The sequence below is a fragment of the Onychomys torridus genome, chromosome 6 (assembly GCF_903995425.1).
Source record: "Onychomys torridus chromosome 6, mOncTor1.1, whole genome shotgun sequence".
Classification (NCBI taxonomy): domain Eukaryota; kingdom Metazoa; phylum Chordata; class Mammalia; order Rodentia; family Cricetidae; genus Onychomys; species Onychomys torridus.
In genome coordinates, this window is record NC_050448.1 from 96127127 (window position 1) to 96271305 (window position 144179).

Genomic DNA, 144179 nt, shown 5'->3' on the forward strand with positions numbered 1-144179 from the left:
TGACAGGTTTCAGACAGTATCCAGGTTGTCACCTGATAAAACTCTATGTAGTTTAAAAATCATCCAGAATTTTCCTATAAAATATTACCACCTTGACTATGAGTCTAATGAAAACAGAAATGAGAATTTAAGTATGTAAATTTGAATAAACTGGGCCTGATGGACTGATTGGCTAGACTAATGGTTTGAATCTGAACTGTTCCTTGTAGGCACATGTGGTGAATCACTGACCCTTGGCTGGTGTAGCTATTTGAGAACTGGAAGGAAGCTTTGGAAACTGGAGCCTAGCAGCAGAAGAGTCACTAGGGGTAAACCTTTGAGGATTATACCTGGTCCCTGGTGCCTTTTGTTCTTTCTGCTTCTGTCAGCCATGACAATGAGTAGCTTTTGTGTATGGTGTTCCATGTCATCATGGGCTGAGAATCAGTGAACCTAAGGCTATGAAATGAGACCTCCCAAACTGTGAGCCAAAATGTAAAACCACCCCTCTCAATTGTCTTTGTTAGGTATTTTATCACACCTACAAAAAAAAAAAAAAAAAAAAAAAAAAACTAACATGGCCAACTAAAGTTGGTTCCAGGGATCCTTAAGTGGGCAGCTAGGAGCTCTCAGTGCTGGCAGAAGAGGAAATGAAGTTGGCTGTGGGAATCAACGTCTATGGGATGCCAAAATCAGAATGGAGAGACTGTGCATTCCTGGATCACATCTATTACTCCTTTAAAGGTAGAGATACTGTTTTATTAACAGAATTTACTTCAATGAATTAAACAATAAATAGAAAAAATAGTAAGGAGTTCAATCAGTAATTAAGAAATACTAGTAGATAATAGATAATTCCAACAATTAATTCCTAGAAGACAGGACCAAGTGAACAGAGGAGAGAAACACTAGAAATAAACCCCTGTGGGAAGACCATGGATACATTCTGAGACCAATTTCCATACAGATGGTTTTCCCAAAGGGAGAATGCAGTGATCCAACAACTGAGTGAAGACAGAGGAAAGTTTATGGTGGACAGTAGAGGAATCTGTCCCAGAACTGCTTGTCTTTGTTCATGTATGAATGGTAGGAACCAAGAAATCAAATCTGTGCTTTTATTCATTGAAATTCACAGAAGGAACTGCATATAGCAAAGGGCTCATAATATTCATTCATCTGGACTCTGTGTGAGTGTGTGTGTGTGTGTGTGTGTGTGTGTGTGTGTGTGTGTGTGTGTGTGAGAGAGAGAGAGAGAGAGAGAGAGAGAGAGAGAGAGAGAGAGAGAGAGAGAGATGGCTATCTCTATTACTCTCTACCTTAGTCCCTTGAGATAAGGTGTCTCACTGAACCTGAAGATCATAGTATTTCTGGTAATCAGCCAAATATTCAAGCCTCAATAGTCCTGCGTCCACCTCATTGCACAAGGACTGGCCTTACAAGGATGCACAGCCATGCTTGGCTTTTACATGGTTACTGGTATCCAAAATCAGTTCTGTTACTTCCAATCCCCAAGAACAGGGTATTTGATTCCCAGTAGTGGCAAACTCTAACTTGATCAAGCCTTGGTACAAACATACCCTCCCTTTTCCAGGATACTATCTATCACAAAAGCCATTGCTGACACATTGTGAGGGGGACATCAACACCAGAATATGAAAATCAATGGCATGTGTCTTAGAGGGTGGCTAACAAAAGCGGTATATAAACTAATAAATCAAGTTTTGATTTTTCAGAAATATTGCATAAACATGATGCCAATTATACCCTTGAATAATCAATACAGAATCATTGTTTGTAAAGTTTTAAGACTCATTGATTTATAACAAATAGTTTTTTTTTTATTTTTTTAATTCATTTTACATACCAACCACAGATCCCCCTCTCATCCCTTCTCTTGCTCCCCTACTCCAATCTTCCCCCCCATCCCCTCCTCCCATGAAGTGAGCAGTGAATTCTCCCATGGGGGAAGAGCTAAGCCTAGTACATTCAGTTGAAGCAAGACTAACCCCCACCCCCTGCATCAAGGGTGAGCAAGGTGTCCAACCATAGGTATTTGGCTCCAAAAAGCCAGCTCATAATCACACTGCTAGGGGCCCCTCAAACACACCAAGCCACACAACTGTCTTGCTTATGCAGAGGGCCTAGTCCAGTCCCATGCAGGCTCCACAGCTGTTGGTCTAAAGTTTATGAGTTCTTATATGTTTGTTTAGTTGTCTCTGTAGATTTCCCTTCATGATCTTGACAACTGCCCCCACTTTGCTCATATACTCCCTCTTCCTTCTCTTCTACTGGACTCCCAGAGCTTGGCCTATACTTGGCTGTGGATCTCTGTATCTGCTTCCATCAGTTACTGGATGAAGGCTCTATGGTGACAGGGTATTCACCAATATGGTTACCAGGGTAGGTCAGTTCAGGTACCCTCTCCACTATTGCTAATAGTCTAATCTAGGGTTGTCTTTGGAGATTCCTGGGAATTTCTCTAGCTTTCTCCCTTAGCCTGTAATGTCTCTCTTTATCAAGATATCTCTTTCATTGTTCTCCCACTTTGTCTCTGCCCCAACTCAACCATCCTGTTCCTTTATGTTCTCATCTCCCATTCCCTTCCCTCTACTGCCCCCCCATCCTCAGTTTACTTGTGGAGATCTCCTCTGTAAAACAAGTAGTTTTAAATCATATATTTTAGGTATGTAAATGTGTGTGTAGTATCTACATGTGTGTATATACATGTTCACATATATGTGGATGCTCCTTGTAAGGGCGCTTATACACACTTATCAGTATGTATATGAGACCTCTTACTCTATTTGAGGCAGAGTCTCTCACTTGAACCCAGAGCTTGCTGAATCAGCCAGTCTCTCAGGACAGCTTGACCTGACAGTCTCCTCTCTCTATCACTTGAGCTCTGGGATGCTGGGACCTCCTCACTTGCCCAGCTGTTATACAGGTGTTAAGGGTCCTTACCCTTGCACAGAAAGTTCCTTACCCACTGAGACATCTGACCAGCCCCTGAGTCATGATTATTTTTAAATGTATTTAGGAAGAAATCTAAATCTATTCTTACCTTAAAATGTGATGGGAAGTTGCCAGCCTTTTCATGCCAGCATAAATGATTAGGAATCACCAACTCATTACAAGTAAACTCCCCAAATCAGAACAATACAACTTTCTACAACTTATGTGTCCATATTGGCATTCAAAAGCAAATTTCCATATCCCATACTCATTGAAGATAAAATATAATTGACCCAACTACATTGAAATTTAAGCAAAATATTCCATTGACAACTCATATAGCTGAGATGGGTTGGAAAATGCAGTCTTTAGTGAGCCCAAAGCAAACCAGAATCTCAAAGGTTAAAAATATTTTGCACTCAATTGCTAGTTCACTTCTTGCCCTCTGATAACCAGGAACAAAATTGCTTTTCTGTTGCATAAAGTATCTTTCAAATTCAATTGCTTATCTCCTCATTCATTCAAGAAAGAGAGACCTCAGATTTACAGGAACCAGCGCCCATAATACAAATATAGTATATTAACCATACAGCAGACATCTTCTGAAAAATAACCAAAACACAGTCTATTGATTTTAACCTTCTGTATCAAGGTATTCTCCAGTGGTCTCAACTGGATGCTAGCTATGAGAAATTCCAATTATTTGAATTTCTATATATAGGATAAGCATTTAGTTATCAACACACACCATAAAACATATTTTCATCTGTTATTAAAGCACTATTACTATGTGGAATTGAATGCATTTCTACTGTGAACTCAACTGCCAGAAGAGCTAGCGAGGCAGCATTTTCTGTAGGAGATTCCCTTCACAGCCCTGTTTTATGTGCACTGTCCTGTAGCAACCTTTGGATTTGCCTTTGGGTAAATAAAATAAAACTCGCTAGAAATAGTTTTGACATCTCTTCGTTCACTCTCCAGCAACTCTTTCTATATGTAATTATTCATTGCTCTGGTTCTCATTAACTGATCAGATGCTATGGGTCGTTTCTCTAGAGTAACCCCTGAGCCCTGTCCCTGCCTGTGAGCACACACAAACACTCCAGTCCGGGGTGATCGCTTATGGGATCCTGAGCTCACTTAATTTTAGTAAAATATCAAACAGTGAGACTGAGATGTACCTGACTTCTTATCGCACTGATTCCAATTTTGATTAAAGCAAGTTTACAGACTAGGAAATGGAGCCAAATGAAATGTATTGCCATGATGGCCTGGCTGTTAGTGATACCAGCGTTTGCCACCATCTCCTAAAGAATGCCACTGCTTTTCATGCTTCACAGATTAGCAGAATTGGAGCAGGATAGAGAAGAGAGATGGCCAAGAAAGCCAGAAGGAGAAAGAGGGACTGGTTTTTATCAAGAATAAAAAAATAATCTAATTCAATATCCACTTCCTTCGACAACTGAGCAGCTGATTTCCAAGAGTCAGTGGGTTTCTCTTGTACCTTCTGAACAACTTGAGAGTTGGGGGAGATGGGAGTGTGGAGGAAGTTTGGGAGCAAAGAAAGAGAAAGAGGAAGTGCTGTGATTATATTTTAATTTCAAAAATATAAACATTAAAAAATAAAAGAGCAAAGCAAATTTAGATATATACCATGTGACTTTCCATTTAATATAAAATTTTATAATGCTCTCCTAATTTATTTCTGTTGATAACAATAGAAGCATGAAAAAATGAAAAAGTAAGAACATCAGGAAGTCATGCACAATCCCAGAAACTACCATAATAAACAATATGTGCATATTTATGCAAAGTTTTCCATTCTTATATTATTTGCATGGCTGAAATAAAGCTACTCATGTCATTCTATAGTTACATTATTAAATAGTGTTGACTATTAGAATTACCTCATGATCTATCTAATTTTTACCAGTGATATAATTCATACATAAATGCATTGTAAATTTTTCTGAGCATTTTGGTTTATTTTAGTGTAAGTATAAATGTGATGAACGACTTTGCAAACATTTTGGGGTTGTACTTGTAATTGTTATCTCTAAAGGAATTTCTGTATTCATAATTTTAAGATTTATTTTTAATTATGTGTATGTCTGTCTGGGTCTATGTGTAGGTTCATATACTTGTGAGTACAGTGCTGAGGGAATCAGAAGAAATAACCAGTTCCCTGGAGCTGGATTTACAGGTAGTTGGTTGTGAGCCACCCAACTCTGAGTGGTAGGAACTGAAATGAGGTCCTACGCAAGGGCAGAGCATATTCTTAACTGCTGGGCTACCTTTCCAACCCCTGGACTAAGAATTTTTAACATTAATTTATTCATATGACTGTACTCTTTGATTCAATTAGTTCCCGAGGAAGTAATAGAAATAAAAAAATATGTGGAAGTTAATGAAGACTGTATTCCCCTTTTTGCTAAAGTCCTTGATATTCTTACTTTATGTGATAATCCTTTTTTTTTTTTTTTGAGCTGACATAAACACATAGACATTGAAATGGTCAAGTTTTTGCAGTCACAGCTTGATGAGTTGACAAACGTATGAAGCCACATAGACAGACCCACACCAACTCATAGAAATTCCACTCCAGGAAGATGCTCCTGCTGCTGTGACCACTGCATCTCCTCAGGTTCTTCTAGATTGCTCTGCACAGTGGAGTTTGTCTGCCTGCTTTATCTCACCACCATGGTTGTGGGAGTCAGTCATGTCTCAGCATGTAGAACAACACTAAATTCACTTTTATTATTGAGTGGTTCTATACAAAAACTAAAATAGGTCTATCCTTTCTCCTGCTGATGAAAATGTGGCTTGTTTTCAGCATTTGGCTATTGTGAATGAAGCTGCTAGGAAGCTGCTGTCAAGTTATTTGAGATTTGCCCATTCATTTCCCTTGGGCAGATTTGAACTCTATAATTTCTGAGTCATAGAAATCACATTTCTCTGTGTAAGAAACCAACAAGCCAAATTCTGAGTGGTCTGTGCTGTTCTCCCCTCTCTCTGATAACAAGTGAGTTTTAACAGCTCTATGTGCTCTCCAGCCTTGAGGACTTACATTCCTCTTTGCTTTAGCTTAGCTATAGATGTGAGTGGGCGTCTAACTACAGCTTAGTGAACCCTGACCGTAAATGTGTCAAAGAAGTTTGTTTTATGTTTATTAAAATGTCTTAAATATCTAAATCTTTGATTAAGAACTTTTTTATTATTGAGCCAAAGTTATTTTATATAGATTCAGACCTATGTTTAATGTAAACTTATATTTTATCATAGTCCATTATTTTCATGCTCTCATTACTCCCTCCTTTTTGTTGTTGTTGTTGTTGTTGTTGTTGTTGTTTTGGTTTGGTTTTAGTTCACTTTTTGTTCTTGTTGTTGTTTTGTTGTTGTTGGTTTTTCCCTTACATTTTCCACCATGTGAGAAGGTGACCAAAAGCCTCACCAAACTCCAACTGCAAGTGACATAATCTTGGGCAGAATTTTGAGAAACAACTCTCTGTTCTTGATAAGTTCTCCAGGCCTGAGCATCCTGCTATTGAAGTGTGAAATGGCTAAAACACCCACCCATTACTGTACTCTAGAAGTTGTGTAAGGTTAGAGTTCCTACTATTAAAGTCTGAGATTCATCCAGAGTTCATTGTTGAGTCCAGCACGAGAGACACAGACACCTGGCTCATCAGGAGTTCCTGAGCTGGAAGTATCTTTTCCCCATGGAATTGTTTTAACACCTGCCCTGAAAAATCAATTGTGTATTAGTGTAAGTCTATTTTGGATGTCTCTATACTGTTGCATTGATTAACCAGGAGGAGTGTAAGGCAGCAGTTCCCCAATTCCAGAGTCAATAACTGTTTCTCTTCTGCCTCCTGAATCTCTGCACCAACACTGACATTCCCATGCCCTGATCTCACACAGCTCTCTTGGAGTCTAACAATCCATTACTGTAAAAAGCCAGAAGCAAACTATTCACTGAAGTTATTACTGTAATGGCATGCCTGGGCTAGATGCACTATTCAGCTCCAAAATTCTTTGTTAGAGTTTCCCTCTTGGGACACTTCTGCCAGTACCTGGACACTATGAAACACAGATTTATCTGCCAGGGGTCTGTTGAAAAATGGTGGCTCTGGGGAAGGAAGACATGAAGGAATGAAGAAAAGTCTCTGGTCCAGTTTTAAGAGAAGTCTCAGCCTATCCCACTCTGTGGGTGAATCTTGTAAACAGAGGCAGAGTTTTTCTGTCCCAATCACCCAGTTCCAAATAAAAACACAAAAGCTCATATTAATTACAAAATTCTTGGGCAATAGCTCAGACTTGCTATTCGATAACTCTTACATTTAAACTAACCCATATTTCTATTTATTCTTTGCCACATGGCAGTACTTTATTAGCATGGTACATTCATCTCCTGCTTCTTCCATGTCTGGCTGGTAAAGCCTCACTCTGTTCTTCTTGCCATCATCCTTAGTTTTACTGCCCCACCTATACTTCCTGACTGGCTACTGGACAATCAGTGTTTTGTTAAACCAATTCCAGTGAAAAATCTTTACAGTACACAAGAGGATTATTCCACAGCATTTCCCCCTTTTTGTCTAATTAAAAAGGAAGGTTTTAACATTAACATAGTAAAATTATATACAACAAAAACAGTTATTAATTAAGAACTACAGTAACACTATCTAATCCATTTGCATTTGGCAAAATTAGAGAAAATAATTATCTATCTTATCTTGGTGAGTCTAAAGTTTTATATCTAATTTTCTTTTAATTATAACTAAGGAAAACTATAATTATAGCTATTTAGTCTCCAACTCCATCAAAGACCCCAGAAGGATATAAAATTACGTGGTAAACAGGAAGTGCAGAGCAAACAACTTCCAAAATTAAAAAATAACAGAAAGCACTGGCTGCCTGGGCAGTCACCCAAGGTTCCTCTGAAATGATGATGCATCCATCTTTGGCATACAGGCCTAGAAGATCTGACAGATTTTTCTGTCAAGCAGGATTTTTGAAGAACTGTCCTACCTTGTCTTGGTAAAGTTTGGCAGTCACTTTCTTCAATGTCCTGCTTGTCCAATTTGGACAGCATACTGTCAGCAGTCAAGGCAAGGGCAGTTTCTTGCCCACTGGATGATTTTTGCCACAAAGAAAGTAAACTCCGTATGGAGTTTATTCAATGTCCATCATCTTCTCTGAAGTAGACTGGTGCTGCCAGGAGCAGGCATGTCTCCCTGTCATTAAAAGCCTTAGGTTATTAAACATATTAAATGCCATATGCTGTAGGTCATTGACATGTTTGAAGATTATCTATCTATCTGAAATACATCTTTGTATACCTAGAAAACCTGACTAGCATGACTATGAATTTGACTATTATAGATGACTATTAATTTGGATTGCATAATTAGACATTACATTTTTAATTGAGCTATATAAACACAATACCTTAAACAAGAGTAGAAATATACATACAGTATAACAAAATTAACTTTAAATTTGTATAAACAAACTAAAATCCATAACAATGTAAAATATTTTGAGATTAACTGTTGCTTTTTGGATTAAAGCAGATTCAATAATCTACCCATTTCACCCATCATATCTATATCAGACTCTGAAGCAAGGAATTCCCTTGAGGGTTTTATGGTATTGGAGCAAGGACAGTGGAGCACTGAAGCTTGACATCAGCAGTTATTAGATGATTATGGCACTGGGGAGGGACAGAGGCCTAAGGTGAAGTAGCTCACATCTGCTAACACAGTAACTCTCCCCAGTAAAAACACTGACTTCCATTTCTACAGAACGGAAGAAAATATATGTAAAACTTACTATCAACTTTTTGGATATATGTCGGTATGCCATGGCACCTTGCCAATCAAAAGAGATGGGAAAATGACTCTACATAATCATCAAAGGAAAAATCCACCAAGATGACATTTCAGTTCTTAACTTTTATGTTTGCAAAAGGAACACTACTACAGCTCAAATCACATATTGACCCTCACTCACTGACAGTTGAGAGACTTCAATACCCCACTCTCACCAATGGACAGGACATCAGACAAAACTAAACAGAGAAACACTAGAGCTAACAGGCATTATAAAATAAATGGACCTAACAGACATTTAAAAACATTCCACTTGAACACAAAGAACACACATTCTTCTCAACATATCATGGAACTTTCTCCAAAATAAACCACATACTCAGTCACAAAGTAAGTCTTCCCAGATATATATATATATAAAAAATTGAGCTGGGCAGTGGTAGCGCACACCTTTAATCCTAGCTCAGGAGGCAGAGTCAGGTGGATCTCTATGAGTTCGAGGCCAGCCTGGTCTACAGAACGAGATCCAGGACAGGCACCAAAAACTACAAAGAGAAACCCTAACTCGAAAAAAAAAAAAAAAAAGAAAGAAAGAAAGAAAAGAGAAAAACTGAGATAACTTCTTGTATCCATTCTGACCACTATGGATTAAAGCTGGATACCAACAACAACAGAAAGCATACAAACTCATGGAAACTGAATAGCTCTCTACTGAATAAAAAATGTATCAAAACAGAAATAAATTAAAGACTTTCTAGATTTCGATGAAAATTAATATACAACATACTCAAACTTACAAGACACAAAGAAAGTGGTGCAAAGAAAAAAGTTCATGGCTTAAGTGTTCACATAAAAAAAAATAGAGAGATCTCATACTAGCAACTTAACAACATACCTGAAAGCTCTAGGGAAAACATGGAGTAACCTCCTCAAAAGGAGAAGACAGGAAATAATCAAACTGAGGGATGAAATCAATAAAATAGATGCAATGTGAATACAAAGAATCACTGAAACAAAGAGTTCTTTGAAAAAAATCAACAAGATAAACAAACTTTTATGCAAAACTAACTAAAAGATGGAAAAAATATCCAAATTAACAAAATCAGAAACAAAAAGGGAGACAAAACAATACACAAAGGAAATCAAGAGACACATAGAACATACCTGTAAAACTTGAATTCTACCAAACCAGAAAATCTAAAAGATTTTCTCAAAAGGTACCACTTACCAAAGTTAAATCAATATCAGATAAACTATTTAAATATACCTATAACACCTAGTAAAATAGAAGCAGTCATTAAACATCTCCAAAATAAAAAATTTTTTAAAAAAAGCTCAGGGCCAAACAGTTTTAGCACAGAATTCTACCAGACTGTCAAGTAACAGTTAATGCCAATGCTCCTCAAATTATCCACAAAATAGAAATAGAAGGAACATTGCCAAATTTATTTTATGAGACCACAGTTACCTTGATACCTTAACCACATAACGAATCAACAAAGAGAAAGAAATACAGACGAATGTCACTTACAAATGTAAATGTAAAAATATTCAATAAAATACTTACAACCTGAATCCAAGAACACATCAAAAAGATTCACCATGATAAAGTAGGTTTCAATCCAGAGATGCAGGGATGGTTCAACATATGCAAGTCTGTCAATATAATCCACCATAAACAAAATGAAAGAAAAATAAACACATGATTATCTCATTAGATGCAGAAAAGGCCTTTGACAAAATTTAACACCCCTTCCCAATAAAAGTCCTGGAGAGTAGGGATACAAGGAACATACCTAAACATAATAAAGGCAGTTTACAGCAAACCTATAGCCAACATCAAATTAAATGGAGAGAAATTCGAAGCAACTCCACTACAATCAGAAATAAGACAAGGTTGTCCACTCTCTCCATAACTGTTCAATATAGTACATGAAGTTTTAGCTAAATCAATGAGAAAATTGATGGAGATTAAGAAGACACATATTGAAAAGGAAAAAGTCAAAGTATCCTTATTTGCAAATGATATGATAATATACGTAAGTTACCATATAAATTCCACCAGATAACTCCTACAGCTGATAAACACTTTCAGAGAAGTGGCTGGATAATAGATTAACTCAAAAAATTCACAGCCTTTCTATATACAAATGGCAAATGGATTGAAAAAGGAACAGGGAAATAATAGCCTCAAACAATATAAAATATCTTGAGGGTAACTCTAACCAAGCAAGTTAAAGACTTGTAATGCATAAACCAAGACATTGAAGAATGTATCAGAAGATGGAAAGACCTTCCATGTTCATCAATCAGTAGAATTAACATAGAAAAATGGCCATCCTACCAAAAAGAAATCTACAGTTTCAGTGCAATCTGCATTAATATTCCAATACAATTCTTTTTTTCTCCTTTTTTTATTTATTATATTTGTGTTTCAATTCTACACATCAGCCATGGGTTCCCCTGTCCTCCCCCTTCCCGCTCCCACCCTCACCTTCCCCCCCAGCCCCTCCCCTCCATTCCCATGTCCTCCAGGATCAAGGCACCCCTGGGGATTCATTTAAACCTGGTGGATTCAGTACAGGCAGGTCCAGTCCCCTCCTTCCAGGCTGAGCAGCGTCCCCGTGTAAGCCCAAGTTTCCAAACAGCCAGCTCATGCACTAAGGACAGGTCCAGGGCCCACTGCCTGGCCAAACAGTTCAAGCCATTCAATTGTCTCACTTATCCTGAGGGCCTGATCCAGCTGGGGGCTCCACAGCCCTTGTTTCACAATTCATGTGCTTCCATTCATTTGGCTATTTGTCCCTGTGCTCTTCCAGTCTTGGTCTCAACAATTCACACTCTCACAGTCCCTCCTCTTTCTCGACAAGTGGACTCTTGGAGCTCCACCTGGGGACTCCTCTACATCCACTTCCATCAGTGTAATTCCAATACAATTCTTTATAGACCTTAAAAGGACAATACTAAATTTCACATGGAAAAACAAAACAAAACAGGATAGCCAAAACAATCCTGAACAATAAAATAACTGCTGGAGTTATTACTATCCTTCATTTCAACTTGTACTACAGAACTATAACAATAAAAACCATGGTGTTGGCATAAAAACAGACATGTTGATGGATAGAATCTAAATTAAGACCCAGACATAAATCCACACATCTATGGACACCTGATTTTTGACAAAGAAGCCAGAAATACACAATGAAAAAAAAAAACAGCATTTTTATCAAATAGTGCTGGTCAAACAGGATGGCAAAATGTAGAAGAATACAAACAGATCTGTATTTATCACACTTCTCACCCTGCAGAAAACTCAACTCCAAATGCATCAAAGATTTCAATATAAACCAGATACATAGAACCTGATAGAAGAGAAAGTGAGGAATAGCCTTGAACTCATTGGCACAGGATAAGACTTTCTGAACAGGACACTGATAGCACAGGCACTCAGATCAACAATTAATAAATGAGACCTCATGAAACTGAAAATCTTCTGTAAAGAAAGGACACTATCAATCAAAGTGGCAGCCTACAGAAAGGGAATAGATTTTTACTGGCTCTACATCCAATAGTGGACTAATATCCAAAATACATAAAGAACTCAAGTAATTGGATGTCAAAAACCCAAATAATCAATTAAATATGGAGCACAGATATAAACTGAGAATTATCAATAGAGTAATTTTAAATGGCTGAAAAACACTAATAAATGTTCAACATCCCTAGACATCAGGGAAACACAAATCAAAAGTGCTTTTGAGATTCCAGCTTACATCTATCAAAATGGATAACATAGCTAACACAAGTTACAGTTCATGGTGTGGATGTGGAGCAAAGGGAACTCTCCTCCATTGCTGGTGGAAGTAAAAACTTGTATAGCGACTCTGGAAATCAATATTGTAGTTCCTCAGAAAGGTGGGAATCAACCTACTGCAAGACCCAGGTACACCACTGTTGGGCATATACCTCAAAAATGTCCCATCTTACTACAAGGACACTTGCTCAGCAATGTTCATTGTGGCTTTTTTCATGATAGCCAGAAACTGGAAACAACCTAGATGTCCCTCAACTGAAGAGTGGATAAAGAAAATGTGGTACATTTACACAATAGAGTATATACTCCATTACTAAAAAAAAATGGCATCATGAAATTTATAGTCAAATGGATGGGACTAGGAAAAAAAAATCATCTTGAGTTAAGTAACCCAGATCTAGAAAGACAAATACTGTATGTATTCATTTATAAGTGGATACTAGCTGTTAAGTAAATGATAACCAACTATTTTCCTTAGACTCAGTGAGGTTAGGTAAAGAGGAGGGGTCTAGGGTGAGTGCATGGACCTCCCTGGGAAAGGGAAATAAAATAGATTTTACTAGTGGACTGGGGACAGATGGGGATGGAAACAGGAGGGAGCTGGTGGGGGGTTATGAGATGGAGTGAGAGAGTATGGTGAGAACTTGTGAAAGTAGCCAAACAATATCTGATTTGACTTAAGGCCTACTCCATGAGAAGGAACCCATACCCAACACTGCTTGGGTAACCAAAAATCAGAGACTAGATAGCCTAGAGACCTAGGGTAAATCCAAACAGGACTGATCCAAAAAAAAATCAATAAAATGATTCCTAATTATACTCTTCTATACTCATAGATAGGTACTGTATCCAATCATCTTCAAAGAGCCTTCCTCTAGTAGCAGATGCAAACAGATGCAGAGACCCACAGTCAGACATTATGCAGAGAGAGTCTGAATTGGAGATCTCCATCAAATCCCTCCTTTCAGAGCTCAAGGAATCCCACAGAAGTGGAGGTACAAAGACTATAAAACTCAGAGAAGATGGAGGACACCAGGAGAAAAAGACCCTCTAAATCAACTAAGCAAGACATATATGAGTTCATAGAGACTAAAGTAGCAAGACAAGAGCTGCATAGGTCTATACAAGGTCTTCTGTGTACTTATTATAGGTGTTAGCTTAGAGTTTTGTAGTACTCCTGACTACGAGAACAAGTGGGTCTCTAAATCTTTTCCATCTGTTGAGTTGCCACACCCAACTTCAATATGAAAACTTTTGCTTCATCTAATTATATTTTATTTTGTCATATTTGGTTGTTAAATCTAATTGGCCTGTTCTTATCTAATGAGTTACAGAAAAGGAGTGGATCTGGAGGTAAGGGGAGGTAGGAAGAAACTAGGAGGAGTAGAGGGAGGGGAAACTATAATCAGGATATATTGTATGAGAAAATAATCTATTTTCAATAAAAGAAAAAAGTTTAAGATTAAAAAATGGTGTGAGTAGAAAAGATAATAGTTTATTTCCATATCCATATTTGTGTATGTGTGTGTGTGTGTGTGTGTGTGTGTGTGTGTGTGTATGTGTGTGTTACATTTTCCTACAAGTTACCATGGTAGGAAACTGGGTTCCAGTCTTACTGGAACTTAATGGAATACTATTTCATTGATAATATGGATTGTTGGAGTACTAATTCACCAATTTTCTTAACTCAAGACCTTGGCGTATCCACAAAGCAGTTTTTTTACTTGGGTGCTGAATGAACCTCACTGACATCAAAGATCTTGTGCTGAAAGGCAGAGATATTCTAGTGTCTAAGGTCATCTAAGAGAATCAGCTGGGCATCTGCAGCATCTGCTTGGGTCACCAATGCCACATCCTTTATCTACTTTGGAGATAGAATAGGCAGAGAAGTATGTGTCACTTATAGACTGAGACACATACCACCTTGGGGCTTTTCTTCTCCATTACCACTGCAAGGATTTAGGGATCTGGGTTAGAAGTAATTAGTGATAATGAGTTAACCTTTTCCACAGTAATTGCTTCTCTGCTCCATTCTTAGGTAGGTTTTCACCTGGCCTATTGAGGTGATATAAATATGCTAATCTATTTTATTTATGTGGTTCTTTGGGGAGGATATAGTTTGCCATGTAATTAAATAAAATAATGGTTGACACTGTTTTCTGCACTATAATAATGTTCTAAGCATGCTACATGTAGCAATTTAATGATTTTCATAACACCATGAAAATAACTATAGTGCAAATATCACCCCATGCATATATTAGGAATTTGAAACACAGAGAACTTCTAAACAAGTGTTGTGATAATGCTATGTAACAAACAAGCCTACAACAAAAACAAATTATCATAACAAACACCTATTTTTCATTTTTCACACTCACATGTTTGTAGCTTGGTATGGTGGACTGATCTGGAATCATCTACCTGAGCTGTAGACTAAAGATGAGGTTTATTCCACACTGTAGATTGAGTTTGGTTCTGCTCAAATTTCCCACACCAGCAGATATCTGGAGCACACTTTTCTCATGGCTCATGGAAGAAGCACACAAGACCAAACCAAGTCAACTATATTTAACAATAGTGTTTTATTCAGTAACAGTGAACAAGGACAATTACATAGCCAAACTCATACCACTGTGATGGAAAAAACATAGACCACATGGCAGGGTGAAAGAAAGTAAAATTTTATAGAACACAAATGCAGTGTTTGCTCTGGATTGTTACAATATCCCAACTCATCAGGACAGACTAAAAGGAGCTGGTAGGGATTTGGCAGACACTTGAAACTAACCTTTCAGAAATACATCTCTGAGATCAATCTATACTAATGATGACTTGTAGCCAAGGAGGAGAACGGAAAAAATCACATTCTACTTTTAGAATCAGAGGGCACAACTTGAGTCATAAACTACAAATAATCAGGATCTAAAATGGTAGATCAAAAGAGCCAGGAAGTGTGGTTTTACATCAAGACAATACCACTGGGTGGTGGCCTTACTCTGGTCTTTGGTTTTTTTCAAGCCTCAGCTTTTGCCAGTGAAAAATGAGGGACAACTCTTGGTGAGCTTGAACTCTTTTCTTTTAACAAGCTCTTCGCATTGATGCAAGAGAACTTTCAGCTGAGGCCTCATCCCAGTATCTCTGTAACATGTAGGGGCTGGAAGTGCAGAATGCGGAAGAATATTAGCAACTGCAAATGACTGATGAAGAGAACAATCTGGCACCAACAGTTCACAAAATAAAGTGGCCACAATCTTGTTGCCAACAATTAATTTCGTTTAATCTTTCCATGACTTATAAAAACTGCAGCTGAATTTCCTGAAAACTCTCCAATGCCTTCTTAATCCTAAGGATGGCACTTGACAAAAAGTTAGCTGAGTCAAAATTTTCAAACACACCCCTTTAGCAATATCTGTAGTTTGCACAAAGTATTATTGGGCTTTTGTGAGCTAGTCTACAAAGGGCAATGAAATATCATTCCAGGAACAACTCAAATATCAAAGAAGGGAAAGGAAGGCCTCGTTGACTTTTTCTCCTGTCTAGTTGATAAAGAAAAGTGCTATTAGGACTATTCCATGGCAGAGTCCTTTTAAAGGGAGAGATGCTTGCCTAATGGCTATACAAAGTCTACTGTTCCATAGGCAATATATTGAGGTTTCGGGACTATATATTCTTCCCTTATGTCTCTCTTGTAGTACTTGTTGGTACTTTGCATGTAGGAAGCTTCAAATAAATTTTGTTAAGTGAATGAACAGTTCACAAACAAATTTCAGTGAATGTTTTTCTCATACCCATGTGAATCATATTGTTCAAACATATTCTGGGTATAATGTGTGGCCAAAAGATCTCAAGTAAAAGCTCACCTCATCTCAAGTATAATTATCATAGTGCATAGTGCATCAGTGATCAGACATATATGAGATATGAGCAAATGAATGAAAGGATAGGTACCCACTCGTGGAATGCAAATTTCAATGCATAAAGCAATTACCATTTACACTAGCACAGCCAGATGTATTTAGAGATGTAAATAAAATTCAAGATAAACTACTAGGTAGATACTCCCAGGACCAGTTCATCCAACTCTAGGTTCTATGGGTGAAAGATAATTTGCATGGTACTTGTTATATCAAACATTCACTATATAAACATTGGTTAATAAGAAATGATAAAATTAAAAAAAAAAAACTTAACCTAGAGAATCTGATTTATTCCTCTTTGATTCCCCCAAACTTAATCTGAACTTGGGATTTGATTGTCCAATTATCTCATCAAATTGTAACGATTTGGTTAACTATACCAGTGTGGTGTTTTGATCATAAACTACCATTTAGGTAGCATCTGTGTCCTGAACCTGTCCTTATAACTATACATTATTAGTTAGATAAGAAGGGAGGAAGGAAATAAATGATGATGATAGATGATAGATGGATCGATGATAGGTAGATGATAGATGGGTTGATAGACAGATAGGTACTGATAGATATGTACACATATGCATATGTATAAAATCATGCTAAATATTTCCACATTTGCCCTGTAAGTGTGCTTAATTTCATACTTGAGTTTACTCACATTCTGATTAGTACCTTGCCCAGGGTTGCATAACCAGGAAGTGGAATCTCAACTGTCAGCACAGGCTACTATCTCCAGTATCTTGGTTTTCTGTCCTACCTCACATTTCACAAGAGACCAGAATAAATTAGTGCCCATCAGAGTTTTCCTATAACCTTACGTGGAGAAAGACCTGGCTTGCATCCACCTGTATCATATCTTCCCACATTTTGCAATCCCCCACTTAGATTGGTTTGACTTATTATTCCATGTGCTTCCAAGTCCTGATCCCATTCTCCTTCCTTGGCCACTCTTTGAACACAAGTCCCTTGTTCACGATATTAACACCTTGCTGGACACTCAAATTATCTTTCTACAGTGAGTATCCACTTATTTTAGATATGCCTTCTCCCACATCTATGCCCAGTATATGTTGAACCAGTTGTCCAAATATGGCTCTCCCTGCCTCATAGCATAGACCAAGTTGTGCCTGTTCATTTCATCTTTTACATTTGGAGGTGAGTGTAGAGCTACACCCATGGCATTTCTTGGGGCAGTTTCTGGCTGACTTGTACTTATAAACTATCTACTGCCTCTGCTTCAGTCTCAGGCAATGGCATGCTTCATGAAAAAGGCTTGTGGTGCAAATAACTGAGTATCTTAGGATAAGATTTTGTTCTCCAAATACAATTTGGCTTTCACTTACATTACATGTCCTTTATTAACTCTCATAGAAACTCAGGCTGCTAACCTGGAGCATCCCAGACCTTCTCCCCAGATCCGAACTACCACCTCTTTCTTCTGTGTCCCACCCCATTCTCAATTCCCTTCCTACACCACTGCCTGCAAATTCAAGCTGATGAGCCTGTATTTAAATCCCCTAGGAAATACTCACATGTGCTTCTTTTACATTTCAGAGTTTACCTGCTTTAACAACAGCTATTTGATTCAAGTGGAAGAGGCTTTGGAGCAAATGGGCCTGAACATAATTCTTTATGGTTTTATATCTGGGCAGCCTAATCATTCAATAGGTTAATTCCCAAATCTCAAAAACTGACACATTAAAACCTATTCAAGAGAGTTCATTGAATTCCAACAATATCTACTTCACAGTTTTAGGTAGATCTACTATTGAGGTTACTTTGGTTCTTTCTCCATCTTCTGTTGGTAAGATCATATTCTTCTGTCTTGAATGAGGCTAATTGTTTCTATGTTAACCAGCTTTCCATCTTTGTGACAAATACCTGAGAAGAAAATCTACTTTGATGAAGAAAAAAAAAAAGATTCACTTTGGCTTGTAGTTTCAGATGCTTCAATCTGTATTTGCTTGATCCTGTTGTTCTGAGTGCATGGAAGCACAATTCATCATTGATTAGCATATGGCAAAGGAGTTGATCATCAGGAAACAATGAGAGGGGAAGGGAGAGGTAAGCATCCCATCACCCTCTTCAAAGACATGCCTTCCCCCCTATGGCACCTCTTCTTTCCACTAGATCTCAACAGCCACAGCTTCTAGCACACCCAGCAACCACAAGCTGTTTAGCAAGCCTTTAACACACTGTTGCTGTGGAAACAAACTTTGGGGTTAAAATCGCAAGGTCAAGAACACTAAGGATGAAAAATTAAGCCATGCAGCTTGGTGTAAGATAATGAAGTTGACCAGGAAAGAGGGAGGGCAAGGCTCTGGGGGAAAAAATCAAGATACTTGTGGCAGGCTCCAACTGGCATCCACAAAGCAACACTACTCTACCTTCCCCCAGTAATGTACAAAAGCAGGACCATTTTACATATTATAGCTCATGTGTTTAATAACAGCAGACTAAACTGTCAGAACAGCTTCTAAGAAAGCCTCTGCCCACCCAAGAAGGAGACCCCTATAGCCTAGCCCAAAGGCAATGAATCAAATATGAGGTAGCCTATGAAAACTTGAGATATATATTGGTAACTACACCTGCTGACCATCAAAATGCCCCTTGCGGTTAGACACCCTTGAAACTGGAATTAGGTTGTTCTATTAGGTACCAAGGTATTCTCCCAAATACATATACTAATAACAGGGCTGAAGATTCAGAGGACTTGATTATCACAACAGCACTTGCAGTGCTGGAATCAAGGGTAGAAATATCTTTAAAGGAAAATCTGTTGCGCCATGATTTAAGACAGTAAAGCAGTCCACATTACCTTAAGCATTAACCACCTGTATCTTGAGCATTCATTAAAACATCTTTAAAATCTGAGTTGCAGAACCCACAAGTCCCACACTAGTCTCTCTCTGAAGTGCTTTCTTGGTGTGGTTTGGCTTTTGTTGCTTTGCTAAGAACCCAAGGAACCTCTACAACATCTTTAACAACATGGGCCTTTCACAGATTCCATATCCATACTGTAACAGTCCCCATAGGATGGACCCAAAGCTCTGGTGCAATGAATGAGAAAACAAATGCCCTTGACCACTAGGGTTGACTCATGGACTGGACACAAGCATGAGCCAACAAGACTCCACGTCCCACTCATCTGTTAATTACTGAAAAATAAATTCTGGCATTTCAGGGATTATACTCTGCAAGAAACATGTAAACGTGAAGTTTTCAGTAGAATATTTGCCACAGAAGGAGAGCCAAACTAAGAACTGGTTGACAGGAGAGTGAAGCTGAGCATTTTAAACAGCACATCTTAACCACACAAACCCCACAGCCCTTACTACTACGAGACAATTGATACCATTTTGTCTCAGATTCATTTGGGCTTGTTTTCTATCACCTAAGACTAACACATTCCTGAAGCATAGAACACAATATGCTATATAATACGTGTGCTATGTGTCACCGGTATCCCGCAGCCCAGATGAGATTTGCCACCTTCCCTGAAGAGCGTCTTCCTTCTCTCCTCACAATTCCATCAGAGGTATTTCACTTGTTTTGTTCTGGTTTGGTTTGGTTTGGTGAGACAGGATTTCATTGTGTAGCCCTGGCTGTCCTGGATCTTGCTTTGTAGACCAGGCTGGCCTTGAACTCAGAGATCCACCTGCCTCTGTCTTTCAAGTGCTGGGATTAAAGGCATGCACCACCATTCCTGGCTTTTCTCACTTTTACCCGCTACATCCCAAGTTTCTCCACTGGTCTGGTACTGCTTTCTTTGTGACCAATAGTACAGTGCAATACGGGTATTCCTTTTTTTTAAAAAAGATTTTTCTGATATTCTCTTTTTTTTAATAAATAATTTTTTTCTTTATTATTATGTGTTTTAAATTTTATACATCAGCCTGGGTTCCCCTGTCCTCCCCCTGCCCACCCCCACCCCCGCCTTCCTCCCAGCCCCTCCCCTCCATTCCCATGTCCTCCAGGATCAAGGCACCCCTGGGGATTCATTTAAATCTGTAGATTCAGTACAGGCAGGTCCTGTCACCTCCTTCCAGACTGAGCAAAGTGTCCCTGTGTAAGCCCAAGGTTTCAAACAGCCAGCTCATGCACTAAGGACAGATCCTGGTTCCATAGACTGGATGCCTCCCAAACAGATCAAGCTAGTCAATGGTCTCACTTATCCAGAGGGCCTGATCCAGCTGGGGGCTCCACAGCCTTAGGTTCATAATCCATGTGCTTCCATTCATTTGGCTATTTGTCCCTGTGCTTTTTGCAATCTTGGATTCAACAATTCACGCTCTAGGAAAGACCCAAGGATCACCCAATGACAGAGAAATGGATGAGATCTACATGAACAACCTGGACGACAGTGGGAGTAATGAAGGGCAAGGTTTGAGGGAAAGAAAGCTTAGGGGAGCAGCAGATCCCAGCTGGATCAAGAACAGAAAGGGATAACAAGGAATAACAGACCATGATAAATGAAGACCACATGAGAACAGGAATAGGTAGAGTGCTGGAGAGGTCCCCAAAAATCCACAATGATATATCCTCTGTAGTCTGCTGGCAATGGTTGAGAGAAAGCCTGATCTGACCTAGTCTGTTGATCAGATGGCCAAACACCCTACCAATCGAGCTGGAACTCTCATCCAATAACTGATGGAAGTGGATGCAGAGATCCTTAGCCAGGCCCCAGGTGAAGCTCCAGGTGTCCAACTGCAATACTTGAACTAGGATTGTAGATTAGTGGTAGAGGGCTTACATGGCCTGTGTGAAGCCACAGATTCGATCTACAGTATCACTAAATATACAGATACATAAGCATTGGATTGAGTGGAAGATAAATCACTATGAAGAAGTTCCTTTGCAGAAGCACAAAGTACTTTCATATACTGTGGGGTCACTTATCAAGGCATGACTCTTGCCTTTCAAATGACTCCCCTTCTTTTCTCTCCCACACCTCCGACTTTGGCCCACCCTACCTGAGTAACACACTCATTCTTCCAGCTGTCATTCTATTACTGAATTAAGCTTTCAGAATTGCTACTTTCCCACATGCTCCTTTCCTAAGAAAAGAATCAAAAACATACTGGAAAGTTTTTCAATAAAATAACATTTCCTTCTCATTAATCTACTATTGCCCTCCAACTGTTAGCCCTGCCTTTATCCAGTGTTATCTTGGAGCCAAATACTCTCTTACTAAAATTCATATTCTACTTCCTCCTAGCTACAAGATTCTGGTCAATTTATTTCATGATGGCACTGGTAAAGCATCTACAGCCATGCCTATTTCCTTCCCACCCCTTACTTCCTGCTTTTTGTTGCTATCTAATATTTTTGAGAAAAGATTCATATGCCATAAAATTCACATACTTAAACAGTGTATCGTTCACTAATTTTTAATAGGAAAAGTAACTCTCTGATTTTTTTGTAAGTCATATTACCATCACCGTGATTGAGTTTTAGAATATTTTATCACCTCAAAACTGTCTTCTTAAAGGCTGGAGAGATTTCTCATTGCTTAAGAGTGCTTGTTGCCCCTCCAGAAAATCAGAGTTCTGTTCTCAATCCCCTTGTCATGTGACTTCTAATCGCCTCTAAGTTTAACTCCAGGGGATCTGATGGCTGCTTCCATCCTCTTGGGTACCCACATCTGTGTGACATGTGTGTGGGTGGAGACACACACACACACACACACACACACACACACACCAAAATAAACAAACAAACAAACGAATGAATGAATGAATGAATGAATAAAAATAGAGGTAAATCTTTCAACATGAGTTGGGGCTAGAGGGATAGCATAGCAGTTAAGAACTCTTGCAGAATGTCTAAGTGGTTCCCAGCACCCATGTCACACAGCTTACAGCCATCGATAACTCCATATCCAGAGAGGATATGACCCCTCTGGTCTCCATAAAGTCACCTGCACTCACATGAGCATGCTTATATACAAACACATGCACAAAAGTGAGAACAATAAGAGTAAAAACAGAGGAGTGTTCTTTGTGACAATCTGCAATTCACCTTAATTTCCACCTTTGACCTCGCTTTGTGATGCCACCTACTTATAGTCTCTGGACATTCCATGTATGTGTAAAATCATAGAACAGGTTGGTTTTGCATATTCCACTTGTCACATTCAGGTTAATTTTTCCCTCTATCTTTGGCACATGGAGGTTTTGCCTCCATCACAATTGTCTCCCTTCTTTCAACCTCTCCCGATCATGCATTACCATTGCTGCCGCCATGGTTGTTAATGCCGCTGCCTTGGGGTACAAGTTAATACGGGGCACTTTTATAAATGTCCTTAGATTCCTTCTGATCTGTGATTTTCATCTTCATTACTCGGACTCTCCGGGGACCTTCGGGCCTCAGCTCTTCCTTGGTTGCTTCACATAGCTATCTTTTTTTTCTGGACGTGAAAAGATGAAAAATCCTTATGAAAAGCCTTAGACATATTTGGCAAGAAAATAAATGTTCCTTGAAAAAAATGATGGATTGGGTATGACTACTTACACTTCTCTTTACCAAAAACAATTACCAAGAGTTGCCCTCAGGTAGGAAAAGAGAACTGGATGGGTAGCCTGCTGATTTCTACAGATTTTATGCCAGAGTAGCTGGCTGCCGGATAAGTGGACACAGCCTACTGATTTTGGAAACCCCACAGTCATCAGTTCATCCACAAACCAATGTTTTCAGCAACTGAATCCTTTAAGGATATACTCAATGCCTACCAACCAAAATTTGTTCCCACCACAGTATCTGGCTAATACCTCACATGCAGTGGCTACTGAATAAATGAATGAATGAGTGTATGATGAAGCCTTCAAGCATTAAGGACCTGGCCAGAGCAATCTGAGGGAATCCCAGGAGTCAAGGAGTTAATGTTAGCTTTAATAGCTAATTTTAGTTTGCACATAAAGCCAAAAAAAATTAAAAGTTTGCACTTTTTACACATCAGTTTCTCAAAAACACAAAGAACAATGTAAGAATGTATATATGAGATATCACTGGAAAGAGACAGCACAAGAGCAAAATCCTGTTTGAAATGAACCTACCATCTGTACCTCACTAACATTTGAGGGAATTCTTACTTATCACACATTCTGGCTAGCATTTCTTCTTCTTCTTCTTCTTCTTCTTCTTCTTCTTCTTCTTCTTCTTCTTCTTCTTCTTCTTCTTCTTCTTCTTCTACTTCCCCTTTCTCTTCTTCTTCTTCTTCTTCTACTTCTTCTTCTTCTTCTTCTACTTCTTCTTCTTCTTCTTCTTCTTCTTCTTCTTCTTCTTCTTCTTCTTCTTCTTCTTCTTCTTCTTCTTCTACTTCTTCTTCTTCTTCTTCTTCTTCTTCTTCTTCTTCTTCTTCTTCTTTTGTTTTTTTTTTTCTTTTTTGAGACAGGGTTTCTCTGTGTAGCTTTGCGCCTTTCCTGGAACTTGCTTTGGAGACCAGGCTGGCCTCGAACTCACAGAGATCTGCCTGGCTCTGCCTCCTGAGTGCTGGGATTAAAGGGGTGTGCCACCACTGCCCGGCTGGCTAACATTTCTTTATATCCTAGGTAAATTACATTTCTGTTTAAGTTTCTCTTATTGTAATGAGTCTTTTGACAAAATATTAGTGGAGTACCAACCATGTGCAGGTCTTGTTTTAAGAACTTCTGACAAAATAATGAGCAAAATGGAAGAAAACACACCTTGCATCTGTGGGACTCATGTCCATTCTGATGGACTGCATGTCATGGAGTTTTGCTGTTTCAGTATGTGAATTCCAAATACCTGAGAGCCCAAAATCAATCCTGATGCAGCTGCAGTATCAAGATAATGACTGAAGCATTGTTAAACTTAATGACCAATGGTTGTATCAACGAGTAAGTAAGCCACCCTTCACTGAGAACACCAGTATGCCACAATGACAGCCCCAATAGAAACACACACACACACCCTTCTACCAATGCTGTTTTTCTGCCCTAGTTCAAAGGTTAGGCTTGCTAACTTAGCAAAGGTCACAGCGATAATAAAAATGAAATATCCTGGGCTGGGGAGAAGACTCAGTAGGTAAAGGCACTTGTCTCCAGACCTGACCGTGAGACACACATGGTGGAGAGAACCAACTCAACCTCCAAATGCTTGTTTGTGAGCAAACACAAACACACACACAATAAATACATAAGATGTAATTTTTTAAATGTTAAATAAAATATCCAGAATTGAAATGGATTTAATTTTGGTTACCACGTTTCTTCCCCAACACTGTCTCTCTGTCTCTCTGTGTGTCTCTGTCTCTGTCTCTGTCTCTGTCTCTCTCTCTCTCTCTCTCTCTCTGTGTGTGTGTGTGTGTGTGTGTGTGTGTGTGTGTGTACAAATGCATATGTTTGTGCATGTGTGTGAACCTGCATGTGAACTTGGGTGTGTATCTGTGTGTGTGCCAGGGTGCCCTTTTAGAACTCACAGGACAACCTCTGGTGTTGGTACTTACTTTCCACCTTAACTTGAGAAAGCTTTCTTGTTTGTTTTTTTGTTTTTGTTTGTTTGTTTGTTGTTTTGTTTTTTTGCTCCATATCCCAGGCAGGCTGACCCACAAGCTTTGGGGATCCTCCTCTGTACATCTTACATCTCACAATAGCAGTTCTATACACATCCAACTTTTATGTGAAGCCTGGGGATTTGAACTTGTTACCACACTTGTACAGCAACTGTTTTTACCCACTGAGCCATCTCCTCAGTCCCAAAGGTTGTGTTCTCCTGGTCATTGCCCACCTTCTCCAAAACCACAGGACAAAGTGACAATATAGGAAGTCACTCCAGTGACACTACAGTCCAACTGCACTTTCTCAGGGCAGGTGAAAGCCCCACGTCTTATTTTTAAACATGTGGAAGCTCATTTCAGAAGCAACCACCTATGCTGAGAAAGGAGATAACAAACACAGAAGCAGAAACAAAAGAACAGTGGTGTATCCTTGAAAACTAAGCGGATGGTACCCTGAGAGCCGTTCTTCATTATGGGGACTTTATCTTTCTAAAATGTGTAGATGTCCCCAGTCCCAAGAATAAAAGTGAAGAGGAGAGCACAGAATACTAGATGCATGATTAGTAAACCTGAAACGATTGGTGTGATCCTATATTAACAATGTATTTTGAGTATTGTTATATTGCTAATTATTGTCTAGCCAAATCACATTCTCTCAAATGACCAAAAAGAATGCAAGTACCTCACACGTGGAAATTTCTTTTATGTGCCTCAGCGTCTAACAGGATGCAGAGCCACAGACTTAGCTCAGCTTAAGGAATGGAAATAAATTTAGAAAATCTGGTCGAGAGCTGAACGTTTTTCCCTGTCAAATTTTCTCTTCAAGGTTTTATCCTGTTACTCCATGTCATTGAGAACAGCACCAGCTTTTGTTATATTTCCAGATCATTCCAGAAAGCCACATCAGCTATTATTTATCTGATCAAATAATGGGGAGAAAAGCAGACTTCATTTGAAAAATGAGTTTTGCTGTGTTTAGTGAATGCCTTTTAGAAATTCATGCTGAGGGGTAGGTTAGACAAGAAGAGAAGGGAGAGGGAGCAGAGTGAAGGAGAAGGGAGTGGTGGGGAGGAAGAAGGAGGGGGGAGTGTGTTCTCACACATGTGGGTGGGTGAGCATCTTCTGAAAGGCCCTCAGTAGCTCTGGAGGAGCTGTAGCCTGTGCCATGGAAACAGTGGTTACCATGGAAAGCAAGCGCTATTGTGACGAGCTAAAGAAAAGCCTTATGTAAAATCATCTTCCCATGTAACCGTACACTTTCCAGCATTTTAAAAAATGACAGGATTAGAGCACAGTCCTCCGGGGAGTCTCGGGCCTCTCAATGATCTTCCACAACAATCTAGAAAGCGCGATGATAAACTACCGGGCGGCGTGTACCTTGCTAAAGGGCTTGACAAGCAGTTAGGTGGAGAAATTGCCCCCATCGTTTATCTATGGACTACACAGCACACTATTAAATATTTTTCTGTTAAAACCTACAAAGTATTACAAATGAAGAGAAAACATGGATAAAATTAACTTAAAGCGAATGGTTCCCGACTTACTGAAATCAGAATTGATGGGTTTCATCTGAGTTATCTGTTAATAGGCTTTCTTGGTGCCCTGTGTTGCCATAATCTCCAACGCACTGGACAAACCAGTACATTTGTTTATCTTTATCACTCTTTGCTTACTAAAGAAGTTGCTTTTATTAAAGAGATCAATCACCGGGCAGCTCACAGTTTAATAGCCTGTGTGGTGCATACAAGGTGGAGAAAAAAAGCAAAAACTAAGGGTAAAGGGTGAGAGAACTGCTTTAACAAAGCCTCCAAAACATTGAAAAAGCAATAAAGTAGGCCTTCAATACTATATATGATGCTCAGCATATATACATATATGCTCATACATTTGTATGAATCAAGAGTAGAAAACCTGGTTCCAAAATTAGTAATGCAAAGCATTTTTAAATGTGAAAGTGGATCGGTGCCTTCTTCCAGTTTGCCTCTGGTCATTGTAATAAACAGTCAAGTGATGCTAAATGGAGAGACAGGGAGTGCATTATGTGCCTCATACATGCCCCTCTCTCGCCTACTTGCATAGGAAAGCCACATATGGATGTCTCACAGCCCCGCCGTGAAGCTCACGAGATACCCCACTTGAGACGGGTGGTTACTCTGTTCCCTCATCAGCTTGGCTCCTGAAACTGCTCTTCTGCCCCCAATCTCTCATTGCCAAAACACAGTATCATATTTTATCTCATCTTGTGGGATTAAAAATATTGATTGAAATTTTCACTGGAAGCTTTTCTTAAGAAGACACTTTCTTCCAAACCTCTTCTTTCTACCCTGGTGCGAGTCAGCTATTTTTCTTGCCCAAATGCAGGAAAGCAATTAGGCTCAAGGGTTTTATAAGCTGTACCAGTTCAGGGCAAATCTATTGAACTTTGCTGAGAAATTCTTGTACATGCACTGTGAAAATTTTGATGGTTTTATCCTCGTCCTTGATAACGACTTAGTTTTAGAAACCTGTGCACCCGGCGTGCTGCCTGCCTTCCAAAGGAGGCCGTCCAATTAAAGTGTAGTGTGGTTACAGGGAGAAGCACACTGAATCTGCTCTGTAAACGGCTGCTGCTTCAAGTATACGCTGGGCAGAACTGAGGCTAACATGCAAAAGCCATTTAGCAGACGCGGCAGCGGTTAGTGGAAAACGCTGAGCCAATGTGCGCCTCAGGTTTCTCAAGTACCGCAGGAGGAAGAGACAGGGCCTCTTCTGTCAACTATCCTTGTCGCAGGTGATCACAGCCACGTTTCAGGGAGAACATATGGCCATGTTTATAGCCATCAGGCAGCTTTTCACAGAGCTATGACACTGTGTGCCCACCAACTAGCCTTCTTGATTGCAGCTAATTAAGGAGGAAATGAGAGGCATTTTAAAAATAATAGTAAGGCATAGGGTTGTCCAAAGTCCCTATGCCTATTTTTAAAAGTCGATAACGTGAGTGATTAATATAAAATTATGAGAAGACAGAGGCAGACATTTTGCACAAGTCTTCCGCTAAGAAGGGAGACCTAGTACAATTTATTCTGCCAATGAATTAAAGAAAAATAAATTACATAAATGCTAAAAAAAAAAATGTAATAAATACAATGAGCTAGGGAACGTGTTACCTAGGAAATCTGCAGAGGTAAGAAATTATTTTAAAATCCCTAAAGCACCTTTTTAGGGAAAGTATTCCAAAGCAAACTATTAGAAGAACATCACTACTAATCACTGTACAGTGAGCACACCCAAGACATGATGAACTCAGTAAGTCAAATAGGGACTTGAGTCTTGTGACATAGACCTGTAATCACAGCTGAGGGGAGACAGGAGCAGAGGGATTGCAAATTGAAAGTCAGACTGAGCTACAGAATGAGTTTGAGGCCACCCTGGGTAACTTCGTGAAACCTTGTCTCAAAATAAAAAGTTAAAAGGAGCTGTAGTGATAATTCAATGGTAGAGGGTGGGGGAGGCCCTGGATTCAATGCTCAGTACTACAAAAATAAACCTGTGCACAGACCTGTTATGCTTTATTGACTATGTGCTGCAGCCTAACTTGTGGTCCAATAGGATTCTTTGTCTTCTTTTTAATGCCTAATGAAATACAAGAAGTATAAGTCACAGACTAACTTCCACAGTGTGATCAATGTGATTTCCAACACTTCCCTTTTGGGGTTTGCAAAATTTCTTCCACAAGCCTCCAGAGGGGCCGAAAAAAGAGTCTTGGCTGTAGATAATCCTACAGAGAGTGCACCAAGCTCCCCTCCAATTGAAACCTCAGTTTCATAATTCCTTTCTCTGTACAGTTTGCAATGTTCCCCACCAATGGGTGGCTCTCAATGTGCAATTGTGTGTGTGTGTGTGTGTGTGTGTGTGTGTGTGTGTGTGTGTGCTTACCATCTCTTGCCGACTTCTTCCTTCAGGCTCTTTCAAAGTCTGAGGACACGCACATTGGTAATTGCGTCATTTTCCCACCTGCTATTTCTCTGCTTTGCTGAAGCTAGACTATAATGACATTAGATAGGTCGCATGATGGTGATTTAATGGCCTGAACTCAATCCACAGGTACATCATTGTGGTCGCCTTGGGATCTGTTCTCATTGCAGTGGTATAACAGAAAATGCCAGCAGAGGCAGAATGGATGGCTGACTGAAGTGGTGGAGACAGTGTGTCTGTGAGCACAGAGGACGCTGACCCTCATCCCCTAAGATCAGCCCTGCAGCTGTGTAAGCTAATCTGCTGCCCCCATCTCCACCTCTCACTTTCCTGTAAACACAGAACCTTCCTCAACAGCATCCACTGCTGTGCCCTGTGCACGGAGTGGAGGACAAATGGACAGGCACACCACACATGGACAAGCCTGCTGTTTTTTAGAATAAGATGCATAAGCTTTTAGTTAAAAAAAAAAATATGCACTGAAGAGCTAAGGATGTGGTTCAGTCAGTGAAGTGCCTACTGTGAAAGCGTGAGGACCTGAGGTTACATCCCAAACACCATGTAACAAAGGCAAACATGGTGACACACTTTGAATCCTGATACTGGAAAGGCAGAAACTGATGGAGCCCTGGGGCCCACTGAACAGACTGTCTAGCCCCACAGGCAAGCTCCAGGCCAATGAGAGGCTCTGTCTCAAAATGAAGGAGGTGGATGGCACATGAGGAACAAAATCAGAAGCTTACCTGTAGCCTTCACATGCGTACCCACAGCAGGCATACACAACCCCCACACATGAAATACACAGATAGTGAAACAAACATGAAGATTAAGGAATTCTCAAGGTATCTTGAAAGAAAAGACCATAAATTAAAGCGTTAAGGTGTTTACAAAATTAGCTACTATGATAGCTAATTTTGGTCATCAAATTGACTACATTTAGAATCAACTAAAACCCAAGCAGCTGGGCATGCCTGTGGGGAATTATCCTGATTGGACCATCTGAGGTTGAAAGACTCACACAAAATCTGGGCCACACCTCTTGGTGGCAGTCGCCATAAGAAGACATGGAAGAAGGAAGCTTTTGCTCTTTGCCTGTTTGCCCTCACTCTAGGTGGCAAGTTCACTTCTTTGCTGCTGATGCATTCCTTCACTGTTATTAGAATTGACTTCTTCAGGATTTTAACACAGACCAAAACCAGTTCAGATATTCAGCCTTGTGGACTGAACACCTGTTCTATTTTTGCTCTTTCCATGGAGAGACAGCCATTGTTGGACTAGCCAGACTACAGCCTATAAGCCACTCTAATAAATCCCCTTTTAATATTTATATACATGGATATTCATATAGACTTACATACATAAATATATTCATTCTATCAGCTCCATTCTTCTAGAGAATCCTAACTAATACAGCTACATACAGTATCCAAAGCTCCAATTACCATTTCTATTTCACAGGGAATTTTCTAGCATGACACTCTAGATTTTTAAGAAACAATGCAACAATGTCATTGAATCAGAAGATAACATGTGTATATCTATATCACATGTTTTATATTGTGTGTAAATATATTTTACTAGCTATAAAAAAGGAAATATATTCAAAACTTTTGTAGAAGGATGTCATATAATTACCTGTAGGTATAATTATTGTTATATTAATTTTTTGTTGTCATTAACTCAAATACAGTGGCCAACAAGTTACAGCCCAATGACAAAATCTGGTCCACAAAAGGCCAAATAAATCCATTATATATTACTCTGGGTTTTAGAAATCTAACAAGAGTTAAATAATTGACAGAGACACTATATCAATCTACTTTTTGTAAATGCTGTCATTTGATTCAAAAGAAATGCCAATTCCTGGAAACAGATATTCTGTGATCTAGTCTGTGGAAATATTATATGTTATACTCCTCTCTGGGAGGTTTGTACTATACCTTTTCATGGAAATCTTTGAGAAGTCTTATATAGAGAAAACCTGTATACATTTGTTTCCCCGCCTTCCTTGGTTAATTTCTTGCTATGGATATCGCTCTGTGTAAATAAAGTTCTGATTGGCCAGTGGCCAGGCAGGAAGTATAGGCAGGACAAGAGAGTAGAGAATTCTGGGAAGTAGAAGACTGGAGAGAGACTCCACCAGCCGCCGCCATGAAAAGCAACATGTAAAGACACTGGTAAGCCACAAGCCATGTGGCAAAGTATAGACTAACAGAAATGGGTTAATTTAAGATAGAAGAAGCAGATAACAAGAAGCCTGCCATGGCCATACAGTTTCTAAACAATGTAAGTTTCTGTGTGCTTTCTTGGTTGGGTCTGAGCGACTGTGGGACTGGCGGGTGAGAGAGATTTGTCCTGACTGGGCCAGGCAGGAAAACTTTAACTACAATTTCTTTCCTATTAAAATGCTTTAGCAAAGACAACCAATGCACTGAACTTGCCCTGTGCCTCTAGTGGTGTAGTGAATCGCAAATGCTTCACTCTGCAGCCACCATGGGTTCCACCTAGCCCTAAGCTACAGTGACAAAGAATGAGGGGTTGGACTCCTGGAGGTCTGCTCACTTCCAGAACAAGCAAGCCCTATTTTCTCTTTTCATAGCTGCCTGATATTGTTTGGATCCTAAATATTCTCCTCCAGAGGCTTATTTGATGAAGAATTGGTGGCCATCCTGTGGTGATATTGGGAAGTATTGGAATCTTTAAGAGCTGAGGCCAGAAGGGAGGAAGCTAGGTCATTGGGTTCTATCCTTGAAGGGGAGGCTGGGAAAGTGGTCTCTCCCTGAGATGAGCAGCTCTGCTACCACACTCTCCCTGAATGATGTTCTGCTCACCACATGCCCCAAAGTAACAGAGCAAAATGACAATGAATGGAAACCAGTGAAAGGAGTGCCGAAAGAAATCTTTCTTTTTTTTTTCAAGTTGTTTATCTTAGATCTTCTGTCATTGTACAGAACATTAACCAACACATTGCTTCGCCCTTCACCTTTCCTCCCAGCTATAAGTCACAGTACAATAGCTACTTTGTGATTATAAGGTCAATGAATAACAGCTTTACCTGTTCAGCATGGTAGGAGGGACAGGTGGCAAAAGCCTGGGATTTCAATTGAACCGCTAAGACGGCATGTTGATTCTGAACTATCTGAATATATTCAATGAACTTTCTGTTTATGGCAAGGTAGTACTTAAGTGCATCCTGAACTTCAGGTAGTATATAAGTATGTGGAAATTTTTTTAATGGAAATTCTGGTTAAGTAGATGAGGTCTAGGACCCAGCTCTCAAAGAGGTCGTGCTGGTTGGTGAGTTGGTCATTGAGCAGCAAGCTGACAGCTTTCTGATATTTGAACAAACACTACCATACCCCACACAACCCCAGAAATTTATTTTCTAGTGAGCAAATTCTGTCTCTGTCTATTATTCAACTCTTTTTATATGTGAAAAGCTATATTATATAATACATGTGATATTATACAAATATATATGATATATATCATATGTACTATATGTATATATATATATATATATATATATATATATATATATATATATATGTAATAATATATGATGGATTTAGTTGGCCCTCTATGGACCAGATTTTGCAGGGGGGCATAACTTGTTAACCATTGCTATAAATCACACAAGAATTTCTCCTTATTGTCAAGAATCATTTTCAAGGTAGGTTTCACACGCTACAGCATTCAGATCTAGACTTCTTCCTCACTCCATCTCTCAAAGCATACATTTCTCATTATGGCCCATGAGTCTGCATCAAAGCTACAGTAAATCATAGTGCACATTGAAATGACAATCTCCACAGATGTCTCTGCAGTTATGTAGTATAAATGGGAATAAGTTATTCCTTTAACAGTCATATGACGATAAATTCCTTAAAGACCTATCTAACCTTATATACATAGGTATGGAGTCAAAGGTTGAAACAGACTCATATAATCTCCAAGTCCTCCAGAGAAGTAAGAGAGTGCTGAGCTGGATGGGATTAAACCAGAGTGTCCAGGACTTAGTGCATAAATCTGGAAACTAAATCTCCTCCATGTACAGAAAATGCTTTTCTGAAGAGAATATAGACTCCTCCAGAACAGCATGCCTCTCACTGGATATACACAATCTAGCAATGGAAAAGGCAAGTTTGAATTTCCAAACTTGCCTACTACCTGGTTTTAAGCAATGGCAAAGTCAGCCATTTTGTTCTGATCCTGACTCACCTGGATTTTGACAAGTCTCCCATCTCTGTAGGGACACTTGTCCCAGAAGATGGCTTTCTTGACCCTTTCTTTAAAATACAGGACCTTTTTACCTTTGTGGGGTTTTCAAAGATATCCATGTCTTGCTTTTTTCACTTTTCCACAATAAGCAAGGGGTTTGCTATACCATGGGGTATGTGAATTTGCTGAAGTGTTTTGTGCATTCTTTATTAGTTACTTAAAAAAATGTTGAGAGCTTTAAGAACAAATGGAAATTAGCAAAAGGGCAGGGAAAGCTTACATGTCTACAACATTCTATTTTTCCTTTGAAGTAACCAGTATTAAAGAAAGAATACGGCATTGGATGTTAAATGCTATCATCAAACAGACGCTGACTTCTAAGTGTTTTGAACTGCAGAGGAGGAGTTCAGGGGCCAGCCCGCAGCAAAGTTTGTCCCGTTCTTGACGGCACACCCACTCCCAGGACCTGCCAGGCAGCTTGTAGCACAAGTACTGCTTATGCCTTCTGTGGCTCTCAGCACTCACAGGGTTGATGAGGAGCCTTTAATTGGTCATCAGCCAATTTCATTTGGAATTGGTATAAGAATAATCATTCAAAACTGAGGAGCTGAGGTCAAATTTAAAAGATGATATCCTCAAGGCCAGAAATCCAAACCATGGGATTTGCTTTTTTTAAAAAAAGTCATTGAAAATTTCCAATCTTTGTTATGTCAATGATTTTAATGACATTTCTGCACATTTCTGTTTCCACTCAAGGACTCTTCCATGTGACACTAAGGTTAGCACTTACCCACACAGGTAGAAGTAACACAAGGCAGGAAACCAATAGATCTAGACTCTACGCTCAGCTCAGGACCAAGGTGGGAATATTGGTTCATCTCTTAGCCTCTGTGGTACTTCATTTTATCATCTACAATCTTTAAATACATAGTAGAATGATTCATCCTCTCCAACCAAGCAATTTACATTCTAATTATTGAAACCTAAGATTATTTCACATGGTAGAAATTTACATGATCTTGTGAGTTGAATTCTGCCCTCCCAAAGGATGTATTAAAGTCCTAACCCACTGATACCTGTGCTTATAATGCTATTGGAAACAGGTTCTCTGCCTGTGTACAAAAGTAAAGACAGAGTCACTGTGGTGGCCCAGAGTCATTATGATTGGTATGTACATAAGAAATGATTGTGTCAAAGCAGAGATTCCCAAGGTCATCCCTTGAGTAGAGAAATGTGATTCTGAGTCCAAGAATGCTACCAAATAGAGACACTACCAGAAGGTAGCAAGAATCAGGAAGGATTCTGATGAATCTCTTCAGAAAGAAGGTCTTGCTGACAGCTTTAAGCATTAGTGTTTTGTTATTAGCTTTTTTGTAAACATGATTAAACATAGTGAGTTGGAAAGATTATTCTTAGCTTTCAGGTGGACTCAGAGCAGTTGCAAGGGTCCTATGAAAGGGCAAGGCAAGAGAATCATAGTCATAAAAGACAGGTGATGTGACAATGAGAACAAAAAGCCTGAGTCTGAAAGATATTTGTGAGCCTTCAAAAATGTGTGAGTGTTAATCCTGGAGATGGAGGAAGCTGCATGTGAAGGAATGTAGCAGGTGTCTGGAATCTTGAAAAGACAAAGAAACAAATTGTCAATCAGAGTCCAGTGGCTGCATGGATTTGCCAGTTCCTTGATTCTGAACCAGTAAAGCTTATTTTGGACATTTTTGTTTAGACAGGGAGTCATGCAACCCTTACTAGCCTCAAATTCACTAGATAGCTAAGGATGACTTTAAATTTCTCACTCCCTCTCTTTCCTCTCCCTAAGAACTGAGATTACAGGTGTGCATCATCATACCTGGTTTAGGATGTTCTGAGAATCAAGCTCAGAGTTCACATCCGCTAGGCACTGTACCAGCTGAGCTACAACCCAGCCCTATTTTGTACTCATGACTTTTTGCACCATGATGGTTGATCTTGGTTGCCAACTTATCTGGATCTAGAATCAAGTAAAATATCAGCTACGTGGCACACTTATAAAGGATGTTCCTGATCAGGTTATTTGAAGTGAAAAGATCTACTCTAAATTTGGGTGGTACCTATGGTATCCAGATAATAGAGAATCTGAGGGACAGGCTCTGCTTTTTGCCTGCTTACCTTCACAGTGTGCTGGCAAGTTCATCAACCCTGTTGCTGCTTCTGTGTCTGCTGTTTCTATTCTCTGATGACATCAGAACCCAGATTCTTCATCCTTACCACATAGACTGAAGACAACTGACTCTCCTACAGGATCTTCCTCCAGAATCCTCCAGACCTTCAGTACTAGTCTAGGACTGTGAGACATCCAACATATACTATGTATTAAATACCAAAACTTTCAGTTAGTGAATAAATTAATGAATCAAATCATTTAAAGTGAACAAAAGCATGTTGTTGTGGTATTGTGTTCCCTGAAATATTGTGCACAACAGTAAACTTATCTGGGGTCAGAGAATGGAACAGCCACAATATTAAACGTAGGGGATAGGCAGTGGTAGCATATGCCTTTAATCCTAGCATTCCAGAGGCAGAGATCTACCTGGATCTCTGTGTGTTCAAGGATACAGCCAAGCACGGTGACACTCACCTTTAATGCCAGAAAGTGAGCCTTTAATCCCAGGGATTGATGGCAGAAAATAGAAAGGTACATAAGGCGTGAAGACCAGAAACTAGATGCTTTTAGCTGGTTAAGATTTCAGGCTTCTAGCAGCAGTTCAGCTGAGACCCATTCTGGATAAGGTTCAGAGGTTTCCAGTCTGAGGAAACAGGATCAGCTGAGGAACTGGCGAGGTGAGGAAGCAGTGGTTTGTTCTATCTCTCATGGATCTTCCAGCATTCACCCCAATACCTGGCTCGAATTTGATTTCATTATAAGACCCTTTAAGATTCATGCTACAGCATGTAGATCCAATTGTTTACCTACACCCTTTAGACATGATGATCCTCTACTAACCATTATCTGTATGATGCATCTACCACAATGGCTTCCCTAGATCAGCTCTTCTCTAAATGCTTTGACTGAAGCACTTGTTGCTCTCTTAAAGGACCCAGGTTCAGTTCCCAGAATCAAATGGTGGCTGACAACCACCTGTAACTCCAGTTGCAGGGAATCTGATGACCTCTTCTGGCCTCTGTAGGTACTGCATGAACATGATGCACATGCATGTTGGCAAAACAATTACACATAAAAATAAAGTAAAATAAAATTAAAAGAATAAAGGCTCATAATTTTTATCATCTTAACATCTGGGACAATGAACTCTATTAGACTGAGGAATTATCTCTATCAGACTGGCCTGTGGTCATATCTATGAGACACTGTCTTGTGAGAGGGCTTATTCTATTGTGGGCAGTGCCACCCTGGGTAGATGAGCCTGCTGTATGAAAGATAGTGGAACAAGCTATGGGAAGCAAGCCCACAGGCAGTGTTCTTTGGTCTCTGTTTCAGTTCCTGCCTCCATTTTCCAACCCAGGCTTCCTTAGATAACAGACTGCAACCTGTAAGCCAAATGGACACTTTCCTTCCCCAGTTGATTTTGATTAGTGTTGTTATTGTTGTTGTTGCTGCTGCTGCTGCTGCTGCTGCTGCTGCTGCTGCTGCTGCTGCTGCTGTTTTTATGTCAGCAACGGAGAAGACAGAGCCAATCCTAGAAAAATCCTGTGTTGCTCCTGGGACTAAAAAAGGCAAAAGAAGGAGGTTGGATATTTAGCTCAGTGGTAGAGCACTGGCTGGAAAGCACAAGGCCCTGGGTTTGATCCTCAGCTTAAAATATAAAAAAGGCAAAAGAAGGACCCAACGTAAATGAGCTCTGCCTTGGAGGGTGCACCCCAACATCCCCACCGTCATGCACCAGCAACATCACTGAGCTCATAGGATGCTGCCGGGTTCCTTTGGGAGCAACTTTCTTTCTTTGCGTCACTTCTGGTGACTAAGTTGCAGCCCAGATGCTTCACACAGTAGGGCATCTCCTCTTCCAGGACTGGCCACAGATGTTCAAAGGATGATCCTTGCTCACAAAGTACCATCTGGCAGTCAGCATCTTGCTGTGGCCGATTGCCTGATAGATCACCCCAATATGAGGCACAACAGAACACCAAAATGGGAAGTGGTTCTGCCACACCAATGGTCCCCGTGAGACTGGAGACAGATTGTGTTTGATCAGAGAGGAGAAAGGGGAAAAAAGGGAGTTATAGTAAAACATGATCATGAAATTGATTTTCCATGAAACCAAACCTAAACAAGTATCAAAAAGACTACAAGGAAGCCATTTGAGAGACACAGGAAATGTAATAGGCTTGTGTTGAAAACACACCACTGTCTGGGATTGTTGTTCCTAAAAATGTCAAGTTCACCCTTGCAGACTGCAAATATACCCTACAGGTTTTGAGGGGTAGGGGAGTCCACAAAGGCAAAGTACATGTTTTTTTCAATATAGGCAAATACATGGAATATGACACTGGGATAAAGATGCAACCATAGAAAAAATATTTAAATTGAGGTCTCCATCTGTAAAATCAGGTTCATAGAAATAATCAGGAGAATTTTCTTATTCATGTCAAATATCTGGTATAAGGTCTGGTACAGAATTACATTCTTAAATGGTGAATTTATTTGGTGACTCACCATATGGACATGTGTGGCACTAAGTGCTCAGCCAACACTGCTAAAAGCCATACAATTTAGATGATCCAGAGTACAGGACGCCTGGGTTCATACCATAGCTCTGCCACACACTCCTGTCATAACCTTAGTGAAGTTATTAAACTTCTGTATGCCTTGGCTTCCTCATTGTCATAGCCCATTGTTAGGATTAGAGAGGTGGATGTATTCACTAAATTCAGAAGCAGTGATTAGCACATGGCAAGCATGCACAAATGTCACTGTTAATGTGATTCTCACCTCCTAAATCTTTACATCCTCTTGCCACAGATGCCATTTCTATATCTAATTTTTCAGCAAAACAGAGTTGAAACAATGTAAGTGAGCTATACGTTCAGGATTTAAATAAATACAGGTAGCCTTTGCCTTGTACTTGGTTTGTGATAGCATTAAGTTGATAATTCTAGAATGAAAGGCATGACAAATATATTTTGATGTGTGTGTGTGTGTGTGTGTGTGTGTGTGTGTGTGTGTGTGTGTGTTTGTATTTGTCTGTGAACATGAGTGTATGGCTAAGAGTACACATTGTATTCACGTGGAGGTTAGAGATCACGAACATATGATTTCTTCAATCCCTCTCTACCTTATCCATTAACTTTTTTAATGTGTACGTACATATGCCTGAGTGTATGTATGTGTGCTATGAACATGCAGGAAACCACAGAAGTCAGAAGAGAATGTTTGATGCCCTGCAACTGGGGTTACAGGTAGCTGGGAACTGCCCCATGCTGGTGCTGGAAAATGAACTTGGGTTGTCTGCAAGAGCATTAAATGCTCTTAACTGCTGATCTATATCTCCAATCCTCCACCTTATTTTTGAGATAGGGTCTTTCTCTGCATTTTGATAACACAGATTCGTCTAGATTGGCTGACCAGCAAGCCCCAAGGATCTTCCTGTCTTCGCCTCCTTAGTGTTGGAATTGCATACACAGGCCATAGCACTTGATTTTTCCATATAGGTTCTGAGTATTTAAGACAAGTTTAATCTAACTGAGACATCTCCCTAGCTTGTATTTTGATATTTTCAACCAAATTTTTCATAGTCATCTGGTTTCATAACCTTGGGAAATGCCAGACATTACATAATGTTGTGGAATATCAGCTTAAGATGTGTTACATTTGTTTATGCTGTGGAATATTTGTTTAATGATGCAAAGATTGCCGCATTATTTTATGTTGCATTTGTTTAACTCTGAAAAGCTGTGTTACTGTGCCTGTGTGAAACACCTGATTGGTCTAAGAAAGGACTGAATGACCAATAGCTAAGCAGGAAAGAGAAATGAGGTGGGGTTGGCAGGCAGAGAGAATAAATAGTAGAAATCTAGAAAAGAAGAGGGAGGAGAAAAAAAAGGAGAGGAGGATGCCAGGGGCCAGCCACCCAGCCACACAGCCAGCCATGTAGCAAAGAAAAGATATTTAGAATAAAGAAAAGTAAAAGTCCAGAGGCAATCCATAGTTAAAGAGAAATGGGATGTTTTAAGTTAGAAAAGCTGGCTAGAAAGAAGCTAAGCTAAGTCTCTGTGTACTTATTTGAGAGTGGGGTGGTGGGCCCCCAAAGAGTTTAAAAAAAAAACTACAATGTAAGTTAATAATGATGCTATGAATAAAGAAGTTGTGAGGTACATGAAAATTTTAACCCAGAAAAAAAGCAATTCAGCACTTGGCTCATCACAAGCTAAATGTATCAGCAGAGCCCATGAAGTGCAGTTTTCCTTGCCCCATGTGGTATTTCTCTATAGCAATGACAACAAGAATAATTTCAAATATTTTTATTGTTAATTATGTGTGTGGGTATGTGCATGTGACTGCAGTGCCTATGGAGGCTAGAAGAGGGCACCAGGTGCCCTGGAGCTGGAGTTAAGTTTTTGTGGCCAAACCAAGTTCCTCTGTTTAGCTGAAAGTTTTCCTGTGTCCTGCCCAAAGAAACACACAGAGGCTTATATTATTTTTAAACTATATGGCCTAATGGCTCAGGCTTCTCACTAGCTAGCTCTTACATCTTAAATTAACCCATTTCTTTTTCTTCCTTTTTTTTTTTTTCAAGACAGGGTTTCTCTGTGTAGCTTTGCACAAATTAACCCATTTCTATAAATCTATACTTTGCCACGTGGCTTGTGGCTTACCAGTATCTTTATAACGTCTCCTCTGCTCTGCCTTTCTCCTTCCTCTCTCTCTAATTGGAATGTCCCACCTAACCTTATTCTGCCTCACCATTGGCCAGCTTTATTTATCAACCAATCACAGTATATAAACAACATTCCACAGCACCTCTGGGAGAGATCAGGAAATACTCTTGGCCTCCAGAGCCATCTCTCCAGCCCTCACGATACTTTAAATAATTGTAATGTAAGTGCCTCAGGTTAATCAAGATAACAAACTATGACCCACACATAAAAGAACCCAGATTTTGTTGAGGGAATAGAGGTTATCCTATCCAGACTATCTTCCTGAGAAGAAAACAGTCACTAACAGCTCTGGAAACTCTGAAGTAAAGTTAAGACAGAGCTCCCAGTAACATAGAAATTTTGGATAAACAATAAATAATTTTAGTGCCTTTCTCATGCAAAATTTGGCACATCCTGATACTAAACATACATTCTTTTTAAAAATCTGATATGCAATTTAACTAGATGTCTTTTTCCCCCCTAAACCTGGAAACTTTGCTACAAGGGCTTAAGAAATGGCTGAAAGAATACGAGAGAAGCCCAAAGGTGAGGCTTCGGTAACTTCATAGCAAATCTGCCCCTGAACAGTTGCTGTTAATTGCCACATTTCACAGCCACAGACACTGAGGCCATACTTAGCCTACAGAGTTAGAAGTGGGGAATAAATATTTGAAATAGTTTAAATTATTGTAAAATTTAGGGGTATTTGCAAAAAGGGAAATGAAAGAGATATATGATAGAGTGAAAGGAATTAGAATTTCCCTGCCTATATAATGGCAAGGGAAACTGTTGATGACAGATTTCATACAAGGGGATTAAGAGGGGCTTTATAATTTCACTGTCTATATCCAGTGCTTGGATCCCCTCAATGACTTCCTAGCCAATGGGTATTAGCTATGTCATAGAAATCCTTAGCCCTATTCAGAGGTGAGCACAAGAGACTTCTGTTGTCATGTTGTTGCATAACCTAAGTTAAGTGAAATCTGATTTCAAGGCTCATGCCTCTTGGACTCATGGGAAATTTGGATCATCATTACTAAAGATCCTTTCCTCTACCAAGGTCACTTTGAAGTTGAAGAGGCCTAAGGGATGAGGTCTGCTACAATTCAGTCTGTCCCAGATACCTCTACCATTCTAATTTCTCAAGCCTCCAGTAGTAATTAGTAAGCCACCGCCACATGAGGGATGTTCATTCCTTCAGTGCCTTCCAGAGAACACAGTGGCAAGGCTAGAAACCTGTTTTTGGAGTCAAACCTTTCTTGAGCTCAGTCAGGGTACTGCCATTGTGACCCACAGAAGATGTGTGTCATCTCCAGTCCTGAAGTAACAAGGACCTTACTGTTTCCCAGTCTTTTCTCCTTCATTTAGTAACACAAAATGAAGAGGTGGAAAATGAAGTCATCAGAAGAAAAAAAAATACATCAAAATTTTAATGTGTTAAGTAGTGTATATCCCTGTAAATCTGACTTGTTAGAAAAATCCTCTGAACTTAAAATTGGACTTAAGTAGTCCATTTCTGAATTAAATCTGAGAGTTGGTTTTTTGTTTTTTTGTTTTTGTTTTGGTTTTGGTTTTTGGTTTTTCGAGACAGGGTTTCTCTGTGTAGCTTTGTGCCTTTCCTGGAACTCACTTTGGAGACCAGGCTGGCCTCGAACTCACAGAATGCTGGCTCTGCCTCCTGAGTGCTGGGATTAAAGGCATTCACTACCACCGCCTGGGAACTCTGAGAGTTTTTAAAGCTAAATCTGTTGTGTGCTATTCCGTTTGTGTTCTGATAGGAGACAAGAAGTATTAAGGTGAGTCAGAGACAGAATCTCAGCCCTTTTGGTCAGAGGAACTGGAGAGGTAAGAAGTCACTGGTGGCTGCTCCCCTACTTCTCTGATCTTTGAGGTTTTTACCCTGATGTCTGACTCCTGGTTTTTATTGAAAACATTAATTAGAATAATGCATCACAAATCCCTGTATCTTTTACTCAATCTGCTGAACACTCAGGGAGGGACTTCAAACCATATACTACATACTAAATAAATGCTGAGAGCACTATACTAAAGTGGGTGGTAAGGCTGCCCCAGTGCTGGGGGAGCTAAAGTTTTGGTCATCTGTTGATGGTTGTGTAATAGGAGACATGGTCCCATGGGACTTGTCACATAGTCTGGACCAACCCATCTTGCAAATTATAATCCTTCAAAGGTTTAAAGCCCTTTGGCTTGTCGTTTCTCCAGGTCAAACAGCACCAGCTCCTTGAGTTGTCTATCTTAGGACTCAACTCTAGTTCTCTCACAAATAGATTTTTCTTTTTGTGAGTAAAAAGTCACTTTTCTACTCTCCTTATAGTATAAAACCCAGAACTGATCCCCCAAATGTGTACATGTCCGTGAGGGAAATGGTGACCCATTTGCCTTCATCTCCAAAGGTCATTCAACCAATGGAATTAAGCTATAGAAAAAACAGCCATAAAACTCAACAAGGTCATGTGCTTTCCATGCAATGGGAGATCATCATGAGTGAATTAAGCCAACCTCAGAGACAAATCCTGTGCAATTCCTGTCATTTATGGTCAGTAGGTATTATGCGGATACATGAAACCACACAAGGTTACGTGAGATGAGAGGGAAGTAAAGCTGCTTTAGGAGAAAGGCTAATGGGAGTAGAGAGGGCAGAAAAGAGGGAAGGTAGAGAAAATGAGGAAGGATATCGTCCACATAAAATACATACCTGTTGAAATGTCCAGCGCCAATGAATAAAGTTTTTAAAAATGTATTTTAAATGAATAAAAGAAAATAAATTTAAAAAAAAAAAACACAGGTACTTTATCCATATGCAATGATCTTGTTAGCTTACTTTTACTTCCTCAAGCTTTGAGTTTCTACACTTGGAAAATGTCAGTCTCTCATTGTCTTTTTACCTCCTTCTTTACTTTCTTCATGATGCTAACGAAAATAAGGTTTCAACTTTCTTCTGCTCCTTGACCCTACAGCGTCCCTGAAAAAGCACTTTCTATCTGCTCCTGGGATTATCTGCTGAGGTCCCCATGTCTCCATGTGTTTGCTGGTGCCTGAGATACAGGAAGACTGTGCCGGAAGCTGACTTCAACACGTAATGGTTGTCACCTAGGAAGGTGCACAAGATGCAAGGTGGTGGGAATAGATGATATGTGTAGTGAAACACTGTGTAGCTGTCTGAGAAGGTTGCCTGCCGGCTCTTCACTGAAGACTTGAAAGTGACTGGGTAGGAGTCCCTTGGATTTTATTTTACTTTTAATTGTTTACCTGTCATTTGCCATGTGCTAAAAGAGTTCTTCCCAAGACATCCTATACAAAATGTGGAGTGTTATATTTCTGATAACAGCATAATGAAATCTATTGGGAACAATACCCCAAAACCTCTCCATTTTCATATCAAGATACCTAATAGACTTTCACTTCATGAAGCCCATTGGAATAGAATATTTATAGTGGCCTATGTGGCTTATAGTAATGAGATAGTAGTGGGAAATAAAAAGCAAGAAAGAGCCAAGCAGTGGTGGCACATGCCTTTAATCCCAGCATTCGGGAGGTAGAGGCAGGCAGATCTCTGTGAGTTCAAGGCCAGCCTGGTCTACAGAGTGGGATCCAGGAAAAGCGCAAAGCTACACAGAGAAACCCTGTCTCAAAAAACAAAAACAACAACAACAAAAAAAGCAAGATGAGTTGGCTTGTGGTACCAATGCAAAGAAGGCAGAAACAAGTGCATCCCTGGGGCCCAGGGGCCCAGCAGCATAGCCTACTCAGCAAGTACTAGGCCAATGAGAGATCATGTCTCAAGAATCTTGGAATACCTCCTAAGGTTGACTCATGACCTCTACATGCATACATGCATACATACAAGTATACATACAAACAAATGCACACACACACAAATAATTAATAAATAAAAGAACAAAATTGTTGTTTACAAATTCAAATTAAACAAATATTTTTTAATTTACTGAGTTAATTTTTTTTAAATAAAACCTATATTCAACCTATTTGAGGTGGCTATAGATGACTGCTGCTCAGTTCTATTGGGACCTTTTATTCTTGGCTGTGGCTAGAAAAGAATTCAGAGTAAAGTGGCCTGTGGGGGTGTCTATCATTTATCCTCATGTTTTCATAAATGGAAGCAGCCAGGAAGAACACAGCTGTCACCATTTCAAAAAAAAAAAATGCATGAACAGTGGGCACCACTTGAGCCAGGGCCAACATGACAGGCAGGTTGCCTCACAGAGCACATCTAAATTGTGAACCATTCCATTGGGTTTAATACTTTGCATATGTATAAAAAGAGATTTGTGTTCACTCATCTGGCATGTGCCTTGGCTGTTGAACAATCCTAAAAACTAACCTGTGAGATGCCCACTGTCCCCTAATATTTTAAATGGTTGGTGATCAAAAGAAAATTGGAGCTAACTAGATAGGATGAAAGATTCACCTGGACTGGAAATCTGAAAAGGTTTGTTTAATTTCCCTCCCTTGTGCCTCCTTGCATTGCAGATTCCAGTTGGAGTGGAACTGCCTGCTTGCTCAGAGGGAAGGCTGTCCATGTAATATGTCTTGGCCAATAGAAAATTGGCAGCATTCATGTTCTCATGGGAACTTCACTTGCCAAGCTTCTAGGACATTTCCCAAGACCTAGAAGATTGCCCAATTGGACACCAATTTCACTAAGCACACAAACTTTTCATCACATGGGCCAGACTTTTCAGAACTCTGAATCGTTAGCAAGCAGAAAAGACAGCAAGGCTCTGCTCTTGCCCACTCAGATTATTCTAAATGTCACCAACACAGTCTCCTTAAAAGACTGAGAAAGAACACAAATTCCCTGCAAGGAACAGCTAATTAAAGGAGACAGAAAAATTTAGAGGAAAAAGCAAAACAGATAAAGGCCCTTTTTACAGATTAAGCAAAAATCCAATTGTGGTCTTTACAAGAACTTAACCTTTTGTTCAGGATCGGTTCTAACATCATTCAGTTTATCCAAAGAATTCTGTTTATCCTGGGCACAGAAGAAAAGGTCAAGAGCTAGATTCCAGGGCTTTTGAAGAGAAAGATATGTCTCTAAATTACTACATGCATTCAACCTCTTGGAAGACACATTCTATATTCATTAAGAACCTTTTTCTGAGGGTTGGGGGCATATTTCTAAATACTTGGCTAGGACTGAATGGTGGGAATTATGGGAATGCCCATTTCACTTGAACCCTTCTAAAATTATGGTGTTTGTTCATGTGTAATTAAAAAAAACACTCTTGGAAATTTTTCTATAGTTTGTGATGGGGTCATTAGATAAATTGGACTAATTATGACTTTACAAATGTAATTGTAAATTAAGTAAAGTATCAAAACAAATCTAATCACAGCTGTTTGGGAGAGTTGTTGCTTAAAACTTCACTTATCACCACATAATATAATTAGGCAATTACCAAATGACAGCTGAGTGATGATTATGGCAATCAAAAGCAAAAGTCTTCAACTCTTGAGAAAAGTCACTGACAGTTCATAATAAACCAAGGAGAGTGTAACTTCTCTGAGTTGGTTTGGGGGTTTTTGTTTTTGTTTGGTTGGTAGCTTGGTTTGGTTTGGGTTTTGTTGTTATTGTTGTAGGTTTTTGTTTTTTTGGCACTCTGGTCAGCAACTGCTTTTAGCCAGTTGGTCCTAGATCCATCATCAATGCATCCATTAAGCACCATTGCCACAGCTTCAGAGACCATAGCATTATGCAAGTTTATGAAAATGGTCTTATTTATTTATTTATTCTTAGATCAAAGAAAATGTTTCATTATATACTACTAGTATATTCACTTTAACACCAAGATAATTATAAAATATGATGGTTAATTTAGCTTTTAACAGAGGAAAAATCCCACAAAAGCAGACAAGACTTATAACTTCATTATGTTATTCTATCTAGACCCTTTCCATAAGAATTAATGTGTATAAGCTCCTTAAGTAAATGGCAAGATTCAGCCAAATACAGTACAGCGGCAGTGAGATTCTAAGAGGCATAAATATCACCACTGTAATAGTTAATCTTACGTGTCAACTTTTGGGGACTGAGAGGCACCCAGGACTTCAGTTCAGTGCTTCCCTGTGATGTATCTCCAGAGATAATTGGCTCTATTTCTATCAATGGTTTAGCCCATTGATGGATTCAAAATTTGAACAGCCTATTGGAAAGTATAACAGTAGAAAGCAGGGATGAGGTAGATGAAGAATTCACTGGGGAGTACTCTTGAAAGGCATGGCCAAGACTTTTCTGTTACTACCCCCTGCATCCAGTCATGAGGTGCCAAGTTCTATCCTGTCTCCCCTCCTGCTGTCAAGATGATTTGTCTCACCGCAGGCCCACAGTGACAGGGCCAAACACCTATGAATTGAACCCATGATCCCAAATCAATCTTCATCCCTTGAATCTGTTTCTCTCCAGTGTTTGTCACAGCAAGAGAGAACTGTCTAACTCAACCATTATTTCCCTGAGTCAGGTATGGTACCTGGCTCATAATGAACACTCGATATTTGAGAATACATACATAATCCCAAAGCATGGGTATGGCAGCTACTGAAAATCCCTAAGAATGTGTGTGCCTGGTGAGCAGCTCTTCACCCATTTTTATAACTACAAGTGTTAGCTGTCCACATTCCTCAATGATACATTTACTCATACGTCCATCTCTTTCCAGTCTTCCTGTCACTAAAGATAAATATACAAATAGGCATCCTGGATAGTGACCAGAAAATGAAAAGCAAAACTGTTCCTACATTTACCAGCCCTGTAACTTTTGAGAAAGTCTTCTTTTTTAACATCAGTATAAATGGAGATGTTTCTGTGTGCATATCAAGTGTAATATATAACACCTGTTAAACACAATGACTGCTCCATGGATATATCCTAGAGAAATAGTGGTTTTTGAGCAAACTCTAAAGAAGCATACTTAATGTTGTCTTCAGTAATGGTCAGTTGAAGACATGACTAAATTAAAGAGAGAAGATGGACAGAAGTTAGGCAGCTGCTTGCTAACTGTGGACAATGGGCTTTTTCCTATTGCTGGAAAGATAAATGGATGGAGAGGAAGTATGGTTTGTGGTTGGTAGATGTTTACTGAGCTGTTTGGGGTGAGAAGCAGAGACAAAGGAAGTAGTAAGAAGGCCAAGATGCCAATTCAAGTAACCATACCACGCCTTTATCAAATTGGCTCTAGAGGCAGATGGGCCCTTAGTGCTCCTGCTCCAGTAGCATATCCAAGATGGATACAAGCAGGTTGCATAGCTGTATGGATACTCTAGCAGAAGGGATAGTGCACATCCTGACTGAGTCATATCTTGATAGCAGGGGATTAGATTATTCTAGGGAGATGATACATAATTCAAAACATACTCGTGTTTATTTGTAAAATTTTCCTTTTGACATTTTTAAATTGTAATTGATAAAAGACAACTGAAATTACAGAAAGCCAAATTACAGATAAGAAAGAAAATAGCCTAGTCAAAATAATTTCTGCTTTGCAAGAATAAGGACCTGAGTTTAATTCCCAAAATGCACACACAAATGCTAGGCATGATAGTGTGTTCTTGTAATTCCAGCCTCAGGGAGGACGAGACAGAAAGACCCTTAGGGCCAACTGACCAGCTAGACTAGCCTAATTGGTGAGCTCCAAACCAATGAAAACCCCACCTCAAAGGAGGCAGACTGTGTTCCCAAACATGGCACTTGAAGTTGCCTCTGACTTTCATGTGCATACATACACACACACACACACACACACACACACACACACACACACACACACGAGAGAGAGAGAGAGAGAGAGAGAGAGAGAGAGAGAGAGAGAGAGAGAGAGAGGCCAGAAACAACAACCAAGGAGTAAACAGGCACATAGGGAATGCTGCCAGGTGAAGGTGAGCAGAATGGATAAAGGACAGTTGAGAAAATGTTCAGAACCTTGTAAATGTTTTGAAGGCTGGGGAGACTGGAATTAGCAGAGCAGGGATTCACTACTAATTTTCACCCTCTCTGGGCCCTTTTTTTTTTGGCAATATTCTTCAATGATTATGATTTGCCTTGTCCTCTACAATATATGAAATAGTCTCACCACTAGTTGTAGAAAGCATGATGAGGTAAGTTAGCTTCTAGTTTTTGGCTGGTCATGTGGTCTATGACTAAGAGAAGTGGTACCTAGGAGCTCAGAACATGGCCATCCTGGGGAGAACTTTAATGTCTGACTCTTCAAACTCTTCCAATAGGATGTGCATCAAACACCATGTTGGCTGACTCAACAAAAACAATTGAAGAGTAACACCTACTTAGAGGAGAAATCAATAATTATTTACATTTTATAAAGTTGTATTTGCCTAAACAGTTTATAATGATAGACAATTCCAGTGTTTTATAGCAGTAAAGTCGCTAAACCCTTACCCTGAGTTATAAATGATCAAGCATTTGTCCCCCATCTCCCAATATCCAAATCTTAAGTACTCATCAGCTTGAGGAATGCTTTTCTATTTTTTTTACTGAATTTATTAGGTGGATACTACTGCATTTATGTGGAAATCAGAGGATAACTGACAGGAGCCAGGTATCTTTTTCTACCAAGAGGGTCCCAGGAATCAGATACAAATCACAAGGCATGGCAACAAAGGCCTTTCCTTGCTGAGCCCATCTTGCCAGCCCTTAAAATGTAAGCATTAAGGTGTATTTCTTTTTTCAGTCTGAAATTTTGCTGCATGTTTTCCTAAAATGTTGTTGGGTGGAGAGTGCTCCCCAACACCAAGGGGTTTGCAAGTACATTATATACAATTGTCTCAAGACACTGCAGTATAAACGGCCTGATATAGTTAAATGAACAAATGCAGTACAAGCAGTGTCTATCAGTTCCCTGCTTCACATGTTCTTGCCCCATCCTCTGTTTAAACAGGTGCTATTTATACTCATTATAATAAGCAAATGGAATAATGTGATAAGTCATGCCTTGCTGAATTTTAAATTCTCCGGTTAATGTATGAAATTAAGGTAAATTTATTCATTTTAGAAATGGTGCTATAGTTATTATGTGCCCATTTGACCCTTTAAATTAAACCAATTAAGTGTAACTATCTGCATTATTATTTCTGTGATGGATAGATGATTGGATTTTATCAATTTCTTCCCTAACCATCAAATCATACATGTACTTATTCACTGCACATCCTCCTTCTCTGCTTTGTTGCACATTCTGTGGCCTTTCTCACATGCTAATAGTAGCAATCTCTCTCCAAAACACAGATGGAAAATCGTTGTCATCAACAGAGCAATGTTTCTAGTTTGGCCAGTTCATAAATCCTCTTCTACTCATTCCAGACATTTAACCCAAAAAGGAATTGGGCTTAGTCTAGTCATTTCCTTGAGAATTTTTCTCAGTCTTCATAGTAAAGCCTTTAGGCCTTTGGGCTGGAAAGATGGCTCAGCAATTAAGAGCACTGGCTGCAATTTCAGGGGACCTGGTTCAATTCCAATACCTACATGGCTGCTCAAAATTGCCTGTGACTCCAGTCCCAGAGGATCAGAAGTCCTCTTCTGGCCTCTGACGGCAGAAGGCATGCACATGATAGACAGCCATAGATGCAAAAACACATCCATAGATGTATTTTCTTCAAAAATAAAGGTGTGAACCACTACAACTCCTAATTGTTCTAAATTTATTTTTAAGGCTTTATATCTTAGAAATACAATCTTCCCATGCCTGTTACTTTATTTTCAGATAAGGAATCCCAGTTTTTCTTTTCTAATATCCAGCCAAGTACCCACATATTACCCTGATTAATAATGTCTCTTCAAAAACTCCTAATTCCAGAAAATATTGTATTGGACCCCAAGCAGTAGTAGCTATGTCAGAATATTCCATTTACATTCCCTAGACATTTAATTCCATCTGACCTTCCCTTTTGGCTGACCATCTCTGTAAATCCTCCTTTTCACCCTTGCCCATATTTTCTTTCATACACAGTCATAGCCAACCCTCCTTTCAGTCTATCCTTCCCTGCAAGCAAGTTCTCTTAGGTTCTCAGCTCTCTGTGATGTCTTTGGAATAACTCCCTGTGTTTAGGAAAATCTCCTACCCCTGAGTATGTACCGTCTTCATCGTGAACCTTCTGAAAGCCTATTTCTGCTGGGAGCCTCATGATGTTAATTTCCCTGCCAGGCACATTCACCAGACCTCATTTGCAGGAAGGCTGTCCTGGCCAAATCAAAGTGCCAGCACTTTAAAAGAGAGATGCTGTTTCTATTTCTTCTAAAGCACCATGTCCAACTCTCAATATAATGTCTTCCATCAAAATAATAGTCCGTAACTGGATGTCAGAGCCTATGGCCCAAGCCAGGGCCCATTCTGCCAAGTCAGCTTCAATTGTTCCTTCCGGTAAATTTCTTTTCCAAGTTTTCTAGAAGTTCTAGGGCTAAAAGCCCCCAGAAGGTGAACAAGAAAGAGAGATATTTCTTCTAATAAAAGGATGAGAAAAGCCAACATACATTCGTCCTGTGGGTCATCTTGTGCTAGCAGCAAAAGGGCTGACTATTCTTAAGATAGAGAAATGAAAAGATGGGTGATTTAATAAAAAGTTCGGAGGCTTCACTGGTCTTATCTCCCATCACTTTCATTTCTAGAGATTTTTTTAAAGGGATTTCACACAACAGTAGCTATCTGTCATCAGCTTGGTCCTCTGAAAACTCAAGTTATCCAAAATTCCTGGTGACTCTTCTTCATTAGGAAGAGTCAAGACTGCAAATGAATACCCAGTCACTCTGTGCTCTGTGTACAAAGCTGAATGTGGTATTTCCACCTGATTTACTATATGTACACGTAGGCAGATTGGTCTCAACCTAATTTTCATTCCATTTACATTCAGAAAGACAAAGGTCTCCATATTTTCAGGTGTTGTCTATAGCATTTTGTTTTTATGGAAACATTAGAGAGAGCAGCCAATTATGCAAGACTCCATTTAGTTTTGATTGCCTTAAAATACAAACTGCTAAGGTTTTATAGGCCTGTACTAAAGAAAGAAAAATACTTACCACCTAATTCCAGATATCTTGTAACTTATGAACCACTAGACATAAAATCATTGCGTCTCCGGGGCAAGAAAGAATCTACCTTGGAAACAAGGAAATCAAGCTGATCAATAATGAGGAACGAAAATAAGAACTTTCATTCCTGAGGTTTTTCTTTTTTACTTTTACAATATTTGTCCTTCTTATTTATTCGATTTTGCTGTGCGCCCTTGTGGTCAGAATCTATCTCATGGCTTTCTTAACCTAACTACAGTTGAGATACATTTTTTACCAAGCAATGTTAGAACATGATTTTTAAAAAATTAAAACAATTATGTTGTTCACTGGAACAAAAGTCACAAACTCAAATGCCTTCCAGAGCCAAACAAAGAGCCTGTTACCTTGTACAACTCCAAGGCATCATTCATTCCTGCTACATTCCACACCATGGTAGATGGGGAATAATAAATAAAGGAAGCTAGGAATGCCAGTGGCAGTATGCAAGCAAAGTCAATGTGGAAAGTGGCCCTAGACAAAATAATAAGTAACAGTGGGCCTCTCATCAAACCGGAGGGCACAAGACTGCCAACAGAGCAGATTCATGTCTGCACAGACATTTTGCACAGTAGCTCATATTGCTTATGATTTCAATTTCAGAAGAGATGAGGCAATATTTGTCTATAGATATCTAAAATGTGGCTCCTAGGCTAGGTACATGGATTAGCTGATAAAGTGTTTGCCTAATATGCAGGAGGCTCAGGGGTCAATCCCCAGTACAGCATAAACTGCCTAGGCATAGTGGTATATGCCTGTCACCCCAACACTTGGAAGATGAAGGTGGAAAAGTCAGAAGTTCCAGGTCACTCTTGATTACACAATGAGTGTGAGGCTAGCCTGGGCTACAGAAGAGTTTACTTCAAAAACACAAAGTAAAAACTGTGTCTTTGGTATTATTAAAATTATCATATCCCACCATCATTTGTTTATAGTATTTTCTTCTTTCTCAAATACTCAATTTTAAGAAGAATTTTTAAATCAAAAGATAGTAAAGTGCTGAAGTCTGTTTTATGCCCAAAGTGGTGGAATCATTCATTACATTGTCTGTCATTATAGGAATGTATAACAAATCTCTATTTCTACAGTAACATATAATTTTTAGATCCAAATGCAGTATTTATTTAGCAAAGGACATGTACTCCATCTTTGCATCTCCTCCTGTCTGTTTCTGCCATGGAACTGTTCTTTGAAATTCAATCAAGCTCAGTGTGTGAATGGGCATTCTACAAGATGGCATGACCCTTAGGTACAAAAAGCTTAGAGTTTAGAGACGTAATGAGTAAGTACATGCAAGGACAGTAGTAAAAGGTGAGAGGAATTGCTATACACACTTGGTTAAATATGTAGTGATAGCACAAGAAACAGAAGCGATTTCAGGATTTTAAAAAAGCATTGGAAATGGTCCTTAAAGGCAGCTGTAACTACATGTGCCTGAAGCAGCAGCAATGGGAGGCGGAGAGAGGGAGATCCCAAGAGCTCCTTGGCCAGCCAGCACAGCCAAAATGGTGTACTTCTGCTTCAATGAAATATCCTGTCCATGATTGGGGTGTGTTTGTGTGTGTGTGTGTGTGTGTGTGTGTGTGTGTGTGTGTGTGTGTGTGTATGTGATGTGCATGCGTGTGTGCACACATACACACACACACACACACAGAGTCCCTAAAGATGGACCTGAACACAGTAATGTGAGACAGAGAAATTATAATGCAGCAAATTCCTGAAGGCACAAAGGTAAGAAAGTGAGTATTGTTTGGGGCCCAGTGTCTGGATCACACACAGTCCATTAGTAGACAGGCGATGAAGGTGTAAGAGAAGAGCCTGGCACTCACTGTGTTGGCAGCTCCTCCTTGTCTCCTTTCCTCTTCCCAAGTTAGTCTCACCCTATCCCAACATTTGAGAGGAGTTTTTGAGCCAATTCAGCTTCTATTCACATTCACATCCCAAAAACCGACACAGCCAACACTCAAAATTCACGTAGTATTTCCTTTTTAAAAAATATTTTTGAGAATTTCATACATAAATACTATATGTACAGCATTTCCTGTCCCCCAACAACTCCTCTCAAGGGTCCTAGCCCCATTCAATTCATGATGTATTCTCCTGTAATTATTGTTAAATACATAAACACACACACACAACAACAACAACAACAACAACTGTTGAGTCTATTTAGTGTTGCTTTTATTTGTTTAAAGCTGGCCATCTGGGACTGGAGAACTTATCAGGAGGCTTGTCTTTGGAGGATAGGAATTCTCCTTCTCCAAACAGCCATTAATTGTAACTCTTCATCTACACTTAGGGCTTTGTGAGATTCTTCCATCCACAATAGCATGTCAACTGGTACTGCCATCGCTCATATCCCTGTTTTTAAAGTTTTTTACTGTTTTAATTAACTGTGTGTCTGAGTTTGTTCCTTTGAATACAGTTGCCTACAAAGGACAGAGGAAGGTTACAGCTCTCTTGGAGTTCTTGGAGTTGGAATTACAGGCAGCTTTGAACAGAGCAGTGTGGGTGATAAGAATACAAGTTGGGGTCACTACATGAGCAGTGTGTGCTCTTAACTACCTACATCCTATACAATTTTACCCATTCCCATGGCTTCAGATGTTTTCTTCATTCTAATGACTCCCAAACTCGGGCCTCTGGTGCATATCCAGCACTCTAGGCTCCATGTACTCATTCAACTGTCATAACAAAACCAAAACAGACATCTTAGCCTGTTTGACCTTCTCTAAGTGAGCGCCATAGGTCATGTCTTTCCTCCACTCTGAATTCCAAAAGAGCTGTCTCATAGGAGAGCTCCAGGTCCTCACAATGACTAAGTTTTTATTCCTTCTTTCAATAAGGGGAAGCCTTCTGATTCCCTGCAGTTACCATCTCCAGGTTCCATGCTTATCATCCAGTCTTTCTTAAAGACTATCTCCCCATGAAGACCCAAGGGACTCCTTCCCATTCTCATGCCTTTTCTTATGTGTCCTCTTCCCACTGAAGTTGTACTAGCAAGTCTGCCTAGTATACTATATGTATAATATATACATATATTTCAAATTCATTTATATACTGTTCAAATATACTGCCTAGTATTATATATATATATATATATATGTATACATACATACATACATACAGCTCCTCTCACTATCCCCACCTCCTTTTTTTCTCCTTAAACCTTAGCACGATCATACATATGCTATGTAGTAACATTGTTTGATCTCAGCTTCTTCTGTTCCATAAGTTCCAGGAGCTAGAGATGTCTATGGATTCCGCCCACTGCCAAGTCTAGAGCAGTGTCTCCCAGGTGACTGAATAGATAAAGAAGAGCTTCAAGTAGCTGCAGACAATGAGACATCACAGAAAACACTGAAGACGGGTGAGGTGAATCTGAAGTGTATAGAGCATCGGAACCCCAACCAGTGTCCACACTAGACCTGTGGGGTACAAAGATTATTCCACCTTACAGGAACAATCACTGGAAATCAAAAGATCAGGGGAATTCTCACAACCACACTCACAACCATGATAATTTCATCTCTGTTTACCCTGACGTGATCTCATCAGGTCAGCTTGGCAGCATGGAAAAAGGGAGGAGGCTGGAAGGAAACACACCTCCATTAACAGTCTGGTTCTGATAGTCAATGTGAGTTTCAGGTTTAAAATGGAGGGATGTTTATGGATTATACAGATTAATAGCAATTGTTAATTATATATAAAGGATACAGCAGAAAACAAGTGCTTATAAAAGCTTAATCCCTTTGTTTTAATAATTAATTAAAAAGACAGAGCACAGCCAGTCTCCTAAACCAATCTGCTTATATTTACATAATGTATCCATGAAAACCCTTGCTAATGCTATAAGTTAAAACTACTAACAAATACTGAGCTAATATACTCAGGAGTAAAATGTGCCCACTGTATAATTCATTTGATATGGGTCATTCATTTTCTTATGATCCAGACTTTCAAATTCTGCCCTTACTCTTTGATTATTCAATCAGCCTCCAGTTTACTTCAGTTATCCCACCACTGACAAAATCTTTGACTGAATTAAAACTGCATTCATTTCCCATTGACTTCTGTACTGCTTCATTAAAAACTTTGAAATTAATTTTGAAACCAAAGACATTGAGTCATGACACTTCCAATTATCCATAATATTTCTATAATAGGCAATATAGACCACCTCAATAACTCACAACTATTTTGATTTCAAGGTCCCATTCTACTTACCAAATTCACTGAAGAGTCCCAAAATGATTTTGTTGATATGGGCTGTTTCTATAAGTAATGAACACACATAAATCAAAACAGAACGCTTTGAAACACAAAACTAACCAGGGACATATTCCACTTGCTGTGAGAGCAATGACATCATCATATGTTGTATAGAATCTGGAAACTTTTTCAGTGTGAGAAAAGGAAAGTTTGGAGAGGAAATAGCATTGTTATGAAAATATGAGTCACATTGTTTTGAGTAAATTGATAGCACATTGCTATAAAGATAATTTTCAAATAGCAAATGCCTCCCAAAGGCCCCAAGGACACTTTGGGGTTCTTAGGCTACACTTTGAGAAACACAGACCTAATCTTCATATAGAAAAATATACACTCTCGCCATAGCCCACACCTTGGTAGACACAAGAAAAGAATATTTTCAGTTATCATCTAATATTAATGGCTCATTTTATATAAGACTTAATTTTTTCATACTCTTCAAACAAATTGAAACACACATGAAGGCAATTTTTCATCCAAGATGAGAATGCATACCATTTAGAATGATGAAGCTTTGTTTTGATCGGATTGTGTTGCCTACTTCTTTCTTTTATGAAATAAGAATGGGGTCTGCACAACACAGTACTTCCAAAAAGCTAGAATGCCAATGACCAGAGAAAAGTATCATGTAGCTTCCTGCAAGGCATGGTAATAGCCATACCTGGTTAAAACAAGCTCACCCAGAAGGAATACAGTAATGGAAAATAAAGAGAAGCCTTTAGAGCTAAGGTCCCACAGATCATTTAAACCAATTAAAGCATTAGTGTAACCTGACTTAGTAAGTATGGAGACCTAAGTAAGTTAACTAGAGCAGAGCCCAATTATGAAATTTCATGATAAAAAGGTTTATATAAAAAATATGGTATTGCTTAGGAACTCATTAAACTCAAATGAGAGAAAATATGAGCCAGCAGTAGTTTTAACCAGCAGAAGGCTGTTCCTCATGCCTAACTAAAGGTCTGCCATGGCAGTGGGTAGATATTTTCCTATAGATGATCAATGACTCTCTGACTTTCCCATGGTTCTCTGTGTCACTAACAGCTCTTGTCTCTTTATTCTTAGGCTCATTACCTCTCAGGAGCCAAGTCATGGCTGGGGCTTCAGGTATCACATCTGTTTTCAATACAAGAACAAGGGGCCCAGGAATCTACAAGGATGACCCCAGTTAAGACTCCTAGCAATAGTGGAGAAGGTGCCTGAACTAGCCTTCTCCTGTAATCAGATTGATGACTATCCTAATTGTCAAATGAGAGCCTTCAACCAGTAACTGATGGAAGCAGATGCAGAGATCCATAGCCAAGCACAGGGCCAAGCTCTGAGAGTCCAGTTGAAGAGAGGGAAAAGGGATTATACGAGCAAGGGAGGTCAAGATCATGATGGGGAAACCCAGAGACAGCTGACCTGAACTCATGGGAACTCATGGACCAACATCTAGGGAGCCTGCATAGGACTAACTTAGGCTCTCTGCATGTGGATGACGGTTGTCTAGCTTAGTCTGTTTGTGGTGCCCCTAGAGGTGGGATCAGGACCTGTCCCTGGTGTAGGAGCTGACTTTTTAGAACCTATTCCCCAAGCAGGGATGCCTTGACAAGCCTTGTTGTGGGGGGGAGGGGGGTTGGTCCTGCCTCAACAATGTGATGTGATTTGACAACTCCCATGAGAGACCTGCCCCTTTCTGAAGGGAAGAGGAGTAGATAGGTGGATAGATGGGAGGAAAGGAAAGGAATGGGAAGAGAGGAGGGAGAGGAAACTGTGGTTGGAATGGAAAATAAATGAAAAAAATTAATTTAAAAAATTAAAAATGAAAGAACAAGGGGCAGATAATATTATCAGGATGGCTCCTCCTGCACCCGTCTCTTTCAATAGAAAGTGAAATGTATTTCCCAGAAGCAGCTCATGAGACTTCCTTTTGTTTCCTAAGGTCTAAGGTCCAGAGTTGCTTTCAGGGAGGTTGAGCAAGTGGCTTCCTTCCTCTATGTCAGAAACAGTAACGGCCAGTTAGCCTCAGCCAGTCATTCAACAGGATACAAAGGAGAGAGACTTGTAGTTGGAGACCTTCTCTCCAGCCCCCACCAAGCCCTGTTAGTCCAACAACCCACTTGTAAAATAAACACACAGACATTTATATTATTTAAACTGTTTGGCCTAATGGCTCAGGCTTCTAGCTATCTAGTTCTTACATCTTAAATTAACCCATTTTTATAAATCTATACCTTGCCATATGGCTTGTGGCTTACCAGTATCTTACATGTTGGTACTCACGGTGTTGGCTGGCAGCGTCTCCTTGTCCCAGCCTTCACTTTCCAGAATTCTCCTTCTCCTTGTCCCACCTACCCTATCCTTCCTGCTTGGCTACTGGCCAATCAGAACTTTATTTATTTTAACCAATCAGATCAACACATTTGACATACAGAACATCCCACAGCAGAGACTAGATACAGGTAGGAGGTAAGATAGCTTAAAACAGCCATTTAGAAAGAAAGAAAGAAAGAAAGAAAGAAAGAAAGAAAGAAAGAAAGAAAGGAAGGAAGGAAGGAAGGAAGGAAGGAAGGAAGGAAGGAAGGAAGGAAGGAAGAAAGGAAGAAAGGAAGAAAGAAAGAAAGAAAGAAAGAAAGAAAGAAAGAAAGAAAGAAAGAAAGAAAGAAAGAAAGAAACAGCCATCTTGAATGATGGCCATGGGCCCAGGAGTATGACTCTGCAATCCTGTTCACACCATCAATGTCGCCTCTCTCCCAAGGTCATGTTTGAGGGCCACCTATCTGAATGAATCCTTAAATGGGCACTGGAGATGGTAGAAAATATTTGCAGGACCCAGAAGGCTCTGTTATTTATGTATTTTTGGCTAAGTACTTCAAAGAGTTGAACATCTGTGGTATGTGAAGTCTTGGCAATGAGTTATGGTAGAACACGGTTAGGATTAGGATTCAGGTATGAGAAACCTGAAGGCCAGTGCTGGTTTAATCACCTGCCAATTATATCACCTTAGGCTAATTATATAATTTCTCTAGTATTTATTTTTCTCCCCTTTAAAATAGAAAGTAACAATAAACAATAATTACTTTGTAGGATTTTATTAGCAGTATTAATATTAGCTGCCTATTAATAACTCCCTTACTGTTTTATTTTAAGGATAAATATGGTCAGGCATATAAAGAATATAGCCATATATTGCTAATCAGCTGGTCTTATATGTACATGAGTTGAACCAATGTTAGAGAAAAATTAACACATCAGTTGTAGACAAATTTTTAAATTATCTTATTAAATAAAAAAACACAGAGCCAAATATGGGGGTTAAAGCCTTAGAGGGATCAGAGAAATAGGGAAAGTCACCAGCCAACCTTACCTCACCAACTCTGCAGCTTCCAAATGCAAGTTACTTCCTGTCTACCCACGTCTATATGCCTTGCTGTTCTGCCATCTGATTTTCTCTCTCTGTCCAGCTACATCACTTGCTCTTCCTACACAGCTCTGTCACTTTCTGTCTGTCTGTACAGACCTACAGACCTCCATGGTAAACTAGTGTTGGAATTAAGGCATGCCACCACACATGGCTCTGTTTCCAGTGTGGCCTTGAACACACAGAGATCCTGCCTGCTAAGTGGTAGGATTAAGGGCATGTGCTACCACTGCCTGACTTCTTTGTTTACTTATAATAGCTGGCCTTTTTCCTCTGACCTCCAGGCAAGCTTTATTTATTAACACACAAATAAACTATCACCACAATCAATAGGCAGAAAAGTGTTCATAATGAATGAGGAACATGTCTGAGACTGTAGCATGCTGGGTAGTGAATTCTCCCAGTTGGTACAGTGGACCATTAAGAAGGATTGGTTAAGTGATGTCGCAGTGGCCTCCAAAAGCCTCTCTGTAGCTTCTGGCAACCAAAGCTTCCTTCTGACTCATGCACAGCAGGATATTTTACTAAGGAGACAACTCTCCCCTAGCTGCTGTATGGCTACAACGTTGGGGCTGGGTGTATCTTCCCTGCTTCTCACAATCTGGGGAGTTGGATGCCCACCATATTTACCTACTTAAAAATGTCTGGAAAAATCTGGTGCTGGCACCTCAGCCCTTCCTTCATCTTCTGGCCACACCTTGCTGAAGACAACTCCGTGGCTTCCTCTTGCCCTGGTTTCCCACTTCCTTCATTGTCCTACCCCACTCTAATCAGCCCATCAGCACTGAAGTCACCAAACAGCATATGCTGAGTAGTTTGTCAACAGTGAGGATGTGTTTCTTGCCAAGTCTGGAAGTCCAAGAACAATGGTGGTAGCATGATAGAATTCTAGTGATGGCTGAATGGTTTCATGGATGGCCAACTTCATGCTCTAATGTCACATGGCAGAAAAAGTGGGGATTCCTCTGGCTGCTCTCAACAGACTCATCTTCTTCATAAGGATTTTATCTATACAACTCCATCACCTCTGAAAAGTCTCAACTTCACCTCTCAAAAGCCTCGACTTCCGATACCGTTATCCTGGAAATTGGAATGTCCACCAAGGAATCTGGGGCAGGAAACATTCACATACACACACTACTCTTCCTGGGAAGCGTGATCCTTCAAAGAGGCACAGTTTCAAACACAAACTAACCCATCTAGAGCCCACAGCCCATGCTGTCCTTGCATAATTGTCCTAATAACCCCAGGGCTAGGCACAGCTAGTTTCCAAAAGCAAACCCAAACCTGTTCAGAGTAACCAACCTAAGCCTGCCTGGCTGGCCTTGCCTACTTTGCATATAGGACAGAAAAGCTCTTGGACAGAGTTCATTCCTCTCCATGTACTCATGACCCACACTATGGTTCTCATGTAGCTCCTTCAGAGCGTAGGATCCCCTTCATCCTGGGAATTGAGAGTAATGGGCAGGATTACTTTCTGAACCTGCAAGCCTTGGAGCAGCTCACATTTTCAAAGAACACATTATTTTTTATGGCTATAAAGGAACATGTGAAGTTACTTCAGCCAGTTGATTCTTCTACTTAAACAAGCTCCTGGCTCTGCACTGGGATGGAGAAGCAGAGCCCTCCCATGTTCATGCAGAAGGAAGGAGAGGAGAAAAACATCCCTGCTCCCACATGCCACAGTGGGGCTAGGGTGGACGCTAGCCATCTCAGGAGTAGTGAAACATGAACCGGTGCCCAATGTGTGGTACATATGTGCAGAGGGGAAACAATGGGTGTTCACCCGACCCACGGCTTTTAGAGGCCCACCTGTGAGCCATGCATACAAGCAAGCCAGGCTCACTCATTGATTTTGTTCATTTCACTGGGGTTTTCCCAGGTGCCAAAGAAGCCCACCAAATTCATGCATTCTTCTCTGTGACCTACTTTAACACATTTTCATCATGGTTTAAAAATAAAAATTTCATGCTGCCTTCCCCTTTTCAAATTCCTAGGAACCTAATAGTCTTCTATGAGGTTTCAGAAATAATTGCGAGCCAGCCTGCACTACCTCCATCCTCTCCTTTTGTGTTCTGCAGCAATTTTGCTACTCTGGATATTCTGAGGCATAGTGCTTCCCTGCTCTTTCTCTCCTCATTGACTATCATTACCTTGAGTATTCTTTCTGCTATTACCCTTTGTTGCCAAGCCTTGCTCATAAGACAGGCCAAGCCTTCCTTCCTTTGCCCATAATTTCTTATTTGCTCTTTATCCTTGTTAAGAAGCCAGTCCACCTTTATTTCCTTTTGTCATGTGTTTTTTTCTTTTCCTTCTGACATATCTTCAATTTTTTTTTCTTTTTCTCTGATGTGACACACACCCCCCCCCTTTACTAATAGCCTCTATTTTATGGCTCTGCCTGTCCAAACTTCATCCTGCCTGGCTCCATTCTCTGGCATGGAAATTTTGCACAAACATCTTTACTATGATCCATGTTCCATTTTTATGTCTTTTGAAACACCACCCTGTCTCTCCTGATGTTTTTGTTAGAAATTACGAGAGCATTAAGTCATTAACATCTGTATCACTTAGCTGTGTCATTTTACTGCCACCCCGTCAGCAACCTTTGGAATAACATCGCAATGGAAAAATGACTCTTTCATGCATTCAGTGAAAAAGAGAGGAGAGAAAAGTGATGTGAAGAGAAAGGAGATGGAGCACAGAAGTAAATCACCAGGGTCTGGGAAAGCATCAGTCAGTCCACCAGTTTCTCTGATGCAAATAGCCAACTAAAATCATTCCAATGGGCTAAAAAGGAAGAGAAGAAGACAAAGGGGGTATGGAGGGAGGAGAGAAAACTGCCCATTCCCTTTTCCTCTTGACATCATTTTCTTCCTAAGTTGTTTCTTATCTACCGGCAGGCTTGTTTATCCCTTCAGTAAATATTTATAGTGTGAATATTGTGTGCTAGACAGAAAGCAGACACACGCCTGCAAAGAGCTGGGAACCACAATGGTCTAGTGTCCACTCTGACACCTAGAGGTTCTCTGTACCGTAGGCCAGTCTCCCCAAATCACTTCTCACTAGGAAAGTGGTCAGATAAGGTGGCAAGCTATGCTCAAGTGCTTTGTTGTGTAGAGCATTAGGAGTCTGTTTTGGTGGGGCAAAGGGATGCAACTTACTGTTCTACTGGATAGCTGCCTCAGATGAACCAGACACACCTTTCCAGAAAGTCTCATAGTACTTCCCCTGGTAGGGAAAGTGACTGTTCAACCTACCCAACCAATGGGTTTTATGGATCACTCTTAGAAAGGGCGAGGAGAGGGACATAGAGTCTTGCAGGAATAGCAAGAGCAGATATAGAAATGACTAAAGGTGACCTTAGTTCTTATTTTTCTTTCCTGTTACGTACAGAAAGACTTAAAAAATATTTTAGGATTTGTATTGATTAATTTTTTTCTTCTAAGATATAGTTCTTCCCACGAAACAAAACACAAAGAGATTTGCTCATATGGAATTCCGTAATTGATTTGGCTTACATCTGAATCTTGTATGATTTTAAGGAAGTCACTTGCTTCCTGAGGGACAGTTTTCTCAACTGGAGAAATAGGAATTGAAATGGTACCAGCAGACTCTGAACAGGCACCACTTCATCTACAGATGGTGAAGGGAAATAGGAAGCAATGGTCTGCTCACTCACTCACTGCAGGCCTGGGCAATATGTCTAGTTGCCAGCCACCCTTTGCTGCTTTGCCTGTTGTCTGAGCTGTACGAGTTGTCAATGTTTTTAATATCATCCCTGCTGCTTATCATCCTTTATGTAGCCACAAAAGCAGAGCAAATTCTTTGGGTGACTTAGGGAACTATATCTAAAATTAAAGTCAAAGATTGTGATGGGTGAAAACCTCATAAAGAGAATATTTTACAGCCATTACAGATTTCTGGCGGGGAACTACATGCAACACAATAGAAATATTTATTCTTGTGTTATTTCTGGAAACCATGTGCATGTCAGGTTCAAGGCCAAAGATGCTACAACAGGGGCTCATTTGGAATAAGTGGATGGAGCTCTGCCCAGAGCTAGGGAGGAGTCCTTCAGCAGGGGAGGAGTCTTGATTCCTTTGCTCTTGCACCCCCTGGTGGAGAACAGAATCAGAGACTACAGATGAAATCCCTTATGGGACTCCTAGCATAAATCTGACAGATCAGTTGTTTCGATTAGATTATTTTCTGTTGCTAAAAACACAATACACAAAATGGGTGAGTTAGACAAAGAAAAAAATGTTTATTTTGGTTCGTGGTGGTGGTCTAACAACAAGTATAGCAATCAACACAATGCAGATCAAATATTATTGCATGGTTTAAAAAGTATTAGGAACTATGGAAGAGACAGTGTGATTTCAAGAACAGACTACAATTTAAAAGGGATTAAATTGAAAACCCAGCTGACCTCTCACAGTGGGTAATTATCTTTCCTAAGCATCTGCCCACTATTATGTTGTGATTCTTCAGAATTTTATATCCTTAGACACTTCTACCATGCAGCCTATATGCTTGGGAAGGAACTGAATTAGTCTGGCCTAGAAACTGAATATATATCTGTGGTGGTATGAATAATAATGGCACCCACACGTTCATATATTCAAATACTTAGGGAGTGATACTATTTGAAGGGACTAGGAGGTGTGGCCTTGTTGGAAGAAGTGTGTCAATGGAGGTGGGCTTTGATGTTTTCAAAGCCCAAGCCAGATCCAGTGGCTTTCTCTTTTCCTGTTGCCTGCAAATCCAGACATAGAGTCCTCAGCTATTTCTCCAGCACTATGCTCCCTGACATGATGAGAATGGACTAAACCTGTCAAGCTGTAAGCCAGCTCCAATTAAATATTTTCTTTTTTAAGAGTTGCCATGCTCATGGTATCTCTTCACAGAAATAGAACACTGACTAAGACAATATCTTAAGTTTAATGCCAACTGACCTAATCCTCCTTGAAGATTTTGCTCACGTTTGTCTTGTGGTATGTCTGTCTGTCTGTCTCTCTCTCTCTCTCTCTCTCTCTCTCTCTCTCTCTCTCTCTCTCTCTCTGTGTGTGTGTGTGTGTGTGTGTGTGTGTGTGTGTGTGTGTATGTATGTATGTGTGTGTGTGTGTGTATGTATGTGTGTGTGTGTGTGTGTGTGTACACACGCGCGTGAGCATGTCTGTGTCTGTGTGTAGATATGGAGGGGCCAAGGGTAAACATGGGCTTGTCTTCTTCAATCACTATCAACATAGTCTCCTTGAACCCAGGGCTCCCAATTTGGCTAGCTCTAGGAATCTCTTATCTCTTCCTCTAATGTTCACAATGGAATTATGGACAGACCACCACACAAGCCAAACATTTACAGGGTTCTGGAGATATAAGCTCTAGCATTCATGGCAAACAATTTATCACCTACCATCTCTGTAGCCCTATAGACCTATGTCTTACCAGGGTATAACGCTGTCCCAACCAGAACACTGAAGCACAAAATTCCATTAAGTAGAGACTTCTAGAAAAGATCACTCTCATGTTCTTGCTTTTGTATGTTGGGTTGATGGGGTCTGAGTAACTGCTTCAGACATTTTACAGAAAATGACCTGGGGATTGTATAAACATGGGCATCAGAGTGTAGAAAATCCCAGAGGAACAACCCCATAGGGAAACCAAGCCATGCTTGGACCACTTGGCTATGCAAGCCAATGAATAGACCCTTAGAAGTTACATTTTCTTAACCTTCTTAAATAATCAGCCAAACAAAGGAGAGCTGTGGATGGGAGATCCAGCTTCTGGTCCCTTATTCCTGTGAAATAGCTTATCTTGGTTTTCCTTCCCCAAAGCAAACCTGCCTTTATTAAAGTCAACTCATACACCAAGTCAACATTTGTTTGTGTGAGCCACACAGAAGCAAGTGCTTAAATCGAGAGAGAGAGAGAGAGAGAGAGAGAGAGCGAGAGAGAGAGAGCGAGAGAGAGAGAGAGAGATTTCCAGAAAACTAAGAATAGTAGAGTGTGTTGAATTAGAAATGAAAGGTACAGATGTTACAGCAGGCTCAGGGGCATCAGTTCTAGGGTAATTTAGGGAAAGAAACGACAGACACTCTCAACTTCCAGCACAGTAAGTTGTTTCTTGATTCTGTCTTAATGAAAACAGCACACATCCTCTCTCCTCTTCTGTAATATAGTCAATGGATTTTCTCATCCTCTTTTTTTTCCTTTTCCTTTTTGCATAGATTTTGTATTTTTGTTTTTAATAAAGGTGGAAGTGGTTTTTTAGAATTTCTATTGCAACAGCAGGGCTTGAACTCCAGGTCAGCTGAAAGGAAGAGTGTGTGCTGTCTCCATGGAAACCGTAGCAGTATAATGTCAGGTACTAAGAGACATCAAGAATGAAGGTATAAAATCCCTGCATCATTTTAATAAACACGTCCTACTTACCGTTATTTAACCATGGTCTGCGTACATATGCTCCATCCCTTAATAGCCACTCTTCATCAATTTCCTTTGACCGTGGCTAACCTTTCTTAGTTGGTCTTGATTATGCTGCTAAGTAAATAAAGATGAAAAGAATGCCCTTCATTAAAGTATTATAAATGCCTTATTATTCTGAAATCTCATTAGACATATATATGCCTTAATTAGAAAACAATACAGCAGGGACTCACTCATAATAGTTAACTTAAACTCACAGAGACTAGCAGATCAATTAAGAATCAAGGCTTGCATTTTGCTCACAATTCCTTATCTTATACTACAGGTTCTCTGTGTTCTTTGTGGTAGGGGAACAAATGAAGTAAAATGAATTGTTTTACCCCAACCTCTGGTTACTAGTACCTTAAGTGAATTTTCCATCACAAGTCTATCTGTGGGAGGAGGAAAGATGTCCCCACGTACTCTTGGTCTCCCAGGCATCAGTGGATGCACTCAAATGTTTGACAACTCCATCTTACAGAAATCAGCAGGAAGAACTCAGGAGGAATGCTATGAAGCAAATGTCTGTCAATGCTTAAATCTTCCTTGTCTTTGCTCTGGGCACTTCTCCTCAACCAATGAGTCTCTTCTGTTCTCTTGTGATCTTCTTTCTACACATCTCCTTGTATCAAAAAGAAAGGATGAGGGAAAGAAGGAAGGAGCAGAGAAATGAAGAAGAGGAGGAGTAAGGAAAGGACTCACGTATGATAGTACCAATTATCCCAGCATTTAGGAGGCACAGACAGGAGGTCACTGCAAGGACAAGGACAGTCTAGTCTACGCTGTGTGTGACAGATCAGACACAATTATATATAATGAGATCTTGCCTCAACACACACACACATACACACACACACACACACACACACACACACACACACACACACACACACGTAGGCTTGTCATTAAGTTACCAATAATTGTACAGCAAACAAAAAGCTCAGGAACACAACCCCACCACCAAAAGGAAACAACTGTGAATGAAAAGTCAGGTAAATAACTCTATACCTTATGGAGAACCTTCTAGAAGTCTCATCGATTTCTTAGAACTTCAGAGATTATGGAGAAGTTAGAATGTTAAAGAGCCTAATTATATTCTATTGGGGGCTATTTTTAGCCCCTTTCATAGCCATTCCTTGCCCACCTCTGTATTAGACCTAACATCCTGGTAACACCTCTTGGAATGTATTAACAGACCCACTCACTTCCACAAACTAAAATACTGAGAATGTTGTCAGGAAACATCTGAGGTCTACAGCAGAATTCTCCACACTTCTAGACAGCCACTCTCTCCACCTTTGGGCCTCTCTGGCCACTAACCATGCATATAGTGTACAGAAATACATGCAGACAAAATATCCATATTAAAAAAAAAAGGTTTTTATCATTTAGGAAACATAAACAACCAAGGCCTACTTACATTCAAAAATTCCAACTGAAATCTTGTGCAATAATTTTCATGATTGAAAAAGAGGCAATGAGCCTATGCTTCATATAATCGTCTAAGTCCATATACATCTTTCAGATAGAAATGTGAAATGTTGAATTTAAGAATCCAGGAGTAAAATGACTGGTAAATGCAATGATCTGGTCTTGGGTTTTCAATGTTATCCGATAGTGTACAATACTCTAGTCAGACTCTTCCACAGACAGAAGGAAGGCAACAACAGAGTGAGATCACCATTCCTTGAGTAAAGAAAGACAAGAGAGAGCTCCAGGGAAATGGAGTCTGCATGGCTATGACAACATGTGTTTTAACTGTCAAGACTTCATTAGAGTTGATGGTCTCAGAGGACACTTGGATTTCTCTTATCCTCAACCCAATCTACTTCAAGCCAAACAATAAGTTCAAGTACACACCTTATGAGTTCAAGGGCATTGTGCTGGGAGAAAACGATTCAATCTCATTGACACCAGAGCATGTTTAAAAAAATAGTTAAGTGAAACAAAATGGGACAGGTATCCTCATCCTGTGTCCTCGGAAATCAGTGATATCAGAGCCTAGCCATGAAGCAAGCTATCTGCAGAGTTCAATACTGAAGGTCATTTAGGGGGCATTGGGTGTCACATGATGTCACAGAATCTTCTGGTGGTCATGATCATGTCTATATGCAGGGTAATAAAGTCTTTTAAATAGTTTTACCTATCCAACTGCTATAGGTCTTTAAAGGCCAGCCCCACCTACCTCATCTATCCATTCAATCATCCTCTGACCAGCCTAGAATGAATTACTAGGCTTCTGAGAAAACCAGGAAACTAAGATAGATACCTATTCAGCAATTCACTGAGGATCAAAGAGGGACAAAATTCAGCAAGTGTTTTGGGGGATTGGGATATAGGTGGGTGGAAACAGGACTCATGTAAATTTCTCCTAGTCCACAGATGAGGGGAGCCAGGAAAGTGGAGACACAAAATTCACAGCCAATAGAAGAAGCAAATGCTGCCCTCCATGTCGTCTACTCTCCCTGCTTCTTCCTCTATACCAATTAACTCCCAGATCCTAGAGCTTAAGAAAAAATGAACCACTTTGTCACATCAAGAGGTTCATAGAAACACTGTTTCCAACATTAAGTTATTGGTTTGGTTTTTTTTTTTTTTCCAAATGAGTACTTTTCAATCACAAATGTGTCTGCTCACCTCTAGACACAACTTGTTTTGTGGCAGACAAATGGAGGCTTAGTGAATAAAATATCGTTTTTTAAGCATGGCTATTATATTTGATTTTACAACTCAGTTTTTTTTACCCCTCCAGAGTGCAAAATTTTCTGAATCATAAATTATCTTAGATATTTCTGAACTAAAGGAAAGGGGAAGACTTAAAATGAATTTGACCATAAGTCCAAATTTAATGGACTTTGGACTTCTGACCTTTAAAATATGAATCTAAAATTTGGCTTATCAGACTAAGTTATTATTTCTTATTCTCCATTGGCCTGTCTACACACTGGAGTCGGCTCTCTGACTGCTCCTTTAAAGGGTTCTGCAAGGTCAACAAAACCTGAGATTACAAATAAAAAATTAATTTAAGAAATCAAATAACACAAAGCAATGGGGTTAGGAGAGTCTGCATCTCTCTGTAGTGGTCAGGTCTCTATGCAGGACAAATGACATGCAGAGGGACTACCTCCCTTTAATATTAATTTCAAGGGGGTCTGTGTGTACACACACTTGTAGAGACACACACACAAGAATGAGACTGTATTGAAAAAGAGATTTCAATTTACCCGAAAATTGTACTACATACACAAGGCACTCTATAAAATAAGACAGCATTCGCCACTTGGTAAGAGTAAAACAGATTGTAATTCAGTATAGGAGAATGGCAAAAACAGGCCACTACTGACTTTCCTTGCTAGTTTATCAGTATAAATATTAAGCTGGCAGGGGTAGTAGCTAGGATCCCTCAACTCAGTCACCAGCTTTCTACCAAAATGAAAAACTTTGTTGTCATTGTTCCACAAAATGCTTCTATCAGAAAAAAAAAAAAAAAAAAAAGTTCCAAAACAAAAACCTCATTGGAGACCAGATCCAGAATGAAGGCAATCACTGCTGGGATGTGACAGCCTTTCTCTAGAATGGAAGATCTGCTCCAATCATCCTGTCTCAAATCATGGCCACCTCCCGGCACTTGTTCTCAGTTCAGCAGATGTCCAGATTCTTATTATGTATCATTAGTGATGACAACCAAAATGACGAGAATATTCTGCACCCTTTGAATCAGCTTAGGGCTTCCCTTGGCAGTATGTGAAATAGGTGCAGTAGCCCATGATGATCATATTTTGGTTTTCTCTAATGAATGCATTGTTTAATGAGCCTCATGTCAGTACATAATTGGAACCCAAATGGAAAATTATTCTTATGAGAATTTTTCATCACTATGAGTCACGACTAAGAAAACAGGCTGAAAAGAGGTGTTGGTGAAGGATAGGGAGAATCAATGACTGATATCTCTGGGCCTCCCCAACATCTGAGGTCATCAAAGCACCAGAAGACCTTTCCAGGTCTCTAGCTGCCCTCAGCCCACATTGGGGCAACCATTACCCAAAATGCCACAATTCTGGCCTCAGGTATTGTGCCAGGAAGCTTTCAGTATCATGACTCATAGGCCAACTGTTATTTGTGGAAAATTGAGTCAGCGACAGATTCTCGGCATGCCTGTCTTTGAAACGCCTAACACCACCTCAACAGTCCTGATATTGTTCAAGCCTCTGTATTCATAAGTTCCTTGAAATTCAAAATTAGTGGGTTTTGCTGATGTTATTGGTGTTAAAGACTTAGAGAAGGGCTGGAAGAACAGCTCAGTGAGTAAAGTGCTTGCCTTGAAAGCATGAAGACCTGGGTTCGATTCCTAGAACCCACATGAATAAAGCCGAGTGTGGTAACAAGAAGCTTGTAATGCTCACACTGGGTGGGTGGTGACAGGGAGATCCCCAGTGCCCACTGACCAACCAGATGAGCCTATTTGGGAAACTCCTGGCTAGTGTGAGACACTGTCTCATAAAACAAAAACAAAAACCATGAGGTAGCTAGAGCGTGAGAAACCACAGCTGAGGCTGGATCTGGCTTCTATATGCACATTCACACAGGTGCACACGTATGAACATACAAAGATTCAGGGGAAGGTTAGAGAGGTGGCTCTAATATCAATCACAGCAGGGTTCTGCCAAACACCGAGTAGAATAATTCCTGCTTTAAGCTCCTGGTTACTTATCTGAATAGAAGGATAATAAAATGTTTTTCTTGTAATAAAAATCCAAATATAAGGTTCAAATAAGAGACAAAACAGAAGGGGTTTTCTGTGGCAATGGTGCTCCTTGGATGGCAGTGTGGACACAGCTTCAGGCTGAACCCTTCTCCCCCTGAACAGCCTCCTACCTCAGGGACAGTAATTAGAATGCCACTTTGCTCTGTCACCCACTTTCTCAACAAGTTCTTTCTGAGACACAAGGTCTTCTCCTGCCCCTGGAAGACTCTTCCATCTATTGTTCCTCTTAGATAAGAAAATGTCCTCAAGTCACTTCAAAAAAAGAAAAAAAAATTAGTAACACATGTAATTAAAAAAGACAGTGTTTTCTATGATTCAGTGTGCAAATAAATTGTGACATTATTTTACCTGACCAATTTTTTTAAGTACATGTAAGAAAATTGTATGTACTATACAATATTTTCACAAGTGTGACATTCATCTTCAAGCTTGGGGACTTTGGGTGTATATAGGATAAAACCTTAAAATTTTAAAATAGGCTTCTGAAGGAAATGGAGAATAATACTGAAGAGAGAAAGGATAAATTTAGTAGAAGCACTGACCAGAGCAGGCCAGCTGTGAGCAAGCAGGCGTTTCCAGCCTCTCTCCTTCTAAAGGTTTCTCCCCGGGATGAACATGGAAGAAGATGGAGGCGTGAGAGTGGTTGTGAGGGCAAGCTGTGGCTAAAGCACACATGTCCACCCTGGCATACGCAAAAGAAGAAAAGACAAATGTAAGCCAATGGGTGGAGGCTCAGTGAAGTGACTGTAAGTGCTCAACCCTAGATGGGACATCTTGAGATTGGGGACTTCAGTCAGTGGTAGAGCCCTGGCCTGGGGAGACAACATTACCAAAAGAAATATGTGTGTATCAAAAATTAAAAAACAACAACAACAAATAAACCAAGAGAACAAGAGAGGCTATCTTTATTCTCCACCCCCTCCTGCTTCACCAAGACTCAAGGCACATCAAGTAAGAGGGTGAGAAAGAACATAAGAGCTGAAGAATAGAGGGATGCTGCTAAACACTGTCTTCCAAACGTGACTTAACCCTTGCACTCATGTATTCACACAGCTGTGGGTCCTTGCCCAAGACCTGTACAACAGGAAGCCAGCCAAAATCCTGGCACAGAGTAAGAAGGAGCCCTCAAGGCCACATCCATTCCTGGGAGGCAATTGGCAGTTGATAGCTGCTGGGAGAGGGAGAATTGTTCTTCTTTAATACTGTGTCCACTGGGTAGTTATCCATGCTCCAGGGGATGACCCACACCCATGCATATATGAGCAGCATGGATTGAACATAAGGTGTCATTCTCTAAAAAGAAGAAATCATCAAGTTCCAAAGAGGGAAAACCAGGGTTGGGGAGTATCCAGTGTGAAGTTGAAAGGGGAATATGGGGGAGTGGCTATGAACATATTTCATTTTATACGTGTATGAAATGCTCAAATAATAATATTTTTGAAAAATGTATCCCTATAGGTGTCAGAATTAGGAGGCCAGAGAGGCTGCCTCCAGGCCTGATGATATCCCTGTCATTTGGATTTGCCTGTCCTTACACTGTAGAATCACAGTGTCTCCATCATCCTTCTCCATGCACACTGATTCCTCTAGCAATGTGGCACTCTAGAGGTTAATGAGATGGACCAAGAGCCATGATCCCTCCCATGAGAGCACCTACAATTGCTCAGCTAATGTTCTCCATTCTGCTAATGTGAATGACAACTGTGGACTATCCCAGTTTGCCAGGAAGGCAAAGGGTATCATCAAACATCCCAACAGCCCCCATTCTCCTTTCCCAGTCGGCATCTCTATCATTGTAGAAATAGCATCATTTTTTAACAGAATTATGACAAACACCACAATAGCTTCATTTTCCAGCAGCACTAAAGTACATTTTTAAGATGCATTTCATATCAAAGCCACTCTAATTTCAGCCTTTTGGAGTATTTATTCTCCTTCTCTCGAGCAGCAGCCTGTGTTTCTGAAAGCCACTGGGAGAGCAGAGGAATGCAAGCAGCATCTGCCAGGGACAAGACGCTGCCTCGCAAGTCTTTAGTGATTCACAGGTTGTAAATGTACTTGATGGTGTATTTGTGTGTTTATGCCATTAAAATGGCTAGCCATTTCCAACTTTCAGATGGTTAGTAGTTGATAGTACTCCATCCTTAATATAGTCACAAATGCCAATGTCACATTTCTTACCCACATCCCTTTTGGTAACTACTATTTTGATTCTACCCCTGCACTTCCTTTTATCTGGAATATGAGAGGTGGACACCATTTTGTTTATTTCTACTCCCCCCACCTCAAGCAATCTTAAATAAGTACTGAAGTCACAAATGGGTAATTTTCAGACTTTGAAATTACCCTCAAATACTTCTCATCTAATGGGCATAAATACTTTACAAAACAAGTGGATGTATATGGATTGTGCAAGTGATTTTTGTCTACCTGACAGCTATGAGTGCAACCCTGCATGTGGATCTTCTTATGTCAAAATACCAACTACCCACAGCCTAAAGTATCATGAAGACTATGACACTTGTACGGCCAGTTTCTTCTTTAAAATATCTTGGGGCAGAAAAAAAAAATGAGCTGACCCTATTCAGGAGGTCATTTGAATAGATTTTACAGTGTAAGATAAGGCTAATGCCTGGTTGACATTCAAACCTAGAGGATTTTATTTTCATCTGTGATTAATGGACCTGACATCCATTTCCCTCTGCTTTTGCTAAACATGTAGTTCAGGATTTATTGTTAAATACCACAGAGATCATAGAAAATTAAATTCTTTTGGATGAAAATATTGCACCAGAGGCCAGAGTTTCTCCAGAGAATTCTGGATCACCTAAGGAAGTATAAAGTAGTTCATGATCTTGGTCCATTTACCACCACAATGTCCACGATGTGTAAAATCTTCTAGAGTGGAAAATGAACTGCATGAGCAAGCACTATGGTAGATATGGTTGAGTGGTGAGATTTAAAATGAATTTTTAAAGAGCAATAGAACCAGGAGGGAATGAGATGAGGAAGGCAACATCCTTCTCATTTCACAAGTGAATCATTTCCCATTAGCTCCATTTCCACCTAACACCCCAGTCCTCAGAATCAAGAGGCACAAGCAAGGAGCTCAAAACCAAAGCACTTTTCTCTTTCACTGACTTAAAGCATTTAGAATTCTGTTCCTTTCAACAAGAGACATGTTCTGCTAACCTGCTGCTGCCAAGATAAAGTTGGGGTCAAAAACCCCTACTTCTTCCTAGTCATTAGGAGGTTTTCTGGAACATGCACTTGAGGGTACTGTTCATATCTTTCTAGAAGATATAAGGTACATCACAACAAAAGTATTGGTATTTGTGGCTAAGAGACCTGGGTATAAAACCCTCTTCTTTGTGGCCTTGGGCAAGTTATTATACTTATTCTCAGATCTTTCACATATAAAATCAGGATACTTAAAATACATTCTTCACAGCATTGTTGAAACATAAAAAGAATAGCCTTCATAAGTACTGCAATGCCTTATAGAAAGCAATACTCTTAAAAATATTACACACCATTTCTTATGTATAAGCTGTAAGAACTATGTTTAAAATGTAAAATTTGAGGCCTGTTTATAGGCCTCTTTGGGTCTAAATATGGATTCCCAAGATTGACTCCTAATATGAGCAATAAATCATTGTATAATAACAATAAAAAAGAAACATGATGAGTGGAGTAAAATTGCAGTTCTCACACTGTCCACAGTCATAAAAAGAGAGAAGAAGCTATGCTTAGGAAGTCTCACCAACATGGCTGTCTAAACACAACCTGAACAGGGACAATAGATGTGCTAACACAGAAGAAGAAAGGATCATGATGCCTCAACCCTAGACAAGGAACTATAGGCAACTAAGGACAGTGGGAAGCAGTCTTCCCAGGGAAGATCACACAGACTGATTATCTAATACCAAAGGGCAGTCCTGAAAACATACATACAAGTAACAGTGTATAGACTGAGTAGGTTATATTTAAAAATACATATGTATATAGATAGATATATATGCATGCAATAACAATTAATGAAAAAAGAAGCCAGGCATTTGAAAGATAACAAGCCAGAGTACATAGGAGTGTTTGGAGGGAAGAAAGAGAAGGAAGAAATGAATTTAAAATGGAAAGGGAATGTGACAATTTCAACTTTTTTGTTAAGTAGCTCTGCTTTTTAGTCAGTAGATGTCCTAGTATAGCTAAAATATTGGTTAATGGTGGCAAAGAAAATAATGAACCAAGACATGAAGGTGCATTCAGGTGATGCCATTATTTACAATGGGAAATCAACTGTTGCTAAATGAACCCTTCATGTGAGTTCCAGGCATCACTACCTGTGTGTGGTAACTGACTGAGTGTCAGTTAGGAAATGAAGCATGAAACATGAAAAGAAATGCATCCTTTTGCAACACAGTACATATTTTCATTTACTAGTGTATGCTTCTGCAAGAGCACTGCCTCTGACATAAAGCATAGAAGTGATTGGTTTTGAGATTAGACATGTAACCAAGAGGAGAGCCTGTTGCAAAAATTAGCTCTGGCCACAGCACATACAACATATGACATGCACACTGTATGTGCTTTCCTCTCTGAAGAGCAAAGAGCATCCTGGATGAGAGATATTACCAGTTCTTTATGGAAGTTCTGATTTCTACTTAGAAGCAGACAGTAAGAGATGAGATCAACTCAATCTGAAAACACATAGTGGTCACGCCATTTTCCAAGGGGTGCGGTGCAAACAGCTCACTCCTATTCTTTGACTGGGATGCAATTCAGACCTTAATTATGGTGTTCTGAGTCTGTGACAGATCGTACCTTTTTACAGGCTTCTTGCCAAGATAAAGCAGTCCTCCTCCCCAACACTATACTTAATTAGCGCTACAGTAATTAACTCTTTCTAGTTTTGATTTAATTTTGCCATTAAATTTCAATTCTAGATAGATATATCTGCTGCATTTCCAGGGATTCTTAGAATAAAGAGGTTGTGGCAAGAACTTGCTATTCCCATGGCAAAACTTTATTCTACTTTCAAAAATACGCATTACCTGAGGAGACAGCTCCATTGCCTTGCCAGCATGAGGATATAAAGTCATTCTCCCCAACCCCCAAATAGATAAATATGGCCAAAATGTACTGTAATCCCAACACTGGGCAGGCAGAGCCAGCAGGGTCTCTGGGGCTTGTTGGTCAGCTTGTCTAGCTGAATAGGTTAGCAACAATTCAATGAGAGAACCTGCCTCAAAAAAAAAAAAAAAAATAGATGGAGAATGGTAGAGAAAGACTTTTGACATTAACCTCTTGGTTCTATACATGTATACCCAAACTGAGGGAGAGAGGATATTGTCTTAACTTCAGCACAGCCACTGTGCTTTAATCTACTACTATTTCAGCCAGCAAATGCAACTCCACAGTTACTGGCCTGCTTCCCTAGCAGCAGCCCGGCTGCTCAGGCTACAGCCTGGTGGGAATTCTGTTCCTGCAGGCACAGGCTCTATCACTGCAACTAAAAGTAGCTTTAGCTAAATCTCTATCATTCTATTTATAAATAAGACTCAAGATTCAAAGGCTGAGGAGAAAACCTACTAGCTCAGAGAGGCTGGATCATACCTAAATAATCTTCTCCCCTTGCTGGCATTTCTGAAAGATCCATGCTTCTGCTCCATTAAACCAGAAGCACCACTCCAGATCCCTCCCTGCCACTTCCGGTGTCTTTCTATCTCTCCTGGATGCCCTCTGATGCGCTATGGTTGCTTTTTGTCAACTAATTGCTAAGGCAGCCTCCTGGCCCAAGGTTAACTTTATTTAATTGATGCAAATGCAAACTCAGGGTTCATAGTGTGATCAAATATCCCCCAACAAGGGGGTTGTGAACACAGGTGTATACACACACACACACACACACACACACACACACACACACACGTACTATAAATAAAATTGCATGTTAAAACACACATAAAAGCTTATAGGATAATTCACTTGCACAGGTCAGTGGGACACCCTGAAACACACAAGACAAACCATTCATCTCTAACCTCTTTGAGTTTCTGTTTTCCCAACATGCACAATGGAAAAAGATTTTTATAAATGAGCGAGTAGCTACAGTTGTGCCTGGCATACACGAGGTGCTCAATAATTGTGAGGCAATTTTTCTAGTCCTCCATATCTCCCACCATGAAACAGGATACTCTGCATTTTAACTCGAGACGGTTGAAGTGCACAGAACAGCTGTCAATCTGACAAGCTTTCAAACCTGGAGCACCCCACCACCATCCTGTTCCTCAGAGAGTGTCCTTTTGGGTGACACTGTCTGTTCGCAGATCTAAGAGCAGAGATGACAGGCCTGACTTGAAACGGGGAAAGCTGGGATATGAAAGGTTACCCTGAGCGATACTGAACGCTAGCAATGGCTGAGGAAAAGAATTCACTCTTCATTAGCAAAACCCAAATAAAACTTGATCACATTAGGCACACCATGACAAAGAATAATTCAACCAGTGGCTCCTTTTAAGATAAAATATAAAGTTCCTTTGTGAAAGTAATTTAGAGAAGGGTGAGAAAAATTCTTCAAGCTCAGAATGGTTCTTGCACTCAGACTTAAAAAAAAAAAACCTGAAGATTTTTTCCAAAGTGATAGGTGTCCTTGTTTTTAAAAATAAAAATCAAAAAGTGTAAGATTCACCACTCTCCAAACTGACCATCCCCAAATAGCACTGGTTACTAGCCAGATGCCACCGTTTAGGGTTCCTCTATGCTCATGTTTGCTCTGGTGGCTTTCCTCTTGAATTATGTGAATACAAAGTAGAAACAAAAGAAGGGGAAAATCAGTCACGATCAGACATTTCGTTATCAAAATTTTTGAAAATGTCTCTAAAGTGAATTAAAGGTATTGTGAGAAATGTCAAAACTCTTCATTTTAGATGGAACTTAGCCACGTCTGCTGTACTCAGGCATGAAATAGTGTACTTAACTATGCTTTCTCAGACCCCTTGCTCTCTTATTGTCTCACTGTTAATGTTTGTAACAACTGCATTGTACTGAGACCCTGTTTCAAGGGTCGGTTCCACATGTAAACGCATGGAGTGCTCCTAAGTGGGCCAGAAGTTAATGCATGGTGTCTACCTCCGCCATGTGTATTGAGACGCAGTATTATTTTCTACTATTCAAAATGTCTTACTTCATTTCTTGACTAACTGGATGATCTCATCCAGTTAAATTTGTTCATTTGTTTTTATAAATTCTCTGTTCTGTTATGCCTTGAGAGCGTTCTGTAACCATGAAAATTACTGGGTTGAATGTTCTTCTAGAACGTAACTGATAGATATTTCTAATGTTGACTTTGTAGAGGAAAATCTAATGCCAGTTAAGTATTTTTCCCATTGTATATGCTTGAGTTTGTTTTGACACCCATTTATTTGTTTAGCTCAGTAACTTCACTAGAGTGCACACTGGTATTGATTTCTAACAATCTGAGTGATCAATAATGTAAGTTCAATTGATGTTCAGGCTCACATCTTTAGATTGATTGAAAAGATGTTTCTATTTTATTTCTATATGATTATTTCTGCAATACGCATTAATATTTAGAATCATCTACAAAGCCAAGAAAATGTGCTAAAATACACCACAGCTGCCCGGTGTACCATGTGAATGGGAACCAAAAAAAGTGAACTTTAGAAAGCTAATAACTGGGACTGGAGAGTTGGCTTCATGAATAAAATTCTTGCCACATAAGCAGGAGAATGGCAGTTTGGATCCCCAGAACCTACATAAATGCCAGGCAGGCATGGAGAGCTGCCTGTAATCCCAGCCCTCTAGAGGCTGAGTGAGATGGGGGATCCACAGAGCAAGCTGTCTATCGAGACTGGTTGAATTGTTATAATGCTCCAGGTTCAGCTACTGACCTGGCCTCAACACATAAGATACAGGAAGACACCATTCATGAGCCTCTGGCCCTCACACTCATACTTGAATACACAGGTACACCCACACACAAACACACATACACATGCAAAACAAATATTCTAATATTAGACAAAGCAGATTTTAAGGGACCATCATAAAGGAAAAACATTTTGTAATGTTAAATTGAAAAAGAAAATAAACTTGCTTTATATGTGTAATTACATAATCACATACTAAATAAGAATTTTGTATGCTTAATAATTATATGCTTAATAATATAATTACAAAACTAATAGAATTAATAGAACTAGATTGATCTATGATCATAGTAGGGAATCCTAACACATCCTTTCAGTATCTAATTCAGCAAGCAGATATTGAAAAATCATAGACAAAAGATTTTATAATATTTTAATAAATGGCATATCAAGTTGCGATAAGACTAAGATCCTCCCCATGTATTAAGGCTGGGCAAGGCGGCTCAGTATAAGGAATAGGGTCCCAAAGCCAGTAAAAGAGTCAGAGACAGCCCCTGCTACTACTGTTAGGAGTCCTACAAGAGGACAAGTTACACAACTGTCACAGATGTGCACCATGCCTAGGTCACTCCCATGCAGGCTCCCTGGTTGTCAGTTCAGTCGCTATGGGTCCCTATGAACCCAGGTTAGTTGATTCTGAGTTTTCTTGTGGTGTCCTTGATCCCTCTGGCTCTTACAATTCTTTCTCGCCCTCTTCTATAGGATTCCCCAAACTCCACCTAATGTTTGGCTGTGGGTCTGCATCTGTTTCTGTCAGTTGCTGGATGAAGCCTCTCTGATGACAATTGGGCTAGGCACCAATGTAGTCACAGAAGATGGAAGAGATCAAACTATGTACCTGGTATCGCTAGGAGTCTTAGTTGGGGTCATCCTTGTAGATTCCTGGGAGATTCCCTTGTGCCAGGTTTTTGATATTTTTAACCAGCTAGATCTATATGGCATTACATATAGATAAATAAAACAATACTTTATGTAAATGCTGTTCACCTTAACTGCAGAAGATACAATATTTTAATGCAAAATGAACACTTCCAAAATTGACAATGTGCTTAGCTAAATGCATCTTGGGAGCTGGAGAGATGGCTCAGTAGGGAAGAGCACTTGCTGAATGAACTCACAGAGGACCGAGGTTCAGTTCTCATCATCCTCGGGGCAGCTCATAGCCATCAGTAACTCCAATTCCAGGGAATTCAACACCCTACCCTATTTTGGTTTCTGTGGTCATGAGGTATGCATATAGTATACACATATACATTCAGGCAAACACTCAAACACGTTTAAGTTTAAAGCATAGCTCAACACACGTCAAAAGACTGAGTCTCTCCATAGTATTGATCCAGAGATCAGTTTTGAGAAGATAACTAGCAAACCTCAAATATTTGGAAACTAAACTATATCCATGCTCCATAAGTGAAAGAATCTGCAAAGGAAGCTAGATTCCTTTATATTAGTGAGACAAATACATTAAAATGCATTAATGTAGCAAAAGCATTGCTTATTAAATGTATTGAGAATACATTTAATCTCAAAACATGAACAAATATCATTAGTATCATTGAAGAATGGCTAATTAAGTATAAACAAATCAGAAGGAATTTGGGTTTAAAGGTAAGAATATAAATTAATGAACCAGAAAATAAATGAACATATAACAGAGAAAATTATCAGAGGCCCAAGTTTATTCTCTAAACAAAATGTTAAAGTTGATAAATGAGATAAATTCTAATGAGAGTCATCAACCTAAAAAAGAAGACAAACCAGGTACCAAACTCAGGGGTATAAAAGGCATCACTGCAGGTCCCATTTTTAAAAGAAAATATTGTTCATATCTTCATGAAATTTCATTTGAAAATTTAGAACTCCTTGAAAAATGTAGTGTGTCAAAGTTGATGAACAAATGGAGCCCCCACATGGTAGTGCATATCTCTCAGACCTAGAATCTCATCCTTAAGATACTGAGGCTGAACAATTTCCTGGATTATATAAGAAAATCTGGGAAAGAGAGGAAGCAAAAGAAGTGGCAGAGAGACACAGAGAATTTGACAAACCCCACCTATTAACTACACTGAATTATTTAACTAAACATACCTTATCAAATCTGGAGGGCTTTATTGGTGAATTTTATCAACATTTAAAAAACATAGAACAATAATTTTTTGCTTAGTCTGAGAGGATAGAAAGGGAGACCACATCCCAAAATGATTTTTAATTAGACAGCAAATCATGTTTACCAAACTCAATAAAGACGCTGCATGATGGTTTGTGTGTGTGTGTGTGTGAGAGAGAGAGAGGGGGGGGGGGGGACACAGATGAGAAAGGAACCTAGGTAACTTCTAATTTCTCAGACCCACTGAGCTGTCTCTACAGCCCCAACAGCAGCTATTTTAACCGCCACATATTGGAAATAACCCAAATGAATATGTAAAGTTGAATGAGAGTAAGTAATCAGTTGTGGTGTGTTCACAAAACAAAATGTTACATAACAACAAAGGTCAGCAGACTTCTGCTACACAAGGATGACATGGATGACTCTCCCATGTATAACGGCAAGTGAGTGAAAGCTTCGGGTTTATTGCCATTTGTGAAATGTTCCCAAAGCCAAGAAGAATATTATAACAAGAACCACAACAGCAGGAGCATAACTTGAAGAAAGGCTTGAATGAGGAGGAGGTGGGCCTGATAAAGTTCTATTAAAGTATGCTTAAAATCCTTACAATTCCCACAAGTGTTTCAATAAACCCATCAAAGTAGTATATGTACCAGGTGCCTAACTCCCAAGAATGGAACAGAAACTGATCCCTGATTAAGAAGGTCACTCTGCTACTTCAAATCTCTTGCAGTGGACAGACACTTCCTGTCAGAGGAGCCAAATATCAAAAGGCAAGAGGTTAAAATGACTTAAAATTTCGCCATTCTTGAATCAAATGAAAATGTTACAGACTCCAGAGACCGTGCTTAGCTTTAGACTTTTCCAGTGACCTAAAGGTAGCCATTTGAAATTAGTTAAATAACATTATATTCAACCTTTCAAAATGAAGGGTTTTGCCTTTTTATGAGATATTGGCATTTTCAGCATCAAGGAGGTACACAACCTTCTTGACACAGTGATTCTCCAATGAAACCATTTCTTTTCTCTTTTAAAGTAATATGCTTACCAACAGTCCATCCACGACCTGCAAAGAGCTGCAGTAGGATGTGCCCACAGGGGAAAGAGCCAGAAGTGTCAAGCTGCAGTCCAAAAAAACAAAAGCATCATAGTGAGAAGCCAACTACAGAAAGCCAACTAAACCCCTTTCTAGTTTGTTAGTTTGGGTTTGGGTCTGTTTCTGCAGCATCACAATGAGTATTGATGGCAATAACAGTATATAATATTTCTTCATATATGGACCCTTCTACTTCAAAGAACTTCACATTGTCAGGTTTCCTATGAAAAGCAGAATCTCTTGAGAATCCCTTGATTTAAATCCCAATGAGCTTTGTATTTTATCATGTTTTATTTCATGGCACAAGGATAGAACTCAGGGCCTTTCAGAAGGTAGGTGAGTGCTCTGCCTCTGAGCTGCCACCTTGGTTGTGATGGGTAATGTTCACTGTCGAGTTAACTAAGCTTGGATCGCCTAGGAAGCATACCTCTGCACCCATTTGTGAGTATTTCCAGGGAGCTTTAACTGAGGAAGTAGAGTGTGGGCAGCACCCTGCCATGAGCCCGGGTCCTAGACTGAACAAATGGGGGAGAGGAAGAAAAGCATCCGCCTTCGTTTCTCTATCTGTCCAGCATACCTGTGGATACTATGTGACCACTACTATGCCTGCCCTACCATGATAGCCTGTACCCTTAAACTGTGTCAAGGTGAATGTTCTCCTCTCGTATTTTGTCCCTCTTTTACTTTTTTATTTTGAGACAAGTTCTCACCGAATTGCTCAGGTTGGTCTTGAACTTTTTATCCTCTTGCCTTAACCTCCCAAGTATCTGGGACTACCGGCCTATGCTACCAAGAAGATGAGTTTGGTTATGTCAAGTGTATTTTAGCAGTAGTGAGCACCCAGAGCAAACTTATGAAAGGACTGACCTGAGTCCATGTAAGCTGATCCAAGATGCATCTGTAATAGAGCTGACAAGAAGAAGCCTAGATTGCACCCTGTGACCTTGGAAAATGACAGCACTTAATATGTGTGGTGGATTGAACAAGAATGGCCCACACAAGCTCATAGATTCCAATGCTTTCACACTAGGGAGTGGCACTATTTGAAAGGATTAGGAGGTGTGACCCTGTAGAGTAGGTGTGGCATTTTTCAAGGAACTGTGTCACTGAGGTGAGCTTTGGGGGGTTTCACAAAGATCAAACCAAGCCCAGTGTCTCTCTCTTCCTGCTCCTGGAGGATCCGGTTGTAGAACTCTCAACTACTTCTCCAGCACCATGTCTACCTACATGTCTCCCTATCATCATGAGAATGGACTAAATCTCTGAAACTATAAGCAAGCCCCAATTAAATGCTTTCCTTTATAAGAGTTGCTACAGTCATGGTGTCTTTTCATAGCAATAGAACACTGACTAAAATAGTATGATAGTCTCCTTTGATCTGTACAACCACCTATCTGGTCAGAAGCAATCACTTTCCTCACCAAAATGCCTATCCCATAATAGGCACTTGGTAACGCTTGCATAATGAGTAAATATAGTCATTAATGGACAAATGAGACAAGACATAAGGCAGGATCCTACCCATCATCCCGGCCGTAGGACAGAAACAAGGACTGGGTTTACCTAAGGTCCCTTAGCGACTAATTAGAAAAGATGTGCTGCAAACCTTGCTCTTCCTCACAGCCCAGAGCCCTCTCCTCAATTCCAGCAGCACTCGTGACAATATTGACTTGCCTTGACCTGGATGTGGGCATTTTATCTTCATTTTGTGGTGTGATTTGTTCTGTTAGAAAGTGTCCGGATTCACTCAGCTTGGAAAGAAATCTGGTAAACAAGTTTCATGTACATGCTGATAGAACGTGATATTTTAAATATTCCCAAAGTGTGATAAAATGCAGAGCCCCTGAATTTTTGTAGTATGTATGTTTAATACAAATTAAAATATCACCACAGAAAGTACTGAGCAGACAAATCGCCCTTCCTTCTCCCCTCCCCGCCCCTTGAAGCCGCAGCCTTAGAAAACTAAACACAGCCAGATAAATGTCTTTCCCAGAGACATTATGGTAATACCCAAGTAGCATATTTGGTTATTGAACTAAGGTTTAGAGAGTTTCTTAAGCTAGCTAATATCTAGGAAGTTAGTGCACCTTACCTTTCATGATGGATATGTGTTTATTGTGGCCAGAGTGCTGCAAAACCCATATGCACATCCATGGAATCAGAGGATTGCCAGACACAATATGTGCAGAATTGAAATCATCTTGAACTATGGGTAAGCAAATGAGCTTTTGAATCTGAAGAACTTTCAACAGCAAGAATCGTGCCAGTGGGAGAGGATGCTAGGAATGGATCTAGCAATAGTGGGGACAGAAAAACCAGCAAACTCAGGTGGCGCTGCCATTCTCAAGGAGTGGTGGTAGGAAACCCCTAGCTGTAAGAGCCCATTAAGGGAGGCTGTGCTTCCCTGCACAAGCCCCAGCAGACACTGACAGCACCACCTCCCCTTCTGTAACTGGAACACAAATGGACCCAGAAGCCCAGAAGGAGAGAAAACATTTCAATTAGTTATAAACTACACACTGAGTGAAGTTTCTAGAAATAGTCCAGCAGAGTGAAAAACAGCCTGGACTAAGGGACACGTTCTATAAAATGGTTCAGACTGAAAGCTTTGCGGCCAGGTCATGTGTGTTGATTGTCTATAGCTTTAAATTAATATAGATATTAATTTAAATATAGCAAAATATTGCCATCTTTTTCCTCAATTACACTTAAATATTGGTTTCTAACATATATAGAGAGAATCAATTTGTTTTTTCATATTTATGTCCAATAATCAATGCTCTATTGGGTGTGTCCAACCTATAGTCCTTAGGCTTTATTTATCCCAGGATAACTATGGATGTCACCAGTCCATAAATGCAAATGATGGCATCATATAGCAATGCCAAAAGACTGGATATCCCTGCTCCTAAATGTTCCTCCTCACTGATCTTGGGAACTGCCTAGGGTTCCAAACAGAGAAATCCTTTCCTATCTTCAGTTGAGGTTTTCTCTGCTTTTCTTCCAGCTCTTTGCACATGCTTGTGACAAGCATCCCACTTCCATCCTCTCTCCTTCAGTATCTTCAGAGAGGTCTTAAGCTAATGTCTTAACTTCTGGAACAACTTCTCCACTTTGATCCTCTGCCTCTATGATCCCCACTGATTCAATCAATCTAAGTGCCTCCGCTGATGTTTCCGCAACAGCCATTTGTTAGTATTGATGTCCTGGCATTGAATGTTTCATGAAATGAAATGACTTTTTGCATTACACCATGCCCCACTCCCATCCTCGGACAGGCTGTAGGTTCTGTGGGGCAAGAAGATTGGCTTATCGTATTCTATCATCAGTTATTATTCCTACCTATCATCCATCCCAAGCTTCTATAGCATGCAGACTATGATGATTAATTTTAATTGTCAACCTCACATTAACGATATACATATTTGGGTGTGCCTGTGTGAGCATTTCCCAAGAGGTCTCTGAGAAGAGAAGACCTACCTGAATATGGGAAGCACAAACCCATAGATCAGAAGCCCAGGGTGAATCAAAAATGAAAAGAAGGCTTATCCAGTGCCAGTATCTTCCCGGCTGTTGCTCTTACTGGAATGTGAACAAGTTCCTGTGGCCACAGCTGTGGGGCACCCCTGCCTCCACGCCTTCCCAACTACAGTGGACTTTTCTGAACCCTAAGTCAGAAGAAACCTTTCTTCTCTCAAGTTGATTCTTGTTGGGTATTTGGTTAACAACAATGAGAAAAGTAACTATGTATACCTAAGGTACTGCAAACTACTTGTTGAATGGAGACAAGGGTCAATGAATATATTAAATGTAAGTTTCTCAATACAGCTTATGGAGCACGATATGGAATTTCAGCCTATTAACTTCTCTGGTTTCTTTATCTTGTCACTGTGTGCAGAACTATCTACTCACCCACTATTATGAATCAGCTTCTGGTCCCGAAAATATCATTCTCCCTTTGCCTGTAAGAACTGGTATATATTAATATCTTTTGGCCTGAAATTGCTTCTCCAATTGTATTTTCCAGAAAAATACATGCTTATCACACAAGCTCTATTTTATAGGTTTTCATGTCTTCAACTCTGTCTTCTTACCTAAACTAAATTAGGTACTCCTCCAAAATATGCTTGCTCCCTTGGACCCTTCACAGCCTATCAGATGTATCTCCTTCTAGAGTTCTGGTCCTAGTCAGTATATTCTTGCAGATGGTAAGCTCTCCGGAGCATGGACCACATCTGCTCACTTTGTTGTTATAGTTGCCACAAAGTAGACATTGGATAAATATTCGAAAGAAACAAGCATTTAAACTACATTGAAAAACACAAACAACAAAGTGTGCAGTATCTGTCAGGCAATACCTTCCCTTTCCTTCCATTAGAAAACTAATGAATCTTTAAGGAAATGCCAATGCTCTAATTCTTCCTGGATCCTCTTTTTCCATTCTCTCATTTTGATAAACCACCCAGAGTAACTCTTCTGAATCCTGTTCTGTCAAAAGCTTAAAGGCCTGGTTTCTCTCCTTGGAGATTTTAATTTCAAGTTTCATTGTTAAAATCACTCAAAGTTCACACTTGAATTTTCTAGTCTTCAATAACTGTAGAATATCTGTAGAACCCTGGCTCATGTTCCACCTGCTGCCTAGTATCCAGATCCATACAAGTGAGAAATATGGGCCTTGCCCTCCTGCCTTTCTTCTTTTGCCTACAAATGGAATGCACACATTAGCATCATCGCATCCCTTTCTGCTGGGTCCACCTAGTCTGCATCTTTCAGGAATGAATGTGCCCAATACTCAATGGGCTCTTCAGATGCCATATTACCAGGATGAAGAGAGCATCACTACATTGTACATGATATTTGCTGTCTCAGTGTTGACTTTCACACCTTGACTTTAGACACCAAATAACATCATGCTCATTATGGATAGATACAGTGCACCTTCAGGAAATAATCCATGAGGAAAGTGTAATCAGCGCAATCAGCCACCCTTCTGGAGCTGCTCTCCAGCTGCACATTGACAATAGGCCAGCTGTCTCAGCTCTGACTCTGAGAACTCATATCCCTATGAGTCGGTTGATATCCCTACTGGTTCTCATTAATCCAGTCATTTGCCAACAGGTTTTCAAACAAATCCACTCCCTTTCCTCTTTTCTTAGAATCTCAGTCAGCCTACACTCCCTAGACACTTTTGGAGTTTACCAGGGAGTAAATAACTCCAAAGAAACTAGATCCCACTAAATATTCCCTCCCTGCTGTGGACCCATACTCAATAGGCAAACTAGATCCTAAATTCAGATAACTCCAAATTCTATTGTCCTAAACCTAGGGATGGTAGAGATGTCCTAGTCATATAACTGCCTAGATGCCACATCATTTCCTGTGTGACTTGTAAGCCCTTCTATTAGCTGTTTAATTTTCACTATTAAAATTGCTCTGTTGAACACCTAAAAATGGATTCTTTTTCCTAAATGCATATACTAAATGATATGCCCTGCAATCTGTAAAAATAATCAATCAATACATATTTTATAGGAAATAAGATTTTAATAGCAAAATTTAAGTCCTTATGCAAAATAATTGTAATTCACTGGTATTGGACTGACTCCTCCTTCAGCATTCCATCTCTGTATTTTGTTTTTTCCATACCAAATTGTTAAAGGAAAGTAATTTTAGTTCACATTTTAATTTAGAAAAGGTCCCATTGAAATTAAAATCTCAAAACGGAAGTCACTAGATTAAGGAGGGGGGTTGGTGATTTAAGGGAAAGTTGAAACGCCCCTACTTTAAAATCCATTGTATTTTACAGTGGAGAAATTAAGAGAGCTTGACAAGTAGAAAATGCTTGGAGGTCAGCCAGATGATCCAAATCTTCTTTTTTTTCTTTTTATTGATTCTTTGTGAATTTCACATCATGCACTCCAATCTCACTCAAGAAACAAAGAAAAAGCATTTTTTTAAAGATCTGAAATTCAAACAAGCACCAAAAGAAAAAGAAAAAAACCTCTATAAAAAAAAACCAACAAAACAAAAACAGCTTTTGGGGGAATTTTAGAATCGGTCCAGGTGTGATTTTTCTTCATGCATTAAATCTAATCACATGTAAGTTTTTAAGGCTCTCCTGTAGGCAATTTGGTCTCCTGAAGCAATTTAACAATCTTTAGAGCATCATCCTTTAAAAGGAAGCTACATCTTTATTTTTTTTAAGATTAAAACCATAAAGAATAACCATGGAGATGGACCAGTCAGTAAAATACTTGCCTTGCAAGCATAAAAACCTGAGTTCCATCCACAGACACCAGGTGTGTTGTTGTGGGCTGGTAATCCCAGGATTGGCAAGATGGGGTTCACTGACCAGCCTAGCCAGCTTAGCCTGCTTGGTGAGCTCCATGCTAGTGAGAGACACTATTACCCAAAAAAGATGGACAGCACCAAAAAAAAAAAAAAAAAAAAAAAAAAAACAACCACTTGGCTTTTCCTTTTGGTTTCCCCACATTCATTCATACATGTCCATGCACATATGTGTACACACACACACACACACACACACACACACACACACACACACACTGACATTAAGCCAATAGCCTTATAGCTCACAGCGTTTACTAAAGCTATGGGATATCAAGGTTAGCAAAACTGTTCACTGAAATTAAAATTACTGAAGTGCATCCCCATCTCTTATACCATATACAAACACCTCAAAGTCATCAAAGGTGGAGCCATCTCAAACACCTATATAAGGGGAAATTATCAAGTCTTCTCAGAACCATCTCAACAAGACTAAGCCACAATCTATCAGAGCACTCACACATTTGGTGCTTTTCATGTTCTCAAGGGCTTTCTGTCTCACCTCTACCTGAACCACTTCCAAGGTGTTTCTCAGGTGGGCCATGGAATAGTAGCCCTCCTTAACCTCTGACAGCAAATGTCAGCCCAAACCTAAGAATTACAGAATTCAAGGGACCACGAGGGCAAAGGAGAAGACCCAGAGTCCTGGTTCTCATCTTCCCCACGGCCTTTTAGGTCAGGCTGGACACCGAGGATATGAGGCATCACTCTAAAGAGAACTCCCGTCAGTGTTTGTTATCTGAGTCCGTCAATTTTATGTGTCTACCTAAAACACTTGGAAAATGTTTCTCTTAGTCTTGGTATTTGTATTAAAAGTTTCAGTGATAATTTCTCAACCATGTATTCTATGTAACAAATAGTGAGAATTTCTATATTATATAAAAATCCCATCCATTGGATTCTAGAGAAATAACAATCCAGGTTTATTTCAGTGTCTCCAGTGACTTGAGACACACCCCCCCTTCATCCCAAGGTAGCCCATTCCATTACCTTTCAATTCTAATGTGTAAAAGCATTCTCACAAATGGAACTAAATTCTCCCTCTTACTTTTAATAACTATCATCTGTGAGCCCTTTTAATTTGGTTTTATTTATATATTTATTATGTTACCATTATTATTTTTATTTTGAAGCAGGGTCTTCTGTACCCAAGCTGATCTTAAACTTGATACATAGCAGATGATAACCTTAATCTTCTGATCCTCTACCTCCCAAATGCTGGGACTACAGCTATATACTATTACACTCATTTGTGGTACTGGGCATCAAACCCAGGACCTAGTACATACTAGGCTAGCACTCTACCAACTAAGCTATATTACCATATCAAAAGTATCTTTAAAAAAAAACAAAAACTAAAACTAAAACAGGGTCTCTAGCTCAGGCTAGCTTCCAGTTGCTTATACAGTCAAGAATGACCTTGAATTTCTGATCCTTCTGATGTGCTCACAAGTGTCTAGATTACAGGCCTGTCCTACCACCATAGCCGCTTTATGCATCGTGGAGTGTTGAACCCTGAATCTCACGAATTCTAGGCAAACACTACCAATTGAGCCACATCTCTGACCCAGCAGAGCCATTGTTATGTGCCGAAGATTGTCACTTTATATACTACTTGTGGTGGTTTGAATAAGAAGGGCCCCCATAGGGTCACATATTTGAATGCTTAGTCACCAGGGAGTTGCACTTTTTACAAGGACTAGAAGAATTAGGAAGTGTGGCTCTGTTGGAGAAAGTATGTCACTGGGGGTGGGCTTTGAGGTTTCAAAAGCCCCTGCCAGGCCCAGTGTCTCTCGCTCAGCCTGCAGATGAGGATGTAGCTCTCAGCTGCCACTCGAGCATCACACCTGCTCAGCATCCTCTGCCTGATGAAAATGGACAAAGCCCCTGAAACTGTAAGGCCCCAGTGAAATGCTCTCTTTTAGAAGAGTTGCTGTGGCCATGGTGTCTCTTCACAGCAATAGAACAGTGACTGAGACACTAACAAACCTCCCTCGAGCCCTGCATGATAGACATGACACAACACCACTTCCTAATCAACAAGAACAAAGCTGCAGAAAGTTGTTGCCTGCCTGAGTTCATGAAGCTGAGCTAATAGTGGCCTCGCTTTTGTTTCCCAAGTAGGACACACAGCTCTTGATTTACAAAGAAATTTATATTCTTGGAAAAGCCAAACGTTTACTATTAAAAAGCATGTCATTCTTTAAAATGTCATACCTTCAGGATGTTTATATACACCTTCTCTCCAAACATCTGCAACAGCTGCTTTGAAACAACAGGACAATGAGTTCTCTTTTCCTTTGAGAAATTCTAGATGATTTGGAAGAAACAGACAAGTTTCAGGGTATAAAGATCTGTAAGAAAAGATGCAAGGTTATGAAGGAGGCCATGTGGTTCCTTCCTTCCGCCTATATACTAGCATGTGTACACACAAGCACACAACTAGACAAATAAATACACACATGTGCACACATGCACAAACACACACAGAGAGAGACAGAGAGAAAGAGGGAACTGGGAGAAGCTGATTTTCAACTTCTTGGTGAGAGGGGAAATCAACTCCAAAGATGGGAAAAAAAAATGGAGAGGAGTGGGGGGAAAGGATGGCATTGCAAATAGGAGGGTTTTTTGTAATAGCTCAGGTGATCTCCCCAAAAGCCAATGGCAGCCCCCCAACAAAGCCACAAGGCCTGGGGAAAGAGGAAATGCTGTGGTCACCTTAGTCTCTGTTAACTACAGAGTGGCCTCTCCAAGCGATTGGAATCGAGGACTTTGGGTTTAGAACCTGGTTCTACTGTGGGGCTATCCTGTGCTGCCACAGAAGAGAGTGCTAGTCAGTGAGTGCTCCCTAGGCTAGAAGAACTTCTTGAAAATGAATTCAAAATGTCATCCGTGAATCTCAGTGGGTCACTGTGAAAAGTATGGAGGTCCCCAAGACATAAGACTACCATATAGTCCAACTCTCTTACTTCTCTCCTGCACATTGGCATCCAAAGGAAGCCAATGTGCAAGAAAGACACCTCCTTGCCCATTATTGCAGCACTGTTCTCAAGACCTAAATTATGTAGCCAGCCATGGTGTCTATGGGGAAATAAAGAAATTATGGTATATGCACACGATGGACTCTCTCATTCAGCCAGAAGAAAAATGGGAAAATGTTATTTGCAGCAAAAAATGGATGGAACTGGAGGACATTACATTAAGTGAAACAAGCTAGACACAGACAGGCAAGAACAACATGTGAAAACTGAGAAAATATACTAGGTGCTGGAAAAGGTGCAGGGAAGTAGGTAGGAGGAGGAAGAATGAAAGAAGAATAATTTCACATGATCCATACTTGATATAGGCATGCTTGAAAATAAATCAAACCCCACTGATACGTAAAATTTCTATATTCACTGAACATAAATTATGTGGAAAAAAAAAACCATCAGGAAAGTGATTTCTAAACCATGTGACCATAATTTACATATTATTACATATTTCTTGGTCTCCCAACTTAAGTAGCATTCACCTGAAACCTACAGATCTAAGTTAAAAAACCTGGCATCTCAAGTGCCAAGGTTAGGGGGACTGTATTAATTGTTTTTCCATCTCTGTAACAAAATGCCATGACCAAAAGCAACTGATGGAAGAAGAGTTTATCTTGGCTTAAGATTCCAGAGAGCTAGAGCCCATCATGATGGGGATAACATGGCAAAAGGCAAGAATGGGATGGGGAGGGAGAAGCTGAGAACTCACATCTCAAACTCACATCTCAGCGGCAGGAAGTGGAACTAAGCTAAAAACTCTCAAAGCCTGCCTCAGTGCCATGCTGCCTCCAGCAAAGCTGCTTATCCAGAAAGTTCTATAATAGCCCCAAAACAGTGCTAGCTTTTGTGAATCAAGTATTCGATACATGAGTGGGCTGGGTGACATTTCCCGTTCAAGCCATCACAGTCACCAACCACTCCTGTTTACTTTGGGACAAGGGATTGCACAGGATGTGATGAAACTAAGATCATCTTGGGCAAAACAGAACAGCTGGTCAACCTATTAATTCTGCTTTTATTTAATAGCTAACCTGGGACCCTTCTGTGTATACTGGACACATCTCCCACTCAATAGTGCTGGGGAAGAGGACCAGGGAACCCATTGGTTATAGTCAGAAATAATCCAACTTATCAAATAAGGAGAAATGGAGGAGAGGTGCCAGGGGACCCCTCAAATGGAACATTTATTACTGGTGTACTCCCACACAGAGAGGAGAGACCTGTCATGGGGACTGATTGATGCAGTGACATGCCCTTAGCTTGGATATACGACCACAGTACACAGCTTCAACCTTCTCCTCTAAAAGGAAAATACGATAATAAATTACAGAAAAGTTGAGAGTATATATCATTCCAAGGCACCATTTGAAATACACCTGCTTTGTGTACAGCGAACACTGCAAAGGCAAATTAAATAAATGTCAGAAACAACTGTACACATGTTTATTCCTTCAGCAAGATATACACCAGGGAAGGGGCACAGGGCTGGTGCTGCTACACACAAGGCTCTGTGAGACCCTAGGGAAACACAGAGATGTGACGGACTGAGTTCATGTCTGTTAAGCATCTTACCTGAATCCTTTACTGTGTTCATAATGTCTGTTTCCCAGTTTGGAGTTATGCTAACCAATGTAGACATGTTCTCTGGGGCATAGAGATCCTCAGTAATTCAATCACCTCATTTACCATTGCTCCCTCAAGAAGAAACCATAGTTGAAGAATTTTTAATGTATTCAGCTTTCAGTTTTCCTTATGGAGAGCCAGGGTAAGTTAGGTATCAGGCAGTAAAGACATATATTGAAGACAAATGGAGGTAGTAGCCCCAACAGGATGAAAATTATTGTTTTAGCCAATGCCCAATGCTTCTCGTATTGAATCAGCACTGAGACTATTTTCCCTCCTAATTCATTATGGTTACCTTAGTTCTAAGCCTTTATGGCTTTATTCCACCCCTAGAGGCTCAACTGGCCTCTTGGAATTGCAGCAGAGTGATGCCTTAGACCCAGTCCCACTGATCAGGAGAGCATGGCCTGTCTGCCATCTGCTATCCTCTTCCTTTCGGCTGAACTCAGACGCCGCCACTCTATTGTTTGAGCTGACGACACCTGACATGAGAGATGACTGCTTCAAGTGGCGGAGGAGTTGCCATAGAGAGAGAAGCCTGTTTAAGCTGGGGCCTGTCTGCTCCGGTAAATCTCGGGTTTTATCAGCCAAGTGCAACTGGTTCATTTCGATGAGAGCAGTGGCAGTCCATCTCTTTAGAGCCCCTTGTCAGAGAAGCCTTCGGGTGCCTCAGCATGCCAGGTTTGATATGAGTCAAACCTGGTGTGAACAAGGATTAACCTATAAGATGATGTGAGATTCTCTTTAGGTTGATTCCAAGCAGAGACGGGAGAAACTATAAACTCGATTAAAAGAGGTAAACTTCCCTGCGTTGCTCTGTGACACACACCTTATTTGCATTCCCTCAGCAGCTTGAATAAACATCACCATTGACCTGGGCAGCTCTAGCTGAGAGAGCCCAGAGCACATAAGGAGGAATAATTTCAGTGCCGTCCTGGCAAAACTGGACAGCCTGTCAGAAACACAAAACGGCTTTTGAAATCTGCATGTCTATGTGAAGGTATGAAATATTCATACCTCAGATTAAAATATTTTATTGAATTAATATTGATCTACGATTAATTTTTAAATAGATTCATATTTCATGAGGCCCTCACGATGAGCCTACCAATTGGACCTCTGTGAGTGAAACCAATTACACAAATTGTTAAGGAAGCAAGCTGGAAAGCTACTCCGAACGCCTGAGGAGAGACAAAAAGAATGTAAAGAGGTGGCTTTATGATGAAATCAACAATGTCTATACAGTGACTGAAAAAAATAATACATCACCCTGCTCGATTTCCACAGCGTTTTCTTTTTGGTGTAGGCCAGTGGAGCTTTCTTGGGACATTTTGTATTCACTTATTTATTTTAGAAAGCTCTCTCTGTTCTCTGTTTAGCCTCACATTTGGAAATCTTCACTTTAATGACATTTTTTTCCCCTTAAAATTGCAGGTAATCCTTTCCTTCCAAGAGACAACTGTAGTAATAGTAACTACCTACAGTACAGGTACAGTGAAGCTTTCTTAAGAGTGCCCCCTCATAACCAGCCCCCACCCCCCTACCCTGTACTGGGCAAAGCCTTTCAGGGGCGTGGTAACAGCAGAAAACAAAAGACATTGATTGCTGCTGTTCACTTAGCATCTTCAGACACAAAGCAATAGCCAGGAAGAGAAAGACAAGGGTTCTGAGTGCTTCTGAACATGCCCTGTTTCCGTCTGAGCCAAGAGAACTGATTCCCACTCTGACCCCTCAGTCTGCCTCCCACAACCACACCTGCATTTGTTGTTGTTGTTGTTGTTGTTGTTGTTGTGTTGTGTTTTGTTTTTTTCTTCTTGCCTAACCATCATTTCATTGAGTCCTCTTTGGGTAGAAAGGTACTTTCTAGTTTACACAAGGCATTTCTACCTCCTAGGCAACAAACCCAGCTCATCTTTATTCATACTCCTCTTTATATCTCATTCATATTTTCCTTTTCTAATTCAGCCATTCTAAATCAGGCCACCCCGGCTCAGTTTATTACAGGCAGTTGTCCTTTCTTCTTATTCTTTCTCTTTTCTTTTTTTCTTTTTGCACAAAACACCAGTACATACAGTAAAAGGACAAATGAGGATTATTCTTCACTTTGTGATGAAGGGTTTTACTGTGAACAAGGAGATTTTAAAAGGCCTGGGAGATCTGTATGAGATGCTAGGCTGGCATAGAATAGCCACATGGGGCTAGGATGATGCCCAGGGTCTCCTAATTAGATAAAGCCATTGTTTAGATTCAGACAATACCTGTTTACAGTTCAATAAACAACTTGTCACAGTTGCTTGCTCAAAGCAGACCTAGATGTCAATGCAAACAGTTAGTACAGAGGTACTGAAATAAATTGGTCTCCTGAGTAAATAAATTGAGCAGCATTGTGAAACTGCCTCATCAGTACTGAGGAAGATAATCATTTATAAAGGTTTAAAATGGCGTTTCATAAATATTGACATTTAGAGAAATGTCTTTCCCCCACCTAATGACTACCCTCCCTCTTCCTATTTCCAACAGCCACTAAAAAAGAAAAATCATAATAAAATTGAAAAAAAGAGGATAAAGTATTTCTGGAATCCCACTGAAGTTCTACAATGCTTTGTATCTAATATTTAATAAACTTTCCCCAAAAGTATGTGCTATAGAATATAAATGATGGAGAAATGTGATGGCTGCCTTCAAGGGTTGTCCATTCTGGCACTGTAGAATGGACACACACACACACACACACACACACACACACACACACACACACAAACGCAGTGGGAAGGTCATTCAGCAGAATACCCAGGCTTTGTGCTTGTTTCTTGTTGCTACCCAATGAGCCAATCAGAGAACAGAGCAGAGGTGTGCTCGCTCACCAGGAAGATGACTCAAGAGTGGCTGGAAGAAGTGAGCTGATGCTGTTTGGTGCCTCCCTTTCAAGGGAGTAGGACCAACATAGGGACTTCCCTTTGCCAAAGACCTTTGGGGAAAAAATGTCTGCTTGGGAGAGGTAACTAAACAACCAAATGTCAGGATTTTAGGACAAATTGTTATATGTACAAGTGGAAACAAGGACCCTTAGCAGAGACTCTGGTGTGTATAAACACCAGGAAGTACAGGAAGAAACTCTAGCTCCTAAGACATTACAAAGGGAGATACAGGCATTGGATCCCTGCCACCATTAACTTTTGTGACATGTCACATACCCCTGCTGGAGGAGCGAGGAGGGGATTGATCCCATGGCACTGGACCAACAGAGTGTTCATTACTTAGGAAGTGGGGACTTGGAAGCTAAAGCTGTATGTATTTCCTTAATATCAAAAGCTTGCTTCCATGTTTTTTCTTTTTGCCTCACCCCACAGAATCTAAACAAGGAGCCCTTGCTCCCCCAAATGGTAGAAGGGAATTTCCCCATTACGCTCATCCCTTGTCACATCCCCGTCACATTCATCCACAGCAGCACTGACCTTCTGAGAACCCACCTCACTAGCTCGTTATTAAAAGCTTACCGAATTCTGCCATGGTGAATAACATTTCTATCCCTTTAGCATGAAATTTTTAAAACTCGAACCTGGAGTTTATTTCCACTGAAACCTCTTTTGTGAACCACGAAAATAAAATTGGCGAGCAGTCAGTCCTATTATAAACCCCAGTGATCCCCTCTCAAGCTGAATATTTAACGTCCACCCTGCAAACTCAGGCTGCCAGCATCCCTGACGACGCTTCACAACCTCACCTGCATTTTCAATGGGAGTGCACAAGTGGACCATAAGATCGCTTTCACTGGTGGTTATGTTGTGGTCACAGGCCTGAGAGCACATAATGCTGGGATTACTGCTGACCAGCCCTCCACGGAAAGCTGAACTCAGTGGTGTCTCTATAACATGTTAGGTTTCCACGCTACTCTAGACAAAATTGGCAGTGGATGTAGTTTTTCACCTCTATTCCCAGCTCCCCTGTTCTGAGGCAAAGTCTCATTTATTCCATACCTCTCCAAAGGGCTCAGCGCTTTCTGCTGCTCCCTGTCAGGGCATTTTCTTGGGAAGGCTCTGCAGGAGAGAGAGAGAGAGAGAGAGAGAAGGAAAGGGATAAGGATGGGGAAGCCCATCCCTTCCTTTGCTAGTCCCCTCTCTTCCAGGCTGAGTAAGCTTGTTCAAGTCATGTCATTTCCTCAACTCACATCCCTTCTTGGTAAGGAGGGATAATAAAATGATTTCCTTTCCAAGGAGAATGCACTTATAACAACTTCAAACTAAAATGTGTTGGCATATAAAGGGACACTCAGGTACCATTTCCATCAGTAATTATTTGTTTCCTCCACAGTTAACTGGGCATGGACTGTATTTGATACCCAGTTCAGTGATGAGTAAGGGAGGCCTCCATCCTTACAGGGACAGGTAGATAAAAAATTTTCATGGGATAGATTAATACTAACAACACTGAATTAGTACCATCAAAGAGGTTTTAACTGTATGGTATAAGTACAGGTGTGGAAGCCATTAAAATATAATGAGAACAGAATTAAGCCCTCGTACTTCATAAGTGGAAATAGATACCCATCAAAATCTGATGCTCAAGGAGCAAAAACCTAAACCTTTGGTTTTTAACCAGTGGAAATGGAAAAGGACAAGGCCCATAAGGATCTCAGCAGTTCCTCCGTAAGTCCTCCATGTTCCATGCAGATGGTCATCTCAGCCAAAGCATTCTGGATCTTCACCCAGAGAAGTTACAGCTTCTAACTCATTTTATGTCCTTCTCCTTTCATGAACCCCAGTGTTTAGATCTTGATTTAAGCCTACTAACTGAAAGGGTCTGTTGCAGGGTGGATCTGCTTCTGATCTCAATGTTTGGGAAGTCCTTCAGTGAAGGCATTTGAGTGGTCTCTGTCTTGACACACCCTAATATGCTCACAGTCCTCAAACCTTTGACATGTATAAACACCCCTGAATGAGCTTCCCCATGCTTGTGAGCTTAGCTACCCAGTGCTCATGCTGATGAATGATACATTCAGGTCTTTGGCCAGACCACCATGTCAATCCCTGAACCAAACTCACACCCAAGACCATGAATCTGCACTCCCACCCTGCTTTGTGGTCTCTGCAGGAGACATGGAAGGCCTGGGCAGGAGCTGGCCAGACACTTAGGGTCCGTATTCTTCCTCCTCTTCCTGGCTTTTGACCTAAACTTGAAGAATCATGACTGGTTCCTTGAGCTTCAGATTTTGACAGTTTGAAAGTCCATATCCCCTGCGAAGTCTAGGGCCAGCTACTTTGCATGTATACATTTTAATAATAGCATCCACTCCTTTACTCAAGTCCAAAGACAAAGAAAGCCATGTTAAGCCTCCTTCTATCCTAACTCCCTCTGTCTCCCAGACCCACTCACTAAACCCTACCCTTATCATTTCTGGTTCTTACTCTGTCCTCTCCTTTCCCCTTTGATAGCTGAGTTGAGTCGGCAGCAGCTTCTGTCCAAACTTGGAAGTAGCCACCTAACTGTCTCTCAGGCTCTAATCTCACTTCCTCTAATTCCTTCTCCTAGTGGCACCAAAGTAACAATGATCTTTAAAAGCCAAGAGAGCTCAAGTAACTCTCCCTCTTAAAAACCCTTCAAATGCTTTCTGTAGTTTACGGGAAGAAAGGAGCAAAAGTCTTCAAGTGACAAGGAAGTCTCTACATTATCTGGCCTAGCAGTTGTCCTGACCTTAAAATTCTTACAGATCCTTGGCTATTCCTTGAGGTTTCCTAACTCCCTGCCTCTGCTCTTCTATTCCTTGTCTCCACTCCCCACCTGTCCGTCCTAACAAATATCTACTCACTTACTAAAACTCTTGCCCTGCACCCCCTTATTCCACAGACTTCATATCTTAACAGACTCCAAAGGAACTACTGGTGCCTTCCTTGATACCTCCCCACTCCCGCACATTTTTCAGGAATCTCTAAAACATGTTTCCTGTCTTCTGGGAAGAAATTCCCCAAATACAAAGTCCAAAACAATTTAATTCATGTTCTCAGCACATAGCACTGTATTGGTGTACATATGACATTCAATCAATGTTGGATGAGTTGAATGCAAACCAGTCCAGAAAACAGAAGTTACATGTATTTGTGATACACAGAACAGTATCTGGACTGCAACAAGCACTCAGTAGATAGTCCTTAAGTGAATAAATAAATAAAGTTCCTCCTTTACCAGCAAACTGGAGACCTGGTCACTATTCTTTATGTCCTTTTTTGCCTCTTATGTTTTCCTCTACTATAACAGTGTCACAGCAAGCAGTGTGCATTATTCTTCCATCAAATGCTGGTATAGGTATGAAGCAGCCTCACTATTTGATTTGCTTCTTCAAGCTCATGGAGGGTTTTATTCTCTGTATCAACCAGAAATGTACTTGTATAGACACAGAACTAACCACAGTTCTTTTTTTCCTCTCAACTTCTAAACCTCAGAGAAGCCAAGAGAAGGGGAAAATTCTACTAACCTTGAGAGAAAACATCATATAAAATCTGTAATTAGGATGTTTAGACCTCTGAGAGTTACACAATATTCAGAGTTAAACATGAAAGTACAAAATGGACACAGTTTCTAGAGGTAAGATGAACTGTCAAATATCTTGTACTACTGCCATTATTGCACTAAGATTTCTATTAGACAATAACAACCTCTGGCTTGTGAGACTCCATAAGCATTCCTTTAAAATGCAAATCCTTTAAGGAAGAAGTTGGTATCTGCCCTATACTCATGATCAATAAAGCCAGGGTGGAGGTTTATGGCTGCCATTGGTTTTGATTATTCAGGGCTGGTATATGTTACCATACATTACCATATGTTAAACGTATAGCCTGTTGTTGCAGCTCAGAAGGAACCCCACCCAGACCTCATCATCACAGATCTAGAGCTGAAGATATGTTTATGATCATGTAGTTTAGCGGCTACACTACATTGAAGAGATCCATTTTAATGTATATTTATACATTCAACCAATATTTACTGAATACTATGTGCAAAACATTCCTCATGGAACATATACACATGAACAAAATAAAGGTTAAAAACCCAAGCCTCACTCAATGTGCTGATGCATGGCTTTGATCCCTCAGGAGGCAGAGGTAGGCGGATCTCTGTGAGTTTGAGACCAGCCTTGTCTACATAGTAAGTTTCAGGTAGGCCAGAGCTACATAGTGAGACCCTTTCACAAATCTGTATGTGTGTGGGTGTGTGTGGGTGTAAACAAACCCTTGTCTTCACATATCTTACATGATATTAGAGAATGATGAACTCTCAGGAACACAGAAGTAAAATGTATTTTCTGCTTGGCTGCTTGGGTGTGTCAAATGTTTGATCAGCATTATGAATAAAAGCATAACCAGGAAGGAAAATAAGAATATGACCATGGGTGGAAGCAATTTGATTATCAGTGATTAGAGAGGTTTCACTAAGGAGGTTAAATTGAAAGAAGGCTTAAAAAGAGAAATAGCGAAGTGTGTGACTATCTGAATAAGGGCAGTGTCCTAGGCAGAGTGAAAAGCAAGCAAGAAGATCAAGAATTTGATTCCTTGCAAGAAAAAGAGGAACGACAGCACACATTTAGTTCCGTGAGAGCAAAGAGAAGAGAAGTAATGCGTAGGCTTCAGAGGGTGGCTGAGAGTCCAGGTCGTCAAGCACTTGGCTTTTGTAAAGATGCGGTGTCACTATGAATAAGACGGGAAGTTCATGGAAGGTTTGGAGCCCAAGAATGGCATTCATTCTTAGAGACTAGACTGTGGAGAACACTCTGATGGAGGGAAGGACAGAAGCAGCTAAACCTGGCAGCTATTACATTAGCCAGGGTTAAAGGGTTAGTAACATAGACATGGGCAGCAGTGATGGAGATAATGCCCTGTAGCCAGAGTCTAGATGTATTTCAGTTATGGAGGCAAGATAATTAGCAAATTATCTTGCTGTGTATTTATTATGCAGAATAAGAACAACAAGGCAATAACTGAAGGCTTGTGGGTCATGAACAACTAAGGCATGATGTTTTCAACAGTTGATTAAGAAGGCCGAGGCAAGAGCAAGTTTGAGAGGATAGAGACAATCAGAAGCTCTGCTGGGGGGCGGAGGTGACATGTGCACCTAGTAGCCATCCAAAAGGAAGGAGTTAGCCAGCCAGTCGGCTATGCAGAAGAGAAATAGATGCTCATGGGAGGCATGCATTATGTCAAGTTATACAGTCACCTTTAATCTGGGACACAAAATCACATCTGAAAGTGAAGAAAGAGTACCCCTAAAAGGGAAAGTAAGAACAGAGGCAGAGACAAGTTCTACTTGCCCCATAACTGTGCCAGAAAATGAGAGGCAGACCAGCTGGAAGCTCATATATCAGAAAGAGAGTGAAGAAATCTGTTTGTTTCCTGTACTCATTTTTCCCCTTAAATTCTTGACTGTGCCTACTAAATTTATTTCAGCACTTGACATTCTTTAAAAGGACATATAGTGAGATTGTATAGAGTGAGCATGGTTGCAACTAACTTCTTGGAGACCTGTTTGAACTGCTCTGCCCTCAGGGCCTGTAAGTCTTGCCGGGATACCAAATCACAGGTCATCTCAAGAGTTCCTGCAGACAGCTCTTTGACTTTACTTGGAACAGAATCTATCTAAGCTAGTCAAAACAGTTGGGATGGCATGGATAGTTTATAGAGGTAGAGGGAAGAACCTGCTCATCTGGGACTCTAATCAAAGGATGTCCAGAAAAGCATGAGGTTCTGGATCACTCATGTGAAGACAGTATTCTTTGACATTCATCTAAAGAATGTCCAACTCACAACTTCCCCCAAAGCTGAAAACTTTAAGGAAGATGCTTGGTCCAGCCCTTTTGCCTGCAGCAGTCCTTATTGAACAACTGTATGCCCAGGTTTTCCAAAAGAACCGAGGGTGAGGTCAACCATAACCAGTGTCTTGATGGAGACCACTGGGTATCCAAGCTGTATACACCCCCTTTCCCAAATAACAAACTAGTCGCTGGGGTGATAAATGGATCATGAGGAGCTGAAGAGTTGGCTGAGCATTTAAGAGCACTGCCTATTCTTCCAGAGGTTCAATTCCCAGCATCCATGGGGTGGCTCACACCATCTGTCACTCCAGTTCTAGGGCATCCGATTCCCTCTTCTAACCACTGCAGGGACCAGACATGCACATGGTGTGGAGATGTGTATGAAGCCAAAAACACCCAAACACATAAAATAAAGTTAAAAAGAAAAAGGTGATGATCACAAGTGACTCCAGCTTTTCAAGGTTTCATCACATTAAAACCCACTGACTACAAATCTGTAACTTGGGGGTCAAAAGTGCCCACTTCATATGAAGTACCAGCCACTTATGAGAAAGGGTAATACAGAGATCTGGAAAGGTGTGGTGTCCTCCACAGCTCAATGTGGAGACTAAAGAAGAGTGATCTGAGGAGACTTGTACACAAGAAAATCATAAAACAAAATTGGTGTGACAGTCACTGCTCTGCTGTCTCTCAACACCAAATCAACCCATCTGTACTGTGTTGCTTTGCACTACTATCTCAGTATTCCCTAGCCAGATAGATTCCTGTTAGTTTCTGTCAATGAAAGAGACTGGTGTGAAATTGGAAGGCAAGGAGGAGGGAAGATACACTCTTTTTCTATTTACAGTTCTTGTAAGTTTCTTTCCAGCAGCAGAGAACAGTTATAACACCAGTGATGCACAACCTCCAGCAGGCTATGCTACTTCAGGGACAGAGGATGAGCAAAAAAATGCCAATTCCACAGACCACCAGTCTCACACCATCTTTCCTTCAAAAGTCCGAATACCAGCCAAATGGTAGCTTCCCTAGAGATTGTCCAACAGGAACACAATGTGTACCACTCAAATATCAAAGCACCCACCACACATGTCAATTCCCTGATCTCTGAAGGAGAACAGATCTGTTGGTTACTTCCACTCCAATTTCAGCCACTTTTGACAAGTGCTGTGTGTCTTGGAGTTAGTTCTCTTTAAGTTTTTTTCAGCCTTCCAGTCCTACTCTGTGATGCTTTTTATGTATATCACAGACTCTTCTCTCTAAATGGTGGACATAATTCATCTCTCATTGAATGTGGCTAGGCTTAGGGGCTTCTTTCTGATGTGTAGAATATGATGAGTGTAATAGAATCTTTAAAAGTATCACAGCATCCTGCTCACCCTTTCAGGTCATTCTCTGGGAACTGCTATGGTATGAGGACACACAAACAGCCCTGTGGAGATGCCTGTGCAGCAAGGAACTTACATCTTTGGCCAACTGCTGACAAGAAGCTGAGGCCTCCTGCCAATGATTATGTGAGTGGACCATCTTGGAAGCAGGTTATTCATTGTCAGCCAAGCTTTAAGGTGACTCCAACCCTGTTCAGTAAACTGACTGAAAATCATGAAAAGGTACTCCTGAATTTATGAACCTGAGGAACTATGAGATAACATGTAATATGTGTGTTGGGCTGAGGTAGCTGAGGTCTACCAAAACAGGTAGGCTAAGTGGCCAACTCCTTACCCCAGTGCTCTCCCCAGGACTACCTATTACAGTTGTTGCTGAATCTTGATTGGTAGGGCCCAAAGAATCTAAGGCTCTGAAGCTAGCATTTTACGCTGGGGTTACCCTTGTTAACTTCAAATATCCTTTACTTGCCAGTGGAAGATGGGGTAGTCAAATTCATATAAGATAATAAATCACATGTTGTAGTACACACCTCTAGTTTGAGCAGTTGGCAGGTAACGCAATACCACTCATAGGGACCAGACTGAAATATGTAAGAGGAAACACTACAAAAAACAAATAAGATCAGTAGTATTATGGCAGCATAAATCATTACCTATGGTTACTTAGGATGAATTATCTACTGAATGAAAGTCTTTGCATGACAAAATAGTTGATTGTTAATTCAGTAATCATCACCCTTATTAGTACAATAAGGAGCAAGCATGGGAAGTGGGGATCAGTTTCTCCTAAGATCAAAACACCAAGCATCAGAATGTATCACTGGTGGCTAGAGAAGAAACTCTTATATCTCAGAGTCACAAGAAGATATGACTAAAAATCAAAATCAAACCCAAAATTTAGCTGTTTGAATTACAGGACTACCATATAAGATAAACTTAGATGAGCCAAGTTGTTTTTTTTTTTTCTTTTGGTTTTTCAAGACAGGGTTTCTCTGTGTAGCTTTGTGCCTTTTCTGGAGCTCACGTGGTAGCCCAGGCTGGCCTCGAACTCACGGAGATCCGCCTGGCTCTGCCTCCCGAGTGCTGGGATTAAAGGCGTGCGCCACCACCGCCCAGCTAGATGAGCCAAGTTTTAATGTGAAACTTCAGATGCCATTCAGAAGTAGTCAATACCTGACACTATGAAAGATTATGTTTGTTGGGCTTAGGCAAGGATGAGTATTTCTTATCTAATATCCCTAACCCTTAATTACCAGCAGATACAATCTCTGCATTCTGAGGAGAATGGCTTCCCCTTGCATGAGTATGTGTAACTTAATGAAAATGTACAACCTTTTAAATTAATGCTTGTTCCCTCACCACCTGGAACTATCTCAAGACCTATTACCAGCACCAGATCTCAACGCGCTCCAGAAAGACAAAAGTCGCATTGCTTCTGGGAAAAGAACGCTCACATGCCAAAAGAATAGCAAGACTTTGAAAATGCACACTGGCACAAAGTTGAAGAATAGATGTGAGAATAGACACTAAGAGTGTCATACCCTGAAGGATTATATATAATGTTAGGCCAAATCAAACACATTACTGTAACTAGGAGAGACTTCAACCCATTGACTGTTTTCTGAAATATGGACCCAAAATTGATCTGGTTTAATCAGGGCAAGATGGAAAGGTTTCCTTGGCATAAAACTGAAGAAGGAACAATCACTGAGGAAAATAGGAATGTTTAACTCTCTATAGTTGCCATATTCATCAAGAGAACCAAAATCACACCCCTTTCACTAAAGAATTTGGATATGTGTTAATGAGTGGGGAATCACCTCCAAAAAAGCTATGAGTTCAGTGACTATCTTTTGTAACCAAAAGATGATAACACAAATGAGTTTCCTGGTTTTAGAAGGGATGGTGGATTCTTAAATATTCAAGGCCAAATAGTAGAATTTAACCACCATAGTCAATGAATAATTTCCACAGTGACCAACCGATCATGGTTGACCCAAAGGTATCTTAAGTCATGACGAATTAATTGATCACAACATTTTGATAATATAAATCAGCACACTAAATTATCATATACATACATATGTGTGTATGTATGTATGTGTGTATGTATGTATTATGTGTCAGAACAAGCAGAGTTGGCTTATAGCAGTGGTAAAGCACCTCTTTCACCTGGGTTTTCTCTAAACAAGTTCACAGGCAAGTTATTGCTTCCTTTGCAGAAGATTCATTTGCTACCACCAAAATCATATTCTAGAATATTCTTCTAAGACTTCCACAAGAGTGGGTTTAATTTAATCCACATTTTTTCAGCCTATGTAAAAGGCAGAAGGACCATGAGTTGTTATAAAGCTATTCAGGTGACAGTTTCAATTGTAGTTACTGCTGCAGGTCTAGTGTTTTCACTGAGATGCTGGTGTGTAGCATCTTAATTTTACAAACCTCAGCACAAGTGTTTGTTGTCACCACACAGGGACAGTGGAGTATCTTCACAGCCAATGGTAGCTCTTCCATTGTCTGGCATAATCTGATCCAAAGAGGTGCTGACCACCATGACATGTCACAGAACATTCTGATGTCAGTTACATTGATGAAATCATGCTTAAAGGGCCTTATGAGCAATAGCTGGCAGAGACTTTACATATTGCAGTAATGTGCCAGCCAGAAAGTGAGAAATAATGGTCACAATTTTTAGAGACTGTCTTTTTTTGTATTCTTGAAAGAGATGATCCTAGGTCACTCCAATGACTCAAGCTCCTGTGTCAAACCCTTAGCCTATTTGAAGTCCTTTAACAAAATACTTTATTCTGAGTAATTTATAAATAATAGAAATTCATTTCTAAAAGTTTCAGAGGCTAGAAAGTCCAAGCTCAGGATACAGGTAGAGTTGATGTCTTAATAACTATCATGCTGAAATTTAATTACAACATGAATTTGGGGAGTAGATAAATACTCAAAACACAGAAAACACTGTGTGTCACACAGCATCATAGCTTTGATATCTTCTATATACAGAGAATGGAACTAAATGCTTCCTAATCTCAGGCATTGGCTTGTATACGACAGCTCAGAGACCTAGGCTGCACATAGTTCACCCCCATCATGTAGTGTGTAAAGTTGAAAGACTGACTTGAGATACAGTGAGTTGTGAGGATGAGGACTGTATCGCCTCAGCAAGTCAAAGTTGAAGGGATAAGGTCCTTCTGCATCCACTACTCTTTCTACTCCATCACACTAGCTAGTGTTAATTGCTCAACTGCTTCTCATCCCACAGGAGTCCTGTAGTCATGAAGGTAAAGAGGGTGAAAGAAGTTCTCAGTGAGGAATCATCCATTCCAGGCACACTCCTCCTTTCTACTTCACACCAAGTCTTCTTCCTAAGATTTTTTTCACATTTTGTTTATCCTTGATCTCAGCTACCCTCTCACCTTGCATTCCTTTTCTCTAGAGTCTTGACTTCAGCTCATTTCCTCATAGAAACCTTCTCCAGTTCCCTTACGCCCAAACTTCAATTCCTTCCTTGTTTTATTTGTTTTCCCTAAGCCCACACTGTTATTCAGCATAGTATAAGTCTTACATTTTTCGTTCCATTGTTCATCTCCCTCACTGGACTATAAATGCCAAAAGAGGAGGAGTACAGTCCTAATGACTGTATCTCCAGCCCTTAGAATAGCGTCTGGCATCCAGCCAGATTTCCAATAAATATCTGTCGAATAAATAAACAGACATGCAACCATGTTTTTAAAAAAAAAACATGAGACTAAAAATGCCAGGGACATGTTACACAGCTTTCAAGCTTTCTCCCTTTCTTCCTGAGCCCAGGCAACATCTTATCTAGATCTTGAATAGATTCTATTTTATGATTTTATTCCAAAAATACCCAGCTGTTTGGGGAGGATGGGGAGAGACAGACAGCTCTGATAAATTATAAATGCCCTAGGAAATTTAAAAAATTCTATTCCCTGCATTCTTCATAATACATTATACTTTGACATTTATAAAAATGAAAAACAAATAGAAATTAATCTCATCTTTAAAATATGAATCCTATAAATGTTATTGAACTATATTTTTGTCACACATTTTCAAAGTATGTATAATACTTGGCTTTGAAATCCATTACTCCTTCACAACTTAGGATTTTTGAATTAATAGATGTTTACTTTTTATAACCATTAATACTTCTGCCCCCAATACATTTGCTAATCTTGCACTATTCTCTTTTGTTTCTAGCCTGCACTATAACAACAGTGTTAATACTCACTTTTTAAACCTTCTTCCAAGAGCTAGTATCTAGTGGACAAGAAATGAAAGCATGTTGCTGGGACTGTAAGATCAGGAAAGTTGGATCTCATAAGCAATGCAAATGACTAAACACTATATAATTTCAATAAACATAGATGCTGGATCTAAAATCATAGCATGTTCCTGTCAATAGGTCTTTGTGGACAGATTGAAGAAGAGACTACAATTTCCACAAAGAAGTCCACACACAAGTCCCATCTAGAGTTGGCTCTGGGGGAAAGATATAGCAATGGACTATTGAAAAGCATTGTAAGCCTAGACAATTTACAGGCATATGAAGAAGGAGATACCAAAAAGTAATAATCTAACCGGGTCTCCACAAGCAATTTGAAGAATAAGCAGTATGTGTATTTAAAGTCAAGGATGAGATTTCCTCTTTAGCAGTTTCAAGGTTGTGTTAACTCAATTACTATGGCTTGTGATGAAGCACACATAATGCAGATGAAGTTAGAAGAGCAGATTTATTGTTTGCTAACTATTCCACTTTGAACCATGTCCACTCATATCCCTTCCCTTTCAACTCCACATATTTATGCATTATTGTTTGCACACAGGTATCAGAATATCTACATAAAAGTAAGGCAGATATTTATAAGATTTGAGAAATCAATGCTTAAAGATTAAGCTTGTGACACATCCATTTCTCTTTCAGATTTGAAAGGTCTCACTTTACAGACATTGCTGCCTAATGTGTTATATTTTATTTATTAAATTACTTTTTAGCTGTCAACTCTCAAAAAAATGTAGTCTCAAAAAGGTCAGAGATTCTGTTGTTAAAATTGTTTTATACACTTATATAACCTCAGCATTTTGAAAGTAGTGCCTGGCACATAGAAGGCACTTAATAAATATTTATAGAATGAAAGACGCAGTCAAAATAGCTTCCTAAGTGAATAAACATACACAGTACAGCTAATTCATTACATTTATGTGTCTATGTAAAAACTGAGCCTCATAGGTTTAAATCAACAGTCCTTTGAAACTATAACATAATTAATATAATTCTTGGCTTTGAGGAATTGATAGTTTGGTTAAAGAATCAAATCTAAACCATGAAATGCTTATCTAATGTATGAATGTAAAATAAATAAGCAAAACATTATGTAGACTATCCATAAGACAGATTCTGTGGGAAGGAAAGCAGAGAAAAGCAATACGACCTTCACAGAGAGCTTCTTAAAGAAGATGGATTCTGAAGTCAGTCTCTGAAGCAGAAGAGTAAAACTTTCAGCATGGAGAAAAGAAAAAGCAAAGGAATACATAAGCCATCAAAACCATCACTTACAGCAAGACATGCTAAGACAAGCTTAAAGGGAAATAAACTTGAGGGGAACCCATGGATCTGGGCTACAGAAATTTAGGGATGCTAATAATGCACACTGGATTTCAGATGCAGGATCCATTAAGTTACTGAAGCCTCAGAAAACATTTTTGGGGTGTTTACCATGTGCTAGAAATTATGTTAGGTACTGAATAACAGAAAGTCAAAAAAGCTTATAATCTAGTGAGAGAGGAAAAAAAATATGGGAATAACTACAGCCCCTCATGTAGCCATCAGTGTTTGACAGACATACAATATGACAACTCCAGCAAAGTTTCAGAGAAGATCATACATTCATAGAAAAGCCTTCTGGGGCAGAGGCCCATGAGTTGAGGCTTTGATGACCGTACTTGGAAAGTTGCAAATAGTAGGCAAAAGATTCCAGTTACTACCTTGATATGAACACCAAAGGAAGTGGGAAAGTAACTGCTGAGATCAAGGGACGGAAGAAGCCACATCTCAGAGAGTGTACTTTACAGAAAGGTAGGACACTAGTTGCCTTTCAGAGGTCCCTGGCACACAAACATAGCAAGACTAAGAAAGACTGAGTATCCAACACTGGACAAAAATCTATGAGGATTAAATAAATAAAACTCAAGCTTCACAGAAAAAAAAGTGGCATCTACCCCAAATTTTATTAAGAATCATAACCTCACAGATTCAAGAAACACAACAAAAGCATTAAAGAAATCACACCAAGACATGACAGTTGAAAATTAGAGATAAAGACATAATCATAGAAGAACAGGAGAGACGACCTGCTACCTACAGTGAAGGAAAATGAAGAACAGATGATTTTTCTTCAGAAGTGTGTGGTCTAGACAGAAGTCTGGTGATGCAGTACTACAGAGAAAGAAACTTAATTATTTAGTTCATTGTACTGACAAGTCCAAAGAGAGAATGGCACAACCATCTCAGGAGGTGGAAAAAAAAATGCGAGACAAGCTCCTCTCTCTATTTACAAGAGAAACTACGAGCATCGTACAGACAGAAAGGAATGTTAATTACCTGATAAAAAGCATCATCAAAAAAATAAAAGAAAAGAAAAAGAAAAAGAAAGAAAAGGAAAAAGTACTGTCCTGCTTACTATGAAAGACTCAGGTAATGTCTCCTTCTTCAGGGGCAAGAGACATGTGACCATTTTCAGTTTATATTCTTGTACTTAGAATTATACTTATCTTCTAAATGTCCAAGATAATAACAATACAAGAAAAAAGTGAAAGAGCATTTAAAATTAAAACTGCTTTACACAAATATGACTATAACTGACCACCCATATAGAAAATTGTAGCAAATAGAATAAATAAGTAGGCTTAGTATATTCATAAGATACAAAATTAATGTGAAAAATCTATTTTTGCATGTCAGCAGTGATTATGAAAATTGAGAAAAAACTGCCATTTACAATAGCTTTAAAATATGGAGTGCTTGGAGATTGATTTAACAAAGTATGTACGTGAACATTACAAGACCTTGAGAAGACACAATACTGCATACCCCCTTGTTCTAATTCTTAGAGATAGCTATCACCAATCTCCCTGATACAACAAGATTTTGGTTATTGACTTCTCAATTATTACTTGATTATGTTGAAATACTTTACCCAAAATTTAATGCTTAGAGTTTTATCATAAAAGGATGTTGAATCTTAACAAAATTTATTATTTATTTTATGCTTTTATTTAGGTGATCATATGGTTTAGTCCTTTGGTAGGGTTTTCATATCATTGATTAATATATTTCCAACCATCCTGGCATTTATGGGATGAATCTCACTTGATCATGGTTAACTAATCTTTTTTTTTTTTTTTTTGGTTTTTCAAGACAAGGTTTCTCTGTGTAGCTTTGCACCTTTCCTGGAACTCACTTGGTAGCCCAGACTGGCCTCGAACTCACAGAGATCCACCTGCATCTGCCTCCCGAGTGCTGGGATTAAAGGCCTGTGCCACCACCACCTGACAACTAATCTTATTAATGTGCTCTTGCATTTTGTTTGAGTTTTTTATTGAGGACTTTCTCATTTGTGCTCAAATAATTTTAAAGGAAAAATTTTATAAATCAGAGGTTCAATTGAAGATTACTACATAAAAATTATCAAAATCACTAGACACTAGAATGGAAGTTAAAACAATGGCATGCAAATAAATACCTACTAAATGTTATAGTTTTAAAGTGGTGGCAATATTAAGTGTCCACTTGAATTTTCATATATTGGTGATGAGAATGTAAAGTAGTTAGTATTAGTACTTTAGAAAACAATATGACTGTTGCAGGATATCTGTTCACACTGACACTTCAAGATTGCTAATAAAGTTTACCTTGAAGCAGGGGGCAGAGTCAGTGATTGGCTGACTGGAATTAGCCATAGCAATTTTGGATGACCCAAATAGGGGGGCACAGGAAGATATGGGGAGTGGCCTAGAGAGATTCACAGCCCTTTTAATCTGGGAAGTGAGTGTGAAGAGTTAGGATCAGCTGATCACTCCTCTGCCGCCCTTTGGATCGATCAGGTTTTTACCCCAATATCTGACTCCTGAGTTTGTATTGATATTGGAATAACTTAGATAAATGCTTCACTTGACAGTTATCCATGAAGTTAAATAGCATAATTATAATCCCTAGCTAACACCCAGGATAAATGAAAACTTGTGTTTACACAGACTCATGTGTCAATGTTAATAGCAGCTTGTTTGTGAGAATAGAAACTAGAAACAGTCCTAATACCCATTACCATCAACAATTTTGGTATAGTCACACAAAGTTCTGTCCCTCCATAAACACGAAAGTATAACAACCCTGTGATACTTGCAATAAAGTCAGTGAACCTCAGAAATATTGTGCTAAGTGCAAAGACCCAGACCAGAGGCTATTAATTATTTATATATGTCTAAATTTATGTAAAATTCTAAGGAAAAAGAATTTGGACTATGTATGGGCACAGGATGGATGAAAGGTGTGAGAAACTCCAAAACAGAACTGGGGAACTCCTGGAGTGACCAAACTGTAACAATATCATGATTGTAGTGGCAGATATATAAATATAAGCACTTTTCAATATAGCCTTTATATATATATATATATATATATATATATATATATATATGAATTTTATTTTCTATAATGTTTAGAATTTTTATTTTTAATTGGCATACAATAGCTCCTTGTATTTCTGTGATATTTCAGTACATGTATACAATACATAATTATTATATCAGGGTGATCTGCATATTTTTCACATCAGACATTAAGCATTGATTTCTGTCTATACTGAAATAGTCACTGAATTGTTGTTAACTATGGTCCTGTGCTATATAGAACAAACAGGTTGCTCCTTCCATCCAGCTCTACCCTTCTACCCACTAAGAGCTCTCTCCACCCTTTCCCCCACACTCTTTCCAATCTCTCAACAACTGCTTTTCTACTACTATCTGTTTCCTGTGAGAATATTTTGTGTAACTTCACTTCAAAAATGTAATTCATATAGCTTGACTGTAAGGACTATTTAACAAGAAGACCTATTATCAGTCCCAAAATATGCTTGGCATTTAATAAAGAAGAAATAAGTAAACGAAAGAAAGAAAGAAAGAAAGAAAGAAAGAAAGAAAGAAAGAAAGAAAGAAAGAAAGAAAGAAAGAAAGAATGGCAAAGCACTCATAACAGAATGCTTCATAAACAGTGTGTTTGCCTTAAGTTCTGAAATTACATCTATAATAGCATTATTGAGGTCTTTGGAGACTCACTGAAGGACCCTGCTTTTGGCTGGCTGGTTTTATACAGTTCTTATAAGACATTTTACTTCCTAGAATTCTTTCTTAGCTTTGGCTTCTAGCCAGTTAAAACAAAAGAAAGAAAGAAAGAAAGAAGGAAAGAAAGAAAGAAAGAAAGAAAGAAAGAAAGAAAGAAAGAAAGAAAGGAAGGAAGGAAGGAAGGAAGGAAGGAAGGAAGAAAGGAGAGAAAGAAGTGCTTGCAAGATAGATTTTTTTTCACAAATTTTGATATCCTTGTTACTACTCACAATGCCTGCAACTCCATTTCACTGATTGGTCAGACTCCAACTCACACTATCCAAGAGCTTGTATCACTGTGTTTCTTTTGCAGTTTTAGATCCATATCTGGATGACCTGGGAATAAGGTTGGGTGCCACAGTGAACCACTTCATATATAATTCAATTTTTAATAACCCCAAATTGAGTCTTTTGTCTATTGTCTCCTCAAAAAACTAATTTTGGTTGTCAACAAAGCCTGAGCCAGCAACATAGATTCAGAAGTCAGCTTTTATTTTGTTTTTCACTTCTAAAAACTACTTAAACCTCTTCTCTTCGTAAGAGCACTGCCTAGGTTGCATGCATATACATCAATCAGAATTTCCAGGGCTAGTGAAATGGCTCCATGAGTAAACAGGCCCGATGACATGAGTTCATCCACCGAACCCATGGTGGAAGGAGAGAGTTGACTCTTGGGTGTTGTCCCCTGACCTCTACAGGCATACAGTGGCACATGTTCAATGGTACACATGCATACTCTATACACACACATAGCTTACACACACACACACACACACACACACACACACACACACACACACACACATAATGTTTTAAAAAGAAAAAATGTAATTAGGAGTTTAATTTAGTTCTATCACATTTTACATCATGAGGTTGAGGAATATCATGTGTAATGTTTGGCTTCTTTCATCCATTTACACCCAGAAAGTATTAAGAAAGCGCTAAGCAGCTGAGAAGACCAACCTTATTTACTTCCCTCACATTCACACCCAGGCTGACAACCTCCCCAGAAGTTGTGACTGACCTCAACTCAATTCAGTCTTACAAGAAGAGTAAGATATGTTTCCTGTAGTCACACTCGGTGTGTGACCCATAGCCAAGCAGAGGTAGATATTAAGTGGTGATAGGAATTGTAATATTTACTACTAGAAAATATCCTTCCTTTTAAATAAAAAGAATAGGAAACCTGCCACATAGGTAAAGGCCCTCTCCACAAATCCATATACGGTTGTCACAAAACCCATGTTCGCGGTGTCTCATGTTACAGAAAGATGGCATCAGCCACACATAAAAGCTGACACTCCCTCACAGGAGTCGTTCAGTCATCCATGTTAAAACTGCAAGATTTACATAGAGAATGATGAGACCTGACCTCCAAAGTAGATAAGCCTAAATTTAGCAACAAGCCATACACTTTACATCTGACTGAATTTCAGCAGAAATTTGAATATTTGGAGTTGTTCAGTAGACATCCAATTAAAATCTTAGCTGAAATAAATATAAGGTGCACTACAAATCTCATCTCTCTGTGTCTGCTAGATGGTTACAATTTGCATACTGTTCTCCCAGGTTATAGGTGATACATGGTCTCCTCACACAGAATCTCCCTTATGTCCTATGCATTCATGTATACTACCCAAAGAAACTAGGTGGGCACCCACTGTAAATCTGGATGGCCAGAAACCTAGGGAGAAACAGATTTTTTTTTCTTTCAAATATTTTAAAGGGCATGTGACAGTTTGATCTACTGGCTGATATTAAAATAGAGGAAAACTGAACAGCCAAGAACAGGACAGAGTTTGAAAACAAAAACAAAAATAAAAACAAAAGAACAACAACAAAAAAAAAAAAAAACCTCTATTAGGAAGAACTGGGTCACACTGCAAACAAAGAATTCTTGGTTTCCTGTGTGGACAGTATTGATGCCAGCTTGAATATTTGCCAAAATGGCATTTTGAAGGACTGTTTTCAGTGATTATGAATAATTATGAATAATTTAGCTGAAAGGGACAGTTCTGCCCAAAGGCCTTTAGTTCCTGTCTCCTCACCCCTTATATACATTTCTCCTCCCAGCCATCACTTCCTGGGATTAAAGGCGTGTGCTTCCTAGTACTGTGATTAAAGGTATGTGCCACCACCACCAGGCCCTGTTTTCTCTCCTAGACCAAATAAATCTCATGAAGTTCAGGGTGGCTTTGAACTCACAGAGATCCAGACAGATCTGTGCCTCCCAAGTGCTAGGATTAAAGGTGTGTGCCACCACTGCCTGGCCTCTATGTTTAACCTAGTAACTTGTTCTGTCCTCTGATCTTCAGGAAAAGTTTATTAGGGTACACAATACATCACCACAATATATTATTCAATTTTAATAACCCCAAATTAAAGCTTTTAGCTATTGTCTCCTCAAAAACCTAATTTTGGTTGTCTGCAAAGCTTGAGCCAGCAACACAGATTCATAAATCAGCCTTTATTTTGGTTTTCAGTAACAAATGCATTTGCATCTTACATTTTCAGCTAATTGCTTTCTCAGATAGTTTTTTAAACTCCATTGTGAAATAAATTCTTATTATGTCCTGAAAAGAGCTGCTGGTGAAGAATTTTCAAGGCCAGGGGTTTGATTCTTATCACTGCAAACACTCCACAAAAAAGTCCCATAGTTACATTATAAGAACTATCCCTTAATGCAATGGTGCTTAATAAATGAGATAGAGAAGACTATGCTTTTGAGGGTAAAAAGATAAGACCTTTTGCATCACATTTCATACTGGAAGAAGATACATTAAGACTAAAATACCACTGGTTTCAAAATGGCTGATTGTGTTTACATCACAATTCAATAACCATTTCCAATATAGACACTTTACTTGAGATTGAACCCATGGACTTTGTATGTGCAAATAACGTGCTCTGCCAGTGATCTGCATCCCCAGGCATTGTTTAAAGTTATTTTTATCTGATGTAAGCTCTCGCTAGCTGCCCAGGATGGCCTTACATTTGCAATCTTCTTGCTGTAGTCTCCCAAGTAACCTGATGATTTTTTTAATTATTTTTGTGTGTGATGTCCTCATGTGTGTGCATGTGTGCTGTGGGTGTCTGTACCAATCCATGCATGCATGTGGAAGCTAGTGTCTTGACAGAGAGTCTCCTGGTGAAGCCAGAGCTGAGTGTTTTTAGGCTCAACTGCCTGGCTAGCAAACCTCTGGAAATGACCTCCCTTTACAACACACCTTCTCACGCCTCTCTCGCTTTCCCCATCCCCAACTTCCTCTGTCTCTTCACCCTCCCCACGCTCTGGCACACTGGGGTTACAGGCATTTATGACCATGCCAGTCTTTTATGTGGGTGCTAGAGATCCAAACTCAGGTCCTCGTGTCTGCACAGCAAGCATTTTTACGCACTTAGCCATCTTTCCAGCCCCCTTGGTCATTTTTTATGTAAAACTACCAATAGGTACATTGACTATTTCACTACAACAGTCTAATCACTAAACTGTGGAGCCCTGCTGTTCTCTTCAACTTGTCATTCAATTTATTCCAGTAATCTCTTCCATCAAATAATTAGCTCAAGTATAAAACTATACTGCAAAGGAAATCATAAAATTGCATTTAAATGTTTTACACATAAAATCTGTCACTACCTTCTATACAACTTTTTTTTTTTAAGGAAAAGAACTGATAACTGAAAAAAATCAAGGAGATTTTCATGAATGAAATAATTTAGGGGTTATGGCAAATGCAGCAGCCTGATTGTATAGAATTTATTCATTTATCCCACATCTCAGGAAAGAGCAATGCCACTGTTTAGAGCTACTGGTTGAGAAGAAAATGAACAGACGGAAACTGCTTAAGTCAACGTGCTGCAGACCACAGCCTCCGCCATGTTGCTCTCGCTCTGCACCTTGGACCAAGCAAACCGGACCCATAGCTGTCTTCACTGATGTGTGAGTTTGCAACATGGAGGTGGGGAAAGGAAACAATTCTATTTATAGATTAGTCTAATTATTTCCTAGGACGCAATTTATAATTTTCAACTCTGTTCTCATTAAAAAAAAAAATACCAATCTCTGTTCCTAAACTACTCTGCCGTTTGCTTCAGTCCAACAACCAGTTCAGTTTTGAATGTCCCCATTTTAGCTGACTACATGTGATTAACACTGGAAATAATTAGAGTGGCATTCATGTGGGTGAATATGAATGTGTGACACACTCAAGTGTAACTATTGAAAGACAGTGACATTGACATGGGAAAGATACACATAAGGGGAAGCAAGGCAAGCTGCTTGTGACCTCCTCTAAAGGGAACTTTTTTTTTTTTAATTATTTTCATTACTTTCAATTTGTGTGAGTGTGTGTGTGTGTGTGTGTGTGTGTGTGTGTGTGCGCACGCGCATGCATGTGCACATTCCATGTACGCACACGTGCATGAAAGATGGACAGGTTCACATGCCATGGCACCTGTATAGAGGCCAGAGGACAACTATCAGGCATTGCTATCCTTCCACCAAAGATCCCAGGGACTAAACTTTAGTCATCAGGCTTACACAACACGTGTTCTTTTGCCTGCCAAGTCCATCATATGAGTCCCTTTTAGCTCATTTTGTCATGATGACACTGATAAGGTCGTACTGTGGGCTAGACAGAGTTGGAGGTGTCAACCAGCCGGTGGCACTCCTGTCACTACAAGAAGTGTTTAGATATACTGAGTATCTGACCATTGAATGGCATAAGACTATAGGGACCTGTCTCTTGTGGGACCATTAAGTCACTGATTTCAAGTTTCTGGGAGAAGTGCAAGAGCAACTGGACAATGAGTAAAGGTATTGGTTTGGAGACAGTTAAACCTGAATTTGAAGCATCAGTACTATTTACCTGCTTCACTTCAATAAATATCATCAAACCCTATAATAAGCTCCCTGGCCACAGTTTCCTCAACTGTGTAAGGAAATACGACCTTGTAGGCCAAAGTTTCTCTCCTGACTGCTTGTTCCCAAATATTGAGCAACCACTTCCCAAATAATTGAGTTGCAGGCTTAATACTGCTTATAAAGGCTTAGCCTGTGGCTCAAGCTTATTACTAACTAGCTCTTACACTTAAATTAACCCATAATTCTTATCTATACTTAACCACGTGACTTGGTACCTTTTCTCAGTGTGGCATCTCATCTTGCTTCCCCTGCATCTGGCTGGCAACTCCTGACTCCCCACTTCTTCCCAGAATTCTCCTAGTCTGGTCACCCTGACTATGCTTCTTGCCTGGCTACTGGCAAATCAGCATTTTATTAAACCAATTTGAGTGACAAATCTTTACAGTGTATAAGAGCATTATCCCACAGCATGACCCCTCTTAAGAGATTGTTGTTAAAAGTAAAGGTGGCATACAAAGTCATTTACCATAGTACCAAGTCTACAGATGGTTCCCAACTAGAGATAACATGTACTGTTGCAGTATTTAGTTATGGAAGAACTAGAACCCTAAACATATTTTCTAATCAAGGAGCTTAAGATCTAGTAAAACACAAATGACCAGATAAGGGTTGGATATAGAAGCTATGGTGCAGAACTGGACACTGGGACAAGTTCCAGCAAGATATGAAGAACCTGGATATATGTACTAAATGGGAATCCTAGAGAGAATTGAGTTCTGGAAGCTGGACCCAGCAGCAGAAGGTAGGGAGCAGAGCAGAATGGTCCATACAAGTCAGAAACAATGAACAGGTTAATGGGAGAATCAGAGACCAAAAAAAAAAAAAGGACCAGAACACTTCAAAAACAAAATTGATGACTCAATATTTTTTTTGCATTTTTGCATATCCAGTTAAGTGAAGGAAAGATATGTAAAGCAAATAAGCCAAAAAAAGACCAGAACTTTATTGCAATAACTTCTATTTGGGGCTATAAGAAGTCAACATGTTCATGCAATCAACAGATACCTATTAAAATACCTACAAGCAGGTAGGTATGAAGCCCCGGCAGCATACAAAAGACAAGAAACAGTTGCCAGTGAGAAAGTGGTACTCATGCATAAACGACTTTTTAGGAATGTAAATGAGCTTGTAGTGGATTCTTCCCAAATCAAGCTTCCAATGAAAGCAGCACCTAGACAACTCCCTCATTTCATCTTCAATTTTAGCAACAATTAGAGCTCAGATGTGTTTGTGTGATGGGGGAAGAATGCATTTGCTAGGCAAGTCCCTTACAGCCCTAGAGATCAGACTTCTGGTGTAGAAACATTGTAATTGTAAGTGTTGTTCTCAAGTCCTGAGGTCTTGATGTTTTGTTACACAGCAAAAGGAAATGAATATAGGAACTCAGCATGTGAGATTATATTCATAGGAAAACAGAATAAAGATATACAAAGCCCAGAATTGTTGTGTGATATTTTGTTTGTATCCTGACGAATAAAGCTTGCCTGGAAATCAGAGAAGCAAAGCAGCAGCCACTACAAACTTCTTACATCTACAAATCCTCAGACCAAATTGGCAGGCAGGCTGAGATCCTGTCTCTACCTACCTTATATTCCTGTCTCTACCTCCCAAGTGCTAGAGACTAAAGGCATGCACCACCACTACCACCAGGTTCTGTTTCTCTTTTAGACTGGTTCAATCTCCTGTATCCCAAGATGACCTTGAACTCCTGATTTTCCTGCTTCCTCCTCCCAAGTGCTGGGATTACAGGTGTGTGCCATCACTGCCTGGCCTCTATGGTTAACTAGTAGCTAACTCTGCTCTCTGATCTCCAGGCAAGCTTTATTTTTCAGAACAAAAACAAAATATCATACAACACAGAATGAGCATTAAAGATGGCTGAAGAGAAACAACAATCATTTTTTAAAACTCTGAATTTGAAATGCATAGTTATAAAGAACAAGAGGGAAGGCCCTGTTGATTTGCAACCAGGACGGGCAACAGAGAAAAGCCTACAAAACATCTAAGCCAAGGCACCCACCTCTACCTCCACCTCCACCTAGAAGATAGCTGGGAGCAGTGTTTTTGCCCAGTCATTAACAACACGTGGTTTTTGTCTAGAAGAGCCACTAAAAACAGAGAAATCAGAGCCTGACTTGGAACCTCCATGATAGTCTCAAAACAATAGAAAGAAAAGGCCACTTCTCCCAGACACGTGGAGACCATGAAAGTTGCCATCCAAGTCAGAAAATCCAAAAAAGCAATCAATAAATGAAAGAAAGTGGTCAAAATAAGGTGAGATGATGTCCATGCACTGAGACACACATAGTCACAAATGTTTCTCATGCTAGCTGATGAGAATCAAGTCCCGTACTTAGAAATGCCCTGCTATAGTCTCAGAATACAAACACAAACAGAAGGTCTAAAATGTGGGGACTGAAATCTTGGGTCAGGTTTTCTTAAATATGAATTTAAAGTTTTTAAGACAATGTGACAAATCCATGGAGATCTTAGGGGGGGAAATTATTTGAAGCCTGGGTTTTTCTAACCAGTTAATTGTCAATCAAGTGGAAGAATAAAATCAAGACATTTTTTTTGACATGCAAGAAATCTAAAAACTTCCCTCCCAGTGATATTCTATTAAAAAAAAACTTACATATGTACTTCTATAAAAATATGCCACAAAGAAAACATATGTCTCTCCTGTCAGTGACAAAAAAGAAAACAGTTAGAAATTCACTAAAAAAGAAGCCAAATGCTTCATCACAGAGCCACTCAAGTATGAATAAAATTATAATGTAGCGTGATTTTGAGTTATTGATTGACTTTAAAAGATGCCAGTTTTACTTGATGCTTGAAGCAGTCATCATTAAATGTCATATATTTAATGATATGAGATTACATTTCCCTCCCGGGGAGCACCACCAAGCCTCCTTAGCTTCTCAGTGAATAATTGCACATAGAAATAAACTTCCAACTTCTCTTTAAAGACGTCCAGTTTTTTCAAATCGACTTATATACAGCACTCAAAGACCTAATTAGAGTCATAAGCCACAAGACAAATGTTTCCACATCTTAATAATGTGAAAATTCATACAGAAGTCTAGATACTGGAGGGGGAAATATAAATGGCTAAAGCAAGGTCAAATTTTTTTTTTAATTAAGCATTCTTCAAGTCACTGGGTTAAAACTCACTAATGGCCTCTTTCCTCACAGTGAATGAGGGTAACAAAAAAAAAAAAAAAAAAAAAAACAGATGCAAGTCAACACCAAACCTGGCTGTTGTTGGTTTTTCAATACATTGGGAACTAGAAACATCATCTGAGAAATCATTTTCTCCACCTGCGAAGCTCCCGCCTCCTATTCCCAGGAGCTCCTGTGGCCTTACTATCTTTTCCTTTCCTCCTCCTACTTCTTTAGGGAACAGTAACAAGTCATTTTAAATTTTGATGCTTCATGATAGTCTCATTTGTACAACCAAGTTTGTACCAAGTTTCCATATTGAAGTCTCACATACGTAATAAGCATCATTTTCCCAGAAAATGAAATACACCCTTGAATCTGACTAGCAAAGTGAAACAACAAATTCATTAGCATATTTGTTTTCCTTAGAATTTGCAATAGATAAACCTTAAAATCTCATTCTAACATACATACATACATTTAGTTCTTGTTCAACAGTTGGTAATGGTCTACGTCAATGTCAGTCAAGGTTCATAGAGATAAGCTTACAGCAGCTTATCTTTAATATATAGCTTTCAGATAGCCTAGGACATAGACAGCCAGGAAGCAGATGAGATAAGAGAATAAAGGGTTATATGAGGTATTATGGGATGCATCATGCCTGAGTATATGTCCTTGGCCAGAATATAGTCATAGGTTCACATATAATTGCAAATGAATCTTAAAATATTAAATGTGATCTAATTAATTACCCAGGTGGAAAAGAGAAATCAGCTTGTCAGACTGTCACAAAGAATATTATTTAAAGTATTCTTAAAAGGCTGGGTGGTGGTGGCACATTCCTTTAATCCCAGCACTTGGGAGCCAGAGGCAGGTGGATCTCTGAGTTTGAGGCCAGCATGGTCTACACAGTGAGTTCTAGAACATCCTGGACTGTACAGAGTAAACCCTGACATGAAGAACCAAAGTAAAAATAAATAATGAACTGTTTTTAAAAATCCAAAACACTTGCATTATAGTTAACAACTGACTCAGTTTTGCCTCATCATTTAGTTTGCAAGCATCTGAAGGGTGGGAATCATTGCTTAAACATCATCACTCTCTCAGTACCTTCCCTTGCAGGAGTAGATGTTTGAGAAAATCCTGAACAAATTAATTTTCTTGATTATATTCTAGTAGCAAGACAAATTAATGCAGCTACCAGAGTGAAAAATAATTTCCTTTCTCAATAGAAAGATCAAGCCAAGTATTTTGAACTGATCCTATTTTTTTAAATAACTATAATACAATGAACCCATAATTGGTTATTCCAAATAATAGCTGAGCTAGTGAATTTCAATATTTGTTTTATTATTGAATGCACAAGCAATGGGAGAGACTGCAAAACATGCGCATTCTCTCATTTTCCTTGAGAGAACAAAAACATGCAGAAAATGCTTAATGATACAATGAATTGGTAATTTTCTAATTTGCTACAAAAGCAGCAGTATTTATCAGGTGATGTTTACATGTGTATGCTGCAACAAACCATTACAGTAATGGCCCTAACTCTCATACATCAACCAAACAAATATGTCCTCCAATGCAGCAATGGCTTCAGAGGCTACAATGCAGCAGTGGGCTCCAGCACATGGAGCCCAAGGAGGGGAGGAAGGAGAGAAACTGATGGGAACGGACTTCACCTATAAAAGAAAAAAAAAAAATCACTGGAGCTGGTGGGTACCACTTGTGAGCTACAAATGCAAACAGTGGTAGAATGAGAAGTAAAGATGAATAGCTCCCAAGAGGCATTCACTGCCTTTTGCTGTTCACGAGTCCTTGAAACAATATCTATTAAACATAAACAAATAACACCCAAAATACTTTGAATATATGAGAAAGTATAAGATATAAAAATTATTTGATAGCCAGGTGGTGGTGGTGCACACCTTTAATCCCAGCGCTCGAGAGGCAGAGCCAGGCGGATCTCTGTGAGTTCGAGGCCAGCCTGGTCTACAGATTGAGTTCCATGACAGGCACCAAAACTACACAGAGAAATCCTGTTTCAAAAAACCAAAAAAAAAAAAAAAAAACCCATATTTGATAAATACATGAAACAAATACCCTTTCTCAAACAATGACTCTTTAAACATGACTATCATGAAGATATCAAGAGTTAGGACCAGAGAGTAGACTGCTCAAAACTGTGGATGGTTAGGACTATGTTTAGTTGTAAAGACAAACTCTATGTCTTGATCATGAGTTAAGTGGCCCTAATAGTGTTCAGGATAAAATGTGAAGGACAGGAGGCAAGAAACTGGAGCATTTGATGAGGATTATGAATATGTTCCTCAACACATGAGATTAGGTATGTTATTATACAGCCATCATAGTCTGAAAATAACTCAAGTAAAAATTCATTTAAGGCTGGGGAGATGCCTCGGTGTGTAAAATACTTGTCGTACAATCATGGGGACCCACGTTCAAATCCCCAGAACCCACATAAATCCTGGCACAGTCATATGTCTGTAATCCAAGTGCTCCTATGGTGAGAAGTGAGGTAAAGATCAGAGGCTCCTCAGAAGGTTCAGGTAAACTAATCAGGCACATGCTGTGGCAAAAAAAGACACTCTGCCTCAAACAAGGTAGAAAAGGAGAACGGGACCTGATAGTTGTCCTGTGACCTCTACATGTGGACCTTGGCATGCACAGTGAGTATTCTCTCTCGCTCGCTCTCTCATCTCTATCTATCTATCTCTATCTCTATGTATGTATATCTATCACTGTCTCTCTGTGTGTCTCTCTGACTCTGTCTATCTCTCTATCTCTATCTATCTCTCTATCTCTATCTCTATGTATGTATATCTATCACTGTCTCTCTGACTCTGTCTGTCTGTCTGTCTGTCTGTCTGTCTCTCTCTCTCTCTCTCTCTCTCACACACACACACACACACACACACACACACACACGCATGTGCATGCACGAGCACGCACTGCATTTTCAATACCTGAGGTCCTGAACATTATAGTTTAGTAACACAGTACAACATAGAGCACCTGCTGGTCATCCTTATGTTCGAATGGCTGTCTCGAAAGTTCAGCTCACTACTGCCCAGCATCAGGAGAGAGCATTGTTCTGCATGTCATTAAAGCCGACCAAAGATCCAAATTCCAAATTCATCAGAGTATGATGTCTAGCAAATTTGTATCACTTTTGCACCATTATAAATCTGAAACATCCTAAATGCATTAATATAAGTCAAGGAAGAGCTATGTATGTATATAATAAGATATACAAGAAAGATGGCAAGACTGATTTAGAGACTGGCACTGGGCAAGGAAAAGCCATCAAGATCCCAAGGACCAGGAACCAGAAAATAAACACCATACCAAGACATTGCAGTTAGGTGCTCTGAGACTGAAAGCTAGGTGTTCTTTTCTGAGGAAGGGTTGGGAATGGTCTGCATACGTGAGAAGATTGGGAAAGCATGGGAGAGAAAGTAGACACCAAAAGACACAGTTGACGGGAAAGCTGTTTCCTGAGGAGAAGCTGAGAAAGTACCACAGATTTTTGCTGATGGTAGACTATGGTGTTCTGAGGAATGAGTCTTATGAAAGTAGCATGTGTGTCTTCAGTCAAAGATGCTTTAGGATGCTTTCCATGGCTGAGCAGAGCTTTCAGAAGCCATACAAGATCCAAGGCAACTGTAGGAGGCATTGTCTTTTCTTTCATGCTCTGAGTAACACAGCAACCTATACACTCAAGCTTGTGAACCCAGGAAAGAAAACTATTTCAGGAGCCAACAGGAACACAGAAAATTTTAAGTCTCATTTGCCAACTTTTATCTTATAGTTAGGAAATTCTTCATTTAAAAGAAAAAAAAAAATCAAAGCTTGAAGTCCCAGAAGTGATGAGGTCATTGCACTGTGAGAGCTGAGGAGATAAGCAGTTGGCTGGATGACTAGATTAAATCAAGCCATTCTTATAAGAGGTTCACAAGGGTGCCCAGGGGTTTGTGTTGAAATCTGTTACACTATGAACTGTTGTGGAAAATGAAAAGAAAAAAAAACAGATTTGAGGGCCGAAAGAGGACAAGAAGAAAATAATACAAGCCATTACATGTTTAAAGATTTAGTCCTGTTTTTGTTTATGTGTGTCTGTGTATGTGCATGTGAATGTGTGGGTGCCTACAAAGGCCAGAAGAGTCATCAGACCCCATGGAGCTACAGTTATAGGGGCCTATGAACTGCCCAGCATGGGTGCTAGGAGCTGAATTTTGGCTTTCTGGAAGAACAAACCTTTTAACAACAATCCTCTATTACGTTTTTGCCCTTAAATCCCTATGTGATCATTTTCCTACGTGTTTACTGTTTCTACACCCATATAAATCAAATACACTTCATAAGAACATTCCTAGAAAATTATCTTCAAGAGAAACTCAAGTGCAATACCATGGGCATGGGGATTTTTGTGGCCTGATACTCACATACGTTGATTTAGAATTATGACCATTAGGTTTTATAACCACAATCTAACGTAAGAAATGTGGTATGTCTCATCCATTTCTCTGTCATTGGGTAATCCCTGTGTCTTTCCTAGGGGAGCAGGAGATCCCAGCTGGATCAAGAACAGAAAGGGAGAACAAGGAATAACAGACCATGATAAATGATGACCACATGAGAACAGGAATAGGCAGTGCTGGAGAGGTCCCCAGAAATCCACAATGATACATCCTCTGTAGACTGCTGGCAATGGTCGAGAGAAAGCCTGATCTGACCTAATCTGGTGATCAGATGGCCAAACACCCTAATAGTCGTGCTGGAACTCTCATCCAATAACTGATGGAAGTGGATGCAGAGATCCAGGCCCCAGTTGGCAGGAGTCCAATTGTCGAGAAAGAGGAGGGACTGTAAGAGCGTGAATTGTTGAGACCAAGATTGGAAAAGCACAGGGACAAATAGCCAAAAGAATGGAAGCACATGAATTATGAACCAAAGGCTGTGGAGCCCCCAGCTGGAACAGGCCCTCTGGATAAGTGAGACAATTGAATAGCTTGAACTGTTTGGGAGGCACTCAGGCTGTGGGACCAGGACCTGTCCTTAGTGCATGAGTTGGCTGTTTGGGACATTGGGCTTACACAGGGACACTTTGCTCGGCAAGGAAAGAGGGGACTGGACCTGCCTGTACTGAATCCACCAGGTTTAAATGAATCCCCAGGGGAGTCTTGGCCCTGGAGGAGATGGAAAGGGAGGGGAAATGGGGGAAGGTGGGGTTAGGGGCGGGAGGGGGGAAGACAGGAGAACCCATGCTGATGTGTAAAATTAAAACATAAATATAAAAAATAACAAAAAAATTGTTCCAAACAATAGAAAAAAATGTAGTATACATTTTATCTCAGTATATATATGCACTACTAAAAATATGTACAACATACACAAAATAAATTTTTAATGAAAAACAGTTGTTCTTCGAATGCATAATGCTTTCAACATTTTTAGTTCCATTTTTTTATATTAAATCCTTGCCAAGACTTAGTAAACTGATTTCATAATTCATTCATGGGTCACAAATATCAATTTGGAAAACACTCTTTTCTGAAAGGCAATGCAGAATTACTCTATTTAATTTTACTATTAAGGATAGAATTTTAGTTCTTTGGTCTCTGAAAAAAAAACAACTATCGAAATCTTTAAAGAAATAATAACCAGAATAAGATTAAAAAATTATAATTGTCATAGTAGCTAATGTTTCATGAGTATTGGATGTTGAACTAAATTTATTGCCTTTCCTGCATTCTTTCACCATCACAGCAGTCCGATAGGTCAGATGCTTTTCCAGGATGCATCCCTCACTTTACGAAGAATTGGAAGTATGTGTTTTCATCTTATTAATGCCCACCCTGTACCAGTTTTTGTCACTGCAGTTTGCTGAGTACTAGGTGGCCCAGCAGGGGACAAGACATAATAAACACCTTTGGGGACTTCCATTCACACTACACTTAGCCTTCCACACGTATCACATTCCGCAGTTCCAGACATTTTCATGTTCATTATCATAGCAACTCAACTTCTTAAGGTAGTCCAGGATAAACTTCAGAAAACTCACACAATAGCTTCCAGAGTTCTCATGCTTTTATCTGTTTCTATTTTCTCTGCTGTCAGATGGCTTCCGTTGCCTCAAAACGCTGCCGCCAGTCATCTAATTTAACATTGTTAGTGGCAGCCAGAGAAACTTGGAGAGATAGCCATTTCATCAATTATCTCCAGCCGGGAGGATTTAGTGCTTTTTAAATAGGGCCACAATATCAAGTTCATCTACACTATTAGTGAGGTCTTTGTCACTGCCACGTTCAGGGAGGGCTAAAGCACTGAAAGGGGTTTTGCCTTTGCATATGGGGAGCAGCTCATTTGCTTGTCTTTTCAGAGCTTGGGTTTCATCTCTCAGAGAACAACCACTCAAAATCCAGTCTAGGCAGAACTATGGAATGAAGGTTCTGTAGGTCAAGCTAGGAGCTAGTCAGCATTTACTGATTCTTCCTATGTTCAAAGCCCTGTACTGGAATACCATACTATATGAACCTTCAAAGGGATTAGAAGTCTTAAGTGATCATCGGTGCTGTTCATCAAAGACTTCCACTCTTCCCAGGTGCACACAAATGTCACGTTGCTCCACCCCTGGGAGTGAGGTGTGGCAAAATGACTTGTTTCACAGATGAGCAGAGGCACTTCCAGATAGAGTGTTAAGAGCCAGTGGGTGAGGTACTATGCTCTCTCACTCTCTATCCTCCAGCAGTGCTGATTAACAATGATCCAAATGGTAGCTGCTCTTCTAGTTTAGGTTCCAAAGTAAGGCAAAATACTCTAACTGACCTACAACACATGCATAGTATAAGTGATTTTAAAAGATTTTTCTGCCGGGCAGTAGTGGCGCATGCCTTTAATCCCAGCACTCGGGAGGCAGAGCCAGGTGGATCTCTGTGAGTTCGAGGCCAGCCTGGGCTACCAAGTGAGTTCCAGGAAAGGCACAAAGCTACACAGAGAAACCCTGTCTCGGGGGGAAAAAAAAAAAAGATTTTCTAGCAGGTTTTGAGAATATTGGGAGTATGTCAGTCAGAATACAACTAATACTTGACACAATTAAGAATCTCTCTATTAACAATCCAGTAATCAGCACCCACCCATGGTCTCTGCCCCAGCTCCTGCCTCCAGATTCCTGCCCTGTGTGAGTTCCTGTCCTGACTTCCTTCAACTGATGAACAGTGATTTGGAAGTGGAAGCCAAATAAATCATTTCCTCCCCCACCACCACTGCCAAGAAAAGAATCTCTCTATTATCACACATCTTTAAAAACATTCCATCTTCCAAGAAGCAAAGAAACACAAAATACTGTGGGAAATTTTTAATTCTACAAACAGAAGAGAAAGAAGTCCAAGAAAACACTAAATAAATGAGAAGTCATAATGGGGTTGATATGGGTTAATATCAGTTGATATTTCTACTGAGGTATGGGTGTACAGGCCGCATGACAGGAAGGAAGATGGGTGAAGTTGGATGTGAAAAAGTGCAGGGGAGGAAACAGATGTCACACGAGCAAGCCACATTTGCCCTTTTTGGTGGAGCAAAGAGCCAAAAACTGAAACATTAGAAAGAAGGTAAAAGGCAACAGGGAGGAAACAAAAACCAGAACAAGAGGAGGGTAGATTTCATGCTAATTCATACCTTTTTTTCACTCACATTCATCTGTGTACTCTGTACCTGCAGTCTGTTGGAAAATCTACCAAAGGGATACTTGGATACCAAAGATGAATTGGTTGTGATCATTAGTTTTGAGACCCGTGGTTCATGAGGGTCACATAAAGAAATAATCTCAATACACTATGTTAGACATTTGTGCCACCATAAGTGCCAAGCCAGAAAGGAATTAATCTGCATGAGCGGAATAAGTGAGGAGAAACAAAAGGGATTGTAAGGTTTTAAAGTAAAACATGACATCAGGGCAGGTTCTTCAAGAAGGTATATTGATCATGCATGTGAGGGAGGGAAGGAAAGAAATTTCAGTCCAGAGAAGCATGCTGATTCATTATCCATGGGCCCACTCTCCTATTTAGCTGTTTCCTTGGAGTATTCTGTGTGTTTGTCTCACTTCAAAGCTAGTGTTTATTTATCAAACAGGTACTGCCTGCCAGACATTGCTAGCTAACAACAGGCAAGATCACCTTCATCATTTCACAGTCTAGCTGGGGAAACATGAGGAAGTTCATTTTCGACAAATAATTACAGTTAACAAGGATTGGCATCTGGCAGAGAAAAGCAGAGTGCCGTGGCACTGCACAGGAAGGGCACCTGACGTGGTCAGGGATGGAAAGAGAGAATTACGCAGTACACTAGCCAGAGTTGAGACTTAAAAGTAAAATAAGAGATAGCTTGGTGAAGAGGAAGGAAAAGATGGAGGGGGAATAATCCATATGAAGACTAGAAGTAAAATAGAGATGGGGAGCACAGGACAATACAGAAGTTGGAAGATGTGTGGGATAGTTAAAATTTAGAAGAGGGGAGTCAAAGATTGAGTAGAGGGCCATGCAGCTAGAGAAATGACAGGAGCCAACTCCAGATGACTAAAATTTACTTTGTGATGTACAGACAGCCTTTGACCTGTAAAAGAGCAAAGCATAATAAACTAGGTATTCCAGAAAGCCATCACATGACAGATAGGAGAATAGAAAAGAAACAGGAATATAGGGAGACCAAAAAAGATTCTTTTATGAGAGAAAAACTGTAGTAGCTTCTAAGATTGTCAATTGTAGACATAGGAAGTCTTTAGTGCAACCAAGACATACCCTGGACAATGTTGTGATCTGGCTTTGGGCTCTGTATAAATAGGGAGAGAGTTAAGTGCCAACATAGGGCCTTTGGCTTCCAGGGCAGGCAAATGGATACTTAGTGCTGCTGGGCAAAGGGGGATCACAGGATTTGCAGAACCACTGTGGATAAAGAAAGAATCTAACATGAAGGGAACCAACTGTACTCAACATAGTGAGTGAGGTGTGAATGAAATTTGGATTAAACTGAGCTTTGTCCTCCATCAAGCTATGGCAGCTAATCAGAGGGCAGAACCTGTCAGATTCTGAGGGCACTGAAGTGATCTAATTTCTTATAGAAGGGTAACTCCAGCAGAACTGTTGTTGCAGATTTGTAACACAAACTTCTAGTAGGTCTTTTAGTAAAACTCTGGAGCCAGAATATTGGGGTAAATGCTGAAAGATCAGAAATACAAAGGAACAAGCCACAGTTCGATAACTCCACAAATCCTCTGACTGAATGTCTCTGAATCCTCAGCCCAAAGGCTCTAGCTGAAAAAGCCTCTAGCTGAAAGGGACTAATATTTGCACAGGAGTCCAGTCAACTCTTACACAGCCTTGAGGATATCCATCACTGGATAGTTCCTGTAAGGTTACTGGATAGATTAAGGTTGGCTATTTGAAAGCCTTAGGTTGTTTCTTGTAACCTTATAATGCAATATTGAGATTAGTTCTCCTTTAAATTCTTCTGTCTGGGTCTGAATTTCTCTATCATCTGTTTTAATAAGTTTTTATAAAAGTTTTATCTTAGCATTCATATTAACCAACTTTTTAATGATAAAACAAAAATGATCAAACAAATAATATTTACAATTGACATTACATAAATCCCATTAACATTAATTTTCCTCTCACTTAATTGCTCAATTTTCATAGCAATTGATGTATAGTCAAACAGAGACCAAATGCCCTCCATTGTAAAAATATTTTCCACTTTTTAATGTGGGGAAAAAAAACCTTTCTTTTAACTGATTTCACCCTTTAAGAAATCCCAGTTGACTCAACAAATCTGCTGACAACAATGATTCAGATGAAGGTGTGGCAGCAGCCTGAAGACAAGGCTCAGAGAACGCCAAAGAGACGAAACTAGAGAGGCAGCTGTTTGGACAAGGGACCATGCAAAAGCAGCTAATTCTGGCATTCCTGAAGCCTGGGCCTAAAGAGTTTGCTGCAGAGAGGCTGCAACAGAAACTTAGTCAGCGGGTTAGGGAGTCTGGCTCAGGTGGGGTAGAGATTCCAGCTGCATGTAGCTGGGGCCTGAGCTGGGGACTGCAAAGCCACAGGCAAGCAGCTTTTTCCGTGAATTTGTGCCCCATAAGTTGGACACCAGATGTAACACAAATTCTAAATTGGTCTTGGAAAAGAAATTGACCAAAGGTGACGTCATAAAAACATGGGGCTCAGGAAGTCAGAATACAGAAAAAGGGGAGAACTCAATATATCTTTATGAAATAAAGAAAGACACTAAAGAGGAGCCTGGTGTTCTTGATTAGGAGACTGAAAGGGGGTGATTCTATTCATACAGGAATAGTCTTTGAGATGAGGAAGATCTTCAGAGGAAACAGGCCAGATTTGGGCTGAAAATACTGAGTCTGACAAACCTGTGGAGCCTAGAATATGGTTTTTCAACCTGTGGGCAGCAACCCCTTTGGAGGGTCCAACAACCCTTTCACAAGGGTCACCTAAGACCACTGGAAAACCATAGATATTTACATTACAATTCACGACAGTAGCAAAGTTACAGTTATGAAATAGCAATAAAAATAATCTTATGGTTGGGATCACCACAACATGACGAACTGTATTAAAGAGTCACAGCATTAGGAAAGTTGAGAATCACTGCCCTAGAATGTTCTACACAAGATATGTTGAAACTAGACATAAGGAGTTTAAGAGACTGAAGATAAATCATATATAAACTGAAGATGTGGTCTCAGGAACTGGGGATATGGCCATAGGCAGAGTCTAGACATACTAGATCCTCATCAGTGGGGACTACTTATCCATCTAGGACATGTACAAAGACAAAAAGATAATAAAATCTTGTTAGGAATCTTCTGTTTATGATGTTCATGGAGAGAAGTAGAAGCGTTTGAGGTAGAAATCCCTAAACTTCAGAAGCTAACACTCACTGAGAGAAAGAGAGTCCAGGATGCTCCATGTTCATCTGTGTAAGAACTGAAAAGTGAGGTGCTTGTGACTGGGAGAGCAACTTGAACACTGTGCCAGCAGATCAGCATCACCCTGCAATGATCAACATTAGTGATGATGACAAATAACACTTAATATAGACATGAGCCAGGTCAAGCTTCTGATCACAATGAGTAATCAAGAGTACACATGCAACTTAACTTCTTTTTTTCTTGATTTTTTTCCCATGAGTTGAATGGCTTTGGCTGAAATATATATATACATATATATATTGGATAAAAAGTGACTGCCTTGTCACTAGTACAGTCAAGAAATAACAGTAACTATTATTAGTCAGGCAAATGGTCCAGAAAGAATAGGAAAAGAACTTATAGGAAATTTGGCTGTTTGACTACTCAGCTGAGAAGTTGTCATGAGGCATCAATTTAAGGGTGCCTGCAGCAGTGCTCAGCTCCAACAAGGTCAGTAAAAAATGGCAAGAACACCAGCAAAGAGACTCCGCCTGTTCATGCATAATACTCAGTCCATAGCTATCTGGAGACTGGGGGATGGTTCTGGTGGTTCACTTTTAGTCCTGGCTAGTTTGTGTGTGACATGATGACATGTCACTGCATACCAAGTGTCATTGTAAAATATTAGTTTTGAATTTACCAAGACACCTCATTAAAATGAAAAATACACTGTAAATATTTCTAAAGAAACTGAGCCTCCATCTGGTATGCTCATAACTCAGGAAAAGCCATAAACAGAAAGATATTTGTCTGTATCTATAACCAGGTCCCCATCTAAGTTCTGAAGATCAAGATGAGTCATTTCCCTGTAAGCAATAATTTCAAATGTGCTATAATTACCATCCTGTCTGTGTCACCCAGGGAGAAAACCAAACATCTGAGTAACATTATGGGTTGTCAAACACTCATCGACGATTTCTTCTCACGCTGGTGATGACCATTCTCTGCTTCTTCTCTCTCTCTCTCTCTCTCTCTCTCTCTCTCTCTCTCTCTCTCTCTCTCTCCCCCTCTCTTATACAATAATAGACCTGCCAGAAGAAGAGCCACAAAGCGAGAGTACTGGGCTCATCATTAGTTTCATTGCCTCAATTCAGGGAAAACCTAGAAGCTTGTTTGTATTTTAATTGGCTCGCTAACATATTTGAAAACAACATTTCTAATGAGATTTTTCTGCCATATTCAGAAATAATGAGAGAGAACAATTATACTTTCAAGTACCTTAATATCTGGTATTGAGGATGTAGGAAACTATTTGTTTATTTAGCTAGAGTCAGAACCAGAACCTATGTTTGGCTCTGGCAACGGTGGCTAAAGGCTGAGGCCATGTATCGCAGGACTGGCAGCATGGAGGGAGAAAGTACTTGTGGTGCGTGCTTGGGCCACCGAGGGCCAAACCCACAGACTAGGTGGTTAAACCCAAGTGTACTGTCTTATTTGCTTTGGAATCTAGATGTCTAAAATTAAGGAGTCCACAGGCTGTGTTCTCTCTGAGGGCTGCAAAGAGATGGCCTCTTCCAAATTCTCTCCTTGGCTCAGGGAGGAAAAGCATGTCCGTCTCCCAAGCTTTACCTGCTCCACATGGCTGTCTAGGGGTCCAAATTTCTCCTTTTTCTAGAATAGATTATATTGGATTAGTGTCCCCTCATTTTAACTTGTTCATTTTTGCAAAGAAAAAAATATCCAGAACTAGGGAGATGCCCCATGGGTTTTTCATGATGTGCAAGCATGAAAACTTGAGTTCAAATCCCCCAAACCCTCATAAAGTCTGGCATGGTAGGCTATGTCTCAAAGGACAGTGATTGAATGGGAGACAGAGACAAGAGGAAAATCTCCCAGAAGCCCACAAATACACACAGAAAGCATATATATTCACAAGATATTAAAATATAAAAATCACATTTCCAAATAAAGTCACATCTTAAGATATTGAGGATTAGAATTCCAACTTATTTGGGGGGAAAAGACATAATTAAATCCATAAAAATGATTACAATAATCCTTTTGAAGAGAGGAAATAGTTTCAGTCAGCCCCACACACTTATTTGTTATTAACTGTCAACTGCCTCAAGTAACAAAATAAAGTAGAGCCAAACCAGGGATATATTGCCACAAGATAAAAAAATAAATTAAAAAGAATTTTAAAAAAGACAGATCAGACATTAAGTGTGCTACCCAGAGCTATTCTAGAGAAAACTGGACTCTAGAAGCTCACCTCACATCCAGTTCACTGGGTGTAAATGGAAAAAGGGCAGTTTTCCTCTGGAAACACCCATTCCTGTTGCAATCAGCTGCCCAGGGAAGTATCCATGTGCTTACCCATCCTGGATCATGTACGACCATTACAACTCATACGGTTTTACATTACAGAAGTGTGGAACCTGCACATTTATCCCCTCAATGGCACATATTGCTCTTACAGAGGACCTACACTTGGTTCCCAGCACCCATGTCAACACACACACACACACACACACACACAATGGAAATGTAAAAAAGAAACAAAAAAAGGTACGGTCTATTCTGTTATCTATAAGATAGTTGCCAAATAGTAAATCTAGTTCTCAAAGGATTTCCCTTAATGTTTTGAAAGATCCATATATCTTGTACCATTCAATAATTTCTATGCACCTAATTGTTATAAATTCCAGGTCTTTCAACCAAGAGAGATGTGGATGTGAGGAATTGAAAAATATATAATCCTTATTTCTCAAGGATGGAATGTAGGGTGATTAATGAGAATTAGTAACAATAAATAGAAAACCGGATCAAACTATGTGACTTGATGCTTACAAGTACTTAGTCTGTGTGATGTCTTAGTTCTGTGCAAAAACAAAAAACAAAAACAAAACAAAAAAACAAAACAAAACAAAAAAACCCTCTGGCATCACTAAGTGGAGACACAGACTTCTACACACTGCCTCATGAATTTCTATGCCACTGCTTTGAATATCTTTGGTGGTGAAACCCTCCTTCATTAAGACAAGTAGAAATTTAGTTGCAGAGAGTCTTTTTCTGGCATAATTTGGGGCTGATTGTTTTATTTCAACAAAGATAGAATCTAGTATTTCATTCACTTCTACAATCCATGGAAAATACATAGTTTCCTCCATTAAAAAAAAAAAAAAAAGACAAATCAGAAACAAAACCAGAACCAAATAAATTAGCAGCAAAATCTCCTAATCATAAAATCAAAGGTAAACTTTAGTTCTTTTAAATGATTGTTGGGTTGGGCTGGAGAAATAGCTCAGTGGTTAAGACCACTTGCTGCCCTTCCAGAGGATCTGAGTTTGGTTCCCAGCACCCAGGTCAGGCAACTCACAACAGCCTGTAATTCTAGTTTCAGGGGAATTGATACCCTCTTCCAGCCTCTGCAGGCACCTGCATACGCATGGCATACCCTCACATACATATACATAAATAAAAGTAATTCTGTTTAAAACATAAATTATTGTTGGCTATCAAATAAGTAAAATTCAAACCTATGGATTAGGCCCATATTTTTCAAGTTGTAAACTCTCAAAAAATCCCAAGAGTCTAAATTCAGTAGCATGCTTCCTGTGACCCCAGAACTTAGTTGTGGCTTCTATCTTTGCTTTGAAATGTGTTCTGCTGTTAGCCTCTCAAACAAGATATAGAATATAAGCTGGGCACTGATTGCACATGGTATGCACAGAAATAGAGACCTAGAACAGTTCCTCTAGGGAGCCCTGAAACTCACCCTAGATGGAGGTTTGTAGAAAAGCATGTGAACAGGAGACGTGGTTCTGCAGAGACTCTGAATGAGAGGGCCTGTTTCCCTTTCTCTGTGTGCAGACATTGCTTTGAAGTTTTCAGCCCATCTGGGCTCCACAGAGGCACTGGAGAGTCCTGGAAGGTGAAGCCTGAGGCTGATTAAAGGGGTTGGACTGAGAAAAAAAATGAACAGATTGCTAAACTTGGAATAGAAAGGAGCTCTATTTTTAAAAGGTTTCCGAGTAATGGGACCAATTAATACACGAAAATAGAATCTCAGCTGCTTTTCATTCCCACTGTGAACAGAATAAGAGAAAACAGGTGGGGCTAAATATGAGGGTTCAGGCTGCCAACAGTGTAGAAGTCAGGCCCATGTGTACTGCAGTGGGTTCTGATACTGCAGATCTGCAATCTGAAAAGTAGGCCAGGGTGGAGGAGGTGATTGTGCCTGCCACAGGATGCAAAAATGAATAAAGGTGTGTTGGGGTTCTGGGGAATGATTCCTAAAACCACAAAGCCACACCAACACAGGAAGTTAACTCGAAAGACAATGGGATGCAGTGATAAGAACAGCCCTGGAGGGAGGCTGCCAGAGATTTAGTCTTGCCTCTTCTGTTTACTGGTTCAGAGTCTTCAGAAAAGGTTCTTCTAAAATTCTACTTCCTCATCTGTATCCCCCTGGTGATTGCTAGGATTCAGGAGTTCAATCACACAGGGGGAGGGGGGGGTCTCCTGTACTTGTTACTACTGTTTTTCAATCAAAAGAGAGAATGTTAGACAAATCCATATGGGCAAGGATTAATTTGTCTTGCTTCAACATTCTAAACCCCAGAATTCTCTACTAACTGGCAGCAAGTATGTTAAATGCAGAGGCCGTGCTCCTACTGGCACTGAGGAAGTCACTATGGGACCCTCTGATGAGAAGCACACAGAACATATGCACACTTCCCAAACAATTATTCATTTCTCAAATTCTTCAGAACTGGGTGATCATGTTTATTTCTTTAATAATTCTTTTTTTTTATAAGAAACTCTACTAACCAGACATATTGTTTGCTCATCACAATAAGTAACAGACACATTACATCTCACCTCATTTAGTCATTCAGTAATAAACTAAATGCTGACCGTAGATGTAGAGATTTTGAGCCAACTACCCTATGTCCGTCCCTCTTGGTGGCTTTGTGATTATGGCCAGACTGTTTAATGACCTGCAAAAAGGATTAAGAAAATGATACACATTTTCAAAAAGCCTTAATTGACTTCAGAAAAGTTTTTATGTGCTTACTTTAAATCCTATAGGTAGTGGTCAGGACTATAGCTCAGTGGTAATGCATTTGTCAAAAGTGTGGGGCTACAAGTTCAATGCCCAGCACCTCAAGGAAAAAAGTTGTAAGAAACAGGAATAATACTATTATCTATTTACCTAAAAGAATATATAATACATACAGATTTGTGTGTGTATGTATATGTAAATATATTATTTACATTAAATTTTCCTATCTGAGCTGCCCATACCTCCAATAAAAGCCACAAATTAGTTAACAAAAACCTCAACACCAAGTATGATGAGCTCCCTTTTGAGCTGCTGATCAGGATTGCTCCAAGGACTCTGCAAACACTGTAAGCTGATGTTATTGCATTTGCTTGCTCCCCAAAGGTTGACAGTAACTCCCTACGGATAAAGACACCATGTACTTTGGGCATAGGACCTAGAGGATCCAAACTGGGTCTGATTTGAGAGTCTCCTCCTTAAGGGATGGCTTTCATAATACCAGAAGAAGCCATGCAAACTTCCAAGTGAGGGAAGCAACCAACAATTCTACCCAACTATAGCACCTACAAATAAAACAGAGAGTCTTCTTCAGAGAGGAGCACACCAATTGGTTATCCAATATCCTGAAAATGTACACACAAGTACTGTTATACAGACTGAACTGAATATATGTATGTATGTATGTATGTATGTATGTATGTATGTATGTATGTGTGTGTGTGTATTAGGCATATATATGCATATACATATCACAACAATTAAAGAAACAGGGCCATGGATTTGAGAGACAGAGCAACAGGGAGATAAATGGGAGGGATTAGAGGGAGAAAATGAGAAAATGATGTAATTATTATGCTTTAGTTTCAAAAAATTTAAAAATTAATAAAAAAATAAAAGCTATAGAAAGGCACCAGTTCAAAACAATGATGTCTTGCCTCTAAGTGATTATTATCTAAAAGAAAATTACTTTGATGGATAATTTAAACTACATTAAAGCTTCATATCTGAGGTTCTAAGAACAAAATACTATAAATCTAATTCCTTTGTTATGCACAAACAAACATATGAGCACACACATACAATTTTCTCCTTTGTACAATTACATGGCAAAAATTAGATAAAGTACCTTTTGATATGATCAAGGAAAAATGTGTATCATTACAAGTAATTTCTGTGGATTAAAGTTCTAAGTGTTCCTGCATCTTGGGTCTTTACAACCAACAGTCCTTTTTGTCTCTTTCAGCTTTTCTAGGGCATATGAACATATGCAGTATATGTACACACTCTTGATACCACCCATGACCTTAATAGTGAATGCCTTGTCACCTCCAAAAGCTTCTGTGTGTATCTTTGCTTTTTTATTTTGTGTTTATTGCTATTTAATTTCTATTAAACTTACTTTTAGTTGGTGCATTAAAAACATTATTCGCAATTCCAAAGAAAGGTCACACAATAAAGGTGATGTTCTTTCATACACTTTAAATAACGTCATTTCTTCTGATGATCACTTAAAATGTATTTATGGAGAAGAACCTAATTTTCAATAGTGTTTTCACCTAGGTCTTCCTGGTCAACAAGCGTTGGATTTGTTTGTCTACTTAGAACTGTCTCCTTCACACTGTTGAACACATACTCTTTATTTTAATGAACAAAAGGTTCTATGAAGTCAAGAGACAACTGATGAGAAAGACTTTTACACAGCTGGGTGACAGTGGCACACACCTATAATCCCAGCACTCGAGAGGCAGAGCCAGGCAGATCTCTGTGATTTCGAGGTCAGCCTGGTCTACAGAGCAAGATCCAGGACAGACACCAAAACTACACAGAGAAACCCTGTCCCAAAAAACAAGCAAACAAACAAACAACAAAAAAGGCTTTTACACATAGAGTACACAATTGATGAAAAAGACTTTGTGTACACATAGAGTACACAAAGGATTGACATATTTAAAATACTCAGAATTTTTTAGCAAAGTAAGAAAAGTAACACAGCAGAAGTGAGAATAAATCACAAATAACAGATGACACCACTCTTAAGAAACGTAGCACGAAGAGATGGCTGATGACTTTCTGATTAGTTACAAAAAATTCTTGGGTGAGTATGCCAGCAACAGGTAGACAAAGGTCCAGAGTCCAAAGCCCAGCATAGTAGAGCCACTGTGGGAAATATCTGCTTGCAAGAGACATTTGCTGCCTTGAGCTCCTAGCATTCAGTCCCTTTTAACCAATGGCACACAGGTCTGAGGAACAGTCTTTACTTCAGGCCCACCCACATATACCATGCTTCATGCTTCGGAATCCAGCTAAGCTTGGTCACTAGAATATTGAACTTCCTGTCCACAGCAATGAGAGAGAGAGAGAGAGAGAGAGAGAGAGAGAGAGAGAGAGAGAGAGAGAGAGAGAGAGAGAGAGAATCTTAGAACCACAAAAATGGACTTAAGACCAGATCTGATGATGACCACAGACCCTGAAGAGACCATCTTGGTCTCTGGATCTGACAGTACCTAAACTTCACTTTTTAATCACCTGAACCAACAGAGTGGACCCAATGGCATGTCCTTTTTGTAGACTATTATGTGTCTTTTTAAAAACAGGAAAAGGAGCCATATGTCATAATTAATATTTGTTGTCAATATGACAAGACCTAGAATTATCTCAGAGGCAAACCTCTGGGCATTTTCAGGAGCAAGTTTCTAGATTCAGCTGCCTAATTGGAGGTTGCATCATTCTGTAAGCCCGGTTCAAGTTCCAGCCTGAATAAAAAGGAAAGGAAGCTGACCAGCCAGGTTCCTCTCCCTCTGCTTCCTCACTGTGGATTCAATATGGCCAGTAGCCTCATACTCCTGCCCCATGCCCTTCTCACCACGATGCACTGTGACCTCAATCTACGAAACAAAATAAATCCTTCCTTCCTTAAGTTACCTTTGTCATGATATTTTTTTAATAGCAACAAGAAAAGTAACTAACAGAGAGCAACATGTGTTGAAATGGATTGACAAACATTTTCTTTTAAGTGTCAGGTAGTATAAATTTTTTAGTGTGAACAAAAAGTCATTTGCAAACATTTGCTTGTGCAAAGCAATGCAGCTATAAACAATATGCTTAGCATGGCCAGAAGTAAGCCCAGGGACCAAAGCTTGATTTATGTTCACAATTCACCATTAAATGCAGAAGAAGGTAATTTTATCAAGGAAACTATCCTAAGGTATCCTAAGGAAAATCAACATTTAAGCATCCATGGAAAGTACAGTGGAAACAATGGCATGCTGCATATCTTGTCATAATTGCTGATTACATCATATAGGGTGGTTCTATAAGACTAAGGACAGATTTTTTTACTTGAAATGTTTTTTTCCTACATCTCTGTGGTATTCAACTTGTACTAATTTGAATGAATTAGAAACAGCTAATGACTTAAAAGAAAAAAAGAGGGACCTAATGATGTGAAAACAATGTGATTCACCAGCTGGAAAGATGGCTCAATGGTTAAGAGTGTGCATTTCTCTTGAAAAGAACCTGGGTTGGGTTCCTAACATCCATTTAGGACAGCTTACAACCACCTGGGACTCCAGCAGTAGAGAACCCAACATTCCCTTCTGGCTTTCAAAGGCACCAGGCATGCACACAGTGTGCATATATACAAACAGGTTTACACACACACATATAAAATAAAAATACATCTTTCTAAAAAGAAAAAGAAATGTGATCCCTAAATCTGAACAATCTCAAATCTAAATCTAACTAGAATTAGGTGATACTCTAAAAATTCAACCTTACCTGTAACACACACACACACACACACACACACACACACACACACACACACACAGTCTAGAAGACAGAGATTGCTCTCCGTTTCATAGACCATTTACCCAGTTTATACATCAGGCCTGGGAAGTTACTTTTCCTGGCTAAATGTCATAGAGCTAATTAGTGGCACAATGTCACCTTCTGATTCCCAGTCTGGTCTTTTTCCATCCCATACTCCAAGGCTGTAGATACAGTTTCCCTTTCTTATCTGACATGAATGCACAGAAAATAGATGCCTCTCTCCAAACATAACATCCTGAATATGTTTAGAGCATGCAGCTCCAAGCAGCTCTACCTTCAAAGATTTTTTTCACAGCGCAGTCAGATTTTCTCTTCTGTAAATTGTTAGCACTATTTTTAGGAGCCCTTTTCTCTGGCAGATCCAGGCGTTCTGGCGTCTGAGCCCTGTCATCTCTTCCATGTGTATTTAGTCGCTCCTGAGCTCTGCTCACTGTTTGCATATCATGACACTGGGCAGAGTTCAGCAATACAGAACGTCTTATCCATTTCCTCTTAATCCATTTTAAATTCATCCTGAGCCCATCGGAGCAGGAGATGGAATGAGAGTTTTATAATTACCTTTTGCAAACAGAACATTAAATTATTATACAGTGGAATCCTCTGCTTTCTTAGCCATGGGGGCCTTCCCTTGCCAGGGAGCAGGTCTGCCCGACTCTATAAGCACATATATGTACTCTAGAAGTTATCCTGTTAGCTTGAAGTTATCGATTGATTTTGGTAGATTACTGCAATGGATTCTTAAAGAGCCTTAAGATTAAGAGATGTGCTTGGCTTTCTTCTGTCATGTATCTCAAAGGAAAACCAGGCAATGAGACACACAATGAAAAACAGCAGGTAATACCATATGAGACTCCTTATTAAAAACATAAAGTGCCTTTCACTCCTGCTTTTATTAAGTCTACTTTTCAAGCTAAATGGGGGTTAGGTGAGGCAATTATAATACAAGTCACATATAACTATTTCATTATCCATGTCCTACAGTAAGGTAGCCTCCAGAATACCTTTGAAGGCTCCAGAGTGATGGCAACGGGGTGAACGTAATGAACAGTGTTACAAATGAGGACGTGAGACAGCTGGTCTGGTGGGGATGGAATCTCCCAGAAACTGCAAGGCTGTAATTACTGAACACCATCTCAGGTAGTCTCAGCTGACTTTGAACACTGATAACCATCTATGGTGGATTATATTTTTCTCAGTTAAAATGAAGCCAATCAGAATAACTGAAATTTATAAAGCATAGCACTGTCTGCCTCCATTACTCTAATTTTTTTTTTCATCTGGTTTCCAAGCTCATTACACTATGTAGTGTACAATTGAATTAAAATAGGGTAGAGAGGTGGTTTGATATTATTCTCTCTGAGAGCTGACCGGCTACAAGGCATATTTAAAAATATCTGAGCCAAATAATTTGAACAGGAGGGCAAGAAAACAAGCATAGAATGCAGATGCATTCAAGCATCATGTGCCATTAATCTTCTCTAAAGAACCCATTTGAGATGGTCACCAAACTAAGGGTGGAACAAGAAAAGTAAGTGAAGAGATGCAAGGGGTGAGTGGGAAAAGAAGAGAGTGTCCCTGGCAGCGACACAGGGAATCATTGTGACCAACACCAGCAAAGCCAATGCCAAATTCGAGTGATTCCCCTCAGTGTGCTTCCACAAAGCAACAGAAAAGATAAAAGTTGGTGACAAACACTCACCTAAAGTTACTCTTGTCCCCAGGCCAGGAATTTGAATAATCTCTGCTAGCTAACCAGCTGCATGGGTAGGAAAGAATCCAGTGGACATGCTCCCACTGTCTTGTCTGGAACTACCTGGACAAAATTTGGTTCCATTTACTAGAGAGAACTATGCCCGTCAAGACAGATGCAAGCTTGAGGTAAATAACCAAGCAACCTCTCCCTTCATTGTCTCTTCTCCATTTCCTTCCCGGACCCCTGCATTGGCAGAGAAAGGAAGAAGATCCATCACACAGTGGTCCACAGATGCCATGGAATACCGTTCAGCTATAACAAAAACATGAAGTTATGAGATTTTCACGTAAATAAATGAAACTTAAAAGATCCTATTGAGTGAGGAGACACAGACCTAGAAGGCAAGTGTCACATGTTCTTTCTCATCTGAGGTTCCTAGCTCCAGATTTTTAGGTGTGAGTATACAACCTGAAGGAACTCAAGAACCGGGAAAGTAAAGGAGACCATTGTAGAGGCTAGGGGGAGCAACCGTGAGGGCAATACCAGGGTACAAGTGATAGTGGACATAGGGGGCTAACTAAGGAGGGGAGAGGTAAAGGATGTTGAAAAAGTCATCAAAAAATCACACTAAAACCTAGATACTAAGGGTTCACCAGGGATACACACTCATGAACACACACACACACACACACACACACACACACACACACACACACACTGTTCTTACCTTTGCAAAGTATACATTTTATTGAAAATCATACAGGAGATCATTCAACATTTAGTTAATAGCAATCAAACTATGATTAAAAATCATGGCCAAGAAATTTTATGTAAAAAAATAAGAAGTATTACATTTTTTAAAGGTCTGGGTTTTACTGGAACCTTAGTTTTACTGAATTAAAACAATTTCCAGTGATTCTATTATATTGTCCTCAGCCATGAATTTCTGAATCTCTTTGAGTGAATAACTGGAAACCTACAGAGTGCTTAGATATGGTTTAAACCTCTGAAGACAAATATAACAAATTCATATTTGTACACATATTTATGTAAAGCTAAACAGCAGTTAATGAAGTAAAAGACCACCCATGGCAACAGCTCCCTGTGGGCTACACTGCAAACACTACAGTTTTTGTGAATCTCTCTCTCTCTCTCTCTCTCTCTCTCTCTCTCTCTCTCTCTCTCACACACACACACACACACACACACACACACACACACACACACACACACACACACACACACACACACACACACGCACACACTACCACCACCACTAACAACAATGTACTGGTGTGGTACAGACAAAGAAAACCTCATAGGCTAGGTATGAAATGTCACTAGAATACTTTGTAAACTATTATTCCTGATTTTTTTATTAAAAAAAAAAAAACCTTATCAACTAGAACAGCAGACCTATAAAGGAACCTGCTCATTTGTGAGGAAGGATTTTACTGAAGTATGCTGAGCAATTTGAGAGGGCTGGTGAAGAGGACATTGCAAAAAGTAGAAACATTTGCTATTGTTTAAAATGAACACTTGGGGAAGTGGGGGAAAAATAAAAAATAAAATAAAATAAAATGAACACTTTGGGCAACTGAATCACATGTGCCTCTCCACTAGTCTTCTCAGCTCCTGTGACTGTCAAACGCATTGTAAAGCTATCTGGCCATTCTTTTTTTGCACCATCTGGTCTACCAAGAGTCTGAGAAGAGGGACTTAATTGGCTATATGTAAAGCAGTCACAAGATTTATAAGTTTGATTATCCAAAATAGATGCTTGTATTCTGATATATAGAGAATGTTCACTGTTGTATTAATAATAATAAAAGCATGCCAAATGAATGAGAAAGCATTGTTATAAATGGGATTAGTATTTGCAATGAAACTATATAGGTGCCTTGTGGATTGCACAATGAAGATGTAACTATTTTCATATACAAGTTATTAGCTCAAGTTGTGCTTTATTGTACCATAACTTTGCTCCTATAGCAACATGGTCATGGCAAAAAAATAATGATGCCTGGGTGTTGCACACCAGATGTTTTTAAAGCAAGGTTGATGGCTTAATTCTAAACTAGTTCAAATGGTAGACATAAGCAGTTCAGGAAAAATACAAATAAAGGAGCTGTAGGATTGTGATGTGTATTTAATTAAAAGCACATATTTTTAGATATCTTTTCTCTAGCACAACACTTTGCCATAGAAATGTCTGCAAGTGCATGCATAATTTAAATTGTCTGGTAGCCACATAAAATGAGCCTAATATCACTGAGACAATTTGACCCCAGTGCTCTCAAAATATTACTTTTCTGTGAAAGTGGCATAAATTTATCACTAATATTTTTACATTCTTTCTTTCTATTAAGATTTCTTTTAGTTCAGTGTATATTTTATATTTAGTAGCTCATCTCTATTCAAAATAGGGGAAATTCAGGTACTTAATTACCATGTGCAGCTTGGGGCTACGCCAGTGCATTGTACAGTTCAGACTTTACGTTTAGTACAAGAAATTGTCCCTCCTATGCAACTTACAGAATCATTCATAAGGGATAAGCCAGGCAAGGCTGTGTACAGATCATTGTCCAACATGAAACATCTGCATGTATTCCCTTCACTGAAAGGACATCTCAACACTTCCATTCAGTCTAATTGATCACAGGTCTAAGGTCAAAGCAGGAGACATCTTTTAAACCTTCTTTTAAAATTCCAAATTCCAACAGTTGTGCCCCAGGTTACTTTTCCCACCACAGGAAAAAAAGAACACCCAG